A 144,179-nucleotide genomic window follows, 5' to 3' on the forward strand; every position below is an offset into this window, starting at 1 on the left:
ACATCTTGGATTTTGCTAGAGAAGCTCAGAAGTCCATTAGGATGTCTTAGTTGCAAGCTAAGGACAGAGCAGGTAGGCAGAGCTTAGTTGACTCAAAGTCCTGAAGCTACACAGGAAAAAGTTTCAGCAAGTGCTGTTGAAGGGCTGCCCAGAGCTCCTACCCATGTCACCAGAGGGAACTCTCTCTCACCTGATCTCCTCCTAAACCTGCTGCTGCACTCCCATCTGAGGCCTTCAGCTTGTTTATATCTAATGTCGTGTACACTACAATCATGACTTAAAATGAAAAATTTCTAGAATTCTATGTATCATTATGTTACCTACTTTTAGGACATGATTTTCCTCTCAATTTGTTAAGACAAAGTGAAAATTATCCCCCCTAAAGAATTGCTCTTGTTTGTTTGTTATAGTACATGGCAAGGGTTACCCTTAAAACTTTTTTTTCCTCTATAAAGAAGTTAAAGCAAAAGTCTAGAGAATAGAAAAGTGCAGAATCAAGAGTTAGGAAAAAAAATTATCACAAATACATTAACTTTTTTGTAAAGTTGATTTGATGTTACAAGGTAGACTGGAGAAACACATAAATGAAAAAAAAGATAACCCAGTAGGTGCTGGCTTTTTGACTTTGTTTAAATTTTCAACAACTATCTTTTCTCAGTACTCACCAGTTTGTGTCTTCATGTTATTGATGTGAAAGAGTTAGTTATAATAAATTTCACAATTAAAATACATGGAAAAAAAGTCTTATGAGTGTCAGAATATTCTTTTTGAAATTCAAGTAAAGCAGTTGACTTGATCTACATGGTTTTTTTAAGGTCCCAACAACAAATCTTTCTGAGGCAAGAGAGATCCATATGAAAGACTTAGATAAATATTTTAAATGCCTGTAACAACAATCCTGTTTTTAATAAATACTGCACCACATCATAAAGAATACTCTAAGAAAGTATATAAAAATTTATGCTGTGTTTCAGCAACACCTGAACACAGGTTAAATTTCAGGGACTTAACTAGCTTGAGAAAGTTTGTATGAGCATTCAGCAGGTTCAGAGGAAATCTGTCACTTGGGTGTGCTGATAAACGAAGTCTTGATCCACATGTCTATATGAAAATACACACACCATATAGTATTAACTGCCTTGCTTCTTGTTCTTAAGATATTACACACTTAAAGGTTATACTTCTTTCAAGCACTAAACTAAAGCAGTTCCTAGTTTGTTAAATGTGATGTTATTCTAATGAAAGGAATGCCTATGGCCCTGTCATTTGTGACCTTTAGCAGCTATCAAATGATAATGACTTCTGCCTACTTGCCCTGGCTAAATTCACTTTCAGGCCTGTAATAAGAAGTCAGAATTACAATAATGCTTCATTATGGCACACAGCATGTGCAATGTTTTTATGCTGTGCGAAAAAAAAACCCACCTGAATTCCAAATGGAATTCGCCAAGAGAAATATCAAGAACTTAAAAGTCAACAGACATCAGAAAAGGGCACTTGGTTTTTGGCAGTGGGATGGAATATGACCTTTGAATTTATTCACATTTGAAAGCTCTCTTTCCTTTTTTATTTTAATGGCAAAAAATTAAAATTATTCTAAGAAAATGACAGTGGTACTTTCTGTGTTTCATTACTGTTGTATAATTCCAGAGTCTGGCATGTTCCATGTTCCCATTCTATAATAAAGCTTCATATGAGTCTGAGGCTACAAAATCCCTCTAAGAAAAAAAAAGATCTGATATACACCTAAAATTTCCACTACTTCCATCTCAATATATATATGATCTACAGTCATTTTGAGGCAAAGTTCATCATGGAATGAAAAGAACAATATTAGGATACAGTTTCATGGCCATTATCTACTATAAGGCTGATATTCTTATGCTGCTATAACTAATCAGTCCTCTCACTTGAGCACAATCTGCAGGAGAGATCCTGCAGTAAACACTGGTGCAGGTTTCACCACAACCTGATCATCCTGAATAATTGCTTATTGGTGCTACTGGTTATGATTCTGATTACATCACTTAAATCCATGTTTTTTAAAATTTATTTATCATACTGACGTGAATATATGATTATTTAATACTACTGACTGCTGCTACCTGAAAGAATGACAAAAAAGAAGGCTGTGATCAACAATCTGACAGGAAGTTCTTTCCAGGCACCCATAAGTTGAAGAACACCTTCACAAAGATAGTAAAATAAGCTCTTTTCTTGCTTCATCTCTTTCTCATGCCCCATCAAGACAGACAGTTTCAGACTTGTAAGAAAAAGCTGTTCCTTTAAGAACACCTGACCTTACCAGCCTTACTAAAATTTATGCTGGAGATTAAGCACTCAATGTCAACCAGAACACGGAGATACAATAGCACAACTATTGCTGAGTCACAGCATAATAATATGATTAAGTAAGGTGGATTTCTTTGCCAGTGGCAGAGGAAGAAAGGTCTGTTCTCTAATGTGCACAGATAAGGAAATCTGCAAACAGAAAATCCTTTCTACAGTCTCAGTGCAAGAGGCTACTTTGACCCCTAGTTTATACTCTTGGGGGCTTCACATTCACTTGGTAAACTGAAGAACTTTATGTCCCCTGAAGAAAAAAAAAAAAGCATAAAGCAATCTGGCACCTAAATTTGTCTTAAAGGATTTTTCTCTGCTGCTCTGTGTACCTCTCATATACACCACAGCAAGGCCCTGGCAGGACTGGATTGTGGTGATAAAGTGCATGTTAATCAAACAGCATTGTTAACAGCAATTATCTTGGTCAAGCAGCCTGCATTTTACAGGGGTCAAAGGGACAAGCGTAGTACCAGGGAAGTAACAAAATACCAAGGTGACTGCATTGGATATGCTTGTGTGCTCAGAAACTTCAGGTTTCCACTTGTAAACTAGTTCATCATGGTACTTCAAAGCAGGAGCTCAGGAAAGTCAAATCTTCAGTACTCAATGCTCATTTTTGAAGGTGGTGAAGAAGTCAGATATTAAAATTTGGCAGTGTGGATAGTTAAGTTGCCTGGAGCACATTATGAATATTAATTTTGACACATATAGAGGCGCTGCACAATTAAATAACAAAACACATAGTGAGAACAAAGGATAGATAGATTGCCATACTTAAAACCAAACCCAGAGACAAAAGGACTGGACCAGCGAAGTGGAATTTCATTTCTGTTACAAGCATTGACTGGCTGGACTGTGAGCATCTGTGTATCCCATGGCAAAACACCATTATTTCAATCGGGTTTCCAACTCTTACTAAAGTAATGAGACTCCTTAGGGTAGCTAAAGTCAAAAACGTTTGCATAATAGGCCCATGGTGCATGTGATAAAAGAAGTATACAGTTTCATTTTCTTTGCCTCTACTTTACTTTTTACTTTTAATCCACTCTGGAACTGTTTTGAAACCACATTTACTTTTCAAGAAAGATTGATGGATGACCCCTCACATCATTCCCCCCCCCATCAGATTTTCAGCTACATTGTGACTTTTCTACTACCCACCCCCCCAGAAATGCTACAAATGTTAACTTTTACAATTGCTAATTTAATCTGATCTTTATAAAGTAACAAATGCTTGGAAGCTCTCTCACACAGGCATGTTCATACAGGATGGACCCAGCCTAGCCCAGCACTTCGAGGCACATGGCTTTCAGTGCGCCCTGCAACCGCCTACTTGCCATTCAGTCCAGTGCAGTGTGGGCAAGTAGCTGCAAGCTGTCTTTTTTGGCCTAGTTCAATTTGAAAACCAATGAGTGACAGCCAGCCCATGCGCTACTTCACTTGACTTTTAAGTACTCCTTCAAAGTCAGCTGCTAGTCCCAGAAGCATTTGCAAAACAACCTCCCTACATGCAATGCTTGGGAAGTGCTTTTCCTAGATTTGGCCATTTTTACACCTGGTACTTGAGCTCCTTAACTTCTGCTTTGGCTGTCAGGGAGCCTGTGTTTCAGTGAGGAGCTGTAACCATGGCAGTGCTGCTGCAGTTCCCCAGCACACAGTAGCAACCAGCACTAATAGCACTGGGAACTTTCACTCTAGTCATGCCCTGCAGGTCTGACATTGATGGCAGCACCGCCCACCTCCCGCCCGCCCCAGGCCCCCACTGCTGTCTCACTGTCCTGCCTGTGCTCTGGGCTAACAGAGAAACTCTCGGGGCTCCCTCCCTCTGCACCCCAGGCACGTCTCCGCTCAGCAAGCACACAGGACATCTCACATGCAGTGACAGTGTTTGGGGCCACAGGTGTCAGGGCCTCAAGTCTCCAGGCACTCTGCAGCCTCCCCCCACCCCGGCTCAGTGCCCCCCATCAGGTCAGCTCCAACATGGGCCTGTTCAGCCTCAAGAAGGGAGGATTGAGAGGGGACCTGATTAACATACAAAGATATCTAAAGTGGGGGTGCCAAGAGGCTGTAGCCAGCCTCTGCTCCATGGTGCCAACAGGACACGCAGCAATGGGCAGAAACTGATGCACAGGAAGTTCCACCTGAATATGAGGAAAAACTTCTTTACTGTCTGGGTGAACTGCACACTAAAACACATTGCCCAGAGAGGGCATGGAGTCTGGACACAATCCTGTGCCACGTGCTCTGGGATGACCCTGCTTGAGTGGGGAGGTGGGATCAGATGACCCCTTGTAGTCTCTTCCAACTTGACCAATTCTGTGACTGTCACAGGGCTCAGCCTGTAGCCTCAGGCTGACAGAAGAGTTCAGAGACTTCTTCAGGACCCTCTCCCCCTTCACAGGCAGCAGCTGTTCTGTTCTGCCCTGACCCTTGCCCTCAGCCCACACCAGGGCCAGCAGCCAGGAGCAGAAGGGCTGCCCCTGGTTGCAGAGCCTTACCTGCCCCGGGCCAGAATAGGAGCTGTACTACAGTGTCTGGGGGCACAGCAACATTTTCTAGGAAACCCTCCAGTTTCGATTGATAACCAACTCCAGCCTTCCCTGCTTTCGCTCCCTCAGGTATGAAACAGGCAGCTCCCCCCTCCACCTTCTTGCACCTTGTGGAAAAAAAGAAAATAGATGAAAATTAAATGTCAACACCTCTCTAGTGCAAGGGCATAAATAAAGTGTTCGTTAATGGTGTCTTACAGACCAAGGGAGATATAGGAAGATGTTCGAAGACCCAACTCCGACCTTAATTATGCCCACATTGCTGTAGGAATGCATCTTCATTGCTATTTATAAAGAAACAAAAGTGGTGATTAGAGTCTAGGTGGATACAAGCAAAAATGGCTGTTACTTGTTCAGCATTAGGACACAGAATAATAATATGAACCAACTCCTCAGGCTGAACCAAAAGACAGATGAAAAGAGTTAGTGCTTAGAAGCTTCAAGGCTGGACAGTGATCAAAAGCTCTTCAGAACTGTCAGGTTTATCTCCTCCCTGTAGCACAGTGCAGCCCTGCAGAGCATCCTCCCCGAAAGCCCTGTGTAGGTTCACAAAACTAATAACCAGCCACTACTGTCAAGGATTCCTCATTTTGCAGTTTAATTTGAGACATTTGTCAGTGGTCCTAAACTCTAGAAAGATGAGGTTAATGTTTAGTGTTTGATGCCAGGTGGAAGAAAAGAAAGCTTATATGCTTGTTAGGAAGCACATGAATGCAGGTTTACTGTTATGGTAATCATTGCAGAATTCTGTTATCAGTAACATTAACCTGTATAAATGTTCACTTATTACTGCAGAAACTTCTCCTTCCCTCAAGGAAGTTTATCTGTACTACTTAACATTGATTATCTTGCTTTGGAACATCAAGAGAGATAAATTTGTTTGTTAAAAGTCAAACAGAAATTGAGAGGAAAACATCCTTTTCCAATTCTGAAGAATTGTGGATTTGTCAGATTTACAAGCTTGCCAGGATTTCAGCTGTAATAATGCATCAAATTAAAACATACCAGATGAGCTCTTCTTGTATTTGAGATCAGAAGCAAATATAGGTATTTATCTATAACCTTCAGTGGAAATACCAATGTGCATAAAATACCACAGGCAGAAATAGTTATTTTCTTTCCTATGTAAATTAAACTTGCTCTTCTTTAGTCTTCACTTTAGCATGTCCAAAACATTTTTCATCTTAAATCCATCTTTGACTGTAGACAGCTATCAGTGTTGTCAGAGACTGAATAATGTCATTTCTGCTTAAAAAGCCCCTCATATAAAAACTGCTGCCCCAAGTAGCTTGCAAAATTGAACAATTCACAAATAAAAAGGCAGAAGGCACGTGCTTACAGCTAAAACTTGAAAACAAGATGAGGAAAGGAGAGATAACAGAAAGTTACTCCATTATAGAAAGGTTAGCTCATGTGAAAGAAATGAGAAAACTCCAGATAGCAGCTTTATAAAATGTATTTGTTCAATTTGGAGATGCTTTGTCATAATTACATACGAGTTTGTTCCTCATCCATAAGAACAGATATATTCCTTCAGAAAGCATCATTTAGCCCAGAATTAAGCCAAGGGCCATGAAAAGATGCTGTAGTGAAAAGCAACAGAGCTGAGAAAGCACAGAGTGACCCTTTGCCTGGACACCATCACAGCTCCTGTAAAGCAGCAGGTAAAGCCACCCAAAGCCAGGAGCTGCCTTTTCCCAGCCACGCCGAACAGCTGCGGAGAAACACACTGCATGAACCTTCCATGGCCTTTTCTCACCTGTCACAGAACCCCAACGTTCTCTAGGGCAGGGAATTTCACAGTGGTGGTGTACTTATGAGAAAATGTATCTCCTTGTTAATGGAAGTCTGGTGCTTGTTATTTTTACAGAGTGTCCTTTAGCAGAGTGATAATCATTCTGTTCTCTACATGATTTGTATTTTTCAGAATTTAGCATTTCTCCCTCAGTTTTTTTATCCTGTGAGAAAAAATCCTGATATAATGAATCTTATTTTAGAAACTGTTCAATAGCTCCAGATATATTTTGTCAACTTCTCTACTTTTTCCAGTTCTATTAGGTCTTTTTTAAATGAGACGAAGTACAAAGCTATGAAGGATTCTAAATGTTCACTATGTCTTTACCAGTGGCATAAATAATGTTTTCTATTTCTAAGTACTTAGCTAGTAATGTCTAATATTTTTGTATTTTCAGTACTGCTGTAGCATGTTCAACACTGCATCATGGGGATCCTGGTTCTGACTGCTAACCAGGAATTTACAGCACATCTCGATGCATCTTCAGTATTTCTCCAACTTTATCACCCAAATATTATTGACTAGAGTTTATTGCTTAGTGTCTCTCTGAAACTTTTTGCAGCATGTTTTCATTTCAACTATGATGAATATTTTACGTAAAATATGTAATTCCTTGTTCACTCTGTGACCAGTAAGTCAGGGATCCAGTAAAGCAGCACAGACTTCGCAAAGCTTTGGAAGTTTCTTCTCCCTCAAAAATTGAGCTTTTCTACTTATTTTAATTACTTTTTACTGGATATCAATCCTTTTTTCCCCCTCAAGTAGATTTCTTACTGCTGAGAAACGCTGGCTGGCACAGCCAGTAATACATCTCCAGCAGCTGGAATCAGAAAATTGGTAAGATCTTTTCCCAGAAAGGTTATAAGAACGGTTTTACAATCATAAGAAGCAAACACTGGTGGCATGTTGTCAAAAGGAACAAGTAATTTTAGACTAATGGCCAGGAAAAAGGACTGCACTGCAAATTATGCAAATAGCAATATTCTAATCAACAACAGATTATGATGAATTGTTTCATGAAGCCCTACAAACATACTATAGTATCTCCTCTTCTCTCACTGTTACAAAGAGCTTTTCTCTTTGTAGTGGTTTGGACTTCGTTTTCCCCCAGAGGATAAGAAAAGTGGTAGACCCCAAGGGGTGGAAACCCCTGGAAGTTTTGAATTTCTGTCCAATGAGCGCTCCTGCAAAAAATGTAAACATATCACAACCAGACCGGAAGAGAAGAGTTGTAGTTTTAGGGGAGAAGAAGGCGGCCATGTTGTGAGCCACGAGGAAGGGGCTCTGAGCCCCACAGGGGGGGCTTTGGCCCCCCAGCCCCAGCTGGAGCCTGTGGGGACCTGGAACAGCATAATGCTGGGCTAGGTGCCTGTAGTTATGCCGGGAGATGTTTTCTTCATCGTGGGCAGTGGCCGTGGCAGTGGCCGGAGAAAGCAGCAGCCAGAACTGAACCGAAGAAGCAACAAAGACATGCAGCACCAGAGAAGGGACTCCTGGAAGGAGACCTGAGGGAAGGAGAGTCAGCAGCTGAGTTCTACAGAGTTCTTGGGGGTAAGAACTGATACCAGACCCCCCAAAACTCCTTTGAGACCTCCTGGAAGGAGGAAGTTGATAGACTCTTACTTGAAAGAGCCTTGAAGTGCAACATGCACTGCAGAGAGGAGCTGAGAAGCTCGGACGTCCTGAGAGCTCAGCCAGGACGGAGCGGGGGAGGTTGGCCTTGAGGGCCCTCCCTTGCTGCAAGCTACAAAGAAGCTCGCAGCCTGAGACAGGGCACAGAGGCCCTGCAAGGAGCTTGAATCTCCTGAAGATACCAGACCATCACGAAGACCCCCTGTGCTTCGTGATACGACGTGGTGATACGACCTTGTCTGGGGTGACGAAGCCCACGGAAGACCACTCGTTTGGAGAGACGAGTGGCCGAGGGGGATACCCCCCTCGTGTGCGCTGGCAGAGATCCAGCTATCAGCTGCTGCAAGAAACAGAAGAGACAGAGAGAGCCTGCTGGCTTAGAAGATGCTGCTGCTTAGTGACTGCTACTCTGAAGAAGCTGCTGCCCTGAGAGACTGGAAGGGATCTGTCCTTCTTTCCCTCCTGGACTTTTATTTGGAGGGGAGAAGAGATCTGATCCATTGTAAATACTTATGTCATGGTAGAGATAGTTGTAGTCGTGTGTATAATGTATTGTAGTATTTATTTGTATAGTCATTGTAATATATTCCCTTTCCCCATTCTGAGTCTGGTTGTGTTTTGTCTGGAAAAAAACCCATCTCACATTGGGTTGAGATGTGGGAGGGGGGATGGAGCTAGGGAATTGGAATTTGGGCTATCTCAAACCACGACACTCTTGTAATAGAGATAACAGAAGTAAAGCAGGTTGGTTTGCAATACAAAGCTAAGCGTAGTCCCCCTGCATAGGCTCGCGTGATGTTAGCCGAACTAATTTTTTCTTTTGTCACAGGTGTCCATGTAAAATAAGATTTCAAGAGCCTCCCTAATTTAAAAAAAAAAAAAAAAGGTAAAGGATATGAGAAACTCAGACACAAGACAAAGAGATCTATGGTTATGTACCACATTTGGATAGTAGCCTATACCTACCATACCTCCAATTACGGTGCATCTATAGCACACAGCATAATGGCATCAAAAGGAACTCAGAATGTGACTACAAAAATAATTTGTATGCTACTCTGTTAGTATATGTTAAATTAGTGTAAGAAATGAGAAAGGGTTTGTTTCAGACTTGTAATTGTCAAGCACTTTATCACATTACCTCAACAGCAGTAATTATGGGTACGGAATGATGTACACAAAGGAAAGCAGTGTGGAAAACACCAGGAAAGTAATCTTCAATATATACAACTGTTAAATATTATAACTATACTAAGATTAGCTGCAAAAAACCTCGGTAGGCAAGGCAGACATCTCTTTATTACTAATGATACACTGCAATTCTTTACAGTGCTTCTGCTTCAAAGAAAACCTCTAGCTTGTTTTTAATTAGTCTCAAAAGAAGGTTTTCATGGAACAGAAGATTCTCAAATGACAAAAGAAAACAGAGGGCTCAGCATAAGTGAAGTGAACTAGAACCAGAGGAAGACAAGCTGAATGTCCACTGGACAGGTTTGCCAATACCCCAGCAATTCAATGTCACTTAAACCAGAAGCACATAGAAAGTGTCACATCATATTAAGGGACCTGCCACCTCTAAAAAAGTTGCTGACATTGGGTGTGTGTGTGAAGGAACAGTTTTAACAATTGCTGAAGGGGGGGGTTGATTTCTTTAAGAACACAAATTAGGATTCACTCGACAACAGGTAAAATTAAAAAAATATTACAAATAACTAAGGAAAGAATGGGACCCAGCAACAGCAGCTCCTTGGGTTTTTGGCCTTTTGAGGAAAAAAAAATAGGTGAAAGGTAACTAAAGGAAAATGACTGCCCCATTGTTTAGCTTGAATTAACTAGAGTGGCTATGTACCCTGCAGATAAAATTCATGGCTCAATCTAACAAAAATACACAGTCAACTAAAGGCTTTTACTGAGAGAAAAGAGTGAAAGCAATGCTACCCATTTAGAGGTCCTTCTACAACTTTGCTGCTTCTGTGGTAACATGTTCCTCATGCTGGATGATAATAACTTACAAAATCATTTGAGATGGACACAACACCATAGCTCATTTTGCATTGGTTTCAGCTTTTCATCTTTTCTAGTCATAGGTTCCCACTGATAATCTGGGGGTTAATCCAAGAGAAGACATTAAAAAATTAAAAGCTGACTACACAGTGCACACTTAAAAGGCAATGCAGGGGTAGCCAATGAGCTCCATATATGTATATACACATCCTTAACACCAGATTACTTCAGTTTTATTATTGAAGTTACTTAGACAATATTCCCACTCTCTTAATGTAAATTTCTTAAGCTTACTTCGTCACTCAATGCAATTTTCATTTTATCTCATATTATATATAAATTAAAAACAAAAAAAAACAACAACAAACCAAAACAACACGTTCACCATATAGCCAAATCCATATAAGCAAAAATACCATTGTTATCATACTCTGTTGACTACAATGATGCTTGAGAAAATGTCATCTCATTATAGCTCTGACAGACACTTGGAAAAAACCAAACCCCAACCTTTTCTGACAACGAACTGTAAGATATTATTTTAAGCAAACCATCCCTATTTCCAAAGAGAAACAAACACAGACAAGATGATAGCAACTAGATTCACTAACAATCCAGCCTTATTTAACAGTTTTAAAACTGTTTCAAACTCATGCTTTTAAAGATCCAACTCAGCTTTGACTCAGCACAAGTACTGGGAGAACTGACATGAGGCACTCTGTGAAAGGCTTTACATTTTGGAATTCAACCCCCGCCATGTCCAAATGGAGCATAACATTGTTAGCGTTCTACTTACACTGCAAATCTTAGTTATCTTTTTTCCTCCTTTTAAGAAAAATTAGGATGCATGATTAAGACTAATACTGTATATATACTTTATTGGGATAAGCACTAACCATGCCTTAGTTATAAGGAATTTAGCACAGTATATGCAAAAAATGGATTAGCAAAATAAGCACTAAAGGCTTTGAAAAGCATATTTAAAATTTGCTTTTAGCAGGAGGAGTGTTTCATATTGTGTTCGAATTCTAGAACAGAAATTGGTAGTAATGCTGACTACTAATAACAACTAATTATTTTTTTTAAACATTAGGCTATTTTGTTAAATTTTGAATGAACTAAGGAACTTTTACATATATAACAGGTTAGAGATCAGGAAAAATAACTTCTATCAATAACTTAAATTAACCAGAGCAATAGATGCACAAGGACAGGAGAGAACATAATTGCATATGGTTGTGCATTTTTTTCAGAGCTTTTTGCCCTGCTAATAAGTACAGCAGAGCTGTCAAATTTACCTCCACAAAGACGTGAATGACTCCAAATCAAACAAGAAGCTATCAGAGAGGTATTGTTTGACACTGTCTGCAGAGCTCTTTGAAAAGCTAAGCTTCACTGATTGCTACAATCTTCATTTTCATGAGATTCAACCCTTTTCTGAAAACCTCGAGGTGTTAATGCTGCTAACTTACCTGTCTTAAAAATCCTATATTCTGCTTTTCCTTACCATGTGAAAGGTTTTGTGGAGTTAAAAGTTGAAAAATATCTAAAGAAACCATACAGAGTATGCAAATGCAGGGTGCCAGGAATTGATATCAGCACCTCAGAGAAGCAATGATAAATACTGCCCTGAGCCAAATAGTTGTCACCAATAACACTCAAGACCAAAAATTTAACATTTTTTTATATGTACACTTAGACATCTTGCTATACAACAATGTAAGTCAGTTAAATTTATGAACTCAGTATTTGAGAAATTGGTTTCACTCATTAACTGCTGGAAAAGTGAGCAGCAGTTCTTTTCACTGTTTTGCTCCTTAGATGGGAGCCATTTGCATTTCTAGCATATCGTACAAATTCTGAGAACAATACTTTCTAAGACGCAGAATATTTTCAGAAGAAAACATACAGAATATAAGGTGACATGGGGATTTGAGAGTAGAGATCAACTGGTTTTAACATTTTGGCTTTCTTTCTAACAATCAAGAAAGAGGGAACACACCCTGTAATCCAACACCACCACTTGCAGACAGATATCCATCATTAGCAAGTCGTGCACGTCTTTCCTTCCCCCATTTCCTTTTACTTTTCAGAAGAACAAACACCATTGTGGTCTATTCCATTAAGTGATCCTGTATTTAGTTGTTATCTGATATACTATATCAGTTTGGTTTGGGTTTTAACACAAAGGGAACTTTTTGTGTCTGTTACAACAAAGTTAATGTCAGGTGCTTGCTTCTGTCAAGAAACTACTTCCCAAGGGGCCCAAGAAGATTTTGCAAAAAAGTCAGAGACATTAATACATTTTTAATTTCTAACCAGTACTACTTGTATTCAGAATGCAAAAGCCACCAGATGCTTTCCCCACGTCACTTATTAACAGTAACCTCTGAATTTTAACGATCATGAGTTCTTAGATATTGTTGTAATAAAAACAGACACTGGTGTAAAGGGGCTCTATTGATAAAGAGGCTCCATTTTACTTCTTAATCATCAGGGTAAAGCTGAAAAAAGGCTATGGCTAGACCACAGAGAATTTGGCCCACTAGCCTTGATAACATATGCTGAGCCAAAGCAAAAGAAAATAATTAAAACCACACAATTAAAATGGATGAAATAGAAATCGCTAGTTCTAATCCAATTTGCTTAATGAAAGGCTAAAATCTCTTCTATCAGGTGCACACTATTAGCAAATTTCTCTGTTTTCAGACTTGGTACTTCAAAACCTACTACCAAAACCATTTGGCAACACACTCTGCTTTCCAGAAAACAGCTTCTAACTTTTTTCCTTACTAATGAATTCATAAAGTAGAAAAGCATTTTTGCCTGAAAACAGACAGAAAGAAAAAGCTGAAATAGCAATGACTAACTAGATAGTCTCTATTTTTTTTTCCTCTCTGTTATAAAGAAAAAGCACTTACCTACTAAACTCTTGTCCTCCTAAAAACTCTTACTGTAATGATCTTCAACACACCTCGGACAAAGGAAATACTTGGCCACCCTTTTCTTTTTATATAAATTAAAGCAATTGCTGGCCCAATTGCAGTTTGAACATAATTAGTTCTCGTTTATTATCTATCACACTTTTAGCTGTGCCACTTATTGAACCCAGGATCTTCTACTTAGCTAAATTGCCATGCTCTCATTGACCCTGACCCTTACAGAGAGAGGAATCAGCCTGTAACCTAGAAACAGGATTTAAGGCAGGCCTTAAGCAAAATATGGGCACAAAGTCCAATGCTGAAATCCAAAAGGGGCCACATGGTGCTTCCAAACCCTGGAGTTGCAGCGCTTTCCTCTGTGATAGTTGTTAACACCCCAGCCCTGGAGCTGCAAGCTCACAGGCTCAGCCAGGAGTTTTACTTTAAAATATATATAGGGTTCTTTAATACCTCGAGATAGCGTCAAGAGAATAAGCCACACACTCGTCCCTAAGAGGCATTTTTACTGATAATTTAGGGGAGAAAATAAGGGAACTTGGTAAAAGTTCAAAAGGGCATCACACAATCTAGAGGAAACATTTCACCACAGTACTGACCCAGCACATACCAATCCACACTACCCAGTTAAAATCCAATTCCTTCAGCTTTAAGCTACCCAAAGCATCAAAAAAGGAGCAAAGAAAGAGAAAAAGAGGGAGCAAGGAGAGGAAGGAGAAAGAGGAAAAGGCAGATCGTAGAGCTACCGTTGGAACCTCGCGAAGCCCAGCTCCCACCTGTCCAGATGGCAGGGCCGCCACACGAGGCGAACACATTCCTTTGGTTTTATCCGCCCTGGTTCTTGTGGCCAACCCGCCCAGGCAGGGCCTCTGACCCACCGGCCATGAGGGGGTTCCCGAACGGGGTGAGGGGCGGTGTCCTCGCTGTCCTGCCAATCTGAGCTGCACGCCGGGAGCTGAGGGATGGGCAAGTGTGTGCGAGCTGCCTTTGACCGACAGAGGGACACGGGGCCACCTCAGGGAGGTTTGAGCTGTCCCTTCCCCCCCCCCACAGACACACAGAAAGACAGACACGCACAGACATACACACACGACACACACACACACACACACACACACACACACAGACACACACACGACACAGACACACACACGACACAGACACACACACACAGACACACACAGAGACACACACACAGAGACACACACAGACACACACAGACACAGAGACACACACAGACACACACAGACACACACACGACACAGACACACACAGACACACACACGACACACACACACACACACACAGACACACACAGACACACACACGACACACACACACACACACACAGACACACACAGACACACACACGACACACACACACACACACACAGACACACACAGACACACACACGACACACACACACACACACACAGACACACACAGACACACACACGACACAGACACACACAGACACACACACGACACACACACGACACAGACACACACAGACACACACACGACACACACACACACACACAGACACACACAGACACACACACGACACAGACACACACAGACACACACACGACACACACACGACACAGACACACACAGACACACACACGACACACACACACACACACACACACACACAGACACACACACCACACACACACACACACAGACACACACACGACACACACACACACACGACACACACACACACAGACACACACACGACACACACATGACACACACACACAGACACACACACCACACACACACACACACAGAGACACACAGAGACACACACACACACAGACACACACAGACACACACACGACACACACACACACAGACACACACACAGAGACACACACAGAGACACACAGAGACACACACGACACACACACACACAGACACACACAGAGACACACAGAGACACACAGAGACACACACAGACACACACACACACAGAGACACACACACAGACACACACACAACACACAGACACACACGACACGCACACACACACACACACACAGACACACACACAGAGACACACACACGACACACAGACACACACGACGCACACAGACACACACACACAGAGACACACACACAGACACACACAAACACACACAGACACACACACAGACACACACAGACACACATAGACACACACAGACACACACACATACTCATACACACACAAACACAGACACACACACAACACACACAGACACACACACACAAACACAGACACACACACACACACACTCATAAACATACCACAGACACACACACACAAGTATCTAGACCTGAACACTGAGAAGAAAAGCACAGACAAGGAACTGCAGTATTTGCATGTCTTTATTAAATGTAGAAGACAACAACTGATTTATCAAAAAAGTTTAATATATATAGCATCACATACAAAAACCATTGAGTCCCCACTGTACACAGTGGTGTTAATCTAAGCTGGTATGAATGTGCAACATAGATTTTACACAATTTTGAGCAAAAGATTTGGCAAAATTTTACCTTTTTTGGCAGCCAAGTTACAGAAGTAGTATTGTAAAAGAAAAATTACAGAATCACAGAATATGGTAATTTCTAGCACAATGATCACACTAATACAGCACTAAGATATGCTTGCTTCTCTTGTGCTTGGCCTAGATACAAAACTAAATAAAAATAAAAGTTTCTGCTAGTTGTACACAAATAAAAATGCCTCGAGTGCTCTTCTCCAATTTGGTGCAGCTCTGCATTGCAAAGCTGTACAGTTTTCAGCATCCCAGTGGAGACTACATTCTGCCAAGTTCTCACATGTTAGGATTTTTTTATATGCGCAGCCATCTCCTGTTTATGGAGTGGGTTGAGGCTGCAAAGGTTTTCCTGGGGGAAAAAAGGTTTAGAGAACAGGGCCAAGAAAATCACTGCATTTGTTTTGTAAGCTCTGAAATCTTCACCATTTTTTCTGATCAAACGTCTTCAGTTCTGATTTCAGTCAGTCCCACAATCTTCTTAAACTTTTGGCACCAAAAAATCTTCTTAGTGATGAAGAATACTGCAACCAAGATATCACATACATATGCTGCATCTGCAAAAGCCAAACAATCAAATAATTATTTGCCTTGTTTTCCTCCCAGATGTTGGTATTTTTTTGGGTAAAATGTTCTAGAGTTAATGATCTTTGTGTTTAGCTTACACTGCATTTCTTAAAATTTGTATGTCAATAATCATTGTGTAGTATATGTGGTTACATTCAGGGTAATGATCTGGAAAAGCAATGTTTCTAACTGGGTTTTCCAGACAAGAAGTTTTGCTGCAAAACAGGCAATTAATCTTCAAATAGACCATATAAAAAACAGGTGTTCAGTGACATACAGATTGGTAGCATTGGTATTGAAACATCTTGTTTCATAACATTTGGTACCACTATGGAGAAAAGAGAATTCATCTGCAGTTCTCCATCCAAAGCAGACCAACACCTTTATAAATAACTTCTGCTTCTCAAGACAACTCTTCATGTATCATGAAGGTTCTAACATTAGAATCTCTTCATCTGAATGGAAAATGCAGCCTAAAATTAGTTACAAACCATCTGCATCTGTGAGCTGTCATACAGAACTTCAAAATCTGTATTGCTACTTTTTGTGCCTGAAATAGAATAAAATAAAGGAACAACATCTTTATGTATGAAATCTGTGTTAAGCGATTCAAGAGGTTAACTTGCTGCTTAAGCTATATTCTGCTGTCTAAGAACTATTATCTCTTGGTAGTTCTGTTCTCTGCTTAATCACTTATTTTCACATATGACAAAGAAAAGTTATGTTTCAGTCTGATGAATTAGATCACCACATTGGCAAATGCATAGCTACTGCATTCAGAGACAGTTGGAATGTGAATCAAAATAAGTTCATTAGAAAAAAGTTTTGCAGTGGTCAGAGTCTAATGGCTTAACAACTGATTTGGCATTTTCATGGAAACAGAGACAAGGACTATTACAGTTCATAGGAAAAAGAATCCAATTGCCCGAGAAGGGACTAAAATCATCAAGACCTGAATGTGAACCTGAATACAAACTGCTGAGGTGTGCATAGTGAGGAGCGAAGGAAGTTTCTGTGTACTTAGGCTTTTTAAGGAATCTCCCTTTGTTGATGGGAGAGCCTTGAATTGATGATCCATTGTATTCCAAAGGCCAAGGCAACTTCTCAGATGCTAAAAAACTGGCATTGCACTATTCAGGTTGGTAAAGCTCTGCCAATACACAGCAACAAGGAGAACGCTTCCTATTCTAGTAAGGAAAATATGTTCCTTTCCTATTTGCTGCTTTGGTTTCTTTTCAGAAAAAAAAGTGCAGGTGTTGGCTTTTTTCAGAATAGTAAACTTGCCCAATTAAATTACATCATGCTCTACATTCTTTTTTGTAACCTAAGTGTGTTTTTTCCTGTCAAAAGGGGTCAGCAGAAATCAATGCATCAGGTGCAAGGTCTGATGGCCTTTTGCAAATTTCAGAACGTTATTAAAATTTATTTTTAAAAGGTTAAGATTTAAAGAAAAAATAACAGATTTTAAGAATTAGCTGTCCTCTGGGGATATGTGCAGATTACATTGTGTCAAATAAGGAATAAAAATCTTGGAAGTTACCCTCATGATAAAAAGGACTAGTTATAGTTCTTAATATGTTTGACACTGGCTGGAGGCTTTTAAAAATGCATATTCACTAGAAGTCCTGCTTTCTAAAACCACCTTAAGACCTGGTCACTATTCAACATAAGAGCAGCTTTATGCCTTGTGTTTTATTAAATTTATGCCTCTCTTTTAAATGATAGATGTTCAAACAGATTTGCACAGTAATTGTGTTCACACAAACTACCTATCAATTCAAGACTTCAGTCTGAGTGATTTCCAATGCAGTCTGTTCCAGACCAAACAGTTTAAGGGGAGAAATGTCTCTTATATCACAGGTGATTAATGTTGTTTTCTGAAGTATTTCTCACCTGTACAGATATCCACATGCTCAACTTGTAGGCAAACTTTTTCTGCAGTACATTTGGGAGGGAGTTCAACAAATAAAGCTTTTTTCAGTGCATGCTGTTAGACATGAATAAGCCTGGTATTTCATATATGAAAATTCAGAACTGGGCTTGTGGTCCAACTTAAGCTTCAAAACACCAGGGTATATATATATATTAGGTAAACCTTCCCAGCCAAAAGTTACATTTTTCATTCTAATGAGATATCAACTTGCTTCCAAGGATGTTTACAATACTTTTTTCAAAATAACTTTACAGTGATTGTTTCAAAAATACACAGAACTCTGTCTTAAATGCCATGCCCATGCCTACACCTGGAAAATGAAAATACAATGTCTCAGTCTGCGTTTGGAAGTGTCACTTCCCTACTCACTAGAACTCAGAGAATTTAGGTAGAGCTGTCTTTCCATTTGCTCAAAAGATAAAATGAACCATAAGAAACAGGAATTAACCTAGATATAAAAATGCAAAAAAAAGAAACATGCACTTGACTCTTTTAGGGCTAGAAAATGTCTTTTCCTATAAAGTTACCCAGATATTTAGAGTCAGACAAAGGGTGTGCAATGGTGGACTTGCTCTAGTACAAATAAAATCACTCCATTAGCTCTAGTTCTACTGCTTTATGGAACCATTTGATCCACTTCAGTGGTTGTAATGGTCTGATGGGACAAGACTCTGAAGTAGCTTAAAAATCCCCTTACTTTGTCAAGTCACTCTGCAGCTCACTCTTGTACAACATCACTCAAACCCGCTCCGCGTTATCTAGCGAGAGACTCAGAACAATTCAAGACTCTTAAAGAAATGCCTTATTTCTTCAAACTGAGTGTCTCAGTCTGGAGTAAAATCCTCTTTGCCTTGAATACTGTATTTTATAAACTCTATGTCCACATTTACACAGTCCTTTGCTGATTCCAAGGAGCACCATGGTCCAATCTTGTGATCTTTTGTTATTACAGGAACCCGTTATATGTTAAATAATTAAAATAATTTCTACTTGAAGACACACAGGTTAAGAGGAGGAACTACAGGGGAGAGGCAGTAGAATTGACCAGACTGTCTCTTCCCTTCTTCGCAGAAAGAGCAGAGATTTTCCCCTAGAGATTTGCTAAAATCCCTGAAGTTACAGATTAAAGGCTATATTTTTACAAGTGTTAGGTATTTAAAGATGCAGAAAAATGCCACATAAGCACATCTGAAAATAACACTGAAAGTCTATCTGCAGATTCAGATGCTTTTTTAAATATAATGAAAGATGTTGTTATCATACTTAAGCACATAAATAAAAGTACATGATTTTCAGACATGTTGGTCTATTATGATTCCTACTGATCATAGTCAAGTATTTAAAATAATGTGCTGATAACACAAGCACTGGTCTTTATTGGAATGTATTGATTCCTTTTATATCTCTGCAGACTTGGGTGGAATTACACTTTTGGACCTTGTACTGAAAGTGTATCACAGTCATGCAAGTCATAGGGGTTTATTACATGACAGTTCCAGTTCTCTAGCACAACAAACTCACCTACTGACACTTATTCTATGTATCTGTGGAAAACAGACTGAAAAGAGGCACAATGACTTGCAAAAAAATTTTTTTTTACTGTTTTCAGTTATATTCTTAAATTGGAAGTAAAATTCTCAATAGGATTCTCAGTATCTTGCCAGGATCTCACGGTGCTAGGATATATACAAGGAAAAGACTTTTTTTATTTCTAATGACACCTAAACATACCAGGTTCTCAACAAGATGAGGTTTTTATGAACAGTGCTCACCCTTCAGAAACGCTGCTTTTTCAAGACAAAAAGCGCAAGCACCCAACCAGTAAATTACATTTTGAACTAGCTAATCATTTTGAACTAAAAGCCAACACTTTTCAATTCAGCATTTCCCCCATGGAAGTCAGTTATGCTGTTCAATAAAGCTGTAGCGAGCCAGCTCTATGTGCCTGTTCTCTTCCAAGGACAGAGCTGTGAGCTTGGAAGTCACAAGGAGGTGCTCTGCTTGCAAAGAGATTAAATCACACAGTTTCTGGTACACAGGACATCGAACTACAATATCTGTCAGTTTGCAATAAAATGAATGACGATAATACAACAATTAAGTTTAAAATATCTTAAAATAACTAGATTAAAGGACTGGAAGACTTGTACTTTTCCAGAGTTCTTTTTCTATTTAATAAAAAAATAAATAAATAAATAAATAATGTAATTTCAGTGTTGTCAGCAATACTTTTGGCGGGGAAGAATCAAAAGGAAAAAAGCAATTTCTGGTGAAAACAGAAGCTGCGTTATTTTAGTGCTGCCCCTCTCTACTTTAAACTAATATTTTGTAATTACTAGCAAGTGGTATCCGAATTTATGCATGTGTACATTCAAGGCTCCTGCTAGTTTTTGTATAGTCATTTTGAAGAACAACAAGTCCCAGTATTTGATAATGAGAGCATTGTCTCAAAAGAGACACCCTCCCCAGGAGGCACTGTCCAGATCTTGCTTGGTCTGCTCGAAGTAGAGCTGATACTGTGACAAGAAAAATTTCAATTGCTCTAATCTTGCAGAGCCCTGTGCCTTTTGATCTCTTTGTTCCCTCTTTGCAAAGCACAACTTACACCGCCTGCAGTTTACTGAGTTCACAATTTACTTAGCTGAGCAATAACATAGCTTACTGTAAAGTTCCCCTGCAACTATTGGACTACAATTTTTCTTGCTTCTAAAGACAACATCTGCATTTTTTTCTATTCATTCCTGCATTTCATTCAGTCTGAATGTCACATCATCTGTTTATTGTGTCTTTTTAAAGTCATCATCTGAACCTCTAACTGCAGAGTGTTTGTTTAGTGAATAGAACAGTTAAATTCTGATTCATTTCCCCTCAGACTTTGTTTGGAGGCTGAAGGATAGTTCCACAGCATATGCTATACCTGTTAGTATGGATCATCATACAGTTTAAATACTAATTAATTAAGAAGTAGACAATTCTCATAGAAACTGTTCATTACCGAAACTTACAGTGACATTTATTTTCTTATAAAAGTAGACATGTATGGTTGCACCGAGTAATTTTCTCATCTTTATAAATTAGTTTTCTGTTATAAGGCTGCGTATCTAAGAGAAAACGTAACACTGTGCTTGGTATCCAGTTACTGGTAAAGAGAACTCTTGTCTGTGAAGACACCTGTAGTATATCTGACTCCTGCCAGTGTCACGCTGGAGTGAGAGAAAGAATTGTGTTGCATTGCAAATGTAACATTTTGCTGTGTTTCCCACAGCTTTGAGAAATAGAAAATAAGGTTGAATAATTAATACTGTCACCGGTTGATACTCTCAGGAAAGAAGTAGAAACAGATAGAGGCCTTGCTGCAAGGAATGAGGAAAAAAAAGATTGGCAGGACCAGAGAGTTTGAAAAGTAACTGGGACAGAAAAGGCGGTGGAAAACATTAGTGGCACATGATAGAGTGGACCTGATGAGCTGAGCTGGTTTTCACTGAAAGGCAACAAAATATATTTAGCCAGCAGCCAAACATCTGAGAGACCTACTTCACAGTGAAGTGAGTCAGTAACTAAAAAAGCCTATTTGGTCAGATGGGGCGTGGAGAAAGAGGGGGACAAAGCCAGCATCCCCTTACAACACAGTGACACAGATAATAGTGTTTTTTGCTTTTCCATGTCTATCGTCAGTGCTCCAGGAAACTTGTCTAAAAGCTTCAGAAGCCTCATCTGTAGTACAGTCATTTTCTGAGGAAACTGAGTACCCTTCAGTAATGCACAGAACAATGTGTTGGCTAATTTGAGCTCACAAAAATGCAGTCAGATGTGCTACACAACAATTCTGTGCGTGGCCAAAATGCTCTCTCGATACAGAATTGACCATAACAGGCTTCCATCAGCCTTCACTCAATGTATGAATTATGAAAAAAGTCTCAGGGATGTTACTTCAGAACTGACAACAGAGAATATGCTACAAAATGTTGCAAGAGAGACAACAGGTTACTCTCACCTGCACAAAGACAGGTGAGGTCACAGCATTCAGCTACCCCAAACTGTCTGTAACCCCTAGCTTCTGTGCAAAGCAATTCTCATCGGAAGCACAATACTGAACTGGAATCTGTACATCATTTTATATACATCTATTGCTATTTTATAGTTTTAATTACATGCACTTCATCATAACTAAGTGTCTGAAATTATAATGATAATTAAGTCAAAATCCAAACCCTTGAATGGCAATTTATAGCTTTAAATGGATCACGCAAATAAAAAGATGGTTGGATATATTCAAACGCATCCTTGCAGGTCTCTCTGAAGGATGTCCTCCATCCACACTGCTTGCATGGGAAGTTTTTCAAAGTCAGTATAGAGAACCCTCGCAAAGATCAATATATCCAGTCATATAGTATAAATCTTAAGACAACCCAATACATTTATCTTCATTTATGCATATACTTGTTTATAATTTTTCCTTTGAATTTTCTTGTTAAAATTCTAGTTGTACATTTTAGCTGAGAACACCTTTGCTATCTGATTAGATCCATTTTTGATCTTGTCACAGATTTGATACTGGGGAAAGGCAGAATTACGCACAGGACACGCGGAGGTTAAGCAAAAAGAGAATCAGAACAACAGTGTTAGCCTCTCACAATTCAGAAAATTCTCCATCTGGATTCTGGTGAGTACCAAAAGCATTTGGAAATTCAACAGCAGTGATTAGGAAGGACACCAGTGAAATCAAAATACATTCCTGGTAGTTCATAAAGTCTTCTAGTCATGTATCAAGGGTGAAAAGACTAATCCATCACATTAGTCATTCATTTAGGGGTAGGTAATAGGAAAAAATCCTCAGGGACTAGCAGGCATTTTCTAATAAGTGACTTGCAGCTGTTTAGTAAGTTCAGTCCCACAGGACACCCATTTCTGAAGTCTCAACATATTTTTACAAGTGCTAAGACATGCAGTAACAAGAAAGTTCTGTATAATTCCTGTTTCCAAGCTTAAAAATATCAATTTAAACTCTTGCAGCAATGAAAGAAAAAACATGTAAAACGGAAGTGTTTCTAACCAAGGTATAAAAGTTTAAATGTAGGTTTTATTTAAAGATACATTATATTTTAGAGGTCAGACTATAAAGAATGAAGTTTTTATTATGACAGAAGGATAAGGACAGATATTATGACCTTCCTCTGTTTTAGCATTCTGCATCTTTGTGGAGAAGGCATGATGAGTTATGGTTCCTCTCACTATGAGGTTCATTTGTTGAGCTCTACAAAGTTTTAAGTAGAACTGTCTGAATGTCATGCTGACACCTATGAAAAGCTCAGTTAGTGGTGGTGATAGAAGAATACAGCGGAAAGACAAATATTTCAAACTAGTATTACTTCAAATTCTAAGATACCTAAAGAAATGTTAGAATCTATTAATGTACTTCCTGGATTCAGCTCCACCTGACTTTTTGGTTTAGCCTTAATCAGCTTCCTCTTTCAGAAATATTTTGGGCATTTCAAAAAAACAACACAAGCAATTTTGCATAATTGCATAATGCATAATGCAAAAAGTAATATGAAGAGCAAAAATACTTTCCATATTTGTTTGTTTCTTCCACTGAAGTTCATAAAGCTGATTTCACTTGGGGCTCAAGCTGATTCACCTGAAGATCTGGTTTCATAGGAACATGTTCTTTTTTTATTGGTTTCTGTCAGAACCAGCCTACCCTAAGGGCAATTTGTGTAACTTCTTAGACATTCTGTAAACCTGTACAATTGCCAGGGATAACTCTTTTTTTGAAAGGCATCTTTAAAGATTTCAGATTCTTTTATTTCACTTAAGTCAGTGTGATTGAGTGTGCTGGGCAAAGTTTTAAGTTTTTGGAATTTAATCATATTATTGTCAGTGCTGCTACTCTGGTCTTATCTTAAAGCTGCTTGTAAACTATAATTGTAAATTAAAGTTTTTATACTGAAATCCAGTGTCAGAATCTTGCCAAATTATATCCTTTTTAGCTACTTAACTAGGACAATTCCAGAATTAAAAATTCAGCCAGCACACACAGACATAAAACATATGGGAAAAGCAAAAGAAGATGAATTGTCACAATATTTTTTTTTGTTTTCTAGTAAATCCTTAAAAAACCTGTGAAATCATCATCATCATCATCATCATCTGTAATTTAGAGGATCATTTCCAACAAGTGCTGCTTTCTATACATCACATATTTACCATTCAACTTAAACCAGCTATTAGTATATTTATAGTGAGTAAAACAGCTTTTCAGAACTATAGAGCATGCTTAGTGCATATCAGATTTGCATCGTTCTACTATTCCCAGCCCAGATTGCATCCAGCCTGATAGATCAATGTTTCCTTTACAGAACTGAATTCTGGCAACAAAAAAATGAGTGCTTTTGTTGGTTGGTTTGTTTGATTTGTGATACAAAGATATTTCTTGGCTACAGTAAGGGTGTATCCTACTATGTTTTCACGTCAATGTTTTATGCATGGTCAGAAAGTGCTGATAAAACATTTCTATGCATTCAGAGGGGAAAAGCACTCAAAAATTTATTTCTATAGATCTTTGAAAATGTATCATGGTGGAACTGTGTGTGAGTTTTAGCTATAATGAATAAGAACAATGTATGTTAAATTTATCTTCCTTGCAGCTAATTTATTCTTGAAAAGGAGTTTAATACTAATGAAACATGTAGATATACTCTAGTTTTAAACCCAGATAAAGAGTCAACAGCTATCACTGTTTGTACTTCACAGCTTTTCCAGTTTGCTGGAACATTCCCATTGATTTTCTCATGTCCTTTTCCTGCCTATAAATGGCCAAACAAGCTAATCTGTTTCATAGCTTTGTGAAGTACAAACTCTTGGACCCAACAACATTCTCTCATTTCTGAAGGACCCAGTTTTCCACATCTGTGTCTTTAACAAATTAAATCTCATAAAAGGTAATGCAATAAATACATTTCAAGATACCATTTATGCATTATAGCTTTGATGTTCTAATGGAATCAGATCCTTCCAAAAGACACAGCGGTGTGAAATTCATACTTTCAAGCATTTATTAATTTATATCTTATACCTACATGCTCGGTTTCTGAGATGTTACGTTCTCTCACTGACAAATTTTAGCATGGTGAATCTATTTGGGTTTATCTTAATCAGACACAAGGTACTTTCTATCCCACATGTACATTCATCTGTATCTGGCTAAACATACTGTAAATACAGTATACTTACATCATTTATGAGAAAGAATACTGAGTGCATAAAGGTCACAAGGCCATCATAGAAAGAAGCGGGGAAGGTGTAAGTAGTGGGGAAAAAAGGGAAAAAATCAAACAAAATATTGAGGTTATCCCTGGAGTTACTATAGAGTAGACTGTTCTCTGGAGAAACATTGCAGCAACTAAATATTTCAGGAAGGATGCCAAAAAGCCAAGGCATCATCCTTGCTGCACTGCCTGGCTGCAGTGGATAATGGCATGGCCACGCCTGCTCTCCCCCAGCAGCTCCCCAGGCCCTGCGTGCTGGCTCAGCTGCCTTCTGCAGTGAGAGCACTGCAGCACAGCCTTTTCTAGCTAAGGATGATTCCGAGACACTTCCCAAAATAAGAGATATCAAAGGATGCATTAACAAGTCAAAATCTTTATATACTTATAGGCAGCTATAATTAGCATATGACTTATTATATCATTTATATTATAATTCTCCTTACTTATCATGTTTTCCAGACACAAGATATCCATTAATGTTTCGAAGTTCATGAAAAAACAAAATGCTCTCTGAAGTGTCTGTGGAGCACAAGAAGACTACACCTAATAAATCAATCCAGAATTCTACTCATCTTCTATGTTCATAACTTAAGACCTTAAGAATTTTTTAATGCAGATAAGTTCAAATTATTTAGTAATGGATTTTAAGTAAGTCATTGGACAATACATTTTTCAGTGATTGGCATCAAAAAACAACGGAAAATTTTAGTTTATTTATTCCATATTTTATATAATCCATAAATTTCTTCAAAATAGGAATAAAAGTAGTTCATCAAATATATAATAGTCTTTTGTGCCTTCGTATTGCCTCTTCAAGTTCACAAAAGCCTGTGTATGATTCACTGCATGAATAATATAATTTTCTCTTATCAGTTGTCAATACTGGCACATATTGTGCAAGTTGGTGCAGTGTCATTGATTAAAATTCAGTTTAAGGCAAATATTGGTCCACTGCATACAACTGTACAAAGGAGCTCCAGTGATTTTACTTCCTCAAACATTTTTAAGGACCCACTTTTAATTAGAAACTAATTTTATTTTCCAAGGGTAGTATCATTACAAACCTTTTCTTTAAATGGCAAATATGGAGGACTAATAGAGATGTGGATCCCATGTCAACATACAATTAAAGAAGTAAGAAAATTAACTCTCTGATTCATTGTGTCACCCACAGGGAATATTACTGCTGCATCCCAAAGGAAATAACACTTCTTGAAGTACATCCTAATAAAATGAGTTTTTTCATAAATGATAACAGCACTTAACAACTTTCCTCGATCTATCAATGTACATGACAAAAGTATAAATGCTTTGACCAATTCTAAGCAAGAATTTTAGAGAATGTAGATTGTAAAGGAAAACATGAGATTACTAAATATTAAGTAGTATTTGGAGGAAACATCTTGGGATTATATCATTAGATTAAAGAAAACTAAATAGGACAACCAATAAAATAAACAATAATAGCACTATTCTGCTATTGTTACAAAATTCCTGAATAGTTCCCTTGGAGGACAAATAGGTCCACAATTTTAGAATAAGATTTTAGGAAAATAATTAGGGATTTAGAGATCCTGATAAGGGAGGATTATTTTTTTGTTGCCAAGAAAACTCACTTGATAGAAACCTGGGTTTAAAGAAATGTCACACTATTTACTTTTGAATCTCTACAGGGGAGGAGAATAAGGGATTTACCTCTTACTTCTTTCCTGTTCAAGGTGACTCCCAAAGGCCTCAAAGAAAATTCCTCCAGCTCTAAATTGTGGTGAAAGGAAATCATCCACGTACTAAAATAACCTGTTACACATAATCCAATTGCTCACATTTATTTAGAGTGGTTTATATTTAAAACCTTAAAAAGGACTAATTTCAGTCTAATTTTCAAATAAATTACATTATTTGGTTTGGGTATTTTTTATGTAACTACACTTTATACCATTGAGTTACAAAGTAAACGCTCCAAACCTGGACCTTACCTTGCGATTGTAAGAATGGAATGGTGATTTTCATACTATTTTATAATTTGCCCTAGCTAAATCTTTACAGTACAGCTGAAACAATAATCCTAGACCTTCCTATTTTCTGCCGCAGACAATTCTCAGAAAGACAGATACAATCAGGAAATAAAAATACACATGCTAGCTAAAGAGTTGTTTATCCTATTGATTTTCTATTTAATCCCAAAAAAAGCTTCCCTTCCAACATTAGAAGCCTCTCAAAAGAAAGCTCAAAGTGATATTATCTAGTCTAAGGATACTTTGGCCTAGGGCAGCAAAAGTTAAAATTACTTAGAAATTACTCCAAAAGTTAAAATTTGAGGAACTATCAGTAACGCTGTTCCCCATCACAGCTGAAAGATTTAAAAAGCAAAGATCCACAAATCAGGGATGCAAAAAATGGTCTGGGAGAAGACATGGAGGAAAGAAGAAACACTTGAATTTTTTTTTTAATGAGCAGAATTAGTTGCAAAAGTTTAATTAAGCGACAGAGAAATTGTGTCATGACTACATATTGAATGCAAATAAAAGTCTTCACAGGAAGAGATTATCTAACATCATCTAGCCTCACATTCAAGGTATTAAAAAACTTTCAAACATCTCCTCAGGACACAATTAGCACCAGAAGTCAAGACATCTTCCAAGTTCTTCTCTTCTTACTCCATTCAGCCTGTCAGTGATTGGTACTTCAAAAGTAAAAATAAAGGGCAATTACTGAATGCAAAGCTTAAAAGACCTAAAAGAAAGTAAAATGTGAGGCAATATGACAACTAAAAAAAAAGGAGTCTTAAATAATTTTTTGGCTCTCCAAGTTCACTGATGTTTGGAGAACTGACTGTCCCACGGTGAATCCCTTGAGGACGGACATCGCCAGCCCCGGCTCAGGGACCACGTGAGCTCCCAGCCCAGCTGGGCCGGGTGAGCGATGGCACTGCCAGGCCAAGGGGCTGCCTGCCTGGACCGAGTTGAGTCAAGGATTTGAGGAAGCACAGACAAATATTTATCGTAATGGTATTTGGAATTCTGCAAATAACAGTGAAATTAGTGTACTGGCATTGAAGCATGAGGCAAGGTGGATGTTTTTTGTAAAGGGAAATGTGTTATCTGTTAGATCCCAGAAGTTTGTAAACCAGGCAAAAGGTTGTATTTGCAACAGTGTTTCTTTATGATTTCAATGACAAGAAGCAGTACTTTTAAGACCCTTTTAAGTCGGAGTTTGAAGAAGCATCATGGGGATCACTCCAGTGGGGAGCAATGCATGCAATGGTAACCAATGAGTAAGGTTCATCAAGTGTTTCATAAGGCACACAGACAATGGATACATGATACATGAATTCAGGACAGAAACAAGAAGCGTAAGAGTTTAGTTACAAAACTTACTTCCTGAGAGGATATCTCTAATATTAGTTATATATACAAGTATAATGAATTATTACCTATAAGAGCTCTTGTACTATATTTGAACTGAAGTGTGTTAAATGGATATCTTGCCACACAGGTATTAACTTTTATAACTTTAACCTTACAAATTAAAAAATCATTAAAGAGTAAGTATTTAGCTGGTCTGTCTTTACCTAATAGTCAATAGTGCAATTGCATGAAAATGCACTCACAAGCTGCTGATATTACTGGCACATATCCATATACTAAATGAACTTGCCTTTGGAAAAACAGGTTGGATTTTTACCCAGAAGATGAGAAGGATCAGATTCAGTGGTAATCAATGCCTTCAGGGATTTGAGATCAGGGAAATTGCAAAGTGGAAATGTACTGAGAGCAATTTCCCTACTCCGTGGAAATGAAATCTAAAATACATATGCTTTTGACATCTAAGCTTTTGAAGATCAGATCCAAAATTAATCTTGAAGCAGTGAGAAAGTAAAGAAAGAGGGAAAAATCACTTTCATTTCTCTTCATGTGCAGTCAAATTGTTTCCACCAGCAGTTCTCTCAGTCTTATCAGTGGGCACTGCGTGCAGCAGCTGATACAACACAGCTTCAGAGCTCTTCCTCTAATGAGGGTGGGCAATCTGTTCACACTGCAGCAGTGCTACTGAAACCAGAAAGGATACATTGCATTCTGAGTTGCTCCAGCAAGTGGAATCTGAAAACAACATATTGGGCTGAAGATCGAAGACAGCCATTTAGTAGCTGCTGCAGTACCGAGCAGCTCATGATTGATCTTTTTCCTCTACTTTTACAGTACATAAGATATATTTTTTCAAGTGAGATGCTAATAAACACTTCATATTTTAAGTAACAGATATATTAAAAATCTGTATTAATAGAAAACTAAATATTATGCTTTTCTCAGTCTCTCTTACTATCTTTCTTACTCTATTTTGTTTGCTAAAGGTCTCTCTGTTGTCTCATGAAATACTGAACCGGGCTAAAAATGTTAAAATCCTACACATTAAAAATATAAATCCTTGTAATTCCTGCATCCCTTTACCCCTTCACCCCTTCAATCAGTTCTCTGGATTTACTAGGTCCATAGGATGTCAGGCAGTTTTCCTCACAATCTCTCATTATCATAAAAAAGGATCATCCCTCCTTGGAACTACAGAATAATCTTTTGCCTTTCTGCTTTTACTGCTTCTCAACAGGTTAAACATAAATTTCTTTTCCAGACTGACTGACAGACACCAATACAGTAGGTAAAAGATGACTTGACTTCATACGTTTTAACTTTAGGAGAGCTTCACAAGATTTTGTTCCATAAAAAAAGAAGGTAATTTATTTGTTGGCCATGAAAAGGAATTGAATTTGGAAGAAGAAACAATACCTTCCTGGCATAGCAGATAATTAATATACAATCATTTACTCTAAATTGATACATGCTAAAATGTTTAACACAGTCAGCAGCTGAGGTGTGAGTCCTGAGATGAAAAAATACGAGAATATTGAGATCACTGAAAAGTACATGAAATGAAGTGAAAGATGAAGAATTCAAAGTCAACAAGCACATGGTTTGAACTAATTGCACTTAAAAAGACCACCAGCCAGATCTTGACAATTCTATTGATTGAAAATCCTAAATTAAATGCAGCATGCAAATCTGTCTGGAAGCGATTTGGATCTCTGCAAGTCTGTCAGATTCCTGCCAGCAATATAGATGAAAAATTGCCTTAGCCAATCGAGTTTTAACAAGAAATGAAAAGACATTTATTTCAGAATAAGAGAGGACTGAGTAACCTACAATTAGTTCACTTTTGGATATTTTTTCTCCTGAGGGCAATTCTCGGTAAATATGTGTTCAACAGCATTCCCTACAAAATCAGGTTTTATTTATATTCAGATTTGGATGCAGATGAGCCTCTCAGGCTACAGAGAATGCCAAGTGGACAGCAGCAACCAGTTCTGATCACTTATTTTTTCCAGCATCACATGAAAATTGATGACTTTTTAAAAACAGTGTTATTTAAATACTTTTATTTGCTGGAAGAAATCTGTAACATGAAGATTACAGCTGTAACTTTCCTTTAGCTATCTGAAAGTTCTTTGTGATCTGGATAGACAGGTTGTGCATTTTGCCTTCCCAGACCGGCTGTTTACCCATGGTATATGTGGGAGGTGCACTGAATGTTGCTTCAGATGTGAACAGTAGAGTATAAACAGATTTTGCTTTTAAAAAAACCCCACTTATTTATGAGCCTTGACAGCAGGCAGTGTAGTTTTCAAAATTTTAATGATTACAGTAAGAACACAGCATTGGCTCACAAAACACATGGCAGTATTACTACCTACCAGATTTAAAAAATCCCAAAAGAGAATTTAAAACCCACAGCAAGTCTTCTGTAATTAATCCAGTAACTAAAGATTGTACTCTGGGTGTTAATTAACAGTTTTACTTTGAATTAGCTGAGAAAGACAGAGAGAGAGAAGAAAACATAAGTTTGTTATTTCTTTTTTTCCTGTTTTTAATAAGGAACTTAGCATGAAGAGTCTCAAAAGAAACCTGTGGAGTTCTTTGTAACTTCTTACCCTGCTAAGTATTTATAATTATTAATGAGCTCTATAAATCCTCACCATTACTTTCTACTGTGACTTATGTGGACATTAAGCAGAGATTTAGGTCTAACGTAGACATAGTAACCCTATCAGAAACTGCTTTACAAATTTAAAGGTAATTCCAACAAATTTTTCCTCCAAAATGCAAAAGGAAAAATTTTTCATGGATTATTATATTGCCTTAACTGTATCCACTCCTAATTCATACAGAAAAAATTATTTTCGATTTATTGCTTTTCTTCAATTGCAAATTGATTATTAAACATAAATTGCATGCTGGTTTTTTTCATACTAGTAAATGGCTTCTATAATAAATGTTTTCTTCAGAATATTCTTAAAAGATAAAAATTGCTCCTCTTCTCTGCTTAATTAATATCTAAGTATGTGTTGGAAAAGATACTGCCAGCTCATGCTGGTCTATCAATCTTTCAAAGATCACTGAAGTCAAAGGAAAAATCCACGTTCTTATGATCAACTTAGAGTTTTCGATCAGGCTTATGAAGCAACTCGAAGGTTTCAACAGGTTAAGAGGTTAATCTAATGAAAAGCAAAGAGACAGATAGGACACAAAAAAACCCCACCCCAAGAACCCATAAAAAACCACCCCAACCAAAACCCAAGAACAGAAAAAAAGAAAAAAGAAGTGGATTTGTTTCAAATGCTGTATCTATAATAAAGTATAGTGTTGTTCACCTCTGAAATCTTCCCCAGCTTCAGTCAATGTTTGTGTTCCCCAGTGTCACTCAGTGCCTGTGGCTGTCAGTGTGGGCAGAGAGAGCCTCCTGAGAGGGCTCCCTGTGCTCCCCAGGGGGCTACCACCAACTGCAAGAGTATTACAGGCACAGTCAGATCTGCAGTACTTCGGGGAGTCTCTTGGGAATTCCGAATGCTTCGAACATGCTTAAAGTATTCTGTAGAAGATGGTTCTTAATTTAGTTTTGATATCTCAAGAAACTACAGGTACATCATCTACATCTTTTGTCAGACTGTCATGGTTTGAGATAGCCCAAAGTCCAAACCACTATACAGACTTTGACACAAGGTTTATTTTACCAGATTCTGGATGAACAGTCATTCTTAGCTGGATCAACTTCCATTAAATTTAAAATAAGATTCATGTAAATTTGCCTGAAGAGACAGAAAGTTGTGCAGGAAAAAGTTCCAGGTTGACAACATGATTTTGTGGGGTTTTGCCTTGGAATGATGCAGACTATAAGTAAAAGCAAATCATTTTTAGGGGTTTTGTAATGTATTAAATTTGAAAAAATCTTTACCTTACATGCACAGGCTGCAGGAATTCCTAACAACTTACTACCAGTGCACTTAAACATTGGTTTAAGACACTGGATTAAATAGAGGTGAGCTGATAAGGAAACAGCACCCAAAAGTACCCAAGAAGTGTCTATAACCTACTGAGACTGCACAAGAAAATGGATGGAGAGGACGGAGATTTCCTGCTGTAGTATGCTTTGGAATCTGAGACACATATTTAAGACCTATCTGTGTAGGTGGATGCAATATTTACTGTAGTTGTCATTGACAAAGTTAGTCCTATCAAATGATAAAACAAACATGGGGTAACATTCTTTATCTGTGAAGGATTATATGAATGATATTAGAAAAATCAATATATCTACTGCTTCAATATGAAAATATACTGATAGCACAAGATTTTATTTTATATTTACAAATCCCTTTTTTCCCTTTAAAAAAACCTCATAGTCCTGTACACATCCAAACTCTAAAATCATGTTTTTCTAAATTCTAAAATTAAAGTTTTTATTATAACTAAACATGCGTTTGGGGAAAAAAACCCACCTAAGTTCAAACATTTCTCCAAATTCTGAACTATATGGCACAATTCACTTTCTACCTATTTCTACATTCTTCTAACCTTTCAGAATTTATATATCGGAAAGATCTGGGTAAATGTACAAGCATGTGGGAGGCTACCTGAAAAATGAATAACTTTCTATGAAACTTCATAAATCACAGTTATCTCGGTGTGAAGGCAATCACAAAAGATGAAACTGGAACGTATTTCAAGAATGTGTCTCATCTACCGTCCCACTGCAAAACTTGCTAACTAATTTTTTGCAGCCCTCCAAGTTATTTCAAAAGAAGAATTAATTTTCACAGATGTAAGTTTTCTTAATGTGAGTTTCCTTTCCCCAAGTATTGAAACTGTAAAGGAAACAGTCAGGCAGAATACTTTTTTGCTCCTACGTGGATAGCTCTAAAGAATTGTTCAGATTCTGGAAAGTTCTGACTTCTTGCCCCATGAGGAGCTGGAATATTAGGGAGGTTATGGCAAACCAGTTTTATGTGTGATAAGCAAAGGGCAAATTTAGCAGTTGATTTTAAACATTACAAGAATAAATCAGCATTTAACTCAGGCAGTCTCACCTTGAGAAGTAAAGCACCAAATGCAACCTTGGCCTAAGACCAATTTGGGGGAGAAAAATTCCTTAAGGAAGGAATGATAGATTGCTCCTATACAGAACTTGCAGGGCTGCAAATTATGCATCTCCCTGTCTGGTATCTTTTAAAGCTCTTAGTAAGACTATAATGTGCTTTTGTTCTTCTCCACTAATTCCTAATCTTCTTCTGGAAAGCAAAGATAATCAATCTACTTTTCTCAGCCAGCAACAGGAGACAGTACTCTTTAGTCACAGCATGTGTCTTCTCCTCCAGAGACTTTGAGCTGACTGTCTTAATTATTGGGGTCCACTGAAGTCAATGAACTATGATAATTTACGTCAGTCGAGCACTGTTCTTTTATTTCAAATTATGATACAGTAGTGAAGCAGGGATCAGTCTGGCTGTGCTGGCTGGATAAGTAACGAGAAGGAAAGATGAGTTGAAAGATGAACATGTTCTTGATTAATGAAGAGCTATTACATATTTACCAGGTAAATAGAGGAATATGTGAAAGGAAACAAAATGACAGAGAGAAGGGAGAGGATGGGAACTTTTTATTGACTAGTGCACAGTGAAATTCAGCTATTTGCAAAACTTTCAGCTAAGAATACCCATTTATATATGTAACTCCAGGATACTAATCCCACAAAGTCCAGCAATATCATTACTGCAGTATATAGTCCAAGCATGTGCTTCCAAGAACTTGTAACTCCACTCTGTGGGCTTGAGAAAGTCACCAAAAACAGCATGAGCAGATAATTATCCAAGACTGTGCAAGAACAGAGTTCCTTGTGCTGATTACCCAGTAGGAATCATCCTAATCATATGACAGACAGTACTGATCGGATCATTGCAGGCCTGCACAAAAGAAAAAAAATCACCGCTGATTGAATAGCAGAAGCAGGACACAATAGAGATGATTAAACGGATGGTGGTAGACATGGGCCTGCAGGAATAGCAACTCACACATCAGGATCTTTGACTAGCAGAAGCTGTGAAAGTAAAAATAGATGCTAAAGAGCAGCTGATAAGAAATCAGAAAGAAAAGAGGAATTTGTTGGATAAGTGGAATGTGATCAGGACAGACTGAAATTAAACATGAAAAAAACCAAGAAATGAGAAAAAGGAAAGATACTCACTTATTTAGACCAGTCTCAAAGTATAACTAGATGATATATGAAATATATAATTACACGACCAGATGATCTGTGCAAAAAAGAATTATCCTACAGCTACCGACAATGGATTACACCATGGAAAGGATACCTTTGCAAAAACAGCTGATCAGACAGCTGGAACACGGCAACAGGTGGCTATGCAGCTGTTTGCTTAGTGAAACAGTAAGAACTCAGCAAGTATAACTGTGGGGCAGCTGAGTATTAAACATCAGAATTAGGCAGCAAGAAATGATCTGAGGGCTCCAGAGCCAGGCAATATGAATAGAAGAATGCAAATCATAAACACGATGGAAAAGAAAGCAATTCATTTTAGAAACAACAGGAACTGACAACAACAGGGCAGGGGAGTGGGATCAGACAGCTGACTGGACATGGCTGAGATCAGACAGTATATGCAGCCCATCAGCCAGAAAAAGGATCCAAAACCAGGAGCAGTTCTTTGGCAAGAAGCACAATAACCCAACAGAAGCAATAAATCAGATTTGACAAGGTGAGTGGAGTCTCCTGCACTAAAAATGGTCTGGAAATGCATGTTGCTGTGGAGCAGTGCAAGCATCACCAGCTAATGTTAAGTCCCAGTAACACAGACCCCGTGTGGAACCTGGCACACCTTCCCCTGTCGTGGTCCAGGGTCCCTCCCTGGTGCGGGTTTGCGGGAATGCCAAGGGAAGGGGCTGGACCTGTGGCAGCACACACTACAATATGATGACTATAATCCTTCACCAAGGTAAGGTATCTGTCTTTTCTTTCACTGCTGTTTCAAGCTCCACTGGTTTGAGAGGATTATGAGTAATGATTAAATCCAGCAGTCTCTTTTTTCTGTACAAAGCACCAGAATTTGCCTTTTGTATCTTCTTCCTGCAGTCGGCAAAGTTCTGTCTTAAGCTGCAGCACAGTCAAACCTTCAGTAAAATATTAGCAAGGTGTTGAGGGAACAGAGCAGATTATAGCTCATTGTCTTTACATATCATCTGGCCTAGTGCACTAGCACAGCTTGGGACATTGACAAAGAAATAGCCCCAATACATCACTGATGCCTTACGTATATATGACTGCTATTCATTTCAGCTTTCCTTGGCTTATTCTCCCTGTGCTCTTGCCAATTTCTGATCACTGTTTCTGTTTCTATAAATCACTGGAATGCCAGGAAACATTACAAAAATCCTAGAGAAGTGAAATGGCATTTTTCATTTTGTCCTCCACTCTCCCCTCTTTCCCCACAAACCCCATAGTTATGCCTGTATAGAGGATTTCTCAGACTTTTTTATTTAATCTTTGAAGGTCTGTGACAGCATCACCAACCTAATCCTTCAGGATAGTGGTTAGCAAAATTTAGAGACCAGTTCTTTCACCAAAAGCTGGTGTAGCAAGCACTATTGCCCAGCTCAGCACTGTTTAACTACTGCAGACAAGAACAGAAGGATGTTAAAACCCACATTGTTCTTATACTACCTATATCGACCTCTGTCAGTGATGGAGCTCCTCATGACAATTTTTTTACCGTGAATTTGATGCTTTTCTTGATTGTCCATCAGTGACTTGCAATCACATTAAACCACCATATCTGCTCACAAAATCTTATCACTGATTTTGTCTGTTCTTGTTTTGCTCTCCCATATTTCTTTTCTTTAAAATGTTTTCCCCCTTCCCCAGAAAGTCTCCTCCATGAGTTCAGCAGATGAAAGCTCATGGGATCAACTGCACTAAATTTTTCATGAGGTTTCTCAGACCTTTGACTCTTCATGCTGTTAACAATTAAAGCACTAATTTGCAGGCCAAACAGAGAGTCTTCCCTGGCCTCTCCTCATAGAAGTAAGTCTATGAGACCTTCATTTTCCTCCATGTATATGTATATTTTGAAGTCAGAGATAACCCAGGATCTCATTTAGGTCCTCCCATCAGTGTTCTCACCTGATACCTCTAATCTGAACATAATTCTGCTGCTAACCTGTGCTCTTGGAGGCTGCCTGAGGTTTTAGGCAGAAGCCCAGGACATAGCTTTTAGTCATACTGACAACCTGACCACTGTGCCATGTGACTGGAAAATAAATAATAGAGGTACTGGTAGCTCTCAAATGTCTCCCATATTTGCCTCTGTGGCACAAGCATGTTTTTGTCTCTGCCTTCTCCTGTTCAGCATTGAAATCATTCAAGGTTTATCTATGCTAATCAAGCATACTTCTACCTTAATCCCATTTTTCACCACCTCCACCCCCACCCCCGAAATTACACAGCTTTTGCCCAGGTGGCCTGGCCATGGAACCTGTCCCATGGGTTTGTGCGGGGACACAGGCCAATCTGGGAGCTCCCTTGGTACTGGGAGAGACATATCCTTACAGGCTGAGACAGAAGGGGCTCCTTTTCTCAACTACATGGCTCTATGCACCATTAGGTCCTGGGATATGCAGTGCAGAGCTCTGGAGTTACTTCTCTTTGTCTGAAAGAAACCTTGGATCAGACGTGTAGGAGGAATGTAAATTTTAGTGATGTTCCTTTAGTTAGAACTGTGTCTGCTAAGTGGCAAGTCACCAGCTGCAGCATGTTATCACTTTTCCCAGCTTCATTCACAGACCAGCCTGACCACATGGTCTGCAATGTTGGATTTGGAGCAGGGAAGAAGTCACAGTACAGATCCACAGGTGTGAGAAAACACTGCTGAGTGTGTGATAGAAGCTGGTGTATGAAGTCTGATTTGAGAGACTTGCTGCCACATTTTTAAGGCCAGCCCTGCAGTACACAGGTATCCTATGAGTATGGAAGTCCTATGGAGAGAAAACCATATAGAAGGTACTGGAAATCCGTGACACTAAAGCAATTCATTCTGCCATCATTATTGCAAAGAAAGTAGGTGCTTGAATCCATCAATTCTAGATTCCTCTTAACGTGTATGTCACTACACTCTGACTCAGGAGGACAGGGCTGCAGGCTCCACTAGGTCTAGGCCTAGGTCAGGGTCCCTGCCACTCTCCCAGCAGCACCAGCAGCAGGAATTGTGCTCACACTGCCCTGCCACAGGCTCACAGTCTGGCAGCTGAGCAAGAGCCCATCAGCACTGCTTTGTATCCACTTTGTGTGTCTGTGTGCACAGGATCTTTTCTGTCATCTCTTTCTACAGCGTAATTTGGTTTCAAAAATTCCAGCAGAATCTGGGAACTTAGCACTGATCCATTTCCTTGATTTATGATAAGGCAAGATCTTAAATCCTTTTTAATTTTACTGCCACTAATGCAGCCTTCACATTGTGTTTAACAAATAAACTAATGTGTGTACATAAAGAATAAAGTTATTTTCTGCTAAATAAGTAGATTTTGGTTTCCAAGTTAATGGGTAATTGTAAACAGCAGCTGCCTAGATATCATCCTTTACGGCATGAATAGAACCATCAGTGTATTGAAACTAGAGGGAGAAAGAATATTTGCTTCAACTGCCTTGTTGTTCTCTTCAGAAAAAAATCCTTTTGAAGTATGCAGCTACAAAGCAGCTATTTAACAACAACGACAACAAAAAGGTGTCATTTTCTACAGCTTTAGGAAAAGGAGGAGAAAAGTAACAGCTACAATAATAGGATATGATATATTATAAATTTCAGGAAGAATCAATCCCTCAAAGGAGGAGAAAACAAATGTATATAAAAGGTCTCCATTCTACAGAAAAAGGAAAGATGCCTTTGGAAATACCTAAACAGTTATTTTTTCTTTAAAAAAATCTTTTCTGTGTTCTGTGTTTTATCTGTTTTGAAGAGATACTTTCACTGTTTACAATATCCCAACCTTCACCAAAATGCCATCATTTACATTTGCAGAACTCACACTCACTCACAGCCAAAGTCAGTTCTATGGGTACAAACTCAAATCATCCCCCTCTACATGGCCCTTATTGAGCCACCTTCTGATAAGTCCTTGTTCCCTTCAGATAAAGGCAAAATTTACATCTTCTAGGTTACTGTAAAAAAACCTAAATGCTACTTTTTTTTTTTCTTTGTCCACATCCCTTTCTATTTGTCAACAACTGTATGCAGGTAAAATAACTACACAAGATTTCTCCTAACTAGGCACCAAAAACTCCAGCGCTGTTCTGTAGATAATCAATTCTGAAGTTATATAAAACTAAGTTCAGCCTCTGTAATAGTAGATTTGCACAGCTGTAAATCAGAGAACAACCACCTCTTAAGATTTTCACAATTCTGAGGTTTTGCCTGGTTCAAGCTATTGATTTTGTCCTTGGTACTATAATTATTGGTAAGAAGAGCAAATACTTTGAAAACATGTCAGCAATCATATAATACAGAAATGGAAAAGACTGTTTTCCAACAGCAGCCCTTTTCCTGAGCAGAACTTTTCAGGACAACTTCAAAGGACTTTCTTATTAGACACCCATATCACTTGTATTAATATACTGTTGTTTTATATGTCCATAGTATTCCTGTGACAAACAGATGTGTCTTCCATGAAGTCACCATTCACACCATTTTTGTAAATTTAGCATGTCTGTATCCGTGGTCGAAACTGTTTTAAAATTCAATTTGACCTCTGAGGGATTATGAACTCACATATTCAGACATTTATCTCATGTTGTGGCTGAAATGTATCTATGTCATTTTTAGGTATCTCCTCTGTATGAAAAAGTATATTGTGGAATACATTTAATACTGTTTACACCCCTGATATTCAGAGTGATTATATTTCTTAGTACACGGAAACATTTTCTCATTTACTTTAACAACTAAAAAAACCCTCGAAAATTAGTTGTATTTATCCCTAATTCAGACACTACTGCATTAGCTATGGATGACAGATCAGGATATGTAAATTTATTAGATATGTTAATAACTCATACCTTGGCTGATGGAAAATTTGGAGTATTACAATGTAGATGAGGGTTGCCCACAACACTTACAGAAAAGGATAAAGAAACTCATCTTCAACATGCTGTTTGCCCTCATTATAATTGTTAAAATAATAGCATTATAATCTGAAACATTTTCCCTCTGAAAGGAAAAAATTGTAATTAACTTACATGAAGTAAAATCTTGTTAAATTAATTAAATGAAAAGAAAAATTAATTTGAAGGGAAAAACAAATGAAGAACGAACTTTATTAAATACAGTAGAACTATTAATATTCATTTCAGTGAAATGAATATAATTAGAAATAGTTAGCAAGCAAGAAGGCAGAAATCTGCTCTCTCTGCACAATGGAGGAATTGTTCCATGATACTCTCTGTAAAATATGGCTTCATACATTTCATTGCAAATAGCCTTCTGATACAGAGTGTATTATAGGTTTTAGTTTCAAAATAGACTGCTAGTAGTTCTTCAGATAAGAGATTTAAATTCCAGTATGAGTTCTATCTCAAGAAAATGGTTCCACGCAAGATTAAAATAAAATATGAACAGCTCTTATTAATGGACCTCCATAAAGTGCTCTGCTTTATAGACTGCTCTGTGCTAGCCAGGTCCCTGGTGTAAATGTTTTCTAATTTAAGTAAGGCAGGAGCAAGCAGAAACTGAGTTCTGTCCTCAATCTTCACTCCCAAACCGAACACTTCCAGAATGAAGCTGTATGACCTGATTCAGATACTTCTGCTACCATAACTACAAGGATCAGAAACTCAGCCATTGTGGAAAACCAAAGTACAATACAAGCCACAGGTCTGTGGTTCCACCTAACGACAACATCACATGACTTATTTTGCCTGAGAGAGCACACTGAAGTGAGGGCAGTTCACCCCCCAGGCTGTGCCTGCAGTTTGAAGCACATGTACCACATCCCAGTGTCTATGAAGCACGTGTCACACCCTAGTGTCCACGGCACTGAGTGAAGAGCTCCGCTCATGCTGTCGTGTGGACAAACTGGAATTTGAATATACTCGTGAGTCATGTTTGCTATGCACTAGTTTGTATCTCCTTTCCTTTTTGGTCTATTAACATTGTCTTCAATAGACAGTACTCTAGAAAATACATTAATAAAATAGAGGTAAAAAACATTTCCTTACATCTTTCCTTTTATAACTACCATTTGTCTACATCTCCATCTCAGAAGATTTTATGGCTGTCGAAGCTGGTTCGGCGAATAACATTTTCTGACTAAGAGGAAGGGAGTCTCCTCTGCTCTCCCCCACTCTCTTCTGCTCACACTTTCCACAGAAGTTTAGCAGACTAGTAGATCAATCTTTAACTGAAAATAATGTAAATATAGCCTCTAGTAAACATTGTCGGTGTTAAACGGACCCAACAAGTTTTCAAAGCCTTGCACTGGCCCCACTGTAAGTGACTGTATTGATTTCTGTCATATTTGGAGACAACCATGGAAACACAACCAGTTATGTCCAGTTTGGCCAGTTACAAAATTGTCCAAATTCTCTTTCAAAATATACTCACAAAATACTTTGTTCGATTATGGTAAATTATACACTTCAATGATCTAGTGAACCCAGGCTTTCCTAACACACATACACATAGGACGGTGGTATTTAAAATCCTACTATGGCTATGGGACAAATAAATTATCAGGTTTAGCCGAATTCTCCCCTTTTTCATTTTCCTGAATAAAGGACTTATTACCTAAATGATGCTATTAGATGCTATTTAAGTTTGTCTAGCATGACTTGCATAGCATCTTTCACATTACAGTATCACAATTGACAAGAAAAGCAAGAACAGACAAGAATATTGTGCAATATTGCCAAACTACCAGAACTATTGAAACCTTGACTTGTTAACTTCCTGAATGGATTTGAGACATGTCAAGATTGTCATAATCTTGACAAGTTTTCTCTCATTCATGTCTTTCCTCTTTCAAAAAGAACACCTTTTTTTTTTTAAGTAAAGTAAGTAAAATGCATTTTTTGAAATGTGAAGCATATTAAAGCAAGTTTAGATATTTGAAGAGTCTGGACTTTCAAACTACTGCAGATATTCATGGTGAAAAAGTACTTACTGATAAACCACCTAAAATCCTTCACAGTATAAAGCTTCAAAGTGGTGTAAATTCTTCAGGCAAAATACATATATATCGAATTTTTGTGTGACCTAGGGCCAGATCTTCAGCCAGCCCAACTCACAGTAGGTCCATTATCTTCAATGAAATGCTGCAGATCCACCTTTGGAGTACTGACCCATAATCTTTTAATGCACCTTAGCTGATTAATGCTGATTCTGCTTTCTATAACTATTTTCTTGTATTATTCCATCTACTTTTCTGGAACTCACTTGCGCAAATGTGAGAGAGATGCAAATCTGGGCCTTATTGCAGCCTAAGCACTTAAGCCTCCTTCCAGCAGATACCATGCAGCAGCTGTAAGAGACATTAGAGAGTGAATCCTTGAAAGCACAGGAACAAAAATCTCCAACTAAACACAACATCTTCTTCTCTGTGATCTTTTTTAAGAATAAACTTGAAATATTTCCCCAGAAGTTTGTGATACAGGAAAAACACCTCTTATAAGAATGTTGGGTTTTCAGATAGATTGAGGTAACACGACAAATTCCAGTAAACCTAAGATTTTACAAGAATTCTCTGAGTCAAATAACCTTAAGTTCCAGCAGCATCTTATAATGTGCGGGTGCACTATCCATCAAAACCACTCTGCATATCTAGAGATGCTGATATTGTCAAATTGGGCTGACAAGAAAATCAGAGTTCTGTGGAGCTTACCTTTGCTGGGCACTGAGGAGCATCCTGCCCCTGCACTCCAAGGGGAGTGAGCACAGGGGGAGAGAAACAGCTCAGTACAAGTGGGAGGTTGAAACATAGATGCTCTGCTGCTGCTGCTGACACATATCTGGAAGAGATGAGCCTTGAATCAGGTTCATGTTGTTGTCAGGTATAATGATAGGAGAATAACTCTACAGATTAGAAGAGAGAGAGGACCTACTTGAGAAAGAAGAAAAGGTATTTCACTATATGGAAGTATTGCAGCAAAAGGACAGAAAAGACAGATTTATACATCATGCTTCAAGAAGGGTGTTATTTATCCAGACCCCAAGCTTGCCTGTAGGGAAGCTGGATCGTGCTTATATACAGAAACCTCTGGTTTAGCACAAATGACATTCTGCAATGTACTCCCATTTTCAGATAATGATAAAAATGGGAATGTCAGAAATATGAGAAAAGGTTTGTGTGCTAAGAAGCTTGAACTGACCTAATGAAGAGTTCACGAGACTGACATAGGCAATAAATCTGCTGTTAGAACAGCACAAATAATGGAACAGGCAGTTCAACAATTACACTACACTATGAGTTTTCTTTGAGCAGTGTATAAAAAAGAAACACTTGGACTGACTTCTGTCACTGGAATAGAATATAGGAAAGGGAACTATTTTGATGACTGTAGAGTCAGCCTGTAGCACCTATAAAAGAAGGAGCTTTCAATTGCATCTAGGTAGAAGCTGAAGCCGAGCCTCTAAAATATTACTGGAAACACACTTGATGAGCAGTGAAATGTGGCAGTGATGCATTCATCTGGATAGTTGTTTTCACTGAAGCACTATCACAGTAGGACAGAAGATGGTGCAATATTTTCCTGCCAAATCTGAACAAGGAATAACTTCAATACTTGTGAATAAGCCTGGATTTTTGTCATCTGTTTTACTTCTGTCACTTGTACAGTCGTTTCTGCTTGTCTTTGCTGATATTTATAACCCTGTACACTGTTCCAAATCCCCGCTGCTTTTTGACTGCTCTGGCCAAATTTGTTCGAATTCTCTTTGCAACAGGAGGATTCCTAGGTTTAATAGGCTTTTAATGACTATTAGTTGCTTTGCTCAGGGACTCCCCGAAGGTCATACTCCACAGCGGAGAAGTGCATGCTTTGAAAAACAGAGTACAAAACGTAAACAAGAGAGAGCGAGAATGTAAAATTTGGAATTCCTGCAAACTCGTTTTTTCAACAGAAAAGCAAAAAAAAAATTATGTGTGAGAAATACCTTAAGAGTTTGCATGCTTGAGTTTTTTTAAAAAATTATTCACCCTCCTTGCTTTTGTGCGGGTTACACTGCACTCCGTGTAAATAAGCTTATTATCTTTGCTTTAGCATTTTAAGATTATAGGATAATCTAGAAGATGCAGCAAGAAAATACTTTCATATGTTCCATCTCTTACCTAAGAAGGATCTTGCCAGACATTTATTGATTTGTGCTTCAGGTTTATGCTCACTAATCTGTCCTGCTACCTATAATTGAAAACATCTTACGTCCCTTTTCCATATCCCGTCCCATTATATGAGAATATGTGTGTGCATCACATAAATTTGTAAATGGTTTACGTACTTATGGCTGAAGACATTCTAGGATGTTGCTCATATATACAATTTGAAAGCAATTCACAAGTGATGATAATAGCACACACAGAGGTATATGTTTCAATGGGAATGCAGGCAAGCAAAGAGACATATATACATATATCACAGACAAAATCAAGAAATTAAACATTATCTTATCTTAAAAAAAAAAAAACCAGCTACAAAGGCTGCTATGCTACTGGGAGGAGAAGGAAGGGCTGCTCTGCCTCAGGTAAACTCTCTGGGGTGTAATGTATATAATGCTTTCAAAGTAGTATTATGGAACCACAGATGAGAAAATTAGGAAATGGTATTGATTGCAGTTGTCGTGTCTTCTCTAAACCATTTGGATATTCTCAGCAGCATTCCCAAGGTGTATGCTAAATTAAATATATAGAAGCACATTACAAAATCCACATGATGGTGCTTCAATAGACTTATTGGCAATTAAGTTAGAGATGCACTTGTTTTTCACGGAATCTACGGCTTTAGCTCCAGAAAACAGTGACTATCTTGCAAACCGGACTGAAGGACATTATGGGGTCACATTTTAATGTCTGAATCTAATTTTCAGGGGAAAAATACCCTTCTACACATTTTGCAGCACCCTAGTATTTTCCCCACAGTGTCCTTTGCATTTATGTGAGATGATGTGTGTTGCTGTAATGAGATGAAGTGTGTTGCTGTAAGAGCTCCCTCCATTCCCATGGTAGTTCAGCAGCCTACACACACAAATGGCAGAAGGAAACCAGTGCCTGTCAGTTTGCAGCTTAGAAAAATCTGACTGAGATTTCATTTGCTATCACCAAAAGAATTTTTAGCCTAAAGATGACAGCTGTCTCTGGCATGCAGAAACAGCCCTCTCTCTCTTCAAATACAGGCAGCTGAGGCTTATCCAGGAAATGTCAGAAGGAGTGACCCGTTCAGTGCCAAGTGCCCTGAAAAGGACATGGTTTAACCAACTTAACCCATTCTAATTACAGAGTTTGAAGAAGGATCTTTTCACTTTCCAAGTTCTTGAAAGCAAAACTAAGCCACAGGTTTACAGATCTATTTGACTTTTGCATCTGTGTAACAGATTCATTACGTTTTCCCATATTGTTAACGTGAGGGAAACATATACTAATCTTCCCATTGCCTCTTTTCCTCAAGGAAAAGTCTCCACTTACTCATTAATTTGATACAGAAATGAAATTTCCTATGCCAAGAAATTATTCTTGCTAGCATACTATATAAATTTCTCTGCAATCACAAGGCTGTAAAACCAACCAACTAGAGAAAATCATTTTGCATCATCAAATATTGATTAAGCTAATGAAAATTTGACAAACAGCTATATGATGGCATGAGATTAACTGCCTTATGTGGTTTTGCTAGATATTTTTCCTTTGTAATTAAAAGTGAGTTTATATGTCACAAAAAATTATAAGAAGAAATTAAGTGGAATTAAATTAATTTTATATTAGACTCGAAAATGCAAATGATACCCTTTTGATATAAATTATGGTCTTTTTCCAGGACCATCTTTGGTACTTCAGAAGCAAAATGAAGTTACAATTTTACAGGCAATTTTAATAGACCAATTATTAGTATTAAGACAGTATCTGTAGCACTAGACAAAAAACTGAGTCTCTTCCGTGCTCAGAAATTCTTTCTTATATTCTATATATGTGCTCAGATTAAGAGGATTTTAGAAACATCCAAAACAAATAGACACAAAACTGTACTGGCAGTGTTAATAAGAAAAATACTGTGATAATTAGAATGGTTCTCATACTAAATTTCTTTTTCCCTTTTTCTCAAAAGTTACCACTCTTGCAAGAAACTACAAGGAGTTCTATACTGATCAAAAAGATGAATTTGCAGTGTAAAATTCCAGCAATAAAAATGATTAGGTCCCCCCAGTTAGTAGGCAATTATCTTCCATGTACTTTTGCAAATTGAGGGGCTTAGCACTAAGGGAAAGTGGAGAAATGTGCTTTTGCATGATCTAGTTTCAGGCGTATTCCCGTGGGAAGTCATGGCCTCCTATAACATTTTCTAATACTTGTTTTGCAACATATGGTTTGTGAGCATTCAGAAGAAAACAGTATGACCTCTAAATAAATGCCATTTTTAAGAAGGACCATGTGGGCAATTAGAAGATTCTCAGAAGAGTTAAGTGGGGTTTAAAAGCTACTCCAGTGCCTTTGGGCTGGAATCCCTGGCACAGATTGAACCAGAAGAAGATAATCTTGATTAACAGTACCTTGGAGGCAGGACAGAGAGAGAAAGCACTGGTGATGCTCAGCAGCACTGCTGCAAGGCCTGCTGGCCAAAGCCCAACAAGAGAGCAAGCTACACTCAGTTCTTAGGTGTGACAATATTTCTCCTAAGACACTCTTTTGGGATTATGTATAAAGATTTCAGTTTCTTGCTGCCCTCAGTAAGTCTCTATTATAATCCAGTATAAAATTAATTTTATTCATTGAGTAATCTGTTTTGTGTGTAAGTCAGAAATAGTCAAATATTGGACTTAAAATCTCTGTCTGTTTAAGTCTTGAGTTAAGAATCAAAAGAGCTGACATCTTCTATGCAATAGTTTATCAGTTAGAAATACTTCTTTGAAATCCCTTGTATTTGGGGACTTGAGGAAAAAAAGCCAGGACATAACAGCAGTTTATTCTACTGCCCTTGCAAAGCTCATGTCCAGCTGCTGCATTATGAAGCACAAAGGAAATCCTAGCCCATTAAGTAAATGTCAAAACTCTCACAATAACTGTGTTTGCAAGTCCAAGCTATCAGCAAGCACTGTAGCCTTGTCTGTTTGTTTGCCTATTCCTTGCCTAGTGCCTCTGCGCCACATCAAGTCATGGTTTGTGTTATCCACTACTTTCCCCAGAAATATAAAAAAGAATAAAGAATTCTATTTTCCTGAAGTTCTCATTGGAGAAAAGTATCTTTTCAGAACAACAAAAGGAAAAAAACTTTGTCTTAAAATATTCATCTTAAACGTAAGTTAATACTTTTAAAGGGAATTTTATCCTACAAACTCTGTTTCTCATGAAATAAAACAGTCATTATATTTTTCATCTCCCTTGATTTCCTATCACGTATCTATCTCAGCCACATTTGTCTGTAAAAGGATAGTGAGGGGTTTAATTCATTCCCAGACCATAGCAAGTAGTTTGCAGTTTCCAGAGTTGTGAAAGTACAGCTTGGAAAACCATAGAACTAATATGAAATGTCCCATGGGAAGCTGAGGAAACAAAGAAGATTTAAGTATTAATATACACCACTTCAGTCCCATTCTGTCCTATCACTCGTTTGCATAGATATAGGAAGATCATCCAGCTGTAAATTACATAGCAAACTGACTTTCCAGGCATCACTCAACAGCACTCAGAGTGATGCTGTATGATCACCTGTGTCAGGGCACACCAAATCTCACCATGGCTCAAAAGCAACACCAACATATTCTAGGAAATGTTCTTCTCCCATATGCTGGGAGAGCAGGAATGAGAGCATACAAAGAACAAAGATTTTGAAAAAGAAGACATTTTGTAGAGGTTCTTTAAAGATTCTTACAATCTTTACAGCTTTTACAGTTCTCACTGAGTTTATTTTACCAGAAAGCAATTCTGAAAAAAAACAAGCTCAGCTATCAGGTAAGGAAATGGAAAGAATGATCAATCACACAGCCTATGGAATACTTCTTGTAGCTATCAAAAGCATAAACCTAATATAGTATTTCCAGCAGATCAAAAGTCACTCTCAAAGTTAACTATTTCAAACTGTGGACTCTGTAAAAGACTTTCATATTAACTCTGCAGGTGCTTAATAAACTGATTGCTCACAATGACTATGTAGCAGTAGAAAAAGAAGCATTTTATAAATGCACCTTACTTTTTTTTTTTTTTTGATTTGCAGGGAATAGCTAAGACTGTCTAGTTTGAATGAAACAAAAGAGGGATTGTGAGATGTGATTTCTAGAAACAGGAATCAAAGCCAACTTTCGAGAGAGGCAAAAGGTGTTACGGAACTTTTGTTCACCTTACAGAGACAATTTTGAGTTAGAAATAAATAAACAATACAGGGGAATCTGCTGGCAGTCTCCAATTCCAACCTCTTTTCAGCAGCTGATATCTGCAATATTCAGATATCTGGCAAAATTCCAGTAGGGCTTGCCTGCTGAAGACACGGTTTGAATGATTTTCCAGAATTAACCAGTAAACCACGTTCTACCCAAGTCACACCTTGATGTGATGTAAAATCGACATGTCAGGGATTCATCATTAAAAAAAAAAACCAAACAAAACAATGACAACAACAAAAACCCCTAGAAAATAAGATACTGTTTTGAAAGATAGGACTGTACTAATAGCAAGATTCCTGCATTTCAAATGCTCTCAACTAAATAAAAGCTAAAAAAAATAATAAATTTTTGCTACTTCATGATTCTGTTCACTCTGATAGTATTCGGGACCTCATGTCTCAGAAAGCCCAGCACATGTTGTTTATTTTCTTATTGTCTCTGCAGGAGCTCAAGGATATGCCAAAGGAAAGGACTTTTTTTCTTTTGTTATGATCCTAGGTTTGGATTGGTTTTGGCTACCTTTTGTTGTAGCTTTCCTCTTCTTAAAGTGCTGCTGTCTACGGCCCTTGCTGAAGGCTGGATCCTGGCATTGATGGAGCATAGTTCCAGTATTACAAGGTAACTTTAATACTATTTGAGACATGAAAATTTTTTTCTTCATTTTCTTTCTGTTTCTAAGAATAAATGACAGCTCATATTGTGCGTAGGTTCCCGCTCATGACAGTCCAGGCTGCTAACAGATTGCTAATCAGATAACTAGTCTATTAAAAGATCTTGAGGAGACAATTTTCTCTTGCTTTCCAACTACAATTTGGGAAACTTATTTCCCTGTATTGAATCATTAATAATATAAATTACTGACATGGTATCTAAAAAGATAGTGTTCCTTAAATCAGTTCCACACATTCCAAAAGTAGTCAATCTGCTTCCTCACAACCTCAAGCCAAGGATCAGAATGTACTGCATTATAATACAGGGAAGTCTATGTGAGAAGGAAACAAACCACAGCAATTTATGCTCAAAAGAAGTAAACATGAGCCAGGAAGTTGACAGGTGAAAGCAATATGGTACTGGCAAAAGTTCTGTCTATTGGACATACATTTAGTGCCATATTTGGCAGACTGACAGATACAGACAGAGGAGCCCATACAGAGGCAGTGACTGCAGATAGGAAAAAAACACTAAGAAATTAATAGTTCTCGACTGGTTTAATACCATGGGAATATTATTCTTGAATTCAGTTTCTATTATAAAGCACATTATCAGGTCTAACAAGGCAGAGAAACTTCTAATAAGCCTTTTCATCAGTTATCCTTTTTATGTGAACATAGAGAGAAGTTACTTCCCACAAAAACATAATTATTCCTCAGTGTTGAAAGAGGCTACCACATACTTTCTTTTCATGCAAGCGCAGAAGAGTTTGGTGATAAAATCACCTCGGCAAGCCCAGAAAATAGATATATTATTATATTCTAGCAGACGTATTATTATATCCTTACTTGTATTAAGATAATTCTTTGGGTTCCAGAAATGGGGCAGGATGTTTCTGTACTAGGTACAGTAGAAAAAAAGAAGATCCAGAAACACCTTCTTTCCTGAAGTTGTATAGAATTTTCAGCCTATACAATAAATATAGGATGATGTGACATTTCATGGAAAAAGACAGTAAAGTAACCTGTTTCTACCAGCCACTGTTAGACTGCTGGGGTCCCTCAGACACAGCCGGCAGCACTCAGTTCCTGAGGTGTTATTGCTCCCCAGGATCAGCTGCTGTGTCCTCAGAGGGAAAACAGGCCTGGAGTGGCTGAGCCGCTCAGCTGCAACAAGAGCTGAGAGCCTCTGCCCTCCTCCGGAGATCGCGCTGCCCTGGAACACAACTGCACAGCCACGCAGCAGAAGCTGCCTCTCCTCCAAAATCCCCGCGGCTGCAAGGGCTGAGGGTACAAGTAATCAACCAAAATAGATGTCTCTTCACCCAGAGTCTGTATTTAAACTGAAAAATAGTCCCTGAAGTGAGAACAGTAACAATGTCAAATCTCACTTGCTTTGTAAAGAACTCCTAGCTTTCTGTCTAAACCTATTTTGAGAAAGGTAGGCTTACAGAGCCTAGAAAGTTAATTAACATTATTGACCAGGATAACACATGCAGCTTGAACGCTAAGCACTTGTGAGGCAAGTACTTCAATTAAGCAGAGGTAAAAACTCACAAGTTAGAAACTCAAAGATTCTCTCCATGTAAAAAAAAAATAAATTACAAAATATGAATTCTTCATTATTCCAGTTTATTTCTCCAGTTGGTTGACACAGTACTGTAGGCTTTTAGGGCTGTAGCCAAATGGTTTTTTTGAGCACCAGGTAGTTTTTAACATGTACTAAGGTGGAACAAATTATGTTTACTCTAGCCAATATTACTTCTGTAAGAAGACTTTTTTTTAAATGCATGCATTGCTGAAATGTCAACCTTTGTCTATGTGGTTTTGGTACTCTAAACAAACTATAGTGTAGCAAGGAAGAGAAATAAACTGCTTCTCTAAAGATGATAAAACAGCAAATAAAACTAAGGAAGTGAACTAATAATCTGTCAAATGATTTCATGAATAAGAAACAGAGACAAGTAGAAAATGACAGCGACTCAATGGCAATGCTTGGCTGATAAAAGATGAATTGGACAGGAGCATGCAACAATATTTGTGCTGGGATTCTATGTGACAGATCATTAATCTAAAAAAGATCTAATTCCATATCAAAGCATTTACAGACTGGAAAGATATCTTGTGAGCTGCATGCAACTTTGTTTCTGTGGTTTTCGAAACGAAAATAAATTCAGAAGAGTTACTTTTCAGAGAACTGTCAGGAGACAGAACTACAAAATACTACAAAAAGAGATAAGAAACAAGAAAAAGGTGCTATAAAAGAAAAGCAACCAATTTGCATTGGGTCATTTTGCTGTCTCTAGTCCTTTAGTTTAAATAGAGTGAATGAGACAGCATTAATGGGTAAGACAACATTCACAGAAAGGTTATCAGAACACAGATAAAGTTGAAGGCACCAAATACATAAATTTTCTCTGAAACACAGAAACTATTTTTGACATTCAGAAGTTAACAGTCCAAGTTCCTGATCATACCCCACCAAAAACCAATCGAAAGCCTCACACTGACTTTAATGAACTCTCTGAAAACTCACTCTGATATAATCAAAGGAACATCTTTTAAAGTACATACTTAAGAGTTAATCCTACATAAGAGAATAACATTCAAAGAGCACAAAAGAAAATTAAGAAGACCACCTAAAGCATGTAGCATCTCCCATCTGGTTGGGTTACCATCCTGTGACTGATGACACACTTTGGACCGTAGGCAATGAACTGAATTTTGTCAAACTAAATGAGACAACAGGAGAATTTGAGCAAAGACTTTCAGAACCAAGAGCATGAAGTATTATCTTCTCAGATAAAACTGTATTGTTATGTAAGCAACATAAAGATAGCAGAAATGTTAGTAGAAATTTAATCTTACTGGAGGAAAAGAACAACTTCAGAGCACAAACAGCACCATACATATACAAAATCCATTGCTGTATCCACACTGTGTTTTTAGTTTGACTCAGGAATGAACTTCTAAAGCAAAATGTTCTAGAAGCCAAGCACGCTTTGTTGTTCCTTGCAGAGTGCTCTCAGCATGTACAAACTGGATTTCTTTTACAGAAGACTAAATTGGAGACCAGCCTCAAGAACGCACACTCCTGCAGGTCATGGCACTGACAAGAATTAGGTCAAGGTAAGATCCTCAAACATTTATAGTGGGTTCTCAACACTGCTGTCAAACCACGGTCCCTGGTATGTTAATCACAGCTAATATGTCATAAGTAGGCACACAAATTGTGTCTGGAGAATCTACCCAACACAAGGACATGAGATTTGGATGTAGCAGAACAAAGGAAAAGTGAGATATCTTTTGAAGCAGAAGTAAAAAGAAAAACCAGACCTTCAATCTGAGTTTAGTAGAAAGAATACAAACAGAAATTCAACAAAAAAAAAAGATCTGGAAAGAGCCTCAAAGGAAGTCTGAGAAGAGCACATCTGTCCCTTGCATGTCGTCCTTCACCAAGTTCCGTCAAGGGAGGCACCTGTACTGCAGCAACTGCGACCTGTTCACAGACAGGGACTTGGAATAGTAAAACTAAGTTACAATACTCAGGCTTCACTTCTGCCTGAGAGCTGGAACAGATATGATTTGAAGAAACGTTCTCACCATTGGTTACCAATTGAAAAAATTCAGGTCCCTATCCCACAGGAGGGACTAGAACTGTTTTAAAACTCCTTGGGCATTTATATGAGATTGGAAACAAAACAAAAACAAATGCTAAAGCTAAGCCTAACATGAACTGTAATATTAATAAACTCTCAACATGAAACAATAGAAAACTGCAACTGCGTGTAATATTGGAAAAGCTTGAGCATATGTATCTGAGCCAGTCTCTTCCTTCGTTCTGTTTCTCAGCTGAGGAACTGGGCAGTTAATTCTTAACACTGGTATGTCTGGTTTATAGCTAAAAGCTATTTCCCTTGGCCTATATTAAATAGTGTTTATGTGAAAAAGTCAATAAAGTACACCCAGCAAAAACTGAAGTATGAAACGTATTTCTTATAGAGGAAAACAACCAGATATCATTGACAGTAATTTGACTCCCTTATTGATTGTTCCAACCCAAAGGTCAAAGGATGAATGAACCATGACACACTTCACTATGCTGTTTCTTTGAAACTCAGATTTAGTCCTATATTTGTCTACTGGAGTCAAACGTTCAGCAGTATGTGAAAGGGAATATGGCTTAGTTGCTCTAAGGTGGCAAGGGAAAAGATTTCCTATGGTAAACAAAAGCACACAAGTTAACACTGCTTTAAGACATACTTGCCAATAAACACAAGAAATTAATTTAGGAAAATAGAGAATATAGAAAAAACATCACTGAGTTCCAAAAAAAAAAAATTCCCCCAGAAATACTGACTTATTTTTCCATTTAACTGTACTGTTAGACACATTCAGTAAGTTTAAAGACTGCAGAAATCTTTTATACCATATTAAAAACCTAAAAATTAAACTCTCAGAAACATCATATTACTTCAATTAATTCTTCAATGAAGTGAGCAAAAAACACAGACTTACAGTTAACTGTTTGTGGTTCATACTATGTTAGGTATTCTTCTCCAAAAAATTACGAAGCCACAGGGAAAAGAGAGCACCCTCTGGTACAACTTAAATTAGCTAAACCCCACAGGTATCTAGAATTTACATTATACATTTATGAAAAATTAGGATCAATTCCCAAGGAACCTTTGCATAGAAAAATGATAACATGCAGCACTGGGCATTGCTCACATTGGATTAATCAGGTACATTAACCCAGACATGACAGGAGGCCCCATGCTGCATAATGTAGGCACATTGCAACAGTGACTACTGTCTAATTACTGTATATCATGATACATTTCTCAAGGGGGCTTGAGTTGCTTCTGTCCTTCAAAAAACTGTCTGGGAAACACTATAAAGATTTGCAGTTAATCTATGGCAAAGGCATTATGAAACCTGCATGTAACTCTTTAGGGATGAGTGTTTCGGTAACACTCTTACGCTGGTTTGTATTTCCAGTCTATTTTATGTCCTGATACACTCTACAGGAACAATTTAGCTGGTAGAATCAATGAAAAGAGTTACAAAACTGCTGACAGCACAATGCTAAGCAGCAGTTCAAATAATTTAAGATGACACAGGAAGGATTATGAGGGACTTAGCCATTGAAAATTACCAAGTGTTGTCGGCAGTGTAGATGGATACAAAATTAGCTGAGGCATTTGAAACAACAGCTGAAGGACACAGAGATTTTGGACAATGGCCATTTAAAAAGCTAACTTTTAACAGCAATTGACTGTTACTGAGGAACCATGTAGGCAAGTACTTTTTTTCTGTATGGAAAAACAAAAAAAAAGAAAACAAAAAAATCAAATAAAGTATGTAATTTTTAGATGGTTTATGACTTTATTCAAAGGCATGGATAAAATATTAAGGATGATAAAATACTTTAACTGGGAAAAAGTAAAAATAAGAACAAAATCAACGATTGGAAATACATTAACGATTTGAGGGTTTGCTTTGTTTTTAATGCAAATTGTGAAAAATGGTAATTCTAATGCTGGGAGACATTTCAAAGAGTACAGCCTCACTGTCAGCCCAGTAAAATCTTTTTCTAGTGCTGAGATCATTTAGAAAATACTAACTATAGAAATTAGAATCTCTTACACAGACAAAAGGCAATGAGCACTAATTGATCTTTGCCTCTGTTTACTCACTGGTATCCAGATTAGAACTGAGATAATGAGATAAGAAAGTACAATTCTTGATAGAGTGTTGAATTGTTGATTAGAAGTTGAATCTACTTCTCTAGAAAATAAAATGTAATGGGTTGATTTACATTGTATGAATATAATTTCAAAAAGCAAAATTTTAGCAATAAAAATCAAAAGCAGCTTCTTCCCAAGTATTTGCTTTCTTGGGAAAGGAAGCTTTTCCATTTATATACAGACTGACTTTTTGGTCCCAGCTGGCAAGTAAGGAGTTGTATCCAAACATTGTTAACCTCTTTAACATAAACGACCAATACAGTTATTCCTCAAGAACATCCTAAATCCTGAACTTTCCGTCAAATGCACAATAGCACTGTCAACATCTCTTTGGTGACCTGTAATAGATAGCAATTAAAAAAACAATTGGGGAAGCTGCTAAATATGCCACATTTTCTGCACCAAGAAAAGAAAAAAAAAACCCTACAATTTGAGATGCTAATATATTACATTATGAATTTGAACTATTTCTTCAAAGAAATTCCTATAATGGATAATGACTGTGTGTCATTTTTAGCTGGTTTCTGAGGAGCATATCCTCTAGAGAAGGCCAAACAACACACAGTTCTCATTAAATTCTCTGTCCTGTAGAACAGCTATGATGAAGTTAAAATCAATATAAGAGCCAAGAATATTTTGAGGATTGATGAACATTAGCATTTATCAGATGCCCAAGTGACTCTTTGTAGCTCAGGGATGCATCTTGACAAGTCTAAACATACTCTTAACCTGCTCCCAACCGTGCAGCTTGAATTTGCCAGTAAGAGCTCACCCAGGAGTAAACAATGCCCTCTCAAACAGCCCATCCTTTCTGAGGGGAGCCCAGAGAGGGGCTGTTGAGCACTTTGACGTGCCCTTTTTTCTGTTCCTGCCTAGACGTTAAGCTCACTCCTTATATGTGGGTCATATTGGATTTGCTTTCTTCAAGATTTACACAAAATGCCAATTATTTCTAAGCAGTGAGTGCATATGAAAAATGCAATGCTTTTAATGACCCAATATTAGATGGTAAGGAGCACTTCACCCACTTACGGTTCCTCTCATGACACAACATAATGCATTGTGGCTTACTTGGGAAACAGTGTCAGTTTAGGAACACTTGCATTTATTTGAAAGTTAAACAAACTTGGATTTCCTTAGGGTTAGTCAAGCCCAGCCATACACATCTGCAGTGTGGCAAGCATCTTTAAAAGAGACATGGGGCACAGGGGAAGACAGTGAAGGAAGCCCTTCTGGAGTCTTCTCCTTCATAACTTGCCTTAAGCTCTGTTGGTATGAACACTGAAAAGGGCATCATGTCTGAAAACATCTGCTAGGGCAGAGATGTCCTCACACTTGCAAGTTTTAATGCAACATGAAACATGATATTACAGCCAGAAGTACAACTTAGAATCAAACAGACTGCTAAAAACTGCACTTTAAAATTAAAAACAACAGTTCCTGAGGACAAGAACAAAATTATAGCCAAGTTTTCAATTTGCATAAGAAGCTAAAACTCAATGTAGACAACAAAAGAACAATAATAATAAGAGATTGCCATCTGGCCCTCTTATTTATAAATTAAGAGGCATAACAGGATGGACAGACAAAAAGGTGCAATAGGTGACAGACTGCTGCCTTCAGTATCTCTTCAACCTCTGTCTGATCCTTAAACTGTGCTGTCCAAGTGAGGCTCAGGGGGTCTGTGAACTCATACAACTCACAAACTTTTGACAAAGCAGATGTAATTATTACAATTTAAGTGCTTTTAATTGTTATCCTTTTGTGAAATTATTCTGGTTTCCAAAATAACTGGATTTTAATACAACCACTTTTGATCTATCTTTGGTAATCCTTACATTGCAACCACATATGAAGATCTTCGTGGACATCTCTCTTTTCTTTCACTCATTTGCCATGTTTTTGAGGAAATGCTGCAAGATGTGAATTATTGTTTCTGTCTCTCAAAGTCTCCACTGCCTTAACATGTTCATTAACATCAATACCCTTATAATAATTCCATTAAAGAAGTTTTACATAACAGAGTTTTAAAATGAATTCTTTTTGGCCACATATCATCTTACAGTTAGAAAAAAAAAGGAATATTAAACAGGACAAATTATGTTCAGTCTACTTAAAAAACATTGTGGTTTCTCTTTTCTTTTAAGAGAAGAATAAGAAATACAGGAAAATGAAAATGCCAATATTATCCACCTTAAAGTTCACGTAGTTTCAAACAAAAGCACTGTTTATCATCAAAGAAAACAGCTTTGGATACAGGCACTTTGAAACAGAAATGACCTAAAAGTCTGTGTGTTTCTTAGCATACGAATGGCTCCAATTCTGAGTAGTGACATGGTTCTGCTTAACTGTTGTGTTTGCACAGTGCATATACTTCATAGTTAAAACCCCAAAAAATGATCAAAAGAGAATTCTAATTATATGTTTCATTAACTTTCAGGAAAAATAGCATGCACTATTGACTTTCAGGTGCCATAATAAATGCTGCTGGGTGCTGGCTTTTCCCTGTGGACTAATTTATTTATTTCAGCAAGTCCCTCTCTAGTTGGAGGCAAAAATGTTTAGCAAAGAGTGGAAGGCAGGTATATTTATTTTAGACAATTGCTGGAGAATGGCAAATGGACAGTCCATGTAATTTAGTTAAATAACTCTATTCAATATGAGCAAGCTTTTTTTGGATATGAGAACATATGCTAAAGGAGATGCTAAAAACAGCTTTTGGAAGTTCAAGGAGAAATACAGGATGGGTTGGGGGTGTTTTAATGCTTTTCTAAAGACTTCTCACAGTTCGCAGTTTGTACCTTAATATTTGACTCTTGAAAATGAATTGACTCCATTTTAATTCCCTTCTTAATTTCTTTCAACATGTATATGTTTTTAGAACATCTTACAGAAATTTATCACACAAAGGACTAGAAAAGTAGATTAACTTTTTTATCCACAAATTCAGACAGTCCACGCCAGATAATTTTGCTCCCTACTGTCTCGACCCAAGAAGAATTAGGCATCAGTAAAATGGAGCTCTTGTTGCAAGCATCCATTAAAGACAGTCTCAGGTTCTCCTCGCTTCCACATGTTACTGCCTCACACCTTTTTCCTTCCCCTCAAGCAATTAACTACATGATAATTTTGTTCCTGACTCCTGTTTTTGACTTGATGAAGCTGGCTTTCTAATCAGGAAAGGTAAACTTAAAAGTCAAGTGCAATCAGGGATTATTAGGCAAAAAGTGATTATGAGAATTATTTAAAGATAACAAGTAATGCCATATTAGTATAAAACAACCTTGAAACTTAAACTAAATGAATTACCATATCTTTTTTTGATTTAACACACAAATAACCTAAAAATGGGTTGATATGCTTCTATCTTATCCTCATCTTAGAAGAGGAAATATCTTTGAGAGGGAGATTTAACCACAGAAAATCTTCATGAAATCTGGTATTGTTATTTATTTAACAGCCTGCACAGAAAGCAGAGACCGGACAGAACTAGAAACTTAACTCCCCAATAATTTGCCATGTTTCAGATCAAGTGTGTAAGTAATTTGGCTGATGCAAAGCGAAGAATGAAGCCTTGATGTTGTATATGCACACTGCCCCTGTTGTGTCAATGCTGGTTGTCAGCTCTGCAACAGCACATACACAGCAGAAGATGACAGTAAATGATGTTCTGAGCATCAGGGAGAAGAGCTTTGGTTTTGTATTTGTAAGAAATTCAGATAAAGACTTTTTCAGGCAAGGTCACAAAATACTGTATGTATAATATATTCTGAAACATCTCTCCATTACACGCAGAAATGGAACAAAGAAGGCAGATATAATTTTTTTTCTGCCCCCAAATGTTTAAAAATCATTCAAAACCATTCAGTTATAATTTTTTTTTTTTAATATGATCAGGAAGTTATGGGATGTGAATCTGTGGGAATTGTGTTTTCAGTATCTTTAGCTCTCTTTCCCCCTAGAGACGGGACATGCTAATTACAGTCCATTTTCCACGATATACTACAGGATTTGAGCCATAGGAGACTATAAGTACATCATGGGATATGTACTCTGGATGCATAAATGGCTCCGCAAGGAAAACCTGGATCTCACAAGACCTGGAAGTACAAGTTTTGTCAGGTGCCTACAGGAAGCCTACAGAAAGCAATGAAATTAAATTTTTACGAAAATTATGAGAATATGATAATATTCCCTAGAGAAATAACAAACTCCACTGAAGTGAAACCACTCCACAGAAATTCACCTGTAAAAAAAAAAAGTAATATAAAAATATTTCAATGGAGGAAGAGGCTTCACTGAAAAACTTTCACATAATTATCACTTGGAAATTGCTTAAAGCCTCTGCTTAAAAATTCAAAAAGAATGAGCTCCACCACTAGGACATCAATAAAACTAAAATCTGAAACAACTTCGTCTGTTGCAGGGCTTTGGAAAGGCACATTCCACTCAGACACACTGCGTTAAATTGTGTGGTAGAGTTCAATTTCCATCTTCTCCATAGGCGCTGACTGCACATGAACTTGTGACAAACAAGTTGACAAAATGACAGCATTTTGGAGTATTTAAAGAACGATTTGTATGTCCTTCTAGTATTCAGTTTAGTAGCCCTGAGTTCCCAGACAAAGCACTGAGATCGCCCAGTCATTGTACTATGACAGGTGACAGGAGTGGGTTGTTTACGTGCTGCACGAACAATGCATATGATCTTAGAAATGCAGAAAGAATGGTCTGTTTAGATATATATTTATAGCATACAAATAACAATTTCTAGTTTCCTTGTTCTTCCCCTTCTCCTCTAGGACCAGACCAGCAGCAAGGTCTCATGCATCAGTGCTACCCTCTCCTACCAGAGCACTGCCCCTTCCATCCCATGGGTTGCTCAGTCCAGCCTCCACCACTAGGGCTCTCACTGCTCCCATTTGTTAAATGTCTTCTTCCCATACACAATAATTAAAACTAAAGTCTTAAGCACCTTCCTGTTCTATTTCTGAATCAGTTTGCAAGCCTCTGGGATCATAAGTATCTGTCATACGATTCCAAAAATTCAGGATAAATCTAGAATCTTTGAAAAATTTTTTTAATTGCCTTTTAAAGTGTCAGATGCCCACGTTGAAATATTTGATCTCAGGAAATTATGAAGAAATAAATGGAAAAATATTGAGCATTATATCAAGTAGATTTATACTTTACACCTGTATCATACTAGACAAATAATTGCCAACGATGACATCTAAAGACAGTGCTGAAATCATACATTACCACGTAATTTTGAATCTGAGTAATGACATTTGTTATGGGCCCTTTGGGAAATCAGTACATGAAATTCTTCCTCCCCATTTCAATTACAGATATAACACAAGTAAATTAAGCCAAGTCAATATTCCCAGAAGGCAATTTCATGTACGCCAATATCTGCTTGGAATATTGAAATGATAATCTATGTATAGCAAGGAACACTTGGGGTTTGGTTTTGATTTGCTGTTCTTTGTGGGGGTTTTTAAATCTAGTCCTTTGCCACACAAATTTACATGGATTAACATTTACTTCAAAGAATTTTATACCCTACTCTCATTCCATGTTTGCCTCATTTTTTCAAATCCTTCTCTTTCCTATTCTTTTCAGTACTTCTACAACATATCTATTTCTTTCAACTATTGACGTATCTTGCAAACTGAGGAATATAAATGACCTTGGTGCCATTCACATTTTACGACGGGTGATATTGGAATCTATCATGGTGCCTTATCTCCAATTACTTCTTTTATATGTGGTCATAAGACAGTAAAAACTAAAGGCAATTGCCATGGCTCCATGACAAAACCAGAGACTCAAGGATTTAATTATGCCAAAAAATGTGAATAAACAGAAAAGATAAATCATTGATCTTTGTTGTTAGCAACAACTTAAGCAGCACAAGGAGGTAAGGGCAAGATTCATAGTTAGTCTGTCTAATGCATTTTCAGGACCTTGGGGATTTTATTTGAATAATGCCTGCTGAAGTCTAGCACAAAAAACATAGAAAAATTTCCTCTTGTCAGGTTTTGCTTCCTTACTTTGGGATTCTGGGATTTTCGATGATTTAACAAAGCCACTACCATTGGGTAGGGAGTAGGAATTAAATAAAGGGACAAGAATTTAAGTTGCCAAGCTAGTTTGCTGCACAGTCCAGCTCTTTCAGTTACGATTTTTTTAATCTTTCTTGCACATACCTGCAGGTGCTTATTCTCTGTCCAGGACAGCTTTTCTTGATCTGGTCCATTGTAACACAATTTGAGCTAAATAACCTTCCTATCAAGGCCTTTCCTTGTGTCTGTCCTATCCTCAGAGGAGTTATCAGCCATGATTTTAAGAGGGGCCAAGAAGTAGCCTTCCCCCGGCATTGTAGCAGCAAGAAGCTCGCACTGCTGCCCTGCCATCCAACCCTCACCAGGCAAATCAGCAGCAAATTCCCACAAATGAAGCCACATTTTAAGATTCCTCTGACTGAGAGCCTCAAGTGTAAGTACTCTATCTCATCCAAGTGAACTCTTCCTCTGGAAGAAAGCAATGGGAATTTCTCTCCATTACAGCAAGTTACTCTGTGCCATTGCCACTGTGCCTGTCTGTCCCTGCAGGAGAATGTGGCATTGTTAGACCTCTATACTATTTCTTTTCCGAAGGAAGAATTAGTGTATGAATATCTTGCAATGTCACCTCTCCTTCGGTTTGGTAAGGGTATATAAAATCACATTAGATATTAATTCATCAGTTCACTGTTCACTGTTACAGTGAGCAGCAGCATCTACAGTAAACTTAATCATTTTTGTATTAATCTTGGCCAAAATCTAATAGATTGCAATCTAGAAAACAAATGGTTTCACATCTTCCTAGATGGAACAAATTAACTGCTTGTAAATCATTAATTCGCAGCCCTCCAATGATCGAGGCTGTTAGACTAATGTGATTTCAAACTATTTAAGATTTGTTCATTTGTTCATTCAGACCAATAACACAATAACATGAGCATCGTAAGAACTGATATTAAAATACCAGCTTTCAGTTGAAAGAGAAGGATTACAGATATCTCTACCTCATGTACCATTTCCCAGCAGCTGCAGCATACATGGATTGCTAATTTAAAAGAGTTAATTTTAAACACAACTGGCTGTGACTGATGTACTGGATTGGCAATGAACTCTACCAATAGCCATATCCTAGCAGTTTTTAACCTGTCCTCCACTCACTCTGCATCTGTTAGCTTGTTTCACTTCTCTGGTGATGTCTCATATATCACACTATCTTTTGGACCAAAGTTGTCATTCATTATATGTTCTGCATTCTATGCCAGCAGAACATCTACAGCCACACAGTACAATAATGTAATAGATGAATTATACCCTAGTATTTATATTTATATTCACATTCACTTCTTCTTTCGTTGTTTGTGATTCCTCAGAGACTTAGCTAAGTGCTTGGGTTTTCCGCAGCAGTTTCCAATATTTATCTCCCTGTGAAATTTCATACAGACATTGCTTGAAGACCAAGTGGGCCCAGTGATCTCTGCAAGGGATGAGGGCGTGTTGTATTCAGAAGAATGGTAAATTGTGCTGCTTTTGTTGTTACGTTTCAGTGCTACTGCTTGCTTAGTTGATGCAGCTAAAGTACAACATCAACAAGCCCACGGATACTGAGAATTCTCTTTCCTGCTTGTTTTAAATATCAGAGGGGTAGGCTGTATCCTTAGGCACAATCTTTAGTGAGTACTGGGTAAATTCTGTTATCATTCAGCAGTAGAGATGAGTGATACTGTGATGCTGTCTGGGCACTAATTATTTTTCTGGATTATGTTAGCAAGCACTAGAAGAAAAATAAACTACATCCCATGCAAAGTGCACACTAAGCATTTCCATGAACTGGGGATTTCCAGAACCATGTTTCATGGTTCCTATAACATAGTAAGTACTATACAGTACAGCTTTCCACTTACCACATGCTAACTGCACCAGCTAGACTGAAGAACTTAATAAAATAAGGCAAGCAACTGTCATTTGTCCATGCAGGTCAGCACCTGTGCCCTGCATAGCCCAGATGTATAAAAGCACCTCACCTCATTCTGCTGTGAGGTAATGGTCAAGATCAAAAGTTAGTTGGGGGCTCAACAACCAGAAAGGAAAGTGGATCTATCACAAGAACATTGACCTTTTGGCTTGAGAGATCTATTGTTACTTCTTGCTTTGCTTGGAGTTCAAGTGTTTTGTCTATATTTTACTTTTTTTGCTCCTATATACATTTACATATCTTAGCAAGATAAGAAAGGTCTTAAAACCATTCTGAAAGAAAGTTGTGAAAGCAGAGCATCATCTTACTCTGTAATGAAGAAATGCATTAGGCAAAATCAGAATATGTTTTAGACTTCAAAATAACAAGAGTAAAGGATGATACAACCAGAAACTTTTTGCTTTTGCTCATTAAAAAAAGTAAGCTAGTCATGCTCCCTTGTCACATTTCTGCAAAGCATCCTTAACAGCTAAATTGGATGATTGTGTTTTCTCTGCCTTGTAGACTGAATACTCAGTTGGCACAGTTCATGCATGAACTCTCACTGATAAATAGTAAAAGGAAAAATTACTTGGTCTGCAAGGGCTTGTACAGCTCATAACATTTAGAGCAGCATCAAGCTGAGGGACCACACTTACATAATGCAAGCAGAGCAGTGACAGGCATCTTTGCCTTCTCTTCTGCCCTCTGCAGTTTAAGCTGTGACTGCAGCTGTGCTGACCCACTCCAAGTGATCCACCAAGTGATCCTATCCACTAAATCCAAGGAGTCACACTATGTTCATGTATGAGCATCTGTATATAAGTTGTCCACACACAGCATCTTGGAAAAGGACATAAAAAGATTTTACCTGTTTAAATAGCATATCCATTAGCTTTTTAACTGAAAAATTTGTAGAGGAAAATCTACAAATCAAAGTGTTCTTCCTTTGAGTTCAAACCTCAGCTTTGTGGTTCATTTTAAACTAAGAACAATCTTATTGCCATAGCCTAAATTCCTACTTAAGAGTCAGCAGCTACTGTGGAAACTATTCAAGGGCCTACAAAGGAAGTTGAGGGAACAGTGATTTAGTTCCAATAAATTACAGATTGGCTTTGGTTCACAAACTAGCACATGAAATTTAATATCTCATACAGCAAGGCAGACTAATTCATTCATATTGTTTTGGTAGCTTACCAGCTGTGAGTAAAAGAAGCACTACCCCAATTACAGAAAGCCTGAAATCTTGGTCAGACAGGCACAGCATTTACGAATGAGTGAGGTTTACACTGTTACCTGTAGGAAAGAAGTGTGCCTTCAGATTCTCCTTTTTCCATTATTAGTTTTCACATTGTTACAGGACTGTTGCCTTTACATAATAATACAAATTCTTGATGAAAAACTTCAAAGAACAGGCATTGTCATCATTCAGAAAGAAACAGATAATTCATTAAGTTTTGTTTACACAGTGTCTGGCAGAATACAGCATCTGTGTCATATGGGTCTTCTAGGCATTGATGCCATACAAGGACTTTAAGCTATCATGCACATCTGCATCTTTGCAGGCTCTGATGTTCTCCTTGTAACAAAACTCTATAAAACAGAATTCTATTTTACATCAAAACTTTGGATTTGAAGGCACAAAATCATTATCTTGTGGTTTTGTTTTGTTCCTGTTAATTTTCATAGTGGTTCAATTACCATGCCATTTATAGCCTTTTCAGAGTCTAATTATATTGCATTAGACATCCTGAGATATTTGTGGATGGGCATTTTCTACACAAAAATCTTCTGCTTAGTCTTATTATTACCCTAACAGCTATGCAGTTCTAGAGCAACAACCAAGATTAATTAAGTAGGCACAATATTGCTGAAATCTCCTCTGGTTTACTCCACCTATCATCAGTGAAGTTTCTACAACCAGCAAAAGACCCACTAAAGAAATGTGTGACTAATGCTGAAACAATCCAGTCTAATGAGACCTCCTGGGAAAGCACCTCTCCTTATGTGATCAAAAGAGGAACTTAAATCCCTCTGTGTTCAGATGGGAAGGCTAACAAGCTGCATAAATATATACAATAGCTATCTGTGCTAATCTCTCCAGCAGCTCAACGGCTTTAAATGCCTTCAGTTGACTTCACCCTAACATATGTCTTGTTCATAATGCTTACAATAGGCTCTGCATCTATAAAGCACAATTCTGCTGTCAACTCCCTAGAAGAATTTACTTCCTAACTGCTTGACTAGTAATTTACTTTTACTCTCTGTGATCTGTAATTCCTGTAAGCTCAACAAACTTGATAATTGTACTCTGTGTTTACCCATGTGATGATTACCTCTGTGTTCACAAGAATATAATGGCACCAAAATTCACAGAGATGGCCAGAAAAGCAAAGCACCAGCAGCTATGCTGAGATTAGATGAACTCTCCATCCTACCTACCTAATTTCAGGTTCTGAGAGTTTTTATGGATTCTTCATATCGAATTGTGCTCTGAAAGTGTCTGCATGCATGGAATACCAATGACATGTAGGCAGCTATGCTTCTAATCATTCTAATTGGCTGCCCATGATGCCCCATAAAGTTCCTTGTTATCCATCCTAACCTTTCCGATCCTGGGAGGACAAGAGGGATCAAATCAGTTCTTGCCCTAGGAACTTAACAGAAGAGCCCAAGTTCCAGAAAATCCCACTGTCTACTTTCTTTTATATCCTGATGTGATCAATTCACACAATTTATATGACCTCTTGCTGCCCTACATGGTTGGAGTCCACTGTAGTTGCTGCTTTGAAGGGCTCTTGCCAAACTTGTAGACACTTGTCTAAACTATAGCCCAAAAGTATTTAACCTCCAAAGGATGAAGAAAAGAGGCCACTGACAGAAATCCAGAGAGCTTTTTTATGCAAGTCAAAATTTCTATCAAAAATCAGAAAAGGAAATAGTCATCAAAGAATCCAAATAGCAGCACATACTGTATTTTCTTTTCTTTTCTTTCTTACTGTACTTGCCTGTTTTTCTTCTTTTTCTTTTCAACTTCAGCCAGTTTTGACCAAGCTCCAATTACATTTTAAAATGTAAAAGTAGATACTTCATACAGAATGCTTCTGCCTGATAATTTGGAAAATGCATATTTTAGTAGAGAAGTCATCTTCATTAGCATATTTTAAATAAAGCTGTACAATAAGACCTCTTCCCATTTAATATGGCATTGCAGGGAAAATCGAAAGAATCCTACTCTTTTTTTAATAACATATTTCAAGAATCTTAGAATTACTTAAATGCTAAAATCCTGAGATTTGAAAATAATGTTTCATCACAGAGAAAAAAAAATGTAGCATATTTCACAGAGAACCAGAGTTTAGACACCTTAAATAGAATACAGGCAGAAAAAGAATGAGTTCCTCATATATTCTTCTGAAGGAAATATAGCTGAACAAGTCAAATAGAGTAGGAGATGTCAAGAGGCAAAGCTAGAAGCTTTTAAATGCCAGGCTACAGCATGGAGTGGGTGACAGCCCTTGCAGCTCTGAAAGGGACCTGACGTGACCAGAATTAACAAGAACTCTTGGTACAGGAATGAGTCTCTTGTGTGTGATAATTTTTTTAATCTTTTCCTTCTTTCTAGAGACTAGAATTCTCTAGAATACGAACAGCACAGAAACTACAAAGAATAGAAAATATAGTCATGGAACTGATGGGATTACATCAGGTATTTGTTTTCTCTGAACTAATATTAAGTCTGGGAAGAGATGAAAAGCATCCAAGTAAGGACTATTTCAGAACGTTTGCATTATTTGATTTCTTTCCCCTTTTCTTTAAAATACACACAAAGGTAAAGAGAAGTATAACTTGTTCTGCTGCTGCTATTACCATTCTCATCTGGAGGAGACCTGAATCTCCAGAATTCCATTCATGCCAATGAATCTTGACAGTTTAGTATAAAAAGCCACTCCAAGGAAATTAGCGTATGTTTTTCTTTCCCTGTTGAATGACTACACCCTTTTATGGTAATATTTTTATAAGAATTTTCTGAAATCAAGTAGTAACCTGACAAAGCTGCTAGGAACCAGAGTGGAACGCAGGCTTAACCTGTCTCCTGCCCCAGGATTTAGTACTGGTTGAGTAAGCATGGAACAGTAAGAAGGAGAGGTGGTGGGGAGTTGGACGCCTCCTCAAAAAGAGCGTGGATGTAAGTCCAGCTGCTACAGAGCAAGATCAGGAACTGAGCTCACTGCTCCTCAGCCAGTACAGGACAAACTTGTTCTGCAGGTACCAGCTGCTTCCCTTACTCTCCCTCCCTATCTGAAAGTCAGTGATTCTTACTCGTGAAGCATCTTGGTGGCAGCCAGAATTTGCTGTTCCTCATTTTAAAATCTGTTTATGCTACTGAGTAGGCACAAGCATTTGAGCTTGTGTAGCTGTCATGGTCACTTGTGGTACCTCTCATCACTGCATATAAATTTAATAAGAAAATCACAGACCCCAAAGTCTTCAGCCATCTCACTGACCACAAAATCATTTAGGTTGGACAGGACTCTCCTGATATCATCTAGATCAATCCTCAAATCCTTTTTCATCATTTTCTGCTTAGTGCCCTAGTTCACTGACTCTAGGCATCCTCACAAGAAGGGATGAAGTCGCAGCTGTGCTGTTTTCTTCTAACCTTAAATATGAGTCTTAAGCTTCAAAATTTGATGTGAACATGGCAGTGTGTCTTGTACGTGTACTCCAGAATAAGATTAAAAAGAGATTAAAAACTTGTTTTACTGACAGTAGGTTGCCTCATTATTCTGCCTAGTCCATGCTTGCACTGAGTTTCTTTCCATGTTGGTAAAGCGTAAAATCAGTATTTGTTTTGTCAGGCCAAACTTCAAACCATAATAACTTGTGTCTCTGTGCCATCTTAACAGTGATTTGTGTGATGAGTATTATGAAAATCAGAATTCAATTTTGTGTCTGTGCCAACAAGGGACACTGGGCCCCTTTCTGAAGGTCTCAGAGCCCTGAAGCTACACTCCAGCTATAGGGCTCAGAGTGGGATCAAAGCTAGGAGATGTAATAAGTGCCATGATCCAAACATTGCTTCTATTCTGAAGATGATTCTCTCAGCTGTGCTGCCTCAGTTTTTCCAGCAATCTTCCCTAAGAAATAGAGCAAAACAGAATGAGTTCATCACTACCTTTGCTTATTTTGGCTTTATACCTAATGGCTCTGCTAATTCTTGAGGAATTACTTCAGACTTGGATTTAATGAGACACATTATTGCTGCACCTCGCCAGCCAAGATAACTTAAAACACACTAGCTCAGATTCCAGAAGCAGTCAAACTGTGATACCATGAAACTCCACAGAGACTAATTTATCACACTTCTTAACATTATATTAACCCAAACAAGCCACTGTGCTTCCAGCATCTCGCTGGCTTCCAATCCCCATTTCAGGCTGTTCAGATAGCACTGCTTCAGCAGCTGTAATACAGACGTAGCCTGAGTGTGAAAATTCTTAAAATTTAATTTAATTATAAATAGTCAGCAGATCTAAATATTAGCTCAATTACGGATACCATGTAATATCTATAAGAAGATTAGATGAAGCCAACATTTAAAAGGAGACTCAAGCACCTTGAAGTCTTTAACTTCATCTCTGTTGGGTTTAAATACTCCTAACTGAAAAAATAGTATGTACTAGAGTTAATGCATATACATTAATCTACTGATGAGTGACTAGTCACTAAATCTTCAACAATAGGTTAAAACACTGAATTGATTCATAATCAATAAATATAAAGGATTAAAGATGCTTCTTAAATTACTTGAGGCATATTGCTGATTTAAAGGAGAAAATTAGAATGTAGTTTTCAATAAGCATATTAATCAAGGTTAATACTAATATAATATATCTAAATATGTGTGAAAAAAAGGACTGACAATGGTAATTATTACCACTGAAGATTATTTTGATTAAATTATGATTAGGTAATTAAACATAATCATTTAAAACTTTTCCACTTCCATTTTAGCATGTTTGATTAAAATGTCACATAGAAATAACAAGGTCTTTTATTAAATAAAGCATGATTTGAATATTAAAACCAAATCTTGTCTCCAGAACAAAGAATAAGGAGAAGTTTATTTCATTATTTTCTGTTCTAGTGTGTTAATTATAGGTGATAATTTTCTTTGAAGAAACTTTGAACATTTCATGTTATTCAGTACATGAGCAGTACAAGACAAGAAGTGTCCTGTCCATGGCCACAGCTCCAGGGGAAGCCCAGGCTGGGGCGAATGAGAAGAGACCAAGCCCTGGTCTTGCCTCCCCCTCTCTGCTCAACTTTGCCCTTACTGCTGGGGCTCCTTCCTTCACCTGCTGCCTGCTGTGACATGGCCACCACTGTCCTTCCTGCTGCCCTCCAGGATCACCGTGTGTGTGATGTGGGATGAGCATGAGGCACAGGCACCAGTACAGGGCTGTGCCGAGCCCTTTGACCAGAAGCGCTCGCTGGGGAGGTGCTGCTGTGTTTGTGGCTTCCCTTCTCACAGCACTGAGCTGCTAATGGGGCAGTGGGCACAGAAACCACTATTTGTATGGTGCAGCAGCAGGCTGCTACCTCTCTGGAGCAAAGGAGAGTTAGGCTGAGGACTTGGCAAGGCATTTCCATTGCTTTCCTACATTCAGACATCTAAGTTTAGTTGCATGTAATCTGGTGCTGAAAGATACCATGAGAGATTCACGTGCTCTAGTTGTTATGATTCATCTGAACTATTTTAGACCTCTACATGAAGATGGGATGAATCTAGGGTACAAACACTGGTTTTCTTTTGTACTTTAGCACAAGAGATGAGCCTTTATTTTGACAAATAGAGCATTTCATCTTGCAACTTAAAGTCGTATGAATGAATGTTGAATAACATTTTGCATTATACATATAGCATAGAAACTCCTGAAGATATAATAACTGCCAAATTGCAGTCACTTGCAGACACTTGTCATTGACAGGACAGGCAGAAAGAAATATTTTTGATATTTTTGGTATAAATGTATCAAAGTTGAAAAAAGAAAAAAATCTTTTTCTTCATTGCTTTTTCGGGTGAGAAATTCATCAAAATCAGTTCTATGGGGCGTTTTTTTTACCTTAACTGATCAGCATTCTGTGTTTTCACTTTCTCCCTCTCACAGTCATTAAACATTTCCTGAGAAATTTTTCTTTAAAATACACACAAAGGTAAAGAGAGGTATAACTTGCCCTACTGCTGCTATTACCATTCCCCCATAAGGATAAGGGCAGTTGATTTGGAAGTGTCCCTTAGTTCCTCAAAGAATAACTCACCGGTGTCATCGTCCTGGCTGGGAGGTCTACACCAGACTCCCATGGCGACATTCCCATTATTTGTTCAGCCCTTGATTCTCACCCAGAGGCTCCCAACGATGCCATTGCCAACTCTGAGCTCCATATATTCTAAACATTCTGTTACTTACAGTGCCACCCCTCTGCCTCTTCTGCCCTGCCCATCCCTCCTGAAGAGCCTGTAACCATCCAACAGGGCACTCCAGTCACAGGTCTCATCCCACCAGGTTTCACTTATGCCAGTGATGTCAAATGTCCAGGGTTGGGCCAAAGCTTCCTAGTGCTGCATGCATTGGTGTAGAAACATTTCAGGTGTGGTACACTGTAGGCCAACACCTCATAAGGCAGATTGAGGGATCCTATGAGTGCTGGTTTTCTCAAGCTTTGGCACACCATTCCATCACTCATCACTGGCAAGCCTGGTTTTGTCCCTTTCCCCCTTCCAAGCCAGTTTAAAACTCTGTCAAGGAGCCCCACTGGCTCCTGAGCTAAAACTCTTCTTCCCCTCTGTCTTACTAGCCTTATTAATACATTCTAGAGAGTTTCTGCTAGAGTACTTACATCACTGTAGCACCTTCATACAGGGGGAAAAAATAGAAATGAATGCAGAGAAATATAACTGGTCTAATGCTCAGAAATAAGGAAGAATGTAGAAATTATAATTCAGTCCCTTTTTTAGGAAAAATAATTTTTAAATCTTAAAAAGATAATAAGGTAGTATATACAATAGAGACAAAAAAAGAACGAACTAGAACTAACACCAAAAAGACAAACCTGGAGCAAAAACAACCATGCAAAAGAATCCAAGGTGATGCAATAGTCAAGCTACAATGGTGCCACCATACAAGCGAGTTTCCACATTTCCAGTTCATGACTGTGACCGGCCACAGCACTGAAAATTAAGAGGTTGTTTGTGATCACAAAATTTGGAGTTCTTCCAGAGTAACTGTTAGAGGTTTTGAAATAAGCACAATCATTTCTGTAAGTGCTCATTCATTTTTCATATGCCCAGTCTATATTCCATTATGCATTTAAATGTATTACACTTGTACTTTTAGTGGATATCTAAGATTTTAATGGAATTTCAGTGAACTGCACTTCCCCCAAAAAGGAATGATTCATTAGGAGCTGAAGCCTATCTCCTTTTTTTGTTCTGGCTAATGAGAAGACAGCCTGGAGGTATATCGTATTAATTCCTAATATAAATCAAGTCAGATGATTGCAGAACATAATGGTTATTTATGCTGAATAAGAAAACAGGCATAGCACAGAAAACATGAAACAGAAGGGGACAGAACAGAAAATATGTTTCTGCAAACTAGGGAATAAGAGGGTATAAAGTTGTAGAAAGGTTACATACAAAAATGTAATCAAACTATAAGCACTAGTTTCAGATATCATAAGTAGAAGAGGATTTCATATCACATTAATCAGAGTTTTATGAATGCAACAGAAAAGAAAACATAGACGTGAATGATCACCAGTAGCTAACAAATGAAACAAAAGGTTTTAGGTATATTGTTTAATTTGCCAACTCCAGTCACAGTTCCTGCAGGAACTGTCTGCGTGCTGATATCCCTACCTGGAATAAATATACTTGATTTAAAAAAAACCAAACACATTTCAGAGTGTATTTCTTCAGCTTTTGGGTAGAGTGGACTCAATAACAGAGATGTGTGCATGCCATGGTAGGTCAGCATGCAGAACTTTAATTACAGCTCTGTCAATTTCAGGCCCCAAATCTTGTTAAAAACCCTATTATATTGGAAAAGCTTGATTGCATCAATTGCGTAGCTACCATTTACAATTTTTAATGCATTTGTTAAAGGTGACATCATTTATCTCAATTTTCTAGTTCATCAACATGTCCCAGAACTATTTTTACTAACTTCAAATGTTTAGTATCGCATCTTAAAATCCTAATTAAAGAGGCATTTTGTGCCAGCAAAGAAACTAAAAAACAACAGCTCTCACATTTAACCATCACGAAAGCGGATAAAAATCACCATTAAATGCTTGCACAGGTTTAAACCTTTAAAGCACAAAACTCTTCTTGTGTCAACTTCCTTTCACGTCTTAAATATTTATAATTCAATAATTTTCAATTAAGACTTCAGCTCTTTGACTGGCAAAGCAAGAGGCCATATTAGTAGCAGTTTATTTCAAAATATCTCTAAAAGAAACCTCTCTTGGAGATAGAACTGTAAAAAACTGACATGCATTCAGGAATGTAAATAAGCTTTGCTTTTACTGAGCATGCGTTTCCCCTGATAGAAGTCCATATTAGCGAGCCAGCCGGCATTTGTCTGAGTAAAGGACAACAGAAACAGAAGTTGCCCATTGAATTCAGAATTTTCCTAAGTAATTTTAGAATGTCAATCATCACACTAGGATTAGGGCTTCTACTATAAGAATTGATTGCCTTCAAGGGGACTAAGGGATAACAGAGAAAAAAGAGATGGCAGAAGTTCAAGCTATTGACCAGGTAGTTTAATCTTCTAAACTGAAAACGGAAAACATCTCCATTTTCAGTTTTGTTACAGTGTAAGAAATAAGGGTAAGAAAGTTTAGACCTTTTTCTTGCCTGTCACTCAGCTAGACCAATGGTTAGAAAAGCAAGCATATGGTCTGAATTGTCCAAAGATTCCCACTCAGAGATGTGAGTGAAGACTCTTGCCTAGGAACCTCAAGAAACAAAACCATTCTTATGCCTAATTAGAAGCTGCTGTTCAACGACAGCAGGATTAGTCTGAGGTATGTGGCCAACTCATACAGGCAAGCTGGGCAACAAACAAGTCACTCAAATCACTTGGTCAACACAGAATTGACATGACATTTTTGTACCTGTTGATTGACACATTCTTTAGGCTGTGTCTGAGGCCAGATTTCCTCTCCATCCACATGTAATATCTATGAGGTCCCTTAGGGATTTTGCAATGTATAGAGAGTATCTATACCTGCTCTAAAGACAGGTATTCACTCTGTTCTTAGCTCAACACCTCTTAAATATCCTATCCACTCTTAAGAAAACATTGCTTGGATACTGTCAACCAGATACAGTGACCAAGCTACAAAATAGCTAATGCCATGTGCCACCAAGTTAAATGCTATAGATTACTATATAAGACCAGGCAGTCTGAAAGGAATAGACAGGATGCAGTGTCCTGCTCCGTAGGTATGAAATGTTGGAGTTGTTTTATTGTCTTACTACATTTTGCTCTTTGTCAACTCATTGTTTTCCCCCTGTAGTACCCATTCTCCTTTTTCTCCACACTAAATAACTACCTTTTCTGCAGAAACACTTAGTTGAGAGATGTACATTGTGGTATCTAATTCTTTAAGAGTCTTAACCAGAGACTTCTGGCTTCACGAGAGGCTGGACCAAACCATGTGAGTAGATTTGGGACTAGCAGTTTCAGAGCAAATGTTTTTACTAAGCGTTGCTTCCCATTCCCAAGATGTAATGAGATTCAATCTTGAGAATGTCTTTTCTTTCCAGAGAAATTATTCCATCTGTACTCAAAATAGTTCCAAGGAAGTAATCATTTTATATAATGCCCATAATAATTGAACTGTGTGCTACTGACAACTACATTGGAAAAAAACTGAGTTGCAGAATTTCTTCTTTTGTAGCAAATGGTTTGAAGGCTTCTGGATTTCACATCATTACTGTGAAACTTCTGTCACCTACATGCTTGTGAAGAAGTGCTTCCTTGGTGACTCATGCTTCCTCACTGAGGAAACAATTCTTTTCTACTTATCAAGCACAAACATATGTTTCACAGGTATTAATTTTTGATTGGGCATTTTGTTTTCACACTTCACAATACTCCCATGCAAATTTTTGCACCTTTTATGCAGTATCAACCCTGCTTTTTGCCAGTCTGAAATAAGCACCTTTTACAGTGTGTTTGTAGTCACAGAGAATCACAAAAGAGAAAACAGATTCATCAGTTGAAAATATAAGCATATAAATAAGCCACAACTAAAATGTAAAGTGTCATCAAAAGAACTGACAATTAACAGTATTTTCACTGTTGACAGAAACAAACTCCCTGCCCCAGAAGCAATGGGTCTTGTTCGTTTCTCCATACGTTCTCAGAAAGTTTGGCTGTGGTCCTCTGCAATCCTCAGAGAACATTTCTGTGGAAGCTGGCATTTCCTTATGCAGCTGTACATATATTATTTGTCTCTTATCAGAAGTCATAACTACGTCTCAAAAATTATATTGCCTGCTGCTTTACTGAAGACTTCTTGATACATTTATGCCTGATGGTGGGTAAAAGAAGTGGGTGATGGACACCTGCTGAAAACCCAGCACTGCCACCGTTTTCAGCCAGTACTACAGAGCATCTGAGTGAGTGGGCTGAAGCCACCAGTCTTTATATCTACCCCTCCATCCAACACCCACTGCTGCAGATACTCTCCACTCTCTTTCTTCTCAGCTTCCAGACAAGAATATCATTACAAAAATTCTCAACTTTACGCAAAAAGGTATAAAGAACCTTCCAACTACCCTCCTCAGCACACGGAATATCACAGAAGCACCATTTAAATACGGTGACACATTCTCTTCAGTCACCCCTGTGTCTTTCAAACCCTTTTCAAACATGTTAATTCCCATTTAGTTGTTCTCATTACGCTCTGCCTCAGTAACAGTTGTTACAGTAATCTGTTACCGTTGATATAGATAAGACTCAATACTTGAGCCACTCAACTGCACTTTGCCCAAGATGCTACTTTTCTGTGGGTTTTTTTCAGGAGCTATACATACAAACTACAGTGATACTCATTGTGCATATAAATAACATTGATTTCTGCTATACTTGAGCCAATGGCATGGGAGACATACATACACAGAGGTTGCCAGCCCACCCCTCAGTCATCAGGCAAGAAATCATGGACAGAAGGGATATATGGCAGGAGCGTAGGCAGGAGCAGCAGGGAATGAAATAATGCATGAATACACTGACATCAGTGATGGAGTATCTTCTTCCACATGAGAAGCACAAATTAGAAGCTCATCCTTTTCAGATCAAAAGGTTTTAAAGCACTATTTCAGAGACAGCCAATGGTCCAATAATCTGGTGGTTCAAGAGGGAAATATTTTTACTGCCCACTGAATTAATCCCTACCTCGAATTACTCATCATAGACCAGGAAAATAGCTCTCTGTTAAGGAGACCTCTGCATGGGGCATAATATTGCCTGCCTGTTCACCTGTATTTGCTTCCCAGAACTCATGTTGCAAAGTGACTGCCTCAGTGTCTCCTCTCAGCAACCTTCCAGGACAGCTTTTATTTTTTTGATCCAGAAATGCCTCAAAGAACGACCTTGAGGGGATGAATACAACAAAAGAATAATCCCTAAAACACCTAAAAAACCAAAACTGTAGGGAGATAGCAGGTCTCTCCAGAATAGGTTTTATAGCTTCTTTTAGGTAATTTGAGGTTCAATGATGAGTAATACAACAACAAAATTGGTCCAGGTGCACACAGAGTAATAGACTCTATTGCTGAATAAGCGATAGTGCATGCAGGGATACATTCACCTTTGAAATTAGATCTTGAAAGTCTCTTACCATGCCTAGAACTTCTCATCCCCTCAGTAGCTGCTAATTAATCTATCAGTTAATTTTCTTTCTTTACATTTGTTCCAAAATATATAAACACTAGCCTACATATTACACATGAAGATATTACTAAAAAAAGAATGCCATAATGAAAATAAAGCAACCTGGCATCTTGAACTCTCTTTAAATTTGTCGTGTCATACCCTTCCACAAAATGAGACGTTATAAATTTGCCAATTTATCCAGGCATCTGTGCCAATTTCTAAGCATTAATCCTAACATACCTCCCCATGAAGTATTAATCTCATCATAGATTACTGCTCAACAACTTTATCATATACTTCATTTATATCAGTTAGGTTCTTTGAGTGATCTACTCCAGAATGTAGGTTTTTAAGAAAAGAAAAATCTAATAGAACAGTCTCAGGTGTAGGCTTTTATTTTCCCCTGCTTTTCTTTAGATATTGCTTTAACACAGAAATTACTACTTATACATTACCATCTAATATACTAAGGGCAGTATGTCTTTCCATTTCCAAATGCCTCAGACACAGACCCTTGTTCTGCAGGTGTGGTATCTGTCTCTTGGAAAGCTCACCTTCCCCACTGCTGACCAGTGTCACTGTGTCACCCTGGGGAGTCCAGACATCCCTTCAACCAGGCCTTATCCTGCACTTGAAGGCTGGAGAGTCACAATTATCTCTCCTGTGGATCATTTCCAGAAATACTTACCTTGGTATGCCGCTGATAGGTTCAGGAAGGCTGGCCATGCCAGGCTGCAGTCTGGCTTTCTTTCTGCCAAGTCAGTTGCACTCATTTTGAAGGATGTTCTTTGTACACAGGATAGAGATTGTGCTGGTTTTACTGCAAAGTCAAAAGTATTAACTAATTATTTTGGTTACTCATTATCCTGCTGAGACAAATGTTCTAAAGAACAAAAGGCAGAATGCTAATCTAGAGTGAGTTTTGAGCATTACTCAGGGAATTTAAGTACTATGAAAAGATCTTCTGAAATCAGAAATGCTGCCTGGTAATAACAGAAGAAGGGACTTGCTCTCCAATTACCAGACATGAATTTGAGAAATTTGTCTTCCAAGGCACCATGACTTTGCAGTTCATTACACTCTCAATGACTCATATTATGAATATGTTCTTTTAATCGCTCTGTATTGTCTTGACCCTCACATTAAGAGGATCATTCATTCTTTCAAGATAGGGGTTACCCTTGTGTTCGCAGAGTACTGCCTTAATCTAAGCGCACTTGCTGAATCCAAATTCTAGCAGATAATGAGAATTCAAGTGAAGAGCACAGCTACAGAGGCTAATAATCTAGAGTGGGAAAGACAATCCACATGAAGTACAAAAGAGAGCTGACAGAAACAACAGATTAAAAGGAAGATTTATGTGATCATCATAGCATTAGAGCTTTCAAGTTCTCTTTTGTATTGATATCACAGGTTTAGTATCATATGGGGGGAGTCCTCATAACTATACACCTGAAATAAACGGCCCTGACTGTGCTACCCATTGAAAAGTATTAGAATTTGCAAACTGTATAGTGCCTTACCATTTCTCACTAGAGTTATGTATAGGAAATGTACAAATCAATACATGATATATCTTATAGAAGCACTAAGCCTTAGGAGGGCTTTCAGCATGTTTGGCACATGTGGTATGGCTGACTGAATGCATTCAAAATACTGAGCACTAAACATGCAGATTGTCCATTAAAATTTCATGTTTCCTGAGACGTTAAAAATCTCACTCCAACTGATTTTCATAGATCAATATCAGTATGTGTTGAATCAGTCCTGTTCTCTGTTTAAAAGCTGCTACAAACCACTGATTTATACAGGCACTTTGGGTTTTCAGTATAATAGAAAATTATTTATGTACATACCGAACAGGTCAAATTTTATTTTCGAGAAAGTTTTCCAAAAACACATATGGAATTATGCATCCATTGTACTCCCTGACATTCATTGGGGTTTAGAGGATGAGCTCCCTGGAAAACTCCCTCTGCTAGGATTCATACAGAGGTGCTGTTCTAATGAAATCCAAGTGGTGAGCTTAATGATATCTTGGCTAAGGAGTAAATCCTTTCAAATTTCCACAACCGGGCATGCATCCCAACAGAGACTAAAGCATGATAGGAACTGGTTTTCAGTGAACCACAGAGAAAGCTTTTTTTGCACAGTTAGCAGGTGGAACTCCACGTGACTCTAACACTGCCTGCAGACTTTACAGTACCTATCAAGTCAAAAACTGTGCACTGAAATTACAAGGGCATGTCAATAGTCTATACTGGGTGAGAATTAAACAACAGTAAAGAAGATTTGGTGACAATCTATACCCAGCACATCATAAGTAGGATCCCAGTGTCATGTTGGACTTACTACATCTATCTATCTCTCCCTATATATATCTACAGAGAAACATTTAATGGAATTTCCCACAGGAACCATGGAACAGGAACCCACCTGTTTGGGTGGGAAGGGACCTTTAAAGGTCACCTAGTCCAACCCACCTGCAATAAGCAGGGATATCTTCAACTACATCAGGTTGCTCAGAGCCCCATCGAACCTGACCATCAATTGTTCCAGGAATGAGACATCTACCACATCTTTAGGCATCCTATTTTAGTGTTTTGCCATCCTCATAATTAAAAATTACTTCCTTATATCAGTAATCAGTGATAGGACCAGAGGTAATGCACACAAATGGAAATACAACAAATTCTGTTTAAACATAAGGAAGAAGAAAAACATGTTAATAGAGGCCTGTTTATGACAACACATAGTATAAACTGATGATTAAACAAGCTTGCACATATGGTAAATGAAAATTATACAGAAATCAAAATTCATGCATATATCTATAAAGATAAATTGAGCAGTGTGTAATTCTAGAGATGCTTTTCCTTTCTTTTGGAAATTGTCTACTTCGCTTTGAATGATAATATGATGTAACTAAAGACAGCACCAAAAGCAGTGCTGTTCTGAAAGACCAAGGAGGCAGGCACAAATTTAAAGCAGCAAATTTAAATCATGACTAAAAGCTTCCTCTTCCCTCCCACCACTACCATTTAAATTCTGTTAGTACAAGCTGTAGCCTCACATCATGTAATGCTGCTGTGCACAAACAGTCTCTCCCTCCCTTTTGTTTCAATAAATACTGAACCTGCTCCTGAACACTGCCCTTTGCTAGTGAAGTCCAATGCAATGGAAGAAGCTACCATGTTCATATATGACACCTGAGATCCAAATTTAGGAAATTAGCCTTGTTGAAAGTCTGAGAACGTGTTAGAGTCCATTGCAAAGGACTGAACCATGAAAATGCAGTGGAAAGAACTTTTGTGAACAAATACCACAATCACCCAAGGTACAACAAAAGGTAATAATGGAGATTTACAGTACTCAAGACAACCTTCAGAAACAGAATGAACAATACAACATTGATTAATCTGTAAACTATGGTGGCGACAAGTCTTACAGATTCATATGCACATACAGGACACAGGAAAAAGCAATCAGTGCAAAGACTGTTGTACATTTAATCAACAGAAAGCAATTGAAATGCAGCTTGGAAGAAAACTACCATGGTATAGTAAGAGTTAATGAAACTCGGGAAAGGAAGGTGACTGGCTAGTAGAATAGAAACAAACAGACTCATAGAAAACGGAGTTCAATGGTAAAGTGCATATGACTGGAAAAAAAATTACGAAGAGTGGCAGTTCCACAAAAAATATGAATGGTGCAAGAACAAGCATAACCTATTGCAATATAGAAGCTGGAAATAACTACATCAGAAGCTTCTCACCAGTGTCAAGCCAAAGCAGGAAGCACAGAGGAAGTGGAAATAGGTCAATTATACTAAAATAGGAGGAGCGTGTAAAAGAAAACTAGAAATGTCAGAGCATATGATGGAAAGAAGCCAGTAAAAAATTCAAGACCGACAACAAGAACCAACATTCAAGACCAACAAGAAATCACTGCAGATGTTAGGGGTAAGAGAATTAAGTGGCAGTCTAATAATGATTGCAGAAAGCAAGCTATCAGATTGCCAGGACAGCTCACATGCTGCATGATATTTCTGCTTTAAAGTGTTAACTGCAAGCACATGGTTAGAACAATTAATACTGCAGAGAACAATAAATTTTCACTTCGGAATAAAGAAAAGCAGATTAAAACAATTCAGTTACTCATATTGACTGATGAATTCACTGAACTAGCTGCAACAAATCAGGTACATTAAAGCTCATTAGATAGCTGTGAGGAACTGAAAACCTAAAAATGCAAATTGCAGTGTCTATCATTAAAAGGAAATACAGGACACATAAACCAGTCACCTTTGAAAGTATAATTGAATTAATTCAATTTTCCCTCACCCCCAAACTGATCACAAATAACAAGGCATCTGAAAAATAAAAAGGTTATGCCCAAGAACTGGCATGGATTAGTCCAGGACAAATCATGTCAAACTAATTTTCTAATTTTCTTCTATGACAGGGCAATAGATCTTGTTGATCAGGAAAAAATATTGTGCATATCAAATTCTTTAGAGCTTTTGACACAATATATTCTATTAGGTGAACCAGGGAGGCACAATCACAACAAAAGTAATAAAGAATAGGTACAAAAATGCTTGGGATCACTGAGCTTATGAAATAGTGTAGTGGGTTTCTGTGGCTGGGTTTTGGGGGGCTGGGGGTGGGCTACAGGGGTGGCTTCTGTTAGAAGCTGCCAGAACCTTCCCCTGTCCCATGGAGCTCATGCCAGCCGGCTCCAGGACGGGCTTCCTGCCGCTGGCCAAGGCTGAGCCAACCAGGAGTGACAGTAACACCTCTGGGATAACATATTTAAGAACAGAAGGTTGTGGCACAGAAAGAATTCCAGCCAGGGGAGAGCAGAGTGAGAACATGGCAACAACAAAGTAGACCCCAAGGGCAGGGCAGAAGGAGGGGCAGGAGGTGCTCCAGGTGCTGGAGCTGAGGCCCCCCTGCAGCCCGCGGGGCAGAGCAGGGTGGGGCAGCTGTGCCCCTGTGCCCCTGGGGGAGCCTCGGGGTGCAGAGACCCCCCTGCAGCCCCTGGGGGAGCCTCGGGGTGCAGAGACCCCCCTGCAGCCCCTGGGGGAGCATCGGGGTGCAGAGACCCCCCTGCAGCCCCTGGGGGAGCCTCGGGGTGCAGAGACCCCCCTGCAGCCCCTGGGGGAGCATCGGGGTGCAGAGACCCCCCTGCAGCCCATGGAGGCTCTCATGCTGGAGCGGGTGGGTGCAGGAAGGAGGCTGTGACCCCGTGGCAGGCCCAGGCTGGAGCAGGGTCCTGGCAGGGACCTGCAGCCTGTGGAGAGGGAAGCCCAGGCTGGAGCAGGTTTTTCCCGGGTAGGACTCGTGGCCCCTGTGGGGGACCCACGTCAGTACAGCTCATTCCTGAAGGACTGACCCCATGGAGGAGTGACCCATGGGACAGCAGTTTGGGAAGAGCTGCTGCCCGAGGGATGGACTCACCCTGGAGAGGTCCATCAAGGACTGTCTCCCGTGGGAGGTACCCCATGGGAGCAGGGGAAGGACTCCTCTCCCTGAGCGGTGGCAGAAACAACAACTGACCATAACTCCCATTCCTCGTCCCCCTGCACCGCTCAGGGAGAGGAGGGAGAAAATGGAAGGAAGGAGGGGTGGGGAAACGTGTTTTTAAGACTGTTTTATTTCTCACTCTTTGCTCTTATCCTGTTAGTAATAAATTTAAATAATATCCCCACTTTGAGTCTGTCTTGCCTGTGAAGGTGATCAGTCACTGACCTCTCCCAGCTCTTATCTCAACTCATGAATCCTTAGCTGGCTTTTTTTCCTTCTCTCTGTCCAGTGGCAGAGGGGAGTAAGGGCTTTAGTGGGTACCTGGCATCTGGCCAGGATCAACCCACTACAGATATTAATGGTTTACTATGAAATGGTAAAACACATTCCCCAGAGATACAGAGTTCTATTTGTGGGTCTGGTTCTATTTGATATTTTCATTGTTAGTCTAACTAAAGGAAGAGAAACTACACAAATATACATACTCACAATAAATAATGTGAAAAATCCTTGTCACAATGGTTCTCCTCTAGTCACAGTGGGCAAGGCTTCAGCAAGACCACTATTGTCTCCATTAAGCAAATGAAGCTGTCAACTGTGCTTTAGCAAAGACATGGAGGTAGGTAACTGGAGATTTAGGAAACATAACAAAAGAAAGAGTAAAAGAGCAGGGAATGCTTCAACTTGATAGTTACAGTAGATAAGTGAAAGAGTAATGGGCTTAACACATCGGTTTAGAGATTGAGAAGAAACTCTGGTAGTAATGAAGGAACAGTGAAATCAATTGCCTGGGGTAGCCATGGTACAGTTATCGTTGGAGGATTCTATAAACAGGTTATAGAGACATTTGTCAGGAAGTACACAGCCACAATTTATTCTGCCTTAAGGGTCTCCCAGACTTCTTTTTCCAAGATTCTGCCATCCAGAATAGTCATTAACTTAACAGATAAGGTACACAAAATAAGAGTTCTGGCATCAAGTTTCTGCTCTTATCTAGATAAATAAATATTTAACAAACACTTCTGCTCCAGACTTGCATGCTGATCACCTGCATCTGACACAAGAGGCCCTTGCTCCTGAGTTACCACCTCACTGGGAATCTGAGGTGTTCTCTCATTTGTTTACCTACAAGAAATTTCTGTCCCTGAAAGATGTCACAACAGACTTTTCATTTGAACTGATGTGAATTTTATGCATATTCTTGTAGTTAATGAATTGCCCCACAGTAAAAACTATTTAGGCTGTGATTCTTTCCCACCTGACTTTACGCATCGAACTTGCAGCTTCCTGTACTGATTTGAACCTCTTGCAATAGGGCAAACATCTCAGCTGGTATGTCAGAGTTCAGCCAACTTTCTTGGACTTAGCAGACCAACTTTCATGTAGCTACACATGGGTGGGACGAATCCCCAAACTGAAAAACTGCTTACACACATTTCTTTGCAAAATTAAGTGTCCTAGTCTGGCCTTTAACATTTTTAGCTTACATTTCAGTTCTATCCAACAGAGATGATAGCTTGACACCTTAAAGTTATTTTATGCATATTCTGATTGTATTAACTATTTTTAGCTGTCTTTTTTAACTGTGTGAATAAGCATATTTTGCCAAACTGCAAAGTTCAGCAATGCTTTTAAAGGCATAAGCTCCTCTGAGGTTTAATGCAATCTTTTTCCAAGTAGTATGATTTCAATCCAAACTCCAAAATATCACCATTTCACTTTGTGCTCTCAAGGCAACAAAAAGCATAACCCCCCCCCCCCAAACCCCTCATTACTTCAAACTTGACAAGCCTCCTCTATTATTAATGTGATGTAAAATTTCTCCCTGATCACCATATTCTGAGCATACCTAGCAATGATATTCCACCCTTAATAGCTAAGAGTACATGGCTTTGAATGGAAGTAGCTTAGAGGTTTCATTTATTTTAAGTCGTCTGGGAATGACAGCATTGCAAGCTACATAAAGTTTGCTGTGTACAGGCCAGGCTAGAACAACCCTTGTTCTTCAGAAATGGCTTACAAAGGCTGGGCTGGAACGAGCCTTTCTGAGTCCAAATGCTGTAATATGCAGCACACACTGCTCTTCTCCCTTGCTGCAAAGTGAAAGTCATGAACGTGCTTGTTGAGAAACAGCATCTGGAGGCTATGGAGGAGAATGTGATTACACCAAACTGATGAGGAAAGGTAAACCCAGCATATACAGTGATTGAAGTTAATGAAACCACTAAAATGTAATCACTGTCTAGGAGGGTTTTAGCAAGGAACAATGAAAGGAACAGTTTGTGGCAGTGCCAGATCGGTGGTAATACGGGAACCCCAAATATGACATCCACCAGAAAGGTTCCATATCCTGTATGATAGAATGTTATTACTGTAATTTTTACAGAGGAAAACCATCGAGTAAATACAGAGAAAACTTGACTAATTCTTTAAAAATTATTTTTAAAGGAGAATTTAGACAGATTCAAATATGAAAAAGAATGTAATGTTATCTTGCAGTTCTCTGTTTGGTAATATAAGCCAGAAAATCAATGGGTAATCAAGAATCGTTCTGCAGCTCCATGAGCCCTGAGATTATCCTTTCAATATAACTAAGACATAGGAATATCTTCCTTGAAAATATTAAACGCAGTAAAATTCCTTTCTTCTGCAGAACTACAAACATTGTTCAGATACTGCAAGAGGATATTTTCATAGTTTGTATTGTAATGAAAACAATCATAAAAACTTCAGGCAGCTTCCAAAGTAACTCCTTATGGATTCATCTTATTCAGTAAACTGTTCTTCCAACAGTATTTAATGTATAAACAAAAGAATCTGAACGGGTCCTACAACATTAACACAAAGAAAAAGGTTTCATTTGCTGTTATGACACACCTATGAGCAGCATTTTAACATCTCACAGCTGTGAATTCCTTTAGACAAAAATAAAAGGGTGTCATTTCAAGCAAATGTGGGCAGAAAACTCTTCAATTTATGTTACTATCTGCAAAATGCTTTAGGAAACCCCTTCATCTTCATGCATATTTCTTTATGGTATTATTCTTTAATTATCTCAAATGTAAACATTACAGAAAGGACTAATTAATTAGAAAACCTTTTACACTAGACACTTGATGTCTAGAAAAATTAACAGTTGTTCTTTAGAGGGTCTGAGATCTGATGAAAAGAGGTAATTTGAATTAGCTGCAGATAGTTCACATTAGTGGATAATTAATTTTCTTCATATTTTGTCCTAGATCTCATTATGCAAGACTTATAAACATGTCTGTGCTAGTGAAAAGATGTCAGAATTCAGGTTAGATTATGAATCCTCAGAAAAAAAACCCCAGAACCACAAGCATAATCATAAAGCAAAACCAGAAAGAAGAAACTTACTGAGAATTCAAAGCATTATTCTGTAGCAGTTTAAAAAATTTCTATTGGAAATTAAGGGAATATGACCCTCATCTCTGAATGTAAACTAAGATCTATGGGACTTCCAAACAGCAAAGGCAATATTCTGCTGTTTTAACCCGATAGCTACAATAATGAAATAACAGGAGTATTATTCTTAAAACAGAGTAGCACACTGTATTTTATTTATTTATGTGTTTATATGTTTATAGTGTTTCACATAACAATTTATAGCACCAAGACATTTCTGTATTCAAGGGGTGGGTTTTCTTATATTTGCTTATTTATGTTAAGATAAAAAAATTTTGCCTAATAAAAATTACATTCTATTGCACAGGATATATGTAATAACATACTTAATTTTTATCTTGAAAACAGGCACTATTAGAGATGAGTTCTGATTGCGACAAAAACTGAAAAAGGGGTTGCCAGGACATATCTTGTGGGGAAAAATGTCATTAGCATGTCAGCACGTGTCCTACTCAAGCATTAGTTTGGGGAGTGGTAGTTGGGATATAGCACTACTGATAATTCAGATTTAATTCCAAATCATCTGGATGCTGACCACATGATCAGCAGTGTCAGCCCTCATTTAGTTTCTATCCTAAGAACACAGTGCGAGTTTGTTTAACCAACCAGCTGCATGGAGATGGGCTAAAGGATGAAGGTGGAGCCCTACTGCTGCTTACACCATCAAGGAGGTAGAGCATGAAGTGGTGCAGCATATGCTGGTCACTCACTGTATAAAACTAAGCACTGTAAAATTTTCCTGGGATAAATGCAAAGGATTTGCTTCACTTGAGCCCAGAAGAAGTCACTGGGGTATACTTAGGCTTATATTCAAAGGCCTCTAGATCATTTTTGTGGATACCTTGGGCCTCCACATCCTCAAGAAGTTGTTTTTAGAGATTATCTTCTTACACACCATCCATACAAACAAACATGATTACCAGTGGTTTTAAGTGCCTCTTAAACTTCAGTACAGTATTTACTAGATTCAATTTCAGATCTGGAATTCTGCTCCTTGCTGGTTTGAAAGCAAGTGTGTTCAAAAGTCTCAGGCATCTACTGCATATGAAAACCCCAAAAGCTGTAGAACTACTTAAAAGCAATTCAGGCATTACAGACTGCTTTAGAAAGGCAGATTTTTTCTGCCAAAAAAATTTAGAAATCTTATCCAAAAAAGCAAAGCAAGAAGATCTACTTGGAAAGAAGATTGATCTTATGAACCTGAAAGACAAGGGAAGTTCTGCAGATTCCTACAGATATATGAAAATTATTTTAAAATAACTACACTGTATTCTTGAAAGATAATTATGCCGACATTGGAACAGCTACTGTAGCTTTCTGTGCCTACACAACATCTGTCTCAGGCACTGAAATAACCATATTGAAAACAACATAATGCTTCTGCTTTCAGAAATAAACCTCCAACCCAAACTATTTACAATATTCTCTACTTTATCTAATCAAATTTAAATAAAAAAATGTGATTTCAACTTAATTGCTCTGCATTTTACTATGGTTTCACTAAAATTGTGGAGGCCTTAGATTTCAACGAAATAAACTTCTTACCAGTCTTTAACAATAACACTTCAGCTTTTTCAGCACTCTATTAAAAAAAAGATATAGAAAAGGTAATTAAGGCAACTTACTGTAAAAACAACTTCATTTTGCTTTATTGAAAATAAAGATACTTTTTAAATGCCAGCATAATTTACTCTGCCAAGTAAGGTTTGGAATTAGCAACATGACACTACTCAGTGAAATCTGGTGTAAGACTTCTACAACCTTCACTAAGTCAGCTTTAAGCTACAGGAGGAAGACAGAAGGTGGGCTAAACCAGAAGGTTAAATCAGAAATAAATGCAGCCCCTGCCTGGTTTGCAAGGAGACACGGGGAGAAACTGGGATGCAAAGTCAAACTATGTCTCTGAATCATTTTGAGCTGGTCTGGGGGAGACTTGGGCCTGTTTCAGTGCTCTAGCTAAATCTCTCACTTAATGAAAAACTTTTTGGCACATAATGTTTTGAAACTTGCACGAAACTCCTGAAACCTCAGGCAGTCATGGTGTGCCAACGAAAAGGAGAAAGTTCTTAGATTTATGTGCTTCTTTTTATGATGCTTTTGTGATTTTAACCTGATATGAATTTGGTTTCCTCTTTGTTGAGAGGAAGCAGACCCTTAAGAAGTTCAAGTACAAATTGTTGTGTTTGGAAGGTCAAATTCTTCAAAATTAAACTAATCCTCTAATTTAAATTTTTGGCAAATATTTAAGAAAAATACATTTCTTATATTTCTTTTGGAGGAGAGGATAGAAAGTAGCAAGTGTGTTTTCCACTCTGCAGTTCATTATTCAATTCTTTTTGCAAAGGAAAGTTTCTGCCTAATTGGGTTCAAGATAATTGACAACAACTCTACCAGATTTAAAGGATAAGCCTCTAACAGATGCAGAGCCTATATACACAAATAATTTTATCTACTTCTATATACATAATTTTTTAAGTGATTGGACAACAAACTGGAACCCAATTGGCCTTGAAAAACAAAACATTCAACTTGTGAATATTCTTGATCACATTTTTAAGAATACATAAAATTTTCCTATCAAAATAAATGTTTAGATTTAATATATTTTGAATATTTTCCTTTAATTCTTAACCAGCTATGCATTTGTCACAGATGACTTCAGTATTATCTGTCCTTTTTTAATCATACTTTATTTGGCATATTTATCACCATTACTTGAGACATTTTTTAGCTTCCAGAATATTTTGTTCACATAATTCCATGCAATGCCAATTATTTTTATATCTTTGCCTTTTGCTTCAGTACATATTTCTGATATATACTGACTCTCAATGATATCATAAATTATTTTTCACTAGAGGATGAAGATTTTTCATGATGCTTCTAATTCTTCATCAATCATTCTTTGATAGGCCATAACCATTTTTTCTTCTTCATGATGCCATTTCATTTTTCCCTCTCGATAAGCATTTGTGTTGAGCTCCAATTCAGAGTGAAAGCCCCATATAACTAATTCCAGTGATTTATTTATGATTTAATTTTGGACTTCATCATAAACAATGAGAAAATTAACTGCATTTCAGCTGGGACTTCCAGACAAATTCAAAGGAATCAGGTACTCAAATGTTACTGAATTTTAAAAGGAAATCTCTTTCTTGTCACAATTGTATCTTACCACTGTTCTGCACTTTGAGCCTAGCCCAGATCACATCTAGATGACTTTTAAAGATTTGTAGTACTTTCAGTGATTTTCAGTTAATCATGAAGGCTTGAGAGCCTGTCACACATAATATTGCAGCCCTGTGCCTCTCATTTACAGTATTTTCATGACTCTGTGGGCTGCTGGTGATTCCACCCATAGTTGTAGGTCTCCAAGAGGATGGGCTCTAATGAGATTGAGAGGCAAAGCAGAAAACAAGACCTAAACTCTCAAGACTACCAGAAAATCACCAGTCATATAAAACTGACTGAAAATCATCACAGGGTTTTCTCAATCTATTTACTGAATGATCTTTACAGATGGTTTTTAAGAAACACATTGATTAACTAGCCAGCTGACCATTTACTGAGCACCTTGTGCTTCAGATCTGTCAGACCTCCGCTACACATCTATTTGAAAATGTAATCCAGTTGCTATGGTTACAGCAAGCTCCCATAGGATGGCTGCATTTAGCTGGCACATCCCAACCACCCAGAATGCTAATGAAATGGAAGAGTCCATCTATATGCACTGCAATTCAAAGGTGTATTTTACAAATCTAAAATATTTGCACTTCGTCAACTGAAAATATAATTATCTTATTTTCCAATTAAAAAAACAAACTCCAGACTCTTTGCAGAAGCCTTTTCTCTTCGTTTGTCCTGTAGGTAGATTTCAATTTTTATGAAATTTTTTAAAAAACTGAGTTTAAATTATGTGGCTCAACAGAAATAAATATCTGTTTTTCTAAAACACAATTAAACAAATAAAGGTAATAGTGATTTCACATTAGTTATATACAATCGTATTAAACAGAAAAATTAAATGTAGCAGCTTTTACTTGGTTTTGGCCTTATACAGCAAAATTCATGAAAGGTACTCTATTGTGTGCATGTTTACCACACAATTTCAACTACAGGATAACATTAACCAATTCAGCCAATGGTGGTAATGGTAAAGTTATGTTTAGAAAGGACAAATATGAAATTATTTCTACCTGCATATCAGTTCTGCTTGGAGCCATTGGACTGCTGTGGGATATGTTGAAACCTCTGATATAGGTCCACTTGGGTGCTGATGATCTTGCAGGAGGTTTTGGGGTCATTACAGCTAAAAATCAGGGTCACCTTTTCTCAGGGATATATTTAAAATATATCTTCTTAGGAACATGCTCCAGAAACTATGGCTGTTGGTTATTACCATTTCTATTCGTGTCTGTTACCTGATGTTCTTTCGAGGAACTCTTACACAAAAATCCAGTTTGGATGTTGTGGTAGTTTGGGCTAGGCCTTCCTTGGTGACCAGTTTGTAGCCAAGGAAGGGTCCAGATTTACCCAGTATTCCCTACGATTTTTACGTAAGCCAGACTATAAGAAGAAAGGAGGAGAGGCCTTTGCTCTCTTTCCTTCTGGTGGCTTGGAGGTGCAGGTTCCCTGCTGCTGAGTCTGCCGTGTTGGGGAGCGAGGCCTGGTGGGGCCTTGTCGACCTTGGGAGGCGGAGGTTGCCGGCGATTGTCCCAGAGTGACTCTCCGTTGTCCCAAGGAGAGTAGTAAGATATCCTTTGCTAATTTCTTTTAGTTGCTAGATCTCGGGCTACTGATTGGGATATATACATATTTTATTGTGGTTTTGTTCCTTTTCCCTTCCCCCTTCCCTTTCCCTTGTGAAATTGTATATATATTTCAATTGTATATAACTGTAAATATATTTATATATATTGCTTTAGCTGTCTCTCTCTCTCATTTTGGGTTTTCTTGGTTGTTTTTCTCCCTCTTCTCCCTGAGGTTTGGGGTGGGGGGGGACTTCTTGTGGTAAGGTTTGGAGACTTGGCAGGGAGCCAGCTTCAAACCATATCAATGTTTAGAAAATATCTACATATACACACACACAGAAAGAAACCCAACAAAAAATATATATACACATATACACACACACACACATATGGGCATACCAAATGTTTCATTTCAGACCTACTGATGTTACTTGTGTCTTTATCATTTATTTGTTTGATGAACTCCTGCTAAAGGTGAACAAAAAAATTCCAGGATTCATATGGATTCCTCAAGATACATCTGTTGCCTTAGAGATGGCTGACTACAATTGTTATCACTGAAGCATCTGGGGATACTGCTCAGATTTAGCAGATTTTTTGAGAGGGATTGCATACTAGGAATAGCCAGAGTCTTAAAATAAATATAAATTTTAAGCTTATAGAATCTTACACTTAGGAAATTGTATATGCAGGTGAAAGACTCAGGTTCCATATCACAGTATATTTGTATATAAGCACTAGGAGAAAATAGTTTTTCTATTATCCTGTAACTGTCTTTCACTGAATCTCTGCACTATATTACAAATAAAAACAGAAGTGCTGAATGCCCTGAAAAAGGAAGTATTGTTTTGTACAAATCTATAAAAAGATTTTTCTTTAAAAATAAAAAACCTCAACAGAGTAAAAAATAGAAGCAATAAAAATATTTCACTATTCACATGCAACATCATTAATCCTCTGCTGATTTAAGACACTACTCATAAGAAAGGCCATTATGTTACATCTCCACTTGAAATATTACAGTTTTGTGAATATTCTAGATCAGAGGTCTAGAGAAAGCATCGAATTATCTTAAGTTGAATGGGTAGATTTAATATGCCTGCAGAGTGGTGTAAAGGGATACAGACTGGTGCAGGGATATATATCAGAACATGCCAAAACAAAATAATATCTGAAAAGAGCATATCTAATGCTTTGTGAGAAAGTGTTTATTACTGACTATTTACCTGCTAGTTGCCTTTGGAGCAGGAAATGCAAAACTGGAATGCAGCCTCTGCCTGCACAGAAAGCTTGTGCTGCACTTAATGGCATATTCCAGACTTTTTAACCCTTGCACCTCTCTCCCTCTTTAAACTCAGGAACACTGAATCTGGTCAGAGGAAGTTTAAAATGTATGTGAGTACAGTGCACTCTTCTGCTTATCTTGGTGCTAAGAGCAGTGCCTCTGAACACCTAGAGGAAATAGTTATGAAATTTCAGAGGGCATAAAAAGGAAATGGACAACTCGCTGCCTTTTTCATATAACCCAGTCTTTACATGAGCAAGACACTTACTAAATGGCCAGTCGCTGCCTGCTTCTCCCATTGTCTGCACTTGTAACTTCCTTCCCCCTGTACACAGCTATGCACTTTATTATTGAAATTATAACCTGAAGGTCTTTTAAATATACAGCAGTGCACAAATGCCTGCTAAGTAGTGGGATGTAATATTATGGAGAGTTAAGGTAGCTAATAACAATAAGTTAAACAAACAGTGTTGAATCATTGTTGTCCCTTGTGTTCATAAGTTATAGGGTAGATATAGTTGTTAGTGTAGCACAGCACAGGGAATTCTCAGCTAATAAAAATTCACAAAGGCCTTAGGTGAAGTTTGTAGAAACGTGACTGAATTTGCACTGATGCCCCAGCTGAAGGTGATGTTGGTATGGTAAGGGCCAGCTAACATATCCCTGAAAAACTAACTTAAATATAGAAGGGCTTCTTCATAAATCTCACTTTTTCATTGCCTTTATAATTTTTCCTGCCCATCAGCTACCTTTTTTTTTTTCCTATTCTAGTGACTGTGTATCTCCCACTATTCAAGAGGAAGATGGGTCAATCTCTTCAACATTCCCTAGTTCAGATTTTCTTCCAGCCTACTCAAGTTCAAAGGATATTGTAACAACCAACTGAGGGCTGTACTCAGAGGCTAGTATCTCTATTTATCTTCATACGTTTCACTGGAAAATGGACACAAAATGAAGAGTATTTTGTCCTCAATCACGAACCTTCATAAACTGTGGTAACTAAACACCTAAAATTCCTGTGAAGCTTAGAAGATGCTCAGAGACTTGCCCATTGAAGATGGTCAAAGTGGCTACCTCTGTAGGAGGCCTCATATGCCTTCAGTTCCTCCTTTTTAGCACCTCTAAGCTTCTTGCCAGCCATGCACCTCGTCAAAATTATCAGGCATAAGGGGGCATGACACTTCCCCAGTAACTGACTTTAAAGGTGCTGCAGCTCCGGAGCTCCTGAGTTTGTGGTTTACTTCTCTACAATGCAATTTACTAACTTCATCCACAGAACAGACAACTGTGATCCTTCTCTTTCCCCAGATTTACAAATGAAGTGACTAAGTTCTACAAAGTTGCTACAAGCAAAATTAGGAACATTATCTAGGTCACTAACATGACAGGGCCAACTCTTACACATTCAGCTCTTGCTACATGTAACAGACAGATAACATACAAATGCCAAAAATTATGGTTCGCCATTGTTTCTGCCTGTCAAAAACTTCCTACCAAAACTTCTGTGTCAGTTTTCCACCAGAAGTTCTCACCAAAGTTTCCCACTGGAGTTTTCCTGCCAAAAGATCCTGGTATTGTTCATCCTTATCATATCTCTACGAACATCTGAACAGGGCTACGTGCCAAAACACCAGACTACCTCCTTTGAACACTATAAAAGCTGAAGAGAAATTTGGGAAGATCAGGGAAAGAGGAGTGGGAAAGACAATTGGCTTTACCAGCTGAGAGCTTCTCCCCGCCTCGCCCTCACCTTTTTTTTCTCCTGCCACCGAAAGCTGCCTGCCTGTCACCAGAAGACTGGACCTCTGCTGTCTTGGAGTGGACCAGGACTACCTGTGTGAGTTTTTTCCACCCTGACCCTATTTCTGAGAGGTACAGCAGGACTGAGGCCTCTGCACAAGCCTGAGACAGGGCTGGTGCGAGCAGTGAAGTCCACATCCTGGCTGCATTCCAGACCCCCTGCAGCTAAAGCGATAACATCACACCGAAAAGCAGCAGAGCCAGAGAGAAAAAAAAAAGGCAAAAGCTGCTTCTTTCTCTCCCTCTCCCCCCCCACTCCACAAATTGGCACGGACCAAAAGGTAGTTTGCGCGGTGGTAATCTTTTTCTATGCTTCTAAAAAGTAATCTTAGCATTTTCTAACCTTTTCTTATTTTTTCCTCTTTCTCTTCGCATCTCTTAACAATTAATAAAAACAGTTTTGGCATCAACAGTTAACTTGTATGAGTTTTAATTTTGCTCAAGGGAACATTCGAATATAAAAATTCTTTCTGCAATATTTTAGCAGATTGTAACAATACCGTTCAGCTCACTAGAGGACTAATAACAGGGAATTTTGCTGGAAGCTATAAACTCATCAATTGCAGATGTCACAAAGAAACCCAGCTATATTAGTCACCAGTCACAGGATGAGCCACCAATGTGATACAAGTGCAAAAAAAGGTAAATGAGCAGCTAGAGAGAATCAAACCAGGCATTTCCAGAAGAGACTGAAAAACATTAATCTTTGTCAAAATGATGTTATTCATAGCTTTAAAAGTTAAGTGAGACTGAAACACACACAGGAAAAAAGTTACTGTCACAGGAATGAAGAGACTATTACACGAGAAGAAAGTCAGAAAAGCTCATCAGAACGTTCTCTATATATACATTTCAGCGTAAAGACCAGGGATTTAAAAGAATAATTTAACCTAAAGGTTAAAGTTGTCAGATGAAGAAATGCATATAAACTGAATTCTCTGAGACTGCAAATTAGTAGGAGGATTCTAGCCAACAAGACAATGACATTTCTGAATAGTACAGGAGCCAAGACAAAAGTTCTATGTACTGTAAAATTTGATCCAAAGTTTATGAAACAGCAATGGCAATGTGATTTATCGATCCACGTAACTTCTTCCAGTCCTTGTTTTCTAATATGCTTCTTCCAGAGGCATAGATAGAGAGCCAGGAGGCTTAATATCCAACATGTATCTATTGCATCACAAACACAGCACCTCATAGCCCCTAGAGCTAAAGACAGCAAGCTCTTTCATGAAAAAAATAATACTGTCAATACAAGTGAAACATTCCTGCAGCAGCTGGGTTCCAACCTTTATCACCTAATCAAGTACAGTAAAAAGAGAGAAAAAAGACTGTCCAATTTTCCCCAACATATTCAGATTAAAGTTGATATTTTATTTAATATATATTTTATTGAGTTCAGCCAGCCTAAAGTGGCCCTTTTAGACTGGGTAATGACTAGATTTTAGAGAATACTCACAGGAAGTTATATATATAATTATTTTCTGAACACAGAGTAAGAGGATGTTTCTATAGACTCAAAAAAGGTCTGAACCTGAGTTAACAAACTGGTATTTCCAGAGATTATTCCTATTTTTAGCCTCAGACCAGTTATAGTTATAAAACCAGTCAAACTTGGATTCAATTCTTGGTATTAACACAAACCCCTTGTGTTTTCTTTTTTGTACGCAGCTAAATGGCAGTGGTCAGAGATGTCCCTTACAAAGCAGAGGCTTTGTGCTTCTAACTACTGCTAACAGAGAAGAGGTTCTGAGTCACCATCTTTATAGTCTCTGGATTTGCACAAGTGTTTATTTACTGTCTTGCACTTATGCACATCTTAGGAAATATAGGCTACAGGAGCCCAAATATCACTAAAAACTAGCATGGTTAGCAGCTCTAAGACACATTAGTACTATGCAGCAAGCAAAAAAGCCCTGAGGGATTTTTCTAATAAGCTTTGAAGTCTGATAGACTGTCTTGCTTAACCAACAGAAAACATCTTGAAAACATCTTGAAAAAGTTAAAAGTCTGCTACAGATAAGGGAGATCATTATCCTTTCCTGCTGCATTCCTTGTTACTTTTATCTAACCACAGACCCATTCTGCTCCCACACTCTGTCTTGCAACTCAGCCACCAGACGGTCTGAATTCCAGGAAGGAAGCACAGTTGTTCTCAAGATAAGTGCACGTTAAATCCCACCTACTTGTAAGGCTAGCAACAAGGAGAAAAAATTCAGGGACCTCCTAGTGCAATGACCCAAAGTGAAATTCCACTCTCCTGTCTCTGAAATCCCCTGGCTCTCTCTCTTGCTTCTTTTTTTCTCCTCTTATAAAAAAATACTGGTTATTTGCTTCACTGCAAATGTCTCCTCCTTCTAAGTAAAAGATTAGAATTAAGGGTCTACACATGCTTAACAACTGCTCTGCTCTGTCAGTATGCAAAGGCTTTATGATCAGTAATTCAAATGTGCTACAGTGCCCCAATCTGTCCCGCATGAGAGGAAGCCTTAAGTTTAGAAACTTCCTGTCACTGTAATAGTTTGAAGAGCTCAAATAAATTTGACAGGTTAAATAGCATAGTCCTATTCTGTCCTCACCCTAAATATTCTTTTACTGTGTGCTAGAAGACTGCAACTTAAAAACAAGACCAAAAACCCCACAAGACTAGAAAACCCCAGGGTGAGTACTTGCAAATTCCAGTACACAGGGATAACAAGCATCTTCACCAGAGTATTATGCACAAAGAGACAGAGGTCAATACCAACTTCACACAGACAGAAGCACAGGCATACATAAAAAGCCTAACGCCCTTGCATTCTACCTGCCAAGGAGTGAACACAATCACTGATGTACGTTACTTTACACAATATTCTGCGCTGCAGAATATTGCATCCCACTTTCCATGTAAATAGACAGCATTTCCCTATAACATTCTATACAACAAGACCTTGTTTACTGGTTAGTCAGTTTTCTACTTAGGTGAATCAGTCTATGACAATTTGCAACTCAGATGAAACCAAGATTTATCTGTCAGGTCTGTCTTCTTTTCTTACACTAGACAGCTCCAAGCAGAACCATAAGGGTAGTGATTGTGAGCTAATCACATACTTCAGGGAGTTGTAATTCTTGAATACACTTCACACTTCCCGAGCTTCAACTTCAACAGCTGTAATTAGTTTGCAATAATTAGACCTTGGCAATGCTTATCCCTTAAGTCTGCCATATCTAAACATGCCAAAACCAGAAGTCACTTAGCACTCAAGTCACAGGATATTAGTGTCTGCCCCAATATTGTTTACCTCTTCTGCAGTAAAAGCATAGGGGTTTGACTTCATAACAGCTCAGACTGTTCAAAACCCCAAGAACTGGTTTTACAGCTTTCATGTGAAATAGAACAAGCCTGTTTTCATGTGGGCCCCTTAAAGCATGCTGGCAAGTTGAACGTTTTGGAGGATTTTTCCTTCTTTTTAACTTTTGGACTAAAGCGGTTTTAATTGCTACACACAAGCAGTTTTAATTGCTTCACACAGTAAAAACCACCTACATGATGAAAAGAGTGTTCCCCACTCCCCTTCCTTCCATCAGAACACTTCCCTGCAGCTAGCTCTCATTGGCACACCACCACAATCAAAAAGCAGAAGCTGTAATAGTTTTCAACAAAACAGATTTGCCTAAATAGACATTCATAAAGACTGGGTACACCTACAAAAGAATATTCTTTAATTATTTGTGTTATTAGCTAATAGCCTCTGTCTGAGCTAAACAGCCCTCTCCAGATCATGGCAAGTAATGTCCTCACAAAATATAAGCCTTGAATCCAGCCCAGGAAACTCAAGATGCTTTCGCAATTACTTGCTTCCAGACTTTTTTCTGATATGAAGATCTTTCATTCAAAAATACTTTAGACATATATGTTCAATGTTCAAGTCTTCAAGATAGTGTCACAAGTGAATAATCAGTGAAATTAATCTACAACAGAAAAAGGGAGAAAGTAATAGGATTTTCATTCAGCTGTTGGGAGTAAGAGATAAAAATAATAACATGCAAAGTGTCCATTAACAAACACTCTGCTCACTTTCTTCCGAGTGCCTCGAGGCCTAGACTTGACTTTCAGAGAAGGGTGCCTACATGTTTCTAGAGGTAGACAAGCACACAAATGGAAGCATATCAGAGATTTTTGCTGATGAAATTCCTCAGAAGTCAGGTAAATGATATTCCAGTTCTTGGTTCAGTGAGTCCATAACATCTTTTTATTCCGCTTATGGAAGTTTCTCCTTCTGTTTATTACAAAATAAAATTATTGCCCATAAGAATTTGGATTTGAATTACCCTCGTCTGACTGACAAACAAAACATTCAGAGGGAAGTGATTTTGAAGAGACCAGATATGTCATCTTATTATACTAATACAGGCAAAGGCTTTAGAGTAGAGAATGGTCATCACAGTTGCTAATAGTGGCTGGTACAGTTGCTAATGACTAGAAAGGACAAATTAAGAATATGAAAATAAAAAACTGTCTTTAAATCTTCTCATTTGAACATCTGGGAAATAAGAACTATCAACTCTTCTTCCTTGTAGCAGACTTCAAATATATTTTGTCTTTGTAAATCTGTTTGCATTCTTGATGTATTCTTTAGAAAACAATAGTGCATTAAAAATGGGAGATGATAATGATTTAATTACTTTTGAAAGAGATGTCCATAAAGATAAGTGTACAAACAGCTAATTTATATGTGTGAAATGCTGATGAAGGATTTCATTATTCATGAACAAATAAACTTCTTTCCATTTGGTATCATTTTATTATGTCCAACAACACTTTCTTTAACAACTTAAATTCATGCTTGCTTATGCACTGCTTTCATCCACCTATGTGAATTTTAAACTATTTGTCAATATAAAGACATCATGACAGCCTGTCAGAAAAGTGAGATGAGTTAGATATAGCTGAACAATTTGCAAAGTGGCATAGAATATAACTTCAAAATAGCCCAGCAGACTATCAATAGCTCTTAACATCAGCCACTTTTTCAGCTGTTGGATTACAGACCCAAACTCCTCATTCTCAGATCTCCAGTTAGAGAGAGACCTGGACCTTGGGATATCACAAATCAGATAGGATGAAGAACTTGAGATCTTAACCACACCATATTTTCATTTCTCAATATAACGACTTTTGTCCAGCTTTGCAAAGACATTTATTTCATACCTGTTGTAGAGATGGAAATGCCCTATATATTCATCTTTATTATTTATGCTTTATTCATTATTACCTAACCAAACTTTATGGTACTCACCACACACATTTTGCTGGGTTTACTGATTCCATATACTACTCTAAAGATTACCATATATAATATAAAAACCATTTCCAAACACATCCTCATCCTTTTCTCTATGAAGTAATTTCATAGGTATGAAATACCACTAAGTAACAACGGATGGTTAGGTTTCCATCATAAAATAAAATTCCTTGCCTTAGACCTCAGTTTTGTCATTTTCAAAGTAACCTAATATATAATAATTACACATATAATTGCAAACAAAATACAAACTTAGTTGAAACAAGCTAAAATATAACAGCTTATCGAGTCATTCAAGAAAATCAGAAAAAGACCAAAAAGTGAACGCCCCAACAACGTCTTTCTTAGTAGTTTGAATTTGACCTCTTCAAGAAACACCAGACTCCTTGGGCCCCTGGAACAACAGCCCTTGTTGCAGATACTGAGTAGGGGGGATTCTAAGGCATTTTTGATGACATCATCTTAACAACAATTCAGGATGAGAACAATACAGAAAGACATCTTTTCTTAGTATATTCTGTGCACTAGTAGGTTTGGTCAAACAGGAGAAAATAGTCTGAATTAAATATGCACACTGACGTATTACATGGTTTTTCATTATGCTTTGCTTTTAAGAAAATAAAGAAGCACTAGACAAGAAGAAATAATCACTGGAGATCTTAAATTAATTCACGCTTCTGAGAGCAGAAAACAATGAAAGGAGCTATAATCTGATTATAACTAATTCAACACAGTTAAAGATGGAAATTTTCTCTGTAAAAATAGCTCACTCTGTCATCTAAATTAACAGTCTCTCACCTTGAAGCAGAAACTAGAATTTCCTCACATTCCAACATCGTAGAACAAGATGAAATTGAAAGACATTACTACCTCTAAATAGAAATTGTTTGTATTTACCTATCTTGGTTAACATTTTTCAGTTTCTCTGATAAGAACCTTATTAAATTGACCTCATTCATGTCCAATATACCAAAACATTTTTTTCATGGCTTTTATGAATGCCATGTGTTCTTAAGACAATCACAACCAGTCATATATTTTCTCCCTTCAAATCTTTCTGGGGTGACCCATTTGATCTTTCCACTCCCTGCAATGATGGCAAGCCTGCCTGAGCAGACACAGGTGCTTAGTCATTGCCTGGTCTGTTCAAAAACACCTTTGCAGTCCTCTTACAGATTTAAATTATCCCAACAGTTTAAACAGCCACTCCTAAATACCATTGGGTATTCAAAGAGCATATTCCACTTGGCAATATTCTTCCTCTCTCAGTCATCACTGAATTCGATGAAAACATTACAATCACTTGTAGTGATTGGTGCTATTATATTCTGTGTAGCTACATATAACCTAATTACATGAATATTTATTATCTCAAGTGTGACCTTTCTGTTGCTTATTTCAAGCAGAGTCATTTTGAATAGCTGCTGGTCCTCTACAGGTATTTTATTATACACAGAATGTTCTTATACCCACAACTAGTCTGTGACCAAAATTAAAAGACAGCTAAATGTAAATGCCTTTTTTTTTTGAATGAGAACATAAATGGTGTAATTTCTTCAGATTACTTACACATAGCAAAAAACCAGCTAAAAAATTCAAGAACATCAGAAGGTTACTGTATTCCCCCCATGAAAGATATGGGGGAAACAAACCCTAATTATTACAGTTCACATTTTAGGCATAAAGCCTGCACAATATAACTGATAGATAACGAGTCAGCTCTAAAATTTAAGAGAAAAACCAAGAGCATCAGATGCTTATTCTTTATATTTTTCTAAAAAATGAAGTACAACAATTACAGGAGTATTCCAAAATCACTTATTTTACAAAATTTAAACTCTACATAAAATAACGGTAAGCTATTTACCCCCAAAATAATATATTTTTTGCCTATTGAAATTCTAATTCTAGTGTATCATAAAAAGCTAAAAAACAACACAAATAATTTCTTTGCTAAAAGTTATTAATAAAATAAATAGCAAAACATGTAGATGTGGATTGATCCCTTTCTTTTGGTTATGTTTATTTAGTAAAGACCTGCATCAGACCAGTTGGGCAGCACGACAAGTTATGTTTACAGAAAAGACTTCATATTCAAAAATATCACCTTTGAATGGAAAACAAAACAAATACACAAAACTAGTGGTAGTTAACAGGTAGTATCTGGCCTTGACTTTCATCAAGTAAAATGGAATAAAAAAATCTGTCCACACAGTAGTCCACCACTGGACACATACAACAGTGATCCAGGCTTACTGATGTGAAGAAGAAATTTTCATGTGAAGAAGTACAACATATCACTTCTACACTGAACTGACAATAATCACTTTAGAAAGGACAAGGTCTTCATCTGATGTAATGGTGTTTCTACTGATCACTTTAATTTTTCCTTGAGTCTAATCACATCAACTCTATTACAAAAAAAAAAAAAAAAGGGAAGTGAAAAGGAGGAAGGAGAGATGAATGAATCGCTTGCTTTGACTTTGTGATATACACAAAATGATGAAATTTCCATGTCAAAATATTTATATATGAAGATTACAACCAGTCTATACCACAGACCAAAAGAGAGGAAGAGAGATGAGCAAAGGTTAATTCTCTGTGCTATCAGAAAGCACCAGCTTTGGAAGAGCAGGGCCTGCAAAGCACAAAGCTTCTGTAACTTCGAAATATCTATGTGCCACAGTGCACAGTAAGACAGTCACCTATGTGTAAAACCTGTATCCACAGTTGATGACAAATGTTTCCTGTCTATATATGCAGAAAGATAAAGCAAAGAAAGGATCACATTATACAGTAATTTCAAATTTGCAAATGGTCTATGCAAACTAATTATTGCAGTAGGAGCCCTGGACACGGGAGAAAAGATGGATCGTATTCACAGCACAAATGAAAGTACTAACTCAATTTTTCCCTTTAGCAGAATCATTGGATACAATTATTGAAGTAGATAGTGGGATGCCTTATTAGGCATCTATAGATGATATATCTCTAGATGATAATATATTGCATACTTTCCCACAGGTACAGAAGAGTTGGGCATATCTGAAAATCTGTGAATTCCACTTCAGTGTAAGCTCAATGAAAATGCAAAGAAAGGTGTAAGAGGAGCAATAGCCCTTCTAGTCAGCCTCCTTCTATTCCTGTGGCCTCTCCTCAGAAGTAAAATAACTCCCTGTGCATCCGATTGTGCAGAAAAACAGCTTCCTGGGGAATCCTACCACAAGGCTTTTCCTCTTCACTTCTAAGCATTTCAGATTGAGCTGAGCCACAGGTATATGGAGCAGACACATCTTTAACTCTGATGTCCTGATGGTCCTTATAGGAACAGGGCTATGCAGGAGGTGCAATGCGAGAAGGATGGGGCCCGCTGTGCTGCTAGGTTCACAATTTTGTGAAAAAGCAGCTAAACAGTCACCCTCTCTCTAAGCCCCTATTTTTCACTAGAGATTGCTCTGATGCCATCACAGTCAGACTGTGCCAATTTCTGTGAAGGCAATTTATCCTGACCTTTTAATGTGGTTAGGTGACAGATTAAACCAGAAATACCTGCATGTCTTCTCTTCCCTTAACCCTAACTGTACAAAAACTCAGTGTTTCGTGACATGATTCATGTGGGTGAAAAAAGAAAGGATTTGGAAATTATTAGAGGCTTCCCTTCCTTCCTTTACACCTTGCAGAGTACAAATTTGCACTTTCCATGTTCTTCTCAAGCCTCTCCTTTTTTAGCCTTTCTATAAAGGATAGAAAGCAATGGGACACAGCATATTCCACTCACTCATTACTAAAGATTTTGTCAGTCACAAGTCACATCCCAGTACAAATTTTGAATATGTTCTTTTGGCACATATTGAAAAAGATCCCTATTAACATCCCCAGAGTAGTTACTATCTTTACATTTTCCTTTGTCACGACACAGACATGATGCAAATTTCTACTCCCTTTTGGTATTCTCTGTCTGCTGGGCACATTCAGACTGTCTGGGCAATGACCCTTTAGCGAAGTGACTCACAGCTTAAAAGGTAAAATGCAATTTCATTATTTTTGGTGCTGTGAGCAAAAATGCACAGAATTCAGCAAAAGGTATACAGATGTGTACTGGAAGACAACAAAAGCTCTGCACTCTGTTCAACCAGCTAAGCTTTAAGAGAATCACAGAATATGCCAAGTTGGAAGGGACCCACAAGGATCATTGAGTCAACCCTTAGACCTGCACAGGATCATCCCCAAGAGTCACAGCATGTGCACAAGACTATTGTAGAAACAACTGACGAACTGCCAGGTTTGGGGCTGTGGCCACTTCCCTGGGGAGCATGTTCCAGTGCCCAGCCACTCCTCTGGGTGAAGAATCTTTTTCTAATATCTAACCTAACATCTTTAGTCCTTTAGACCCATAACCACTATTTCCTGAACCTTGTTCTTATTTCCTTGTCAGGTTCAGGGTGATCTGTTTCGACAGTCTTCCTTGTAGCTGTACAAGACAGATTTAAACTCACTAGCACACGATTCCTTCTATCCATAGTGTCTTTATATTCTTCAGTTCATTTTCATTTCCTCATCATACTTATTTCCTTTATTTCTTTGTTCCTCTTTAGACAGGCAGAAGTCTAAAGTAGTATTTACTTTACTTGCTTACATAACTGATTTCCTCAACTATCCAAACAGTACCAAGATTATGATATTCTTCAGCAGACAGATATTTTGCTGGTCAGTACTTATAAAAACATTATCAGTCTCTCTTTTCCTTGTTTTCTTATCACTTGCTGGCCATGGATTTGTTACTCTTTTTCCACCAGTGACCGCAGTAGCACTTTACTGTGATATTTTACCATGAACATTAATAAGACACGTGGTACCATGAACACTTGTGGTTTCCCGCACCCTGTGTTCCTTCTTATTAGCTTTAATGGTAGTTCACTATGATGAAAAATTATCTAAGAACACAACTCCAAGATCCAGAGGAAATGCAATTCTGCTGTGTCAAATTCTTTCCAGTAACAGTGTGGTACCGGTGTGATATTAGTGTGATATTAATATATGTGGGAAACTAGGATGGGTTGTCAGAGAGCCCCAAGTGCAACAGGAACAGCCAGACCCAGACTAGCCGTTTGTAACTGTTATTCCCTGCATGCATTACCCAGAACACACACACAGCATTAGAATCCTTTTGAGCATTAATTTATGCCACTATCACCGCCCTGCTTACACTTTAGTGACTGTGAGGAGAAAAACTGCAGTGGCATTGATAAGATCCAAGCCAATATACTAAGACTGCCATTCAGCCTAACCTTTGTGGGTTTAAAGGTGTGTATTGTAAGCCCTCTGAGAAGAGGTGGAACAGAAAAACTTTAAATATAATGCAACTTTGTGAGGATTTTATAGTTCTTATTCTTCCACCCTCATTTAAAACCTTACTTTTGTAAACCAATTAAGAATCTCCCATGTTCAAGTTCACCCATTAGGCCTGTTTTTCATCTGTTCCTGTGTTAGTTATTGATTCTGCAGAAAATCAGGTATTTTTACTCCGACACAATAAGAACTCCTTTAGGACCACGGATTGCAAGTTTGGTGCTGGAGAATAGTTCATGTACCTTGAAGAGCATCTGCCTCAGCTCCTCAGCTCAGTGGCTAACAAAACACAGGGGGTCTCTATGCTACAGAACAGGACCAGATGAAACAATGGCTGCCAAAGAGCCTGATGGTCCTGGCACCTGAGCTACGCCAGCTATAGAATGAACTGCCTGCGTGGTTTCTTCCTACTTTCACTAGAACATGCCATTGGGAGCATTAAAAAGGTGGCGCGATTCAGGCTCCTCAAAGCCTCAATGTTTTGGCCCTCTGCCCATATTATCCTCAAGACAGTCACTACGTATCTGTGGAAAGAAATGAAATTACTAATTTCAAATTGCTTAGCTTAGCAAGACTGCAAAATCCTCACTGTAAATTGAATTCTTTCCATTTGCTACATTTTTCAGAAGGGCTCTGTGTTTGGGTTCTAATTAACAATATCGTTATTCAGAAAACAAATATCAAACCTCTCTTTCCATGTGATCTCAGACCTTTCTCTTGTGTGATTCTGGGCAGCAGTCTTTGTGTCTCCCCAGGGTTACAACCCTGTTCTTGTATGTGGCCTTAACATCTTGAGAAGGGAAAGGATAAGAACTATGGGAGCAGCATCAAGCAAACCTGCTCAGAAAGAAAAAGGAAATAATAAAAAAAAAAAAAAAAAAAAGAAAAACCATGCAAAATGCAAAGCTCACAAATCCCTTGTACAAACAAATAAATAAATTAAATAGTACTAATGGATGAGTGACTAAAAGACAAAAGCTTATCAGCCTCAGTTGCATCAGGAACTTCCAATTTCACACTCTGACACCTCACATTACTGAAAAAAAAAGATATAGACTTGTGCATTAATCAGAAGAAAGTTAAACATAAACGTTTCCCCCATTTCCACCTGCAATTTGTTATTTGAAAAAATATACTGAGAACAGTAGGAACTGGCATTAAAATAGAGATAGAATGACATCTACTGTTAGGAACTGGCTTGTTTCACTGCTGAAAATGTTTTGGATTTTTCTTCCTTTCCTCAAAGTATTTTAAAGTGAGGCTTTTGTTACTAGTCATGGGGTTTAGCTATTGGACAAGGAATAAGCAATAGAGCAATAAGTTCCCCAGATGAAAGTCTTCCGTGTAAAATTTTAAATAATTATCTACAAAATTAAAAACAACTACAGAAACAGTTTAATATGTTTCAGATATCCAATATTAATGCTAGGGAATAAACAGATGTTCTGTTTCAGAACTACCAGCAACTGAAAAAAAAAAAACCAGTGCAATTTTGCACTGGATGCAGGTTTCCACAGTATATTTAACAAGAATATTGACAATTAGAACTATGATAATTAGAACTAAGTCTCTTATTGAAAAATTACTTAAGCAGCTGAATTTCACAGTGCATCATCACTTCATAAAGTGATAATCATTATCTTTTTCTCTGGATTAATTTAATACATTATTGTTCATTTTCTTTATGTAAACTTCCCAGCTCCTTTTTTTAGTGATTCTGTATATTTTCACGTAAACAAGACATAATATTCCAAGTATTTTTGCTCCTACTGCCTTTTTTTAACCAACCTAGAACAAATGTCAGTGATATAAAAATCTGAGAGCGTCCTGAGATTTTGTCACAGAAACATCTCAGTCTTAAACGACCATTGTTCTCTGCACTATACATGTCTTCTGCTCTCTCCCCTTATGGATCTTCTCAGTATGTATGGCCCTTTCCCCTGTTAGCAGTGATACTCTGTGGCTGATTCTGCCAGTACAAACAAATTGATATTGCTCACTTTCTATCTGCAAAAGGAATAGTCACTCAGTTTATATCAGAACCACACATTAGCTATTCAAGAGTACAATTTGCTGAGGTTCTGTATTAGAGTCTTTCCTACATTTTAAATGGACTTTCTCTTCTATTTCAATGTATGTGTTTCACAGGCCTGATCCGGTATGTGGATTCTCCAAGTTGCGTATTAATTTTACAAGGAAATATTTTTTGTCCTGTGCTGCTGTTTGAGATCTTAATAAAATTTTTATTGCATAATTGACTCTTTTCAACATCTCTATTTACAGGTCCACATAAAAATGTAAAAACATACATCATTTGTTATGTAAATAAAGTCTTTAAGATGAAAATTAGGAGGGTTGAAGCTACGTCTGACTTCATACATCACAAGGATTAATTTTTTCTATAGTTAACTATTTCTATTGAGTATTTTGAAATAGAGATAGAAGATGTAAGGGTAAAATACAATAAGTTTAAAGGAATATAATAGGACATAATAGGATGTTCCATTAACTCTTAATGATTAAAGCCATTGTAACTTAATAATTTCTAGTTATAAATAAGTATTTCTGATGCTGTTATGGAAACAGGTCAACAACAATAGACAGATTTACTCAAAATTTACCTTATGCTTTATATTTCATAAAATCATCTCTTCCAGTAACCTGCCTACTATTTTCTCTCAAAATTGATTTCTATATTCCAATAATAAGGGATATGTTAGGATAACTGCCACGTGGTCATTCATTGACTGTTCCAATAGATTTGTCAGGAAAAGTTTAATGTAGTTAAGGGTAGAAGTATTTTAGTGGTTTCCCTATTTAATGGGCTCCAGGCAGGCACAACGTTTTTACAGAAAACCGAGTGACAGTCTAAAAAAACACTTGTTACTTCAGTGAATGCATACTGCCTTCTGTAAAACTGCTCCAATGTAGGCTAAAGTCCCATTTTAGCCCCAAAGAAAAAAGAGATTTTCCCCTCAGCTTAAGTCAAAAACACAATGTCACTGAGTTGAACCTAGGTCCTTGCCTGGCTTTCTGGATGTACCTACAGTTTAAAGTATGAACTACAGCTTATCAAAAATAGACCAAATGCCCTTTAACTTTTGGTTAAACCCACTCACCATCTCTGTAAGTCATCACTGAGTGAGACTGTAACACCCTTCTTCTATGGAGTGTCTGTGGCCTTTATTCCATCATGTCTTTACTCTTTAGCACAGCTAAACACAGGAAAAGGATTAAAAAAACCCCAAACATTTCAGTTCTTACCTTTTCTGGCCAAGACGTTCTAAGTGGGTTTCCAGAGTTCCAAACTTCACACAATGGCTACAGCCGCCACCAGGAGCTTAGTTCTCAATTTCATTTTCAGAAAAATCTATAAACTAAAGTAGGATAAAATAAGTTCATTTTCTATGATGCAGCTATAAAAATATCTGAAGAAAGTAATTATAATGCTTTTTGCTTTAAAAATTTATATTTCAAACATAGTTTTCCACATGATTTAATAACTTTGCCTATTCTCTTCCTGTTTAGAGATGGCTTCTAAAGGTTGCTTCCAACCCAAATTATTGTATGACTCTATAGTAACTTCCTTGAATGATTTGCAAAGAGAAATTGTTTTATAGAAATAACATCTTAAAGTACGAGATTAAATTACACTAGAAAGCTCAGGATATTATAAAGAAAAAATACAGGCTTTCTCAGCAGACTATTCTTCAGTAATTGTTCATTACGTGATTTTCAACAGGGAAACAACATCAAGCGATTCCTAATGCATGTACTTCTTTGTACTTACAGGACCAACAACGACATTATTATGGATTTATCAGCCAATGTCACACTAACAGTGTCATATTAATCCTTGCAGTTTAGAGCACTGTACGGCTTCCTGCTGTTTTTAAAAGTAAAAAAATCGCACCAGTTTAATTAACGTATTCTGATTTCCAGTAGGTAAAATATATGCAAGTCTCAGAATGAACTAAAGTATGACAACTAAACACCATAAGATTTTGAGGGGAATTGTTTGAAATCCTTCTCTGCAGAACACAGCAAAGCTTTTTGCAGAATCCCTCAGTGTCCACAAGTGTAAATACTTTGCCACTACATTCACATAACAGCATTTCGTAAAACCCTCAGTCCTTTTTGAAGCTGATTGGAGTTCTCTACACCTCAACAACCTTTTTTAAGATTTATTCCACAATTAGTATGTATCTCAGACCTCAAATCTCATCATGGAATTCAGAGAAACAAAGCTTCTCAAGCACAGTGAATGCTTGACAGTAGCTTTCTCACAGATAAAAAAACCAAACATACCTGCAACAAATGTATTATAATCTTTCTACATAAATTAAACAATGCTTTCAACATTATAATTTTAGATGGAAAAGGAAAATGCTTGCAGAATAAAACATCCTGTTTGGTAATCACAGCTGACCAACTGTAGCAGCCAAAGAAAGATTCATTAGTAATGTCCATAAACACTGAAATAGATGGAATGAAGTGATTATCATCATGGTCTTTATTGATTATTATATCACACAATGTGACTTCAAGTGTGACACAAAATACCTTGAAAGATATTTCACCTCCAAGCATTTATGTCAACATCTAGGAGAAAAATTCTTTTTCTTGACCTTTTACCACAGGCAAAGCTTCCCTATATTACATACTGATTTTGTGTATTTAAGAACATCTCGAAGGATGAAAGTTTAAATGAGTTGTGATCAAAGGTGCTTTCTTCTGATAAAAAAGGATTAGCTAAAAAACCTTTGATTAAAAAAGAATAAATCAGCTAAAAGAAGGAGGCAACCTGCAACAGCATACACCATTCAAGTTATAGTGCATAAGGAGGTATTGGAAAAGTTATCAGATTCGTATCGCAGACGTAGAACTGTTCACTTTGCTGTTTCTGCTTCATTAATGTAGTAGTAAAATGAGGGACAAACTTTTTTACAGCATTCAAAGGGCATACACTCACATTGGATGTTCAGGTTTTGCCTCCGTGCATAAGTGCGTTAAACCTGTCTAAAAGGATGTTTAGTTTTAGTAACATCACCTGATTTTAGGTAACTGGAGTAAAATTTAATTTGCCCAACCACTCTTGGAGCCTTTTGTAGCTATACTATTGAACTACTCATTTGTCCAGGTTGTACAGGCAAACTAATAATTTGTTTGACATCAGCAGAAATGTGGCCTTATACTCCAAAAAGTAATAAAAAGGAAGGTCCTATAACAAATATAATGTAAATTAATTAAACTTTTAAAAGAATATAAATCAGGAAACCTATTTCCAACAGGACCTCCAGAAGAAACTAATATAATTTCTTGATGTGTTTCAGTTACATCCTCTCTTCCCTTAGCTACCAAGTATATTTTGCTTATTGTACTCCTATTGGCAAAACTTTGATCTCTTCTCCTGCAGAAAAGCAACGGTTTTTTTCCACTGCAGGGCCTAAATTATCATCTGCAATGAGTTTTGTAAAAAAGTGGATCTTAAAAAAAACATAGGGAAAACATTAGTTTCATGTTCTGTGCTAAAGACTTTATCATGTCTGCCTTTTCCTTCCATCTTCTAGAGTTTTAAAAGTTCTTCTAAAATAGTTACTGATCTACTTACTAGACATTGTTGGAATACTGTATCAGTTGTTATGCCTGACATTCAGAGGGATATACTGAAGACACATTCCCTAGTTAGCTATTCACATTGCTCCAGCAGAAGTTCCTATCAGCAGCATCTCTGGTGATCTCACCAGTTATAGTGGTTACTGATTTTGTGCCATCTGCAATGTAACAGATTACCTAATTTTCCCTTTTTTAGTGAAAACTGGTACTGTGATTGGAAAAAAAATTGGGCTCGTCCTATGAAATAGTGTTTTGCCTGACCTCTTGCCAAGAGAAAAATCACGAGGGAAACAGAGTGAAGCAACTAAGCCTTTCTTTAGCAATATGATGCACAACTGCCTCTGAAATTTATATTTCCACCTAACACCCAGTAGCAAATTCCAAAAGAAATCAAAGTGTACTGCTGAGGGGAAAAAAGGTATTTAAAAAGTCTGAATTTTTACAATCTGGAATATTTTGGTCTTTCTTGAACAGTAAACTTGCAACTGCCAGTCTCAACGAGGATCTCAAGAAAACACTTGCCAGACCTTTCCTTTCTTTGTGGACCATAAAAATGCACTGTGTCTGATAACTTCACTCCTGAAAATAACTTTGCCCCAGCGCCTGCTGTGAAGTGCTGGGCTGTTGCCATTGGAAGCACAGTCTAGACAAAGATAAAACTAAAAGCAAGAGTTGTCCTTTTGAAAAGCACAAAACAGTATCTAATCTAATCTCATCTCAGCAAAGACTTGTCCGGTCTTGTCTACATTATCTAGTGACATACAGCGGTGGATAGGACCCTCTTTTCTTGAATTGAGGAGCAATCTGCTAAGTGCAGCCCCTAAAGCAGATACGATGAAATATCAACATCTACCACCTACCAGAGGAAAAAAGAAAAAATCTGACAACTACAGTATTCATCACTAACCTACAAAATCTTTCAATTTCCACAACAATGTAGAAAACATGTCAGATTTAGAAACAATAATTATTAACTGAGTTGACTCCAGGGGAAAGTAAAAAATCTGCAATGTTACCATACTTCAGAAACAAGTAGTAATCAGTGTATATCATAACTACGTTTTATTTTGAAATGTTTTTTACTCACCTTCTGAATAGCCTTAACTCCAATTCAGGATTCATTTAAAAACATAGGATTAAATTAATTTTTTTCCCTGATTTTGGATAATGACAAATTATTCACTGCATCCTTAAGTAGGTTGTTCCCACGGTAAACCTAACTTACACCATAGCTATGAATGTGTTCCTGGGTTTCATTCCAAGTATTTCTGTTGCCATGTTGTGATTGTCAGAACATTGCATACCCACTTTTTCAACTAGATTGAAAAGCCATCAACTGCCAGAATATTATCCCCCTTGTATGTGTTATCCTTAACTAAATTTCATTTTCACTTGGATATGCAAATAAATTCAGTTCATTAAATCTTTCACAAGTCAGTTATTCTGATTTTCAATTGCTTCTTCTGAATCCCTCCTAATCACTTTCTGTGCTGTTATGGGAAAGCAGAAATGTGAGCAGCACTACCCTGTAAGGACAGAAGCTTTGACTGCCTGATGTAGCAAATCTTCCATATTCCCAATACCATATACTGTGATAACTCACTTCCAGCAACAGCATGCAAGTTGTCAGTTACGTTTGTCAAACCTCAGCTTGGTATGGTTAAAATGAACTTAACAGCATATGGGAACAGTGTCTATGACTGACAAAGTGTTATAACCATGACAAATGCTCCCAAATCCTTGATTTCTCACAGGTTTGAGACTCTTCCGTTGGCCCATACAATCCACACTCACAGCATAGGGGTGCAGCAGTGTGGCCCACAAAGCGATGTTCACCTCGACAGCCATGGATTCTCAGGTGCCAGGACCATCAGTGTTGCAGAATTTTTTGCAGATGGCACTTCAAAGTGTTAAAGTTACATTTGTATCTCCTGGGGGTTCTCCGACCTGTGCCCTTTCGTACTTCCCATTTTGTGCAGACAGATTGTTCTTCATCTCTGCTGAGAGGCAGTTCCAAATCCAGTCCAAACGTGACCAGTCACTCTGTCCTTGCCCTGTAGCCATTCTACTGGATAGTTGCCTCCTAAAACCAACTCAGAGAGAATCAGCCACTTCACCCTCACTCTGCTTTTACTGCAACATTATTGCATTGCTTATCTTATGGCCTAAATCAGCAATTCACTACGTATGTTAATGACACCAGCAATTCATTACTACTTAATAGTTAAATGCTAAGTCATCAGTTCAGTTATTATCTGTCTTGCCATAGAAATACTAAATATATTTATAATGGGTTGGCAACTGATTACGAACTCCAGCCCAGTGGTCCCCTTTCCCGTATCGTGGGTCCGTGACTCCTACTGCATTTAGTTTTCTTCTTACAATGCCAAACCAATATTTGGACTCTTTCAGTTTGAAAGTCTCCAGTGTCACTTTCACATGCCCTTACACCCATACTCCCTCATAACATATTCACCTGCCTCCTTCCAGCATTGTATCTGATTTCAAGTTCACCTGCCACTTATCACAGGTACCTATTTGAAAATGTTTAAAAATCATTCTCTACAGTCTTCTACGTTCCTAACTTCCTACTCTCAGACTGAAAAATTTATATATCCTTCCTTAGGTACTTTTCAAAATATTCAGTATGCAGAGGATGTTAATCAAGTGCTTTGGTGTTTGTCAGAGTGAATATTAAAGTAAACATTCTTCAGTACTCCAATCACCACTTCAGTTTTACCGATCTGAGCTCACTGCAGCAATTTAACCAATGGTACATGCTTGGGGTTTGCAGATATTTAACCCTGAAAGTTTCATGATTTGAAAGCATAATGCCTTTCGCATTTGTGACCAAAAACCAGGAGTCCTCACACTACATCATTCAGCTATGTGTCACTGTCACACTGCCACTACACTGGCTTATTCTGACCTACAATAGAGTCCATGGCCATACAACAAAATTTCTGTCTGTAGAGCTGTCTACATTTTGAAGTGTTACAAAAGTCACTTGAGCCACTGTAATGTGCTTTGCAGTTAATGCCAGGTCAGCTTTTGCTGCTTCTCTTAGGCAGTCCCAACTGCCTTGATCATGATTTTTCCTAATGACTTCCAAGGTACTCTCAGAGATTCTGCATTTCATCATTTCAAGTGCTACTGTCCTTTCTCCCAGTGTAGAGCAGTTTTGCTTCCATTATTAAAACTAGATGTAACAGGGAGAAGGTTACATTAAATTTTAGTATCAGAATCACAGGATAATTTAGATTTGACTGGACCATTGGAGGTCATCTGGTTCTAGCCCCTGCTCAATTTGATTTACAGCAGAGGAAAAAATTAAACTTAGCTATATTTATTGTGCGAATGCTTAGGATTTGCATATTGCACACCATGCTTGGGCTTTAATAGCTTGAAAACTCTTTGAAGATCTCAAATAAAAATAGATATTTACAATGTATACTCCTACTTTTCTAAATATGTATTTTTCTATCTGTAGGAATAATATGATTGCAAAAGAGGTTCCACAATGTTTCCATAACGCCTACCTGCACTTCGTGCAGGCAGAGTGTCTTGCAATGAAAATCTGTGGAAAAATTTAAGCACAGAAAAAAATGAACCCAGTTCACTTCCAAAACCTCCTGGTATAAGTCTGCTGATTTCAGCAAAGTTTATTCTTATCACAGAAATGTCAGAAACAACAGACCTACCAAATGTTCATCCCATGTCTCATGAGCTGTGCTGCTCCTGCTCTCCATTTGCAATTTCTAATACTTCAATACAAATATTATATCTAGTTTTAAAAAACTAATGTAAATATCTTGCAAATAAAAGATATATTACCATCTTCACACAGTGATGGGAAAGTACAATAGAATACTATTTTTGTTCGGTTCATGTAGCTACACACAGAAAAATATAGTTACACATAGAAAAACTTCAAGGAAGTTTCATATATGCAATTTCATATAGTGTTTTAATGGAACATTCCACAGCATATAGTTCAGGTTATTTTTCAGCAGACACTTCTACCCACAGTAACTACCTAGAAACATTGTCCAAGAGGAACAGTGGGATTCTTCACAGTCCTAATACCATGCAGCTTATTGTAGCAAGAACAATGTCTTTTTCTAGGACAGCTACATATCTCCTTTTTTCTCATTAAGGTAGCTCTGAACAGTTGAGGATCCAACCTGGCCTGTGAGCATGCTAATAAATATTTGATTCAGCCTTATGCACCTTCAGATAGAAAGCCAGGAATTAAGAGTGCAAATGCTTTAAACTAAAAGCATTTTTTTAAAAAAATCTCATTCTCTTTTCCATTAAATCTTCTATTTTACTAATAACAAAACCAAAGACATTCAACTAGTAGCAAAAAAAAAAACAAACAAAAACCACAAAAGAACCCAAAAAAACTCAACCCAACAAAAAAACACCCATGAGAAATCAGAAGTTCTATTTCCATCAGAACACTGAATAAGTGGAATCCATATTTACTATTACTTATTTACTATTACTTATTTAAGTTTTCAAGACTACTCGGCATGGTTCCATTTTGACATGAGTGGGTTTTATTTCACGACAAATGTACCCATATTCAGCATCTTCCCTAGTCAACTGCTTAAAGAATAAAGAATTGCTGAACTAAGCTATGTACATTTTGAGCATATAAAAAAGCCTGCCATCAAAAGCAAACCACAGATGAGAAGTGTGAGGAAAAATGAGATCATAACTTAAACAATAAAATAGATTTCTTTACTTAAGAAGTTATTCTCCCTTCATAATATTCCACTCATAAAAACAAGATTTAAAACACTACTACTGACACTGTCAATGGATACAGGGTAAAAATGTTATATCCAAAGCATTCCTTTTACTGTGACTCAGGTTTATAGAGAAATAAAAAGTCTAATAATCTCTTCCATTAACTCTTTTCTCTATCAAATTTTTAAATACTGTTGAAAATGAAAACTATAACTCTAGCAACCAAAGTCACATTGTGCTACATTTAGCAGCTGAAGACAGACATTGGACAAGATTTTGGATACTGTGAAGTACCACGGCAAAAAGAAGAACGAGCTTGCTGCATGCATCGCTTGGTTTCACTGCCTGCAAACGAGATCTGTGGTTGTCTGAGCATCAGGACAGCAGGCATCAGTAATAAGGTACAAGATATTATCCTAAAGGGAATGATCAAAACATCACTGTTCAGGGATAGTGTAATTCCTTGTGACATCTGGGCTAAAATTACATTACCATGGTAGGATATACACTAGATTTGATTTAATACCTTCAAATGCATTTCAGGTAAGCAAGGCTCAAAGTCTCAGAGAGACAATTCTGCCTGGTGTTGCCAAGGTCCCTTTCTTCTTGAGGAACCAGAGCAACTGAAAGAATGATTCCCTTCATTAAGTTCTGCTCTATTTCCTTAGACAAGCTAAGTGCCAACAACAAAAATAATGGTATATCGTAACAATTTTTTAATCTGTATATTTTTGTTCTTTGCTCTTGGCCTCTTGCTTTCTATTTTATTAACTACACACTCTCAGTGAACAGTGATCCATCAGCACTGTTTTAAACTGGTGAAGTAACACTCAAGAGTTACCTAAGATTAAATTAAAACAGCCCCTCATCCAGTCTGTGTTACCTCCTTGTCTTGCCAGCAGTGCAGTTAGACAGATATAAAGATGTATATGGAAATCAAAATAAAAATCACTTTTCAAAATATTAAACCATGGGATGGCAACTGACAAGAGAAATAATGAAATGCTACCTGTGTTGCATTATTCATCAATTTCTAAATGCACATACCTAGGCATCCTGCAAATACTTCTTCAATAAAACTTACAATTCTTTCTTCACCACAAGTCCAGGTGACATTCTTAGGGCAAGAGACCACTGCCTCACTGGAAACAGAATGAAAACACTGACACCATTCACATATTGACGAAGGTTTCTTCACTCTGCCCTGTGACCTGCTGCCCAGTCTCCCAGAGCACAGGGTTGTTGACTGAAACTAGAAAGAAGCCATTAGCAATAACTCAGACTTAAGAATGCTGCAAATACCATCCACACTAGAACACTGAACAAAGAAATTCTGTAAAACCAATCATTCTCTCCAGCTTAGCCATCACCTAAAACAAGGCCACTTCACCACTCTTCCTGTTGAAGGGTAGTCTCTGTGCCCTTATTGGGTGCAGAAACAGCAACAGTAGCCACAGTCAGCAGCGCTAAACAAGCAGCTTTTTGTAGTTCTCCTGTCCATCTTCGTAAGCTGATAAAACAGAGCAATAAGTGTGCATATAGAATATGCATATGTCATGAAGCCAAGCACAAGAAAAGTACATACATGCAGAAGAAAATTAATGATACCAAGGATATTGAAAAATGCAACCTCAGGTTCACATATTTCCAGTAAGCCTGTCTGGTAGTGTATTACATTTCCCGTCTCAGTAATTAGTGTCCTACAGGCTGCAAGAACTTGCATAAACCATGAAAAGACTAAATGTAATTATCATTATTTCCATTTCTGGGGCAAGGCCTTTTCATAAATAACTACGCTGTAACGTAAAACTGGAGGCTTTATACAGTTGCCCTATCATTCATAATAATGAGTAGTAAATAAGCTATAAGCCAAATCTTCACATGCTTATTAGATAGAGAAGACTAATTAGGACATTTTAACCAAAAATGCCACTAAGCATCATGCTTACTGAGGTAATTAAAGCGCTGATGGTACTGAGGCATACGTTGTCTTCCAAATCTGAAAAAGGCACGATGCTGACAAATTTACATCATATTTACACCATATGGTCTTCAAATAAATTTACGGGAATTTAATTACGTGTACCAGACCTTCACGTTAAAGACACTTCAATCTACGCACTCAGTGTCAACAAACCTGGGTTTTTTCTCACCCTCTTCTCAATAAGATTAACACTGTGCAATTTAAGGTGGGACCTTCAATGTAAAACTACTGTCATCAAGACCTCTCCCAATGTGACAGACTCCTTTCTACCTGAAATTCAGGAAGACCTTTCCCTTCACCTGGAAGAGGTTAATGAATAGACTTATTGACAAGATGCAGACTCAGGGCAGACAATGGCATCAACTTCCATCTCCTACTCATTAAATTTTCAGAAGCAATAATTTCAGATGGAATTGACTTTTCCAGTACTTTATGCATGAAGGAGCTGCCTCCAAATAACTGAAAGCCTGGTTTTGTCATATCTCCCTTTGAAAAGCTAGTTTTTGTTCTAGCATCCCCATAAACAATACACAAAACAGCTGCCCAGGCGGTGTGTTGAGAATACCATTTACCATACTGACAGAATGATACTATTCTCCCATTTCTTCATCTTCCTTTGTCCACCTGCTGACTCTCATCTTCTTCAACTTAAAAGCTATATAACATATCTTCTGTTCTATTTCTAATACTGTATAAAATGTAGGCCATGCCTATAGCTCATGGGTACTGCTCGTATGCAAGTAATGTGCATTAATAATAGTAAAGTCATGGCTGAGGTCAAATCTCTTCGTATATCTTTGTATATCTTAAGAATATTTCACTGATGGGAAAGATAAATATCCTCATCCATGCTGAAGAACAAAAAGAGAAGGAACTGTTCTATCATTTAATGGTTCACAAGGACTAGTAATAGTTTATAAATCTATACCCAAGAATCCCACCTAAAACATTCCTAGTTTCAGCTTAACCTTAAGGACTGTTTGTTTGAAGAACTGAAAAGTTTGTTAAGAAAAAGTATACCTAAAAAGTATTTTTTAACTTTTTTAAGATAGACTGTTTATTTCCCAAATATGTTTTTTCTCCAGACCAAGTCACTTGTGAAAAACAGAATTAAAAAAAAAAAAAAAAATCTCTTTTGGTAGGCAAATACCGCATTATAAAAACATACTCAATAGACATTAGTGAGCACATTTTGATTTCTGTAGAAAAGAAACTTCAACATGAAAAAAAGGGTATCTTAGAAGACTTTTCCAAGCATTTTAAGTCTCAGCTTTACTTTTCATTCTGGATGATTTGGCCAATTTTGTTGAAATGCATGCAGCACTCAAAAATGTACTGCTTTTTGTTTGTTTGTTTGGCATTGACAAAATACTAAACCAACCAATACTGCCAAAAGATGGAAAAAACTGAATCTCTTTCTGGTTGAGAATGTGGAAGGTTCTCAACCACGAGACAGAACTAAAAGGGACAGTAAATTATAACTGTCTCCTCCTAAACAGCCCATGAAGTTATTTTTCAATACAAAAAGCTTTTAGAATTATTCCACATTTGTGTCCCGAGTATGATTCCCCAAGGGTATATTCCCATACTTTTGTGGTTTATTCTAACAGAGGACAATATTGGCGTACATTCTGCATACATACTTTTAATTTTTGGACAACTGCATACTCTGCAAGCACAGTGGAGGTGAAGTGGCTCTATCTCTTCTCAGAGAGCAACTCCTGAGAAATTCTGTCCTGGTCTACATAACTGAACAAAAGTTTCCAAGAAAGATGATAATTTAAATCAAGCAATTTTTTGGTATACAAGTTCCAAGCAATGTTTTCTTCAGCAATTTGGCCACATGTAGGTGCAGAGTAAGGATTGGAGCAAAGAGAGATCATAAATAAATGTGAACAGAGAAAGAAGAGACACCAGAAAAATACTAAAACAAGTTAATCTCCTGTTTGTCATGAGTATATCTGATGAAGGACATTCTCTTCCTACTAATCTGAGTTTGGCTGGGAATTCTATAAGGATGTTGAACTTATAAAAATTCTGGAATAGATTAGAAATCCCAGTTTTTCAAGGACTTGAAATGCCTTTGCAGGGTCCAGCTGGGGTCCTCACACCATGTGTCATTTTTGTTTCTGACTGATCACCTGTCAAGAACACCTAATCCCTTCACATTTGTTTTAATCTCTAGTCCTTATCTGAAGAGAATTCTCTATGTAAGTTCTCACTCCTCTTGACATTGCCAAAAATATTATTAGCTTTTAGCAGGATATAATTTCCTCCTTAAAGTGTTATAACAGCAGGCATTCCAGATAGGCATGGGAAACCAATAAACCCAATTGTCAGGCAGGGAAGGTTAAGGAGAAGATCATTAAAGAACAGTTATTGCCTTGTAAATTCTATTTCCTGCCCTGGATAAGAGTCAACAGGAATTGGATATTCTTGTGACTTCCAAACTAGCTTCAGGGTAGTGCCCTAGAGCTCACAGGGATCAATAGTTCTGGCTTTGTCACTGTGCTATGAACACAGTCAGCAGCAGCTCAACGAGTCCTCTGATGAGAGAAAGCCTATTTAAAAATGAAAAAAACTGTAGTCATAATTACCACAAAGCAACAAATGTAATTTTATTTTTTTAAAGAGATTTTTAGATCAAATAATACTGTCCACTAATGTTACCTTGTTCACTCTGCTATGCTTCATAATTTAGCAAACTAGCACCAATGTCATATACGTGAAGTGCATTTCACATGCTGTTATGCATAATAACACATATGGAATGCTTCATTTAAGCAATCAGATACAGCTATTACTAGTCATTTATTTTGCCTTTTGGTATTGATTGCTTTTTATTTTGCCAGTTGAGATAAATTAATCCTGCTGACAATTTTCTTGCAAGATCATCAATTAGAAATTTTTGGTCAAGCAGCATATGTTAGATGCTTTTCACTGGAAGAACACATTCAGTGAAAGGATTTCATATTTTCTAAAAGCCCACCCAATATCACAGATTCAGAGATATAGAATTGTGCTAAGCTCAGAGAAGTTAGAGCTGAACGTCATTAAGCAGTAAGAGAACCAAGTGCTGCACAGATCATACTGAGTTGAACATTTTCCTCCTTCTCTTGTATTTGTTGATCCCACTTTATATCCCAATATCCTCTGCCTTTGATTCATCCTGTCCCTGCAACCTATAGTTATACAGTTGAATGTTGTCTATTGAAGCAATTAAAATCTTACACATAGGAAAAAAAGGACCCAATCTGGAGTCCCAAGGCAGAATAACAACAGAAAACCAGAGATTACATTTTGCTACACGCTGTTCAGAGGCTTAGCAAAAGTTCATACCCATTCCTAGACTCAGTCAATTTTGTTCTTTTGACCAAAGCCTCTTATAATCATTTTCTCTAGGGGAAATAGCCTAACAATTTCTCACGAAGTTTCTATGTCTGTCTGAAATAAAAACAATCCTTCTGGAATGCAACAAACCATTTAGGAAACTCAGATCGAAGAATCTAAACAACTTCTCTCCATCTCAACCTAATGCAGACTGTATGTAGATAACTACAGACACCACTGAGCACAAATATCTCCCAGCACAACTTCTTCAAGCACTGAAAAATCTCCACAATATTCCTTCCCAAAATACATATCAAACCTTCTTTGTCTCTTCCTGTTCTCTGGTTATTTCCCATGCCTCCTTCACATTTATATCATTTCCAGGCTCTTAATCTATTTCCTATTTTCTTGCCTTATCTTCTTACTCCAGTCACCATTATATAATTTTCAAAGAGGTGGATACTAAGACCGCTGTCTCTCAGTTGTGCTCATCTTTTGGCATTGACATTAATTAGCTAAAAAGTGCTAACTGCAGCAAACAAAATTTTGAAAACCTGAGTTTACAAGTTAAACAGAAAGTCCCATAACATTTAACTTTCTGTTATATTAAAAACAGACCTTGGTTTCAATCACTGCATTGGAGAGAGACCACTTTAATGTGACTGAACATTTGATTCATATTTTGGTCACATGAGAACTGTATTTGGGAGGCCTACACTTGGAGTCTACCTCCCATGGATTAATAATTCCACTAGATAGCCCAAAACAAAGAGCACTGTCAGAATTTATGACTTAGCAAAAACGGCGAACCTCAGATCCAACACTGAGCTATATCATGCTACTGATGGTGGAGGACTGAAGTCAGTGTGCCAGTTATTCCTCTTTAAAAGGAGAAGTGAAGTATGAACTCCATCTTCAATATGCGCACCTGCATACTGAATACGCGAACCTGCAAGTATGTGACTATGGGAGATCTGGCCACACCGGAAAACATTCTTTCCCTCTCAATAAATAACAGATACATTATTTCAGAAAAATGTTTAGTTCTGTCAATCCACATCATGAGTCTATAAAATATTTCAACTATTAAAAACTTGTTTAATAATCTTGTCATCTACTTCACTGTTTATTAATTGAATGGAAAAGTCTCTGAGCCACAGGGCACATGAGATATCTGATTTCTTTCTGCATTATGCATATGCAGAAGCAGCTGAGAGCTGCAAATTTTCCTACTGGGGACTCTAATGGGCTATTTAAGGAGACACAGTTAGGGCTTACTCTTGTAAAATGGAATTACAGCTATCTTAAAAAGGGTTCCACGTGTTATGCCAGCCCAGCTTCCAAAGTGTTACAGACATGCTTTAAATCTATGCTACCAGAATTCGTAATGTGGAGCGAGAGGAAAGCAAATTCCTTTTATATATGGACACATAGACTTATTTAGTTTTCAAGATGTTGGAAAAACAGAATAGAGAGCAATAGAATGTTTTGGTTTTGCATTTCCTTTTTAGATCAGATCAACTTTAAAAGGTCATAAAGGAATGAAAAGAGACAGAGAAGTAAGCAGACTGAGTAAGATGAATCAGGTGAAAAACCCCTGAAAAGATGAGTAAAGCTTTTCATTTTGAAAGTCAGTCAAAACAGTATATAATAGTCCTATTGATGGAATATTACATTGGTGAGAACAATAACAGAGACAACATCAATGCAAATATAACAGTGGTTCATATCCAAAGCATCTATTCAATTAGGGAAAAAAACCCGTAGTCTCCGAGGGTGGGAGAAACTTCCTATCCCTTGATAGAACTCAGCCAAGACATCATCTCTGCCATCACTGCAGGCAGACTGTCCTTTTACGAAGACATTTTCTGTTTTGCAGTAACAACAACATTTAAAAATCCTACCTATAAACAAATGAGAAAGCACAAAATTAAGATAATATATAATTAAATAGTAAGAATTTTTAAGGAGTCAGATAAAACTCCTCTTGCTTTTAAGTGTAAGAATTCACTACTCTAACAGTTTTTTGTTGTTGCTCTTTGTTAGTTTAGGGGATTTTTTTGGAGGAAGGTTGCAGTAGGTTCTACTTTTAACCATATATTAACAAGGTCCAGGTTCAAAAGCTGGTCTTTTTATCCCAAAAAAAGAGCTTTTCTATAGAACAGAACAATTATTATCTCTGGAGAAGTTGGGGATTAGAATCTGTTATAATACATGAAATCCATACTAAAAAGTATAGATTTTTTTCTTTGCAAGGTGAATTAGTTGACAGAAGCATGTTGCCAATAGAAAGACTAGGCACATTTACTCATTAACTCATTAATAATAAATATTGCTTCAGTTTCATGTTCTGATGGCAGCAGTGAGGGCTGGAATTCCAATTGTTCATTTCCTGAATTCTGTATTTCAATGTACTTTAGCTCATGTTATTTCTCGTTGTACTCTTAATTTCCATTCCACAGAACACATTTAACTTTCAGAGATTCATTGACCTAATTTTGCACAAGCATTTCATTTAAGTATCTACAATTCACATAAATAACAAGGCAAAAAATGTGTTCATAAGATATTTTTTCTTGACATATAATCCCAAAGAGAATATTGGGTACTTTGAAGTATCTTGTAAAGGTTCACTGAGTGGACGCAGATCTTATTAAGAAGCTGCAGTTAAGACTACATTTAAAAACTGAAACATTTGCTGGCAAGTAAAAAGAGGAAAACATATCCTGTTGATACTTCTGTCTTAAACTTGGACCTAACATTGAAAAGCAGTAAGAAGGTGTGATCAAACAAACAGTGAGCACAAGAGTGAGACCACCACATTTGAAAAGCCACCTCCACATCAGCCTTGGCTACTCACTCACACTTTTGCTTGTCTTAAGAGGACAAGTCTAATTGGTCCATCAGAACGATTCATGGTTTGAACCCAACACCAGTCAGGTGTTGGACATGTAAAGGTTTAAAAGGTTACCAGACCGCACTGGAATTATTAAAGCAATTAGGACACACTTTGCTTTCAGCTTCAGCCTACTGGGAAGATAATGTTTTAGCCTACAGAACCCCAATTTCAATGCACCAATACACAGCAACTCACTGCAATGACCTGCGCAAGCTCCAGTGAGAGAACACATTCAGAAATCTTCCCTTCACCAAAATATTCTTGCTTACCCATGTTGAAAGGGAATAAAATAACCCTTGGTAGATATAAAATCAGTCAGTTTTTTATTTAAAGCAGTATCTTAGAAACCATCAGGAGGTCACAGATTCCATTCATCATATATAGAGTTTTACATCTACCCAAAGGTACTGGAGGGCATGCATAATTCACAAGGAAGATATATTCAGTAAAATGTTCAAAACATTATGCAAACACACAGTAAATAAGACTTTATTTGTTCCTTTTGTGTCATGCTCTCTTTCACCTCAAAAATACTTTGTATAATTTTGGATCCAATATTTCTGAGGTGTTACTATTGTTCTGCTACCTTCCCTAAGTAAATTACATAGAGTATCACTGGATGCTTACTTGCAGCTAGAATCTCAGCAAGAAATATATGCAATGAATTCACTGTCCAGAGATTTATGCAATTCTAACCAGAAAGTGTCATAATAAAATGTTTACAATGGAAAATGAAAAATCTTGGGCTTTTCACGGTATCAGGATGGGACATTTGCCACTTGGCAGAGCTAAATTTTGATAAATGTTTATGACTTATTCTACTGGAAAATGAATGATGGGCTGTAACAGTTTTTGTGTATGTCACAATTCCTAACTGCACTATGATGGGACTATTCATGTATAACAGTTAATACAGCAGAGTCAGAGCTTTTCCTGCCTCAGTAGATGCCGGAGTTTTCAGAGCCAGACACCTGCTAATGCTCATTGGTATGCATCTGATTTCAGACATTTTCCAACTTCAGGAAGTCAGAGAGGGCAAAAAACAAAGTACATTAGATATCTGAAACAAAACAAAAAAAAAAGAGGAAGGCTAAAATCCATTTTGGGACATCTCCATATAGCTGCATTGTTCACACATTAGAACTCAGAAGCATAGACATTAAATGTCATTCTACATATCCCACAGGAGTCAGAGCACTTTCAAAACACAGACAGTGGCAAATCAAAAGCTTTTTAAAAAGAAAAAAAAGTCAAAAGAAGAAAAAAAGTCAGTTCTGTGCTGCCACCCTACCAGAGCAGTACGAATAGGGCATGAGGAGGCAGGGGCACTGCCCTGAGCACTCTCAGCCCAGAAGCAAGGGAGTGAGTGCAGCATAATTTAAATGTCGTCAGAGATTCTATTTCAGAGTGCACTTTGACTGAGTTGTGAGTCACAAATTTCTCCAGAGCCACAGGCTGCCATTGCCCTTACTAACTTCTCTGTTCTGCTGGATCATTAAGCCATGGATCAGCCTGCTGCTTCACAAGATAAAGGCAAAGCTTTTTTCCCCCCTAACTCCAGAGCAGCACTACAACATATAGTTTAAGCAAGGTTCCTTAGCAGAAAGTTATAAAAAGGAAGTTAACAAATACAATTAATAAAACCACTTATTTGTACAGAAAACTGTACTTTCTAGTATAAGAAATAGTCCTCTTATTCAGCTTTCCAACATAGAACTTAGAGTTCACATTATGGATGACAGTCCATTAAATACTTGCACGGATCACAGTCTTCCTTCAGGTTGTTCCTTTGAAAAGGCAAGTTGTTGCCAGAAAGTTGTTCTTGTTGTTTTGTAATAGCTCATCAGAGCTTCTCTGGGCTGCACCAAATCCAATCTAACTCATGCTATTCCTTTGCTGTAATTTTCATTCCATATTTGCAAAGTTAGCAGCTGGCAGGGTTTATGAAATACTGCAGGAAGGGCTATCTGAAGCTATCCCACTCACTTTTCTTAGTTTTACTAAAAATGGCAATCTTAGTGGTAGATTAGAAAACAAAATCAAGAACAGTACCTCACCTGGCAGACAGATCCTGAGACACAGCAGCCTGGGCCATGTTAAACTTCCCTTCACTCTTTAAAATACAAAAAGCTACACAGAATATTTCCTTTCCCAAACATAGGTAACAGATGAATTCAGCAGGTGAATTCTCATGCTAATTATCACCCAGCTGCTTCACTGATCCCTCGCTTCTTCTTAACACTTAAATACCTCTGTAATGAAGTTTATCTCACAAAGATATAAGTCTGAAAAATTTAGGCCATGGTATGGTTGCAATTTCAAAGGAAAGTCAGTGTCATTATTTGAAACAGGGTTCTCTAATCATACACACTTGATAACAATCTGAATCAACAGCACTGGTACACCTTTGACATTAGTTAGTTTTATGACTGTAATTAATTAATCCAGATTTTCCCTTAAATATATTCCCTTAGTAAAGAGTATTTACAAATCTACCTCCAGCACACAATGCCCAACGATATCCCTGAACATGAAAAGCCTTAATCTTGGAATTTATTGCTCAAAGCAGTTTAGATGTATTAGTCTAATAAACTACAACCAGTGAATTAACATGTCTTCGTCTAGGTGGAATAAGTCATGCTTATTTAGTAACAGCACGATACAGTTAACAAGAGGGGACCCACTGAAATGGGAAGTAACTCTGATGTCATGCTGACAACAAAAGGTGTTTTGGGTACTCTCAGTCTCAATGATTTTGTTAGGATGTACAGTTTATAGTTTATGACATGCATCTGATTAGAAATCTTAATAGCCTCTATAGCAGAGTGGAAAAACTGCAAACATGGAGAATCATAGTATTTATCGTCCCATTATTATTCAATCTATTTATTCAATAAAACCCAGCACTACCTACTAGGCCCACTGTCACTTAAGATTATAAACAAATCACTAAGGTCACAAACTTATCCCACTTCTCACATCAACTGCTAAAAATAAGAAATGTGGGTACAAATATGAATAAGTCCAGGCTTATGCACTAAATTATCAGGCCAATATTTATGTTAGACACCTTGACTCAGTGGCCAGTATCTGCCCCTTTTGATTTATATTCTTGATATGCTAAAGGTTCCTACAGTGTAGTTCCAAAGTAGTCCTCGAGGATTAATGAATAAGCAACTCTGAAAATGATGAAAATTCACAGCCTTTGATAGATATAAGCCTAAAAGATTGTAATGTAGAATTAAAAACACTTTACAAACAACTGCTAATTCCTGTCCTCAAGATGAATATGCATACACAAATACATGATAGGAAAAAGTGAATCAACAATAATCACAATCCAGGAATTAGCAGCTCTTAAATTTTCAAGGTAACTGAAGAGGCACAGCAGACAATCTGTCTGGCATTATGTCATTGGATCTTCTTATTGAAACGGTGTCTGTCTCTACCCTTTACCTCCCCATAGCACATGGTGATTAGGTAAAATATTGACTGCATTTACTGACTTGGTAATTAAGGAAAATGTCACAGACACAGTTCTGTTATCAAGAATTTAAGGTATCTGAGGTCTTGAATTGGGAATCTGTGGCAACCAGCCAGATATCAAAAAATCTGAACTAGGAATGGCTTTTAAGCACTGATGTCAATCAAGGTTAAAACTGATTAGCCCAATCCGCAAATCCCAAAGGGATTTTCTGTAGCATCACTAAACCTACAGGTTCCCGGACTTGGTTTACTGCTGCACAATACAAAAAGAGGAGAAGATTGGTTCACTAATATGCCTGTTATTGAAGTCATCACTTATATGCAGTGATCATGTCCTTGACAATTGGATGATTAATACTTGATAGTACATAAATAACATCATCATGGATGCAACTGCTGCTTCTTCAATAAAAATGTTTTACATCAGTAAATGAGATTTTCCTCTCAGTTTTACCAATGGGAATTTGCAAATAAATTATGTGAAGAAAAATGTAAGCCAACTTGATTTCCATCTCCCCCTACTGTGTAGCTGTTTTATAAGTGACTTGATTACTGTAGGGTTCAGCACGTCTCATTTCTAAATGGTTCTGACAGTTCAGTACAGAAACTACAGCAAGTTATATTAAGCATGGGTAGAGAGCAAAGAGCAGTCTCTTCACATTAATTGGTCTTCTGAGACAGAATTATCTATAACCTCTTCCAATTGATCAGCTTCATGAAAGAGAAGGGCTGTGGTCACAAATCGGTAAAGTTCCTTCTCCCTGATCAGGATTTTAGGCCTGATAAACATGTTGGTCTGCTGTATTTCTCATGTGGTTTATTTTGCAAGAATCACCCTTCCAAATGTATGAAACATTGGACAGCATGATGAAAGATACTTAAAAATAGGCCTTCATAGCACTGGGATTTTTACCATGTACTGATTACAATGATTAGATTTACCATGTTACTTTTGGAAATAACTCTAAAGTGCTATAAACGTTATATCATTTTTTAAACCACAAACACTTTAGAAATGCAGAGGGCTATTAGCTTCATTGTAACCCCTTAAACTGCTGTGAAATGAGTTCTAAATAGGCTATAAAGTGATTTCAACAACTTATAAACCTCCCCTGATCAGCCTTGAGCAAGATATAAATGTTAGAGAAAATGGGTTTTGCAGAAGAGATATTCATTTGGGAATGAGTGATCCTTTAGTGGTTTGCATTGAAAACTAAATAATTTAAGTTTGCTCCTTTGGTGTTCATTTCCAGTTAACTTCTACACAGTCTCCAGAATTTGTAATTCACTTTACAGTTTGAAAAGACAGGGGAATTTTTCATCCATCTTCTGAGCAGCACCCTTCACCTGTATTCCCACAAGCACTGTCTTCTTCAGAAGTCCTTAAATGAAGCTCCTCCCATATTTGAACATCACATCATAACCAAAAGAAAAACAACTATCCTTTTTTAAGGTACAATATCCCAAAATGTGATCAATAGATTGAAGTGGCCAATGTATTACATAAGCTTTCTGAAGTATCTCCTTACAGACCGAATTGAAGCTCTGAGCACTGAACCATCTGTATTGCAAGTAGCTTATGGAGAAAACACTCTCTGTAAGTGTTCAAGGCCAGATTGGACGGAGCTTGGAGCAACCTGATCTAGTAGAATGTGTCGCTGCCCATGACAGAGGAATGAAAATAGATGATCTTTAAAGGTCCCTTCCAATACAAGCTGTTCTACGATATGATATTCTATAACAGAAAAAGCACATAAAGACGGCCTAATTTTTCTTAAGTACATACATCATGGTCAAGGGAGGCATGAATTTTTATTCCTCATTTTTGATACTATTAGCTTTTATGGCTCTAAAACGCATGTAAGAATGTAAAAGCTTAGTTTCCTGGTAGTCTGGATATGAAAGGAATGATTTACATAGACTCCAAGACATTTTTTCAGCACCATTTACAAAAGCTATTTATTCAAGCCCTGGCTGACTGCCTTGACCTACTGTTCCCAGTTCAAACCACTCACTTATCTCACGGTACAACAAGCCACTGATCAATACACGGAACCTTCTCTGAATAAAAGTTAACTTTTTCCCCATCAGTAAGCAATCCCTCCCTCCCCAGAGCACACAAAAGCCAATCAATTCACAGTGTCTACTTCATCTGTGCGCATTTTATAAAGTTCTACAGCCTGATGTTTCAGAGAAGGTAGAACTTCTGTACCACAAGCTGTTAGCCAGTGATTGCATACTTCCATCAAGAAGCCAGAATGTAAATGATTTGCCTGAAACCTTACCTTACACCACTTAGTCCCACTTGGGACTATGGCTGTATGGGAGATAAATCACACAAGAATATAAAACACTCCACATTGTTAAAGCACTTGACATGGAAAGCTGTAAAATTCAACTGCAGTGTATTTTATACCTACCTATGCACAAATGCTGCATTATACATAAGAGTAAAGGAGAGCTGTTGTGCATAACAGTGTACAAGTTCCTTTTCCAGACAAACCTGAATTACTTTTATTTAGGATTCTGAAGAATTTTTTTCAGGTATTTTGAATAGATTTATTTTGTTGGGTTGTGGTGCAGGTTTTGGTTTTCTGTTTTGTTTTTTGTCTAAACATATCCTTCTTTGTACTTTGCACCCCAAAGCAGAAGTAGGAGGGATACAGTTGGGGCATGACAGAAATATTGACCCAAACTAGAAGTGCCAGAAGCCTCTACAGAAACATTTCTTAACATTTTAAGTCCAAATCTGCCATTTCAAAGCATGTGTGTACGCCCTGCATAAGCTTGTAAACTTTTGGATACTCACACAAACTAAATTAACCCCCAAACCTTTTGTGATATATTTGTTGTAATTACGATGGGAATTGTTACAAGAATTTAAAGGAGTACAGTTCATAAATCCTATTAACCTCTTAATCAAAGATCACTTTGAAAATGCCACTGGATCTGTTACAGAGGTTTTTTTATGTTCCCCAACTGTCGCTGCCAAAATTTATATTTTCTACACAGTTCATAGTGCTTGAAAGATCTATTCCCAAAGAAAAAGCATGTCTGAGAGTTTGAAACATCGTGTTCTACAAAGAATGAAAAGGAAATTCTAAAAACCAATTTTTGCTTATGTTGCTTTTTTCAAATAGACAAATTAAAAAGTAGATGACTAAATTATTCAAATTAAATTAATAACACAAGACTAACTATTAGTACCTGCAAATAACTACTGGGTGACAGAGTTCCCATTATTGACTAGAAGCCTTACAGCAGCTTCCAGATCCATCTTGTGAAAAAACTTTTAGTGATGTAGGGGTACCACAGCTACCCTGGAGTGGCTCCTGACACAATATTAAAATAGCCTCTTCACATTATAGTTGCTGATGCAAGGCCTGAGGAACTTTAATACACCTTGATGGGGGGGGGGGGAAAGCACCACACTTTTTATTTGCTTCTATGTTTCTGAGGCTGGAAATGCTTTAAAAGCCTACATAAAAGGAATTCCAGTTCCAAATATAATGAAGCCCAACAGAAATCAGAGAAAGAAAGCAGAGCATGGTTGTAAGAAGTCACCAGGAAAAGAGAATGAAAAGACCTAATAAGATGCCTAAAATCAAAGGTTTGGTTTCTTTGACAGAGACACATCACTACAATAACAATCTACCCCAGCATCCGTGGACATAACACTCTATGACAGATGCTTCAAGAAAGTTTCTCTCAAAATACTGATCCCCATGGGGGTTCCCCAGACAGAAAGGGGCTGTGGGGTTGGAGCTTTCTTTGGTTAGAGGGGAAGGGTATTAGAAAAGTGTGACAATAGTAAGATTGCACATCTTTTAGCACCTAATTAAAATGTCTTTTAGCAGCAGGTCAGTGCCAGAAGTTGTTAAATACAAAATATCAGCTGACTTGCTATTAAATTTGAGTGCTGTTGACACCTACTTAAGCACCTAAGGGCAGGAAAAGAAGGGTGTTAAGTTATTAAAAGGAGAAGATGAGAGAATCTCCCCAGTAAAATACAAATTTTTCCTGACATTAATCATGAAGCATCTTCTGATGGAGAAGCTTTAGAGTGGATTTTGTTGTCTCCTTCATTTACTGAAAGAACTGGTCTGAGGAATTTAAGACTCATAGGAAGCATATACTGCATATGACCCGGATATCAGGAAAACTCAAAAGTTGCCCAGATGCTTTCTGCAGTGCTGACTCTACAATTGCTAATTAGGAGGAAAAGAAAGAACATTTTGCAAATATTGGTCATTAGACTGGGACTTCATTTCTAACTAAAACTTGTCATTCTCTTTCCATTTGAATCTTCCCAAGGCAAACTCATCTCCCACAAGAAGAGAAGAACAGGTCTCCAGCTGACACTAGGGGCTTTTTCCTTCGGCAAATTAACAAAATTTTGACAAGCTGAGGACAAATGCTGCAGGAGCTCAGTGGCACTACAGATCAGCAGGACCTCAATATAAATTTTCAGCAAATCAAAGAGAGGGTTTACCTCTTTCAGTATATGAATCACTCAGCCATACAATTTTAAAGCCCATTCTTAGAAGAGCAGTTGGCATTTCTTGGGGGTTTTTTTGTTTGTTTGTTTTTATTTGAGATAAAAAATGGCATCCTGTGACAATAAAATTTGTCATTTTGATTTTGATTCTGAACAAAGTTTTATATTACTTGTATCAAAGTATTTCCCTTTAGCCTTTAGAAAATTTAATTTAAATATTTTTTTAGGCATTTGAGATAAACAGAATTAGGAATTCTAAACAATGTCATGTTCATCTAATATATTCAAGCACAGTCACTTTGACAGCACATGCCTTTCGTAGCCTATGGGACAGTTAATGCTACACCTGTCATACAGAGAACATGTTGGATCTTACAGTCCCAAGTCAAAATCTTTAATAAGCACTCGCTAGAGTTTAGAGTGACAGTTCCACAAGTTTATGTTCCAGTAGTTACTTAGCTGTGAAAAGCTTCGTTTGCTTGATTCTGCTCAGTTCTACAGTATCCAATATTACAGACCAACAGCAGTTCAGGAGTACCGTGCCTGCTGCTATATTTGCTCCTGCGAGAAAATTTCTCCATGAGACTCTCTTTAATGAGAACTTCCTTCAGATTATTATTGCTTTCTTGCCCCAGTTTGTTCTGATTATCAAGTTTATTTCAATTTATCTTTTTTTTTCTACTGATAGATGAATATTTATTGAACAAGGTCACTAGTATTAAAAAAATCACTAGGTCTGTTCCAAAACATATCCTACTATTTCTTAGCAGAACATAAACTAATATTTCATATTAAACTGAGTTTCAAGTTCTCAGCTCTAGTGCTCATTAAAAAGAGGGAAGTGATTTTATGCTCCTAGTAAATAAAGACGTGGGAAAATAACATAAAGCAACATCCTAGCACTAACGCACAATTGCTACAGAGAAACTTCAATGAAAAACACACTGCATTTCATCTAAATACGTAGCTTTAGTATGGAGTGGCAAAGAATTTTTGTATTGTCCTGTGATGCATGTAGTGTGTTTGACATCTCTGAGCAGCTGAACAGTTACATTTAAAAGAGCTTAGTGATATATTTTTCCAATAAGCCATTTTAGTTTCATTTTACTAAATTATGTACAGGGAAGGAGTGAAAAAGACTAAACTTAAGTGTCAGGGACAGGTTAACTCAACACTATAGGACATACTTTAAGGATTTGTAGACTATTTATTCTAGGAAAGAAAACTGAATTTCTAGATTGTATGTCCATATAACAGATAGTGAAGGATTGAAAATATTTTGTGTTTTATATGGTGAAAAATAGACTTTCTAGACCTCATCAGCCCCAATCAAATAGAGACAACAATAAACATATTTCCAGATGCAATGGTGAGTTAAAACAGGTTAAAATGAGTGTCAGTTCTGGATAGAAACCTAAGCCAAATTTTGGTGAACTGGTAGTTGTGCAATGTTTGAGAGGTTTATAGTAATGTGAGCTTTCACTAGGGAACAAATGAAAACATAACTAATTCTGTGCTGGAGAGAACCTAATGGTGCCATCTTACAGATGAGACACTGAAAAAAGACCATTTATCATTAAAAATAATAAAAATAAGACCTATACATCATCTAAAGTTTTACTGTTATCTCTTGGTATTATCTGAGATAATGAGACCAATTGCTGAGGGATGCTGATTAACTTTCCTCTTCTCATTAACCTTTATCCTTCAACCCACATGTATTCCCAGACAATTTAGAGCCATTTGCACTCTTTGCATTTTACCTTAAACTTCTCCTCCCGTGTTTGGGGTTCATTCCCTTCACACATATATAGATGTAAGGTCATAAGATATTCCTCTGGTCAGAAACCTTCTTCTAACTCTACTTAACACCAAAATACTAAAAACCACATTTTGAAGCAGTCATTAATCAAAATATTAATGAGCAGTAATAATTTTATTAGGCAATGTGCCCTTTTTCTTTGATCAGATGCAGTTTCACTAACACATCTGAAAAGATGCCAAATACAAGATAAGTTTAAAGATTAAATAAACAGCTTTACGTAAACATACTATTTCATATATTGTACTGTGAAATATTATCAATTCTCAAGTTGAACATCTTTTCTTTTGGCAAGTATGACATCGATCAAAACAGACACTTGCTCTCTTCCAATACTAGGAAACTACTACTTTTCATATCAATTTTTCCTTCAATTTGAAAGTGTTACATAGTGTTCATGACATTCAAGTATATTTCCTTTGAATCAAGCACACATAAGATTTTAGTTAATCTCTCCATAAAAAAGTTACTTAAAGTGAGAGGAAGAGGAATCTTGCTGCACTGCCCCTCCAGAAACTCAGACAGGGAAAGAAACATGGAAATCAAGAGTGAAAAGTGCCCAGACATCAAGAAGGAAGTTTGGCTGAGGACTGCTCCTTAGATGCTCAGCATCATGGCAATCTGCCATTAATATTGAGAAGCATTCTCCTTGTGACAACAGTTACATGGTTACACAGCCTCATGTCAAATGTGCACATCAATATACATACTGCAAACTAGTAAGTAAGTGTTTGGAATAAAATCATGATCATCTCACAGCTGCATAACAAAAAAAGAAAAGACATAAAAGAACTTTAAAGCTATGTGACAAAAAAATTCCTGTAAGTCATTCAAGCAGAATGCCCATAATTCTTGGATATTTCTAAGTTCAATCCCACTTCTATGTACTTAGGCTTAAGTCAACAGAAAATCATAAAAGCAAAATATTCAGAAAAGTCTGAACTTTCATGTCACAAAGCTCCTTAGAAGTCTCAGTTTCCAAGTACCCAAATTTGGGCTCTTACCACCTAGCCTATCCCACCATAAGCCCATCCACACAGCTGCAAGTTTCCTACTGTAACATTTTTGCAATGCAGTGCTGCGCTACACCTAAAGTGCACTGCCTCCCATCAAGCAAGGAGAAAAAAATATCTCCCTAACAAATCAGGTTTTCTAAGCACTTCAAGGCATTAGTTCTCATTCCCTTCCTATTATTTGTTATAGGCTTTCGTTATTGTGCTGCATCCTTGGAGTTTCCCCAACTCTGCATTTGGCAAGAGCTCTGGGAGGCCTATGGGGGCTGCAAGTCCAGACTTACAGAACTACCTAACACAAATTAATAACAAGCTGCTATTGCCAGATCCCTCATATGTCTGAACACTTACAGAGGTTTCTGTACATGGATTACACGAACATGTTCAGGTTCCTCACTAAAGAGAGAAGTGGAGGAAAAAAATTCTTAAAACAATATAACCAACCCAAGTGTTGGGTATATTAAAAAGAATAATGTCTTAAAAGCTCTCCAGTGCTGTACAGATTATATGTGGAGTGGTGCATGAAGAATATTTCACTAACAATGACTCCCAGAATTAGCTTTCAATACCAGAGAATTAAGATCTGTTCCACAACTGAGTCTACTCTGCAGACTTCTTAGAGCCAACACAACACGAGGTGGAGCGAGCCTTCCCTCTCACATCTTCCACACTGACACATTTTTCTCAAAGGGTTAAATGTCAGAGTTTGGTGGGCTAGTTTTAAATAAGGAAACAATTCTGGATAAAGCAAGTTGAACTGCATGGATAATCAAACATTCATATTTCTCACGGAAGAAAAGGTTGGATATAGCTGGGTCTTTCTTCACAAGCTGTCTATAGTTCCTAATAGAATCATATTGACACATTTTGGATTTCAAGAAGAGTGACTCTCAGAAACATGGTGCATTTTAAATACACTGATGTTTTAAGTAGAATACGAAGAATATTTTAAGTAGAGTGTAATATTATAGCAGCAAGCAATCATCATAAGCTATTTACTACCCAAACATCCACTTCTGACCAAACAAATTCACGGGGCAATTACTATTATTTTAAAGGGAAAATTTTCTTTGTATTCTATTTTTGGAAGTGCCACCAATTCAAAAAGTTTCGCATTTTAAAACAAAATACTAAGGAGCATGTTACTTGGAGATTTCTATTCCTACTGAAACTCATGAAAAAATACTAGATTTCCATCTATACATTTTAAGATGATCATTTTAAGGATATCACAAGCTTTTGCCCCTTTTTATATCTCCCTTGTTTTGACATTTAAATTAGAACCCAGTAAATGTCACATTTTTCATATTTAATACAGTCAATATTGACTTATTTTACATCTTAATTGCTCTCCTTGTAATTCTAATATGTGAAATAAAACTTTTAAACTCCTAATTATCAAAATGTATGGTGGAAACATACTTACTGTAGAAATAATTTCCAACAAGCTGAATTCAATGAATCAAGACCAGGAATCAAGTGCAAAAGCTAGAAATCATTAACAAACTTCAAATCATTTAGTATGGTCTTTTTAAGTCCAGATTTAGAGTATACTATCTAATTAACAGGACAGTCTTTAATGAAAACCTAGTGTTTCTTGATATTTTCTGTTTATCAGAAATGTGATAAAGATTCTCTTCTCTCTCATAGCTATACAAGCACCTTTAAAAGTCCAAGGAGCTCTCAGCAATGCATTAGCAAGCCCTAAATTACCATCAGAGGTACTTACATGTCAATACTTGCCCGTGCAGGAAGAAGATTCAATGAGCTCTATATGATCCAGACAGTATAAATTTAGTCAAATCCATTGAAGGTGTGACAGTTTACAACACCAACTATTCTGCCCCGCTGCTGCTCTGCTTTAAATGTATTAGTCTTTATCTATTATTTTACAAATATGCTAGTGAAAATTTTATATATATGCTTGTACCTGTCTGAACATATATATTCACACATACAAAAGGGAGTCTTAAATTTATTCATATAACAGAATTTGTAAAGTATCAGAATTCTAATGCAAAAATATAATAAAAAAATCTGCTTGAATATTACTACAACAAATTTGTATAACTCAGTCATGTCTTCCATAAATTATAGTAGTTTAAATAAAGCTATGGCATATAATTGTATTAATCTTCACTAGCATTTTTACAGCTAAGCAGTAGGTAGAAATGTTACAGACATAAATACCTTGCCTTGTAGATAGGAATGCTATAGCAAAAGTAGAGTACTAAAAGGCTGTCATTTTCACATACTCTCCATTTCTCAAAAAGAGAAAGAATTCATTACCTGATATTCTTCATGGGATGCCAATGGTAATGACAGTATATTTTTTTATCTATCAGCCATCTGCCATTGGAAGAAAAATAATAAACACTAAGATGGCTGAGGCATAGCTTGATGTGAGAAGCTGTGACAAGTGTATAGGAAAGCAAACTCTTGCACACAAACAAAAGCAAGTTCCTTGAAAACATTCCAGTCCTGACAATGCATGTTGAAATATCATTTTCCTATTTCACAAGGCAGTTCTCCATCTTTTGATATAACCTGCTTTTGATATAACCTCAAAGCCGAGGTCACCTTCTTCTCTTCAGTGGCACTACCTCTCATATTTGTGCTTCAAGATCTTCTGTACAAAATAAGTTTGTACTAGTTTCAGGAAGCTGTAGACCACTTTTTAATAAAGTGCACGGATAAAGCATTTGTTGTTCCCTCAAGAGAAATATTAATTTAAATTCACGATTTTCAAGAAAAGGTGAAATGCCCTTTGTCTTATGCTAAAGGTTCTGTCATAATCCAGGCTTCGCGGTGTCTCACTTGCTTATATATGTTCTCACTAATTTTTATTTTCCTAGTCTACAACTCCAAGTACTTGGCAGCTGTTTACAGCTGTTCTCCAACACACAAGCTCCCCGACTTCAGTTGCACAGCCCTTCATGATTCACATTCGCTCCAGTTATAATTTTTCACTTATTGCTCAAAAATAAAACCTCCCTTCCCATCTGCCCTCCTACCAGCAGTTCAACCAATCAGTTACATCTTTAAAGAAGTATCTCTTGACTTTCTCCAGACCTTGTTTCCACCTTGGAGGAACCCGTCCAAAAACTACTTCACTGTCTGCTATTATATCCTACATATAACTTCCCTTTTGCTGATATTTCAGCAGCTTTGCCTTCTCATTGCTTCCCATTCTGCCTCAGTTTGTCCAACTCTTCTCTCAGTATCTCTGCCATCACCACTTTCATACAAGCAAGTACAGCACTGAGTACTACAGGAAAAACTCTACTAGTTTCCATTTAGTTCATTTTAATATTACAGCCGTGGTTTTTTATCAACTTTGCCAGAAGAAAACAGCAGGTTAAGTGCAGGAAAGATGTACCCTTTACCTTGGATTGTAAGTCCCCTTGGCCATGCAGTAAATTTGTATTCTCTCTGATACATCCAAATCTGGATCTCTGACTTGACATTATAATAAAATTTAAAAGTCATTATACACTAAGTATTGAAGCAGCACCATCTAGCTGTCCAAAAATTAAAGCAGAAACTGTGGGCATATAGGAAGCACTAGTTCTCCATGGTTTGGAATATAACATGCATTTCTTATGGAGAAACACATTTTCATGGGTTTTGGATGGGGAGGGTGCAGCCCATTATTTAATAGAGCCATTTTAATAGAGCCATTAAAACTAACAAGGAGATGAAAGTCTGCAGCCTTCCTTTGCATTGCTTGTAACCAGAACTGCCCAGAGTGGTTGATCTTCACCTATTTTCTCTCTGAACACCACACTTCCAATCGTCTCCTGTAAGGCATCTTATAAGAGTCTGATTAACACCCACATTGTCTTGGGAACCACCACACAAACACACCTTTGATTATCAATAATCAAAGCACACACTTTTCCACACCTTCTGGAAAACACCTCAGTGTATTAGTCGTATCTTATTAGTACATAAGCAATGAACCCTGATTAATATATAACTGTACATCTCTAGTCACTATCATTATTTAATAATAATTGCTAATGTCTATCAATATATGTCTCAAAACACCATATACTGTAAGAGGTTCTACTAATGTTCAAAGTTACCAAATCTGAAGACATACTAGCACAGCAAAAAGCAGACTTCATTTACAAGGGTGAGTGGATTTTTAGAAAAGATTATATCGAACTTGTTTGTCAAAGAGTAATACAGCTCTATCCAGAAATAAATGACCTCAACAAACATACCTAGCTAAGAAAATGAAGGATCCTGTAGAGTTTTGCAACTTTGCTCTTTTCAGTATTGCAGTCATGAGACAGTGTGAGTTTTGTCCCCTTTCCAGACCAAAAGAAAAAAAAAAGGAAGAGGTTGCCAGTCAGAATAAGATGAGCATTTCATCTATATGCCACACTGAGCAGCCTTAGTCAAGGTGACATTTGGTTCCACTTAAATATATTTTTTTTTAATGCATCACTCTTTCAAATGAGATATACAAAAATAATTTCAAAATCTCTATATCATAAGGATATGGCACAAATAATGCATTTAATACACCTTTAACCATCTGGAAACAAACGAACAAACAAAAAGACTTCTCTTCAGGCTCTGCTTTACTTTACTAATTATTTTATATTACTGTTTCTTAAACTCAGCTCGTTATGTATTCATTTGTTCTAACAAAAGTTTTCCTTTATAATTGGTCAACGCTACTCACATGGTAACAAAAGAAAAGGAATAGCTAATATCTGACTGTGACCTTGAAACATGGAAGGTGGAATACATTTAAAAATTTAACTATGTATAGCATCTGAAGTTATTATTACATGTCTTGCGTCTTGAAAACGCTGAAGTAATGTAAAAACCTATTACATCTTTGGTGAGTAAATCCTGTCTGCTTTCACATAATATTCCATTGACTGCTGTTGCTCTGGTCTTTTCCATTAGAACATATTATGCCAGAAATGTAAATATATGCACATAATATGCATACAGCTCATGAACAGAGTATCATAATAATATGCATATAGTGTCATACTAATATGTATATCTTTCTATATCCAAAAGAAAAACTTAATTTCCGTTACTAATTGCAAATTACTGAGTAATAGTAATAGACTTGTCCTAATCTACTATTTTCAAACTTAAAGGACTTAAAAGTCCTTCAAAATAAATGCCAGCTAAAGCTGCCATGAAGTTTCTGCTCACTGTAGAAGGAAATAGCTACTCTAAGGAAAAACAATGAAAAACTTCTTTACGAAGAGAATCTAAGAAATATGCATTTTTATATTAAACAGCCCATTGTACTGGATCATTCATAAGGTGGTAGTGTCTGCAAACTCCACCACAGCAACAACCAACTCTTCCCACGAAGGTTCCAGCACTCCTGAGGGAATGTGCCAGCTCACCAGAGCCTGGCTTGGCTGTGGAAACAGGGGGGATTCCTCAGCAGCAGCCACTGCATTGCAGCACTTGAATTTGCCTCTGACCTGCTAAGAAAGGACAGGCAGCACACCCACACTCACAGACTCTGGTTCAAGCAACAGGCCTTGGCCACAGAGGAGAAGAGTCTTTGCATTTCACAGGTTCTAGAAGGGCTTTTCTCAAATCCAGATTGAACAATATTGAAAAATCTAAGTCACCCCTTTTTCCCAAAAATTGAGATATAGTCAATCAACACTTCAAAAAAAAAAGTACCGGTTGACAAGCACAAGTCTTGTAACCTTTGTACCCTGTAAGCAATTGCTGTCTGCTGTTAATTTCTTCCAGCAGCATCTACTGCCTACAAGTTTCCTTAAAAGACTTACAGTTGTGTAGAATTTCCACACCAGCCCCTAAGATCCCCCAGATCACAGTTTATGCCCCAGAACATCTCTCCTGATCACCCTCACATTCCTAAAGTACGTAATATCCAACCTGCTTGCAGCTCTGATCTTTTATGCTGAGCCACACAGAATCACAGAGAAGCCCAGGCTACAAGGGACTTCTGCGACTCATCTTGTCCAACTCCCTGCTCAAACCAGGTCCAATGAGATCTGACTGTCCAGGCATGTTCTAAGTATCTCCCAGCATCTGAAAGGGAACCTGGCTTTTTTCTCTTCCTTTTTTATGTGATTTAGACTAGTATGAGAGGCTGGACTGAACAGCAAATAATAATGTAACATGAATAATACAGGCAAACGGCTTTTAGGAATGTAAGAAGACCCTAGTAGCATCTTGCTTGGATTTTTTTTCTCTTCTCTACTTCAACTGTGGTTACAGAAAAATAAATTATTTTATTGACCACCATTATCAGAAGCTGCTGAAGATATCTTTTTCTAGCAGTTAGGAGAAGCATATGGCAGAGTGCATTGAGCTGACACCATGGACAAAAGCCGACAAAACTTTCGTCTCTCTCGGTTTCAGGTAGAGCAATGACAATCAGTTAGAAAAACCAAGAAAGGGCAGAATGATAACTCTGCACTGCATGTTTCTCCTGCATAATTAATATCACATCAGTATAATAACTTCTTCCCACGTAAAAGTCCTCCTCTTCCTGCCAGAGGAGAGAGCGTGTGTTCGTTGTCAGTCCTGAAAGCAGGAGAAATTCCAGAGCAAGTTGCAGTGTGAACACTGATGTATTGACACATCATAGGTACAGATGGTGTGAAGTGTATATAATGTCATGGGGCACATGGGGATTTATGGCATTCCAGACAATTGTTTCAAGTGCAAAATAAAACATTCTATTATCTGCCTCTAAAATTATGCAAAACTGATGGATCCTCCAGAGTGATACAGTGTGTTTTGCAACAAGTTTTGGGCATATTCCTTTTACATATGTAGGTACATTCTTAGCTTTTGGATCTGTCTCTTATTCTGACATCATTTGTTTTTCTAACTTGTCAGAAAATAAGTACATGTTTTTCTTAAACAAACAAAAAATTCCAACAGTCATTTCTCATAGCAATGTTTCCCATCTCAAATTATGAGTTAACACAAATACTTTTTATAGATACCGTCTTAAAACTGCACAATGTTTAATTACCAGTTCACTGAGAAGCACAGTATCTTTCTCAAATGTCACAAACTGAGAAACTATAAGTAGCAGAACTGACCATAATGCTTTCTAGATCTCTCTTGCACCCTAAATAATTTCCCTTTCCTTCTCTCCCCCATCAATTGAATACTAGTTCAAGGAGAGAAGTATCAGCTTAGTAATTTCAGTTTTCCAAGATGACCTACCAATCAGTCATTGACTTCAGCATGCCCACCAAAAAAGGTTCCAAAGATAACAGCAACTAATAAAGAGAATGTCAATGTCAATGTTACCTCACATACAGCATTTTGTGAACCAGATGTTCAATGCTTTGTCCCACACAGCCAACCGAGCAATGAGCAGGGTAATGTGACTGAGCCTGGAGGCCAGATCAGATTCAATGACCCAAGTATTTTTGCATCAATCCAGCAGACTAAATTTGCTACTGACCTATGCCAATTTTTATCTAATTTAGAATGAATCATTCTGCTTTGAACAGCATACAGTTACTCAGGATATTATAGTTGGCACATATAGGTACACCTTTGTACCAGTGGTAATGATTTGAGCACATTATCCCCCCAAAAATCAATTCCCGGTAAGGTGACACAACCTTATTGACCTCAACAGTAGTTTGCTGAGACTACAACCAATGAGAAGAGACTCCAGGAAATCTCTTGGGATTGGTCAAATCAAAATGTCTTTGTTCATACATAGCCAAAAAAAACCCCAAACAAACAAACTCAAAACCCACAAACCCAAACAGTCAGGTCTGTTTTGTTCCTGCTGGCACAAATGTATAAGCAGCATTTCCAAGGAGGGTCTTCAAGAACGTCAGGACTGTCTTGGTGCTTCCAATACAAGGAATGGATGTGGGAGCATAAAGCAAAGTGCAACATCCAAATTCAGCCACTGAAACATATCTTTAATTTACTTGTCCCTATCCAGCTGTTGATGTGGATGTGACTCTTCTGAAATTTATCTTGTTTATTAATAAACAGTGATGTTGTCTGAGGACAATTCAAGATAAAACTTAATGACTTTGTGGCAGTGGGCTGCATGGAAATATTGCAAGGCAAAATGTGCAGTAACTATTTTTGAATAACCTCCCTTTCCCTCCACAAGATTTTCCAGCACTGTCAGGCACATTGCAGTGACCAGATGAAGAAGGTACATTAAAAGTCTCCAGGCTGAGAGCAGTCATAACAGTGTTAATGGAAACATATCTGTTTCAGCTTGAGCAAAAGTATACAGATTATGCCACTACATTTAACTATATTTTCACCCTTCACTTGCAGACTAGTTCAATAAAGGAAAAGCCATTAAATAAACAAGGTCCTGAAAAATACTGCTTTTTAAAAAATTCAACGGCAGAGTCTTTTCCTCAACAAAAGAAACCAAATAAATCAAAATCACCTGGTGCCTTTCACCTTATACTGGAAAAATGATAGGTTTCCACTTCTGTGGAATATTCCACAGGAAGGTAAATTGTCCTTTCCACTCATTTATTTAGGCACTCAGCCAGTTCCAAGCTATCAGGCACACAGCCTATACAGATTATGAATTTATGAATAAACCCCATCTACTTTCATTCTATGTAAATGCAGATTTATTGCTTTTATGTGTTGGCTGCAGGTTTTCAAGCTACTGTAAGTTTTCGTTTATAAAAGACAAACAAGCATGATCTCTAAGTTCATTTGCCTGTGTCACTGACTACCAATCACTCTTGAGGACACCTCTGCAGGGCTTACCTTTGCCCATCATAGCAGAAAATCCGTAGATACAGAGTCTCACAATGACACTTGGAAATATTATTCATTTCTAACAGTCATATAAGCAAGGCAAATAGTACTTAAAGCCATTGATAAACAGCAGCTCTCATTTCAAGCTGAAACAGTGCACTGTAAAACTTGACATATACCACTTCTTAGCATTTCAGTAGAAGACAGCCTTTGTTTCCAGAATTCAAGACTTCTGACATTGAAAAAAAAGCAAACCAAATCCTATTCTAAGACAAAATTAACTGTCAAAATGGGATGAAAATGCAACAATTTGTGGCGTAACAGGACAAAAGTACTTGAATGGGTGATCTTACACACTCGTTTGCAGGTAGGTAGGAAATAAGATGGGCATAATCATATACCTGACATTCAGTGCTGCGAATCACAAGGAAGCAATTTTGTTATGCTGGTGCACTGAAGAACAATTGGTTAGTCTATTGACTTGCTATGAAAAATAACTGCAGCTTAATTGAACACTCTGTGTATTTTCTATTCATAAATAACACTTTATGTGTATGTAAAGATTTTTTCTTTTTTTCAGCTCATAAATCCTGATCTATACAGATTAACAATGTCTTTAATGTCTTTAAATGCCAATTTTCTACAATATATCAATATTAATAATATGACTCTGTAATTATTCAGTTCAATAAAACACCATATTTGGCTAAATGGTCTAACGTCTTGCAGCTACATCAAGACAGATATTATCCACTTAATGGCTGTTGATTAACATAATGGAAGCATGACCAGGAGGTCACGCTAAAACAGCTGGTGAGGTTATGGTTTGCTTCCTTTGCATTATGATCCCCACTTCGCTGATGTTATCAACATAACACATTAACATACACATTTCTTTGTGGTATCTTAAAGATCTATGTCCTGTAAGCATGTGTTCAGTAGACAGAATCAGCAGCCCCCCCTTCCCTTGTCCTCATTACTTAGGCAATTACACTGCTCCAATATGCGTTATTTTTAGACCAGTGATGTCTAAGAAGCTAATGGACCTAAGACCTGTAAGAGAACATTTGTCCCCATTAAAATCAAGACTGAAATGGACCTTTATGAAGATAGTGCCTTGATCTGCAAATCCCACATTCACTCCCCTCCTTCAGTTTGTGCCCTGAAGGCCACCACAAATACACAGATTATACCAGTTCCACCCCTTCTCAAACACACACAGATTCCTCAGGGACACTATGACTGCAGATTATGATTCCAGGTAACCCTGCAGTGAACTTGCCTGCTCAAAACTTGTGATAATTCTGATTGCTGGTACTCCCGCCAGGTGCCAGAAAGCCCCGGCTCAAGGATAGGTGGTTCCTTCCTAGCAAAGCACCAGTTTATTTCCGATGCCATTCCATAACACCTTGTAAAAGATGAAGTACTACAGTCGTTGCTAAGCATGCCAACACTAAGGTTCCATTTAGAGATAAAAAGGTTTAAAGAATTCAAGTTCTTTATAGTACACAGCATTTGCCTTCCAAACCACCCTGCAATCTGTAACTTCTAAACTCAATTTGAAAACTTAACAGAAAAAAATATTATTTCAGAACTGTAGTGCAGATCCCAAGTCAGATTATTTCATTTATAAAAAGCTTTTAAATGAAACATGCACACAATTGTCAATTATGCATTAAATCTCAGCCAATACACAGAGGTAATAAGACTGATTCTCCCCTACATGCTTCCCCAGCTTCTCCTGTGCCTGCCTGTCCATCCTGCACTGCACCAGGATCCCCTGTCAGGGCATCTCATAGGGAACCTCAGAGATCTGCTATGACCCAGCCTGGTGACCTGGAACATCTCTGCCTATCTAAATTTGAGACAAAACAGTAAAGTAGAACATGTACAGTGAGATAAAAACAGCGGAAAGTTAGCAGTTAGAAGAGTGAGAATATAAATGGGACTGAGAGAGCAGCAAGCAGAGGGCGCTGAATCAAGACTTGGTGGACTGCAACTGGAGTCCTCGTGGTCAGGGTTTCTCCTTGGCAGCTGTCCCTAAGCTACATTACCTCTCTTCTGCCTTAATCAAAATAAAAAGAGAAGCTCTCTGTACTCTTGACGGCATCTCCTTACTTAATCACAAGCTGTTTTACTCATGTGGGAAGTAACAATGCAAAATTAAAGATCCTGGCAACACTCCTGATAGACTCCGCATGGGACCTGGGAGAGGTGCACAGATTTCTACATGGAGGTGTTTGGCATCTGAAGCCAAGTTCACATATCCATGGTCAAAAATCAGTGCTTCAATTGCAACCAACAGCTGCATATTTGTGACAAGTTATTTTAATAAACAGATATTGTAGTTTCCTAATCAGAGATTTTTTTTTTTCCTGTCATGACTCAAGTGTTTGTATATGAAACAGCTGTATGCTTTGTCTTGCAGTAGGCAGGAGTATACCACAAAAGAGGGAACGAACAGTTTCTACTTCACTGAATACCAGGTATATTTCTGATTATAAGGACCTGAATGGGCAAATTTCCAGGATATGCTGCGGTAATGAAGCCATCCTCAGACAGATCACCCGGAACCCAACCCTGTTATGCCAAGTAGTATGGTGGACAGTAACATTATCTGACATAACCAAATCATGTGCAGGTGGTATTTGAAAGTTGGACTCAAAGAAACATAAGCAATGCTATGTATTACTCG

At 37.6% G+C, this 144,179-nt stretch overlaps 2 long non-coding RNA genes across 2 annotated transcripts; both read right to left on the reverse strand.

The window, feature by feature from the left end:
* Positions 1-15,621: 15,621 nt before the first annotated feature.
* On the reverse strand, positions 15,622-89,393 carry LOC116794451. The gene is made up of 4 exons (XR_004359804.1): positions 89,069-89,393; positions 76,607-76,738; positions 42,842-42,968; positions 15,622-16,369 (listed from the first exon to the last, which is right to left on the reverse strand). It is a non-coding gene; the product is annotated as an uncharacterized LOC116794451 (long non-coding RNA).
* Positions 89,394-104,036: 14,643 nt separating this feature from the next.
* On the reverse strand, positions 104,037-114,953 carry LOC116794452. The gene is made up of 3 exons (XR_004359805.1): positions 114,798-114,953; positions 106,607-106,719; positions 104,037-104,179 (listed from the first exon to the last, which is right to left on the reverse strand). It is a non-coding gene; the product is annotated as an uncharacterized LOC116794452 (long non-coding RNA).
* Between the last annotated feature and the right edge of the window lie 29,226 nt (positions 114,954-144,179).

This window comes from Chiroxiphia lanceolata, chromosome 15, assembly GCF_009829145.1.
Source record: "Chiroxiphia lanceolata isolate bChiLan1 chromosome 15, bChiLan1.pri, whole genome shotgun sequence".
Taxonomy (NCBI): domain Eukaryota; kingdom Metazoa; phylum Chordata; class Aves; order Passeriformes; family Pipridae; genus Chiroxiphia; species Chiroxiphia lanceolata.